The 108,396-nt window shown below is 40.4% G+C and overlaps 3 protein-coding genes across 10 annotated transcripts in view; all 3 read left to right on the top strand.

Moving 5' to 3' along the window:
- CENPE (centromere protein E) overlaps window positions 1-7,374 on the top strand; it is a 75,677-nt gene extending 68,303 nt beyond the window's left edge. For 3 of the 4 annotated variants that reach the window (XM_043438616.1, XM_043438614.1, XM_043438613.1), the window contains 3 exons: window positions 2,455-2,638; window positions 4,240-4,502; window positions 7,007-7,374. In XM_043438616.1, the coding sequence (XP_043294551.1) occupies window positions 2,455-2,638; window positions 4,240-4,502; window positions 7,007-7,101 (542 nt within the window). In that variant the 3' untranslated portion in view covers window positions 7,102-7,374. The remainder of the gene's footprint in view (window positions 1-2,454; window positions 2,639-4,239; window positions 4,503-7,006) is intronic. The other variant, XM_043438615.1, reaches the window with a different exon arrangement.
- A 5,255-nt stretch (window positions 7,375-12,629) lies between these two features.
- On the top strand, window positions 12,630-40,293 carry BDH2 (3-hydroxybutyrate dehydrogenase 2). Of its 3 annotated transcripts, XM_043438475.1 has the most exons (11): window positions 12,655-12,720; window positions 14,815-15,016; window positions 15,957-16,048; window positions 17,090-17,168; window positions 19,121-19,217; window positions 21,717-21,825; window positions 30,727-30,787; window positions 31,991-32,104; window positions 36,922-36,980; window positions 37,564-37,656; window positions 39,946-40,293. In XM_043438475.1, exons 3-11 carry the CDS (start codon window positions 15,977-15,979, stop codon window positions 39,997-39,999), a joined length of 738 nt encoding a protein of 245 aa, XP_043294410.1. In that variant the 5' UTR covers window positions 12,655-12,720; window positions 14,815-15,016; window positions 15,957-15,976; the 3' UTR covers window positions 40,000-40,293. The 3 variants fall into 3 exon arrangements, with proteins under 3 accessions (XP_043294411.1, XP_043294409.1, XP_043294410.1); XM_043438476.1 differs by lacking the exon at window positions 14,815-15,016 and having other exon boundaries at window positions 12,630-12,720; window positions 39,838-40,293; XM_043438474.1 differs by lacking the exon at window positions 14,815-15,016 and having other exon boundaries at window positions 12,632-12,720.
- Window positions 40,294-42,826: 2,533 nt separating this feature from the next.
- On the top strand, window positions 42,827-101,438 carry SLC9B2 (solute carrier family 9 member B2). Of its 3 annotated transcripts, none has more exons than XM_043438194.1 (12): window positions 42,827-42,978; window positions 57,397-57,531; window positions 58,188-58,362; window positions 64,500-64,670; window positions 71,603-71,745; window positions 72,590-72,717; window positions 74,507-74,682; window positions 78,301-78,407; window positions 80,313-80,462; window positions 89,839-89,947; window positions 93,069-93,205; window positions 95,828-101,438. In XM_043438194.1, exons 2-12 carry the CDS (start codon window positions 57,442-57,444, stop codon window positions 96,044-96,046), a joined length of 1,605 nt encoding a protein of 534 aa, XP_043294129.1. In that variant the 5' UTR covers window positions 42,827-42,978; window positions 57,397-57,441; the 3' UTR covers window positions 96,047-101,438. The 3 variants fall into 3 exon arrangements, with proteins under 3 accessions (XP_043294129.1, XP_043294128.1, XP_043294130.1); XM_043438193.1 differs by having other exon boundaries at window positions 58,185-58,362; XM_043438195.1 differs by lacking the exons at window positions 93,069-93,205; window positions 95,828-101,438 and adding an exon at window positions 92,799-93,056 and having other exon boundaries at window positions 58,185-58,362.
- The last annotated feature ends 6,958 nt before the right edge of the window (window positions 101,439-108,396 follow it).

Genomic DNA, 108,396 nt, shown 5'->3' with positions numbered 1-108,396 from the left:
TAGAGAGTCCGTGCGCCGTAACTAGAGAGTCCGTGCGCTGTAACTAGAGAGTCCGTGCCCATAACTAGAGAGTCCGTGCGCCATAACTAGAGAGTCTGCATAACTAGAGAGTCTGTGTGCATAACTAGAGAGTCCGTGCCCATAACTAGAGAGTTCGTGTGCATAACTAGAGAGTCCGTGCCCATAACTAGAGAGTCCGTGTGCATAACTAGAGAGTCCGTGCGCATAACTAGAGAGTCCGTGCACCATAACTAGAGAGTCCGTGCGCCATAACTAGAGCGTCCGTGTGCCATAACTAGAGAGTCCGTGTGCCATAACTAGAGTCCGTGCGCCATAACTAGAGAGTCCGTGCGCCATAACTAGAGAGTCTGCATAACTAGAGAGTCCGTGCCCATAACTAGAGAGTCCGTGTGCATAACTAGAGAGTCCGTGCGCATAACTAGAGAGTCCGTGCGCCATAACTAGAGAGTCCGTGCGCCATAACTAGAGAGTCCGTGCGCCATAACTAGAGAGTCTGTGCCATAACTAGAGAGTCCGTGCGCATAACTAGAGAGTCTGTGCGCCATAACTAGAGAGTCCATGTGCCATAACTAGAGAGTCCGTGCGCATAACTAGAGAGTCCGTGCGCCGTAACTAGAGAGTCCGTGCGCCGTAACTAGAGAGTCCGTGCGCCGTAACTAGAGAGTCCGTGCGCCGTAACTAGAGAGTCCGTGCGCATAACTAGAGAGTCCGTGCGCCATAACTAGAGAGTCCGTGCGCCATAACTAGAGAGTCCGTGCGCATAACTAGAGAGTCCGTGCGCCGTAACTAGAGAGTCAGTGCGCGCATACTATAGAGAGTCTGGCCATAAACTAAGATCCGTGCGCATAACTAGAGAGTCTGTGCGCCATAACTAGAGAGTCATGTCTCATAACTAGAGAGTTCCGTGCGCATAACAGAGAGTCCCTGCGCCGTAACTAGAAGATCCGTGCGCCGTAACTAGAGAGATCCGTGCGCAGCAACTAGAGAGTCCGTGCGCCGTACTAGAGAGTCCGTGCGCATAACAGAGAGTCCGTGCGCAGTAACTAGAGAAGTCGTGTGCCGTAACTAGAGAGTCCGTGCGCATAACTAGAGAGTCCATGTACCATAACTAGAGAGTCCGTGCGCCATAACTAGAGCGTCCGTGTGCATAACTAGAGAGTCCGTGCGCATAACTAGAGAGTCCGTGTGCGTAACTAGAGAGTCCGTGTGCCATAACTAGAGAGTCTGTGCCATAACTAGAGAGTCCGTGCCCATAACTAGAGAGTCCGTGCCCATAACTAGAGAGTCCGTGTGCATAACTAGAGAGTCCGTGCGCATAACTAGAGAGTCCGTGCGCCGTAACTAGAGAGTCCGTGCGCATAACTAGAGAGTCCGTGCACCATAACTAGAGAGTCCGTGTGCGTAACTAGAGAGTCCGTGCGCCGTAACTAGAGAGTCCGTGCGCATAACTAGAGCGTCCGTGTGCCATAACTAGAGAGTCCGTGTGCCATAACTAGAGCGTCCGTGCGCCGTAACTAGAGAGTCCGTGTGCGTAACTAGAGAGTCCGTGCGCCACAACAAAAGAACCCACATGCCTCAACTAAGACCTGACAGCCAAGGAAATAAATAAATGATAGTAAAAAAGAAAGAATCAGAGATAGTGTTAAGGTGATCACAGCTCCAACCTGAAAAACTTCAAGAGATAAAAATAGATCTGAGCATTCCTTGTTGTTACAGGAGGATCAGTATAAGTAGTCTTGATTTGTGACTTTCATGTCCCTGATTTCAGAATCATTCAAAAGGAAATGAACATCGAGTGTCTTACCCACACACACCTTTACCCTTCTTTAAGAAATTGCCAGTGACCCAGTGGATTAGTCTCCGTCAGAAAGCACCTCACAGCTTCATGCAGTTTTATCTAAAATGCACAAAGCAGTTCCTTACATTATTTTTGCACACGCAGTATAGAATCCTTAATAATGTGTGCTTTAATATCAACTCAGGTTTGTTTCATGAGCAAGCATATACTGAGCACTAGTACTTCACTGAATGTTGGTGGAGCCCACACACACACACTGCAGGAAGAAGTGTGCCAGGCGACTCCACTGATCATAGAAGACAGACAAGTGCGGGACAGCTCTGTCGGGAGGATCGTAACTACCGCAGCAAACAGTACTAACAGGGTTATGGTAGTGGAATCGGTAGGTAGAAAGAAGCAGGAGGGTTTAATTCAAATTTGTTTAATTTGAATTAAACAAATTCACCTATGTTTAACTAATGCCTATTTAAAGTTGATGACTAAATAGGCATGTGAGATAAGGGAGAAGGAAGTCAGGGTTGACTTCCAGATAGATGGTGGTCGAGGTATTTTTATTTTTATGACTTATTGCCCTTTGTTATTAATTTTGAGCTATTAAAATTATCACCCACCTGTCTGTGCTTTCGCATCCACAGTGGTATCAGAACATGTTGATACTCAGCCTTCAAATAAACCCTTAACCTGTGGAGGGGGCAGTGGCATTGTACAAAGCACGAAAGCGCTTATCCTGAAAAGTGAATACATGCGGCTAGAAAAGGAAGTTTCTAAGTTAAAGCAGCAGAATGAACAGCTCATGAAGCAAAAGAATGAACTGTCAAGGTAAGATCGCCTTATATGATACAGAAATTATACTTATGTCTGTTACATGTTGGGGAGAATGGTGTAAATACGTAGGTTTTGTCTTTTTAGTTTGTTTTCTTTTGAGGGGGGGGACTTTTTCCCAACTAAATATTTTTTAAAGTTCATATGTCTTTTCTAAAAGGAATAGGAATACAGTAGCACCATTCCATGTTTGCCATCTATCAACTGACCTATGTTTAACTAAGCCAAGAACCAGGAAGTAAGAAGAGATCTCTGAGGGGGCAGCTCATATACACCGCAAGTCCATGGACCCAAGTCAGTGAGCCCCTCCTCAAGGAAGGGCCCCTTAGGTCCCTTACTGTAGCTGCTTAGTTTTACCTGTAAACATTTCTAACAAATTTAATTGTTTGGCTTCTACCAAAGAATAGAATCTTGTACTAACCTCTACCAGTGATACAGTAGAGGAAAACTAGGCATTAAACTAAGTAAAGTCCACAAATAACTAATTCTTTGTAGTGAGTGCTGTCAAGCAAACAGCAACATCAAAAAGTAGGACATTATGAAAGAGTATATAACAGAGAGAGATATATAACTCTTGGTGTGGGGAGGGGTGTTGATCAAGAGATTAACCTTTAAGATTCAGTGTGAAAACTGAATAGAAGTTAGGCCAGATGGAAGGAGAGGCAGGTAAGCTCTCTAGGCGGAGGGAATGGCATGTGCACATGCTCTGAGTCAGAAAGAGTGACCTGCTGGTGGAACTGAAAGACATCCAGTGTGGCAAGGGCAGAGAGACGGAGACAGTGAGGTGCAAGTTGAAATCCCAGAGGAAACTGGCCCGGATAGCACAGGCCCCCAAAGGTCATTGGGAGGACGTTTGGAGGGGATCCTAAATGTAACGGAAGGATTGCCTCCCCTGGAGGAGACCCTGACCTTCCGAGATCAGACAGCATCTCAGTATAGGAGGCCCCAGCTTAGGAGTCTGTTTATTGTTGCCCAAGCAAAAGATAGTTTTGGCATGGACTGGAATGGTGCCAATGCAGATAAAAATAAGGAGATGAATTTGAGAAATAAGTATGAGGAAGAAGGAGCCCTAGGATTGTTGCCCAGGTTTCTCTCTGGAGGAACCAGAGCAATGCTGGTAGCATTTCCTCTATGAAGCAAGAATATAATGAATCCAGAAAAGCACCACGAATTATTTCTCTTAAAATAACAGATAGATTACAGTCATCTACCCCAGAGACTAATTTATCAAATTATGGCCACAAAATACACTAGATCATATCATCGATTCATTTAAAAATCTGATATCATTTCTTTTCAAAACCCCATGATTATGGAGATTTACTACAATTACTCAGTTTATACTGACCTCATTTCATTTTCTGAACTGTGGAAACAGTCCAAACAGGAAGCATTAGGTTGAAACTAGAATGTAAATATGATAAAATGCTAAATTTTATGTTACGTATATTTTAACACACACCACAATTTAAAAACATTTTTTTTAACTTAAGTGTGAATACATTGCAGGAATTGCAGTCTTGTGGTCTCCTTTTTTCTCCTGCTTCTCCCTCTCGCCCACCACTACCACATTTAAGCAATTATCATCATCTTTCCAGTGAGGTCAAGACATGGAAGGAGAGAACTCTTAAAAGAGAAGTTCACAAAGAAGTAACTTGTGAGAATTCTCCAAAGTCTCCTAAAGTGACTGGGACACCTAAAAAGAGACACCATATGTCTTCTCAATGCAAGGAACGGAATATCCAAGATCCTATACCAAAGGAGTCGCCGAAATCTTGGTTTTTTGATAACCGATCAAAGTCTTTGCCAGTACCTCCTCCAGTTCGCTATTTTGATAACTCAGGTTTAGGCCTTTGTCCAGGTAGGTAAATATACTGGTTACTCAGAAATGCGGGGATAACAGTTGGAACTTCTCTTTACCACGTGACCCCACAGGGCAAGTATCAACAGGAGAGGATGGAGCAGACCAAGCTCATGGGGCAGAGACTTCATTACTTTCTCGGGGGACAAAGATTCTCTGAAGTGCAGTCACTTTTTACCGAGTGAAGTCTGTGTCTTAAACTGTCATCTTTTCCCTGAAATGGACAAGCAGCACTCCCAAGGACATAAGGACACTACCCTATGCACAAAACTACTTTTACTGAAAAAGATTTTCTTATGAATTCAGTGGGCCAGTATTTCCAGTAGGATTATATTCATTTTACACAAGCCAGATCATAGACTTGTATCATTTACTTACTGATTCAGTCAACAGAATTCTTTACTGTCAACTCTGTGATTCATATTATACCCTAATGGTGAAGTAATAAGCAAAACTAGATGCAGTTCCTGTCCGCCAAGAGCTTACAGTGTAACAGATATAGACAGCAATCAGGTAGTCAAAGTGAAAATTCTAGAGTGCAGAAGGCTCTGAGGCTTACAGTAGGTTTTTGATTTAGTAATATCACGGAAGTCTTCCTTGAAAAAGAGAACAGAGCTCTAACAGGTTAACGGGAGCTAGCTGAACAGAGAGGAGGGCAGAGCATTTACAGATAGAACATTAACCGCCCCAGCCAGAGTAGGAGGGCCCGCAGTCGGGGGAAGGGCTGAAGGAGTATGACGCGGCCAGGGTGCAAGGAACACAGGCTTCTGTGGATGGAGCCAGTGAACCGGAGAAGGGAGTTAAGAGCCAGACCTGCAGGACTGTGTGGAGAGTGTGAAAGAATTTAAACTTGATCCTGAGAGCATATGGAGGAAGCCTTCAGGTTTCAGACAAGAGCAGAGGAGCGTGATGACGCATACATTGGGAACACACTGCCTCAGCTGTAAGGTAACCCACAAATCATGGGAGCAAGAGTTTGACAGGTGCCTGAGCAAGGGGGCAGCGTGAACTTGGCCAGGTACAGCAGAGTCTAGGAGATGTGACAGGTGGGAGAGATTTGGAGGCAGAATCAGCAGGCTCAGTGCCTGATTGGATGAAATGGGTGTCAGGTATCAGGCTCACCCCAGCTCTGCAGAGGCACTGTCCATAGAGATGGGGGACGTGGCGGGAGAAGCTCTGTGATATGTTGTGTCTTAGCCTTTCCCACCACATGCCCAGGAGTGACAGTGTGTCCACCTGTCAGAAATACCCTACTATGCATTTGTAGAAACATAAAAAAAACTTCTTCAAAAGAGGCGGCTGCCAGCTATTTAAAGCTCTGAGCAAAGGTTGCCAGGGTGTATGAGAGCTCTGAAAAGTGAAAGTTTTAGTCGCTCAGTGGTGTCTGACTCTTTGCGACCCCATGGACTATATCTCTCCAGGCTCCTCTGTCCATGGAATTCTCCAGGCAAGAATATGGGAACTGTGACAAAGAAGGAATCAGTTCATTCTCATCAACTGCACATCAAAATTGGATCAAGTCAGCACCTTGACAGTGCTCTTAGGGAGATAGTAAGGAACAAAGCAATTTGGAAAAAAAACTGAAACTATTCAGCTCTTTGAATAGTATTTAACAAACATTTAAGGACCTTCCACTAGTTAGCACTTTCATAGAGCTTTTGGTGTATACACACACACATACACATACCATTTTAGAAGAGTCTTTGGAAAAACTGATAAGTTTTATAATCACCTCTTGATTTTATTTGACAGTGCCAAAGGCACATGCATAATATGAACTAATCCAACTGCAAATAAAAATGCTTAAGTCTTTTTTTATCAATACGTGGATCTTTCTGGTACGATTTTTAAGTGAAATAAAAGGCTGGGGGATACATAAATCAAAAATTCACCAATTCAGAATTAAAAGACATAATCCTTGAATTAGTATTAATAAAATATCAATCCAAAAAATTGTCAGTTTTTTTAATTATAAAAGGAAATTTTCATTATCTCAAGATCAGCTATCCTAGATTTATGCATATATAATTTTAAAACAATTATTACTTATAAATAAATAGATGGAGTTAAAATGCTTTTTAAAGCTTCAAAGAAAGCTTTCCAACAATGGCTAAGTATTCTCTAAAATACATAGTATTTGTATAGCACACTAGTTTTTTCCCTAGAAATAGGACAAAGGAAAACCAAACTCAGCTTATCTGTTTGATTCACTTTGCTTCTCAGATTGATGGATTCCAACTGAAAATTTATTACTTCTAGATTTTATGTACAATATGGTTTTTCTAACCATTCATTTTATGAGAAAATGGGGAATAAACATCTTCAACTCTGATGAAGTGAAGTATACCTTTTTAACAAGGAAGTTAATGACCGTGTTGAAGGGCCATGTTTTATTCTTCATATGTCTACTGTCACATCATCCTTTCCACTTCAGTTGTATTTGGGTTTTGTCTATGTTTTCACTAAGGTTACTTTTGTTGTTGATTTTTTTTTTTCCTCCTCAGAAGAACAAACTGCTGAAGTGGAGACCGAGAATCCCCAGCCAGGTCCTTGGCAAATGTCGTCAGGAAAAGATGTGCCGGAGTGCAAGACTCAGTAGACTCCACTGTGCCGCTTTTCTGGCGGCCCCGCTTTCCATGTTTGGAAATGTCTGTTCATGTCTTTATGTGTCTGTCCCTGGCAGTCATGTCACAGTCCAACTTCAGTTCAGTTCCCACTTTGCCACTAGGATTGGAAGATGAAAGAATGGGATGCATTCCCATAATCTAGAATGCTGATAGCAATATACCTTCTTAAACGTGGTAATCCTTTAGAAGATGAAAAGTTTTATTTATTTATATGTTTTATAAAGAATAAAGTTATTGAAGGAAATTTCCAATCTTCCCATGTATACATAAAATGTATATATTTTTATTAATACGAAGTTATCCATTTATGACTTAGAGAATTCCAAAGCATAATTCATAAATTAATATAAAGTATCATTTGATTAACAAAATTACAGACTCTTTTAGTGCCTTGAACATTCAGTAAATGTTTGATTAGTTGTTCTAGATCACAGCACCGTGTAATTTAACTGATGGTTTCTTGGTGGGATACTCCGGGTATAGCTGGCCCTCCTCTCTTCTTCTATGTTGACTTTCAGAATTTTGCTGTAAAAACACACACATGCATTCCATATTTAGGCTGTTAAGGGATAGCAAGTGATCCAGCCTCGGCATTTTCTAGTTTTAATCTTCCTTTTGCTGTAACAGCTATGGAAGTTGTTTCTCACTTTCCAGTTACAACCCACCCCACTCCCTATGCAAGCACTCTAAATTGGTTTGTTATTAGACTTTGTAGTCGGTTGCACTTCATTAGCAACTGGAAAAAAACCACATCAATTTATTGTGCCCTTCAATTTTAGACACAAGGAAACGGCGCCAGAGTTTCTATCAAGGTAAAGTTTTCTAAACCTGAGGTGCCCACAGATACTCAAGGCATCTGGACTTCATGCAGCTGTAAAACCTCTGAAGTTTAATATTAACTTTTATGTTGGATCCATTTTTCTAGGATACCAAGGTCCATACGTTCTTTTGTCATATCCCCAGAGGGGTCTCTGGCCTATAAGGAACTATGGTTTTAGAAAGTATCTGATACTTTATATCATGCGATTTTGAAAAACCACACAAAACAGCAAGATGCACTTAGAACAGAGTTAGTGATTTCAAGACATTCTTGGCTCTTTGGTAAGAATATTTATTCAGAGAAAGAGATTATGAATTGCATCACAGTCATCATTCTAAAGTCTGTGGATTGGATATTTTCCCTTATCTTAACACTGCCATGGGAATTCACTAACGCTAAGGGGAAAGTGTCCCCTCCTCTAATCCTCCCACCTGGGCCTGTTTCTCCTTTCCACCGTTACCCAAACAAGACACTATAACAGCACAGCAGGCTTGATTCTTTACGATGTCTGCTTCCCCCAGATGATTGAGTAGTAGGTAAGTTCACCTGAATAAAAAACTGCTCTGTGTGCATGCTCAGTCACACAATCGTGTCCAACTCTGTGACCCCATGGACTGTAGCCCTCCAGGCTCCTCTATCCATGGGATTTCCCAGGCAAGAATACTGGAGTGAGTTGCCATTCCTTTCTCCAGGGAAACTAAAGGCCATTAAAAATAAAATTAGTCATCGGGTTTCCAGTCTAACAGAATGTTGCTTACCTCTCTGAATTTGGATGTCCGGTTCCTTCCTCAGATTTGGGAAGTTTGGGGGCCATTATTTCTTCAAATCAACTTTCTGTCCCCATCTCTTCTGGAAGTACCACCATATGTTGGTCCACTAAGTATGCCCCATAAGTACCTTAGGCTCTCTACACTTTTCTTTTTTCCTTTATGCTTTTCTGACTGGATAATTTCAAATGACCAATTTGTTGATTCTTCTGCTTGATCAAGTCAGCTGTTCAACCCCTCTAGTGAATTTTGCAATTTGATTATTCTTCAGCACCAGAATTTGTTTGGTTCTTCTTCATAGTTTCTATTTACTTGTTAATATTTTCATGCTGTTCATGCATTATTTTCCCAAATTCATTTAGTTGTCTATATTTCTTATAGATCATTGAGCTTCTGTTATTTTTAATTCTTTGATAGGTGATTCTTACATCAACTTTTTTTTTTAGTTTGTTTCTGGAGATTTATCTTGTTTCTCAATAGTCTATGTTTGTGTGCCTTCTGATGTTTTGCTGGGTTTTATGCATTTGAAAAAAAGCAGCCACCTCTTCTAGTGTCATACAGGGAAACATCTTCATCAATCAGCTCGTTTATAGATTCTGGGGGGCCTCTGAAACCTTTGAGGGGTATGCCACTTCTCTGGGCTTGTGTGTGAGATTTGCCAACTAGAGAGGGTTGCCAAATTCTTTTTCAGGAGCTCGTGATCTCCCTCTGGTGTCTGTCTGCAGTACTGCAGGCTCTTTGGTGCTGCAGCAGCAAGTCACACCACTGTCCTTTTTTCTCATTGGCCCCCAGGCGTCCAAAGTATATCAGCTTCCCCAACAGCACCCCAAGTCAGGCAAAACACAAACCAGTCTCTTGTGCAGCCATTCAGAAAGCTGGGACACCAGACACCCTATCTTCTCCTCCCTCCCAAGAATGAAGCCTCCAGGGGGCACCTGGTCCTGACTGCAGAGCCACACCAGTCTTTGCAGGCTCTCTGGTGCCAAACCATGCCGGTTCCATCCACACTCCGAGTCGGGGAGAGTGACCAGTCACTCGGACGCCCCTCAGAAAGCTGGCACTTGGGGTGAACCTTCCACTCTCCTCTTTCCCCTACTGCCCGTGATGGAGAAACTGAGCCGGGGCTAAGCTGTGCTAGCCAAGGGAGGGGTGGGTGCAGGTGAAGTGAAACAGCTCTTCTCACCTGCTTCAGTGGGGCCGTTCCCAGCTTTGCCCTGACCTGGGGTACCGCCACTAGGGAAGCCCTTCTTAACTGGCTTCTGAAGTTTTCACAAAAGTATTTTGGCCCATATATTGTTGTTAAGTCCGTGTCTGTTAGGGAAAGAGAGCTTCTGTTCCTCCATCTCTCTGACATCTCCCTTGGTATGTTGTTTACCTCTAATGATAATGAGTTTCAATATTGTGAGTGACTGCAAAGGAACGATTATGAAAATCAGCAATGGAAACTCGTGAGAATGTTAAAAAAAAAAAATACTACGGTCAGACAATACTAAAATGATCTGAAAAGCAAAATTATGACCAAAGAAGACAAAATATTCATAGGAAACATGCTCTTGAGCCTCGCAGAATTATTACCTAGACCCTACCATTCATATTCAGCAAATAAACAACCATCTACTACGTGCTCATCATCGGTCTAGGCACCCACATGTACCGCCTTTGTAGAACTTTTTGTATTTGGAAAACAAATAACATATATAGTTTTAATATAAACTGATCACAATATAAAGTGAAAAAGTTACAGTCCCTAGCTTTGGAGAAATTTAGTCCACTGAATACAAATGGTTAGGCAGATATTTGCATTACCATGTGACAGGTGGTCATAAAGTAACCACTACTGTTGAAGATCAAGGGATGAAGGAAGGCTCAAGAAAGCTGCCTCAAGAAAAAGTATCAGAATTGGCCTTGACCAGGGAACTCTCATGTTCGTAAAATGTGCATTCCAAAATCTTCAAAAGTCAAAGAAAAAGGATTGTTATTAAAGCAAGGAGCACAGCTGGATAATGGTTTCAGATCATTAGACTCAACATTATAAACTACAGTAGGGCAATGAGGTTCTGCTACCAAAAACTAGGCCAAGGTGTTTTGGGTTTTGGTGCCTTTTTTTTTTTAAGGACAATATTTGCTATCCACTATAATTGAATTGTTAATAATACTTATTAAGTACAAAAACACTTTTATTAAGTACTCCAATACTTTGGCCACCTGACGGGAAGAGCCGACTCATTGGAAAAGACCCTGATGCTGAGAAAGATTGAAGGCAGGAGGAGAAGGGGACGACAGAGGATGAGATGGTTGGACCGCATCACCAAATCAATGGACATGAGTTTGAGCAAACTCCGGGAGTTGGTGATGGACAGGGAAGCAGGGCGTCCTGCAGTCCATGGGGTCACAGAGTCGGACACGACAACCAAACAACAAAGTACAAAACTAGTATATTGTACTGAAGGTTTCACATGCCGAGTCTGTCCTCCTCATGACATCCCTGAGGTAAGTGCTATGATTGTTTTACAGATGAGAAAACTGAGATTTGTAGAGCTAAGTGACTGACAGCTAGTGAGGGAAAGATGTGGGACTTTCCTTCATCCTTCTGACTTCACAGTCTTTGTTCCAAGCCACTGTGATTACTATAAATACGCATTCACTCCGAGAGCAAAAAGCATGATCTAAAGAAGTTTATTTTCTCACAGGAGAAGTTCAGAGAGCTGATTTTCAACAGTAATGGTTACTATAGGACAGCCTGTCACATGGTAACGCTGTCAACTTGAGGCTCTCTTCAAGGAACCAAGTCCCTTCTCTCACTCACCCTGCTGTCTTTAATGTATGCTTCTGACCTCACCAAGTCACAACATGGTTGCCATGGCCCTAGGCATCACAACTGCATTCCAGGAGAAAAGAGCAAAAGTCAAAAGCCTTTCAGAGAGGCCTCAGCTTTCTATCCAAGAAGGAAAACCTCGGAGATTTCAGCTTACATTTATTTCATTGACCAGCTCGAGAAGCAAAGAAGGCTGGGAATTTGAGAGTTGTTTTCCAGCTTTTATAAAATAAAAGGCAGGCCAAAGTGAGTTACATGGGCATTGAGAGACCCCTACTTAACTAGCATATGCACAAACTAGCCTAAACAGTCTCTAGGCTCAGTTACATGCCTGTTAAGTATGAGTTAGTAAGCCTTGTAGAGAGGGCTCACATGATCTAGTACATCTTTTTCCATCTGATATTTGGTTCTCTCCAGCCAAACTTGATTTTTGGCTCTTACCCAGCATGCCCTTCGAAGTTCCCCGACTCAGTCTCCACGTACACTGGAGATGACTGCATTCTGCCACTGAGTTTGTAATGAGTGTTAGAATAGATTGCGTGTGACAAAATGACCATACCCATACCTTAAAAGCACGAGAGAACTAATTTCCCCGCCTCAAAGCAATCTAGGTCAGGGTGCAGGAAGGAAGGCTCCAGGATCTTCAATGACCTGGTTTCCTTCTATTTCGTTGCTAACTTCCACATGCAACTCCTGGCTCATTCTCTCTCGAGTGGCCCCAGAGCAGCACAGAGTAAGTGCAAATAAAAGGGCAGGACTTAGGTAAAATTGGTGAAGTGATTTCCACACTCTAAGACACCAGATGGTTGGATGGCATCACCGAATGGATGGACCTGAGTTTGAGCAAGCTCCGGGAGCTGGTAGTGGACAGGGAAGCCTGGCGCGCTGCAGTCCATGGGGTCGCAAAGAGTCGGACACCACTGAGCGACTGAACGGAAGACACCAGTAAGATGCTTTTCTACTTTTTTCCTTCTAGCAATCGGAGTTAACAGTTCTACCTAACCTCCACTAGATGGCAGCACATACACATAAAATATGTGAATGTACGCGTAATTTTCTAAAAACTGGAGGAATTAGAACTACAAATCCCAACAGGCATTACTAGGCACCTGACTTGCTTCTGCACAAAGGTCTTAAGTTTCTTGCCGGCGCAGTGATCTGGAGGACGCCATGAACTTGCAGCTGTAAAGTAAGTTTCCGAATATATTAAAAAAGAAACTTTGGCGGCGGAGGGGGGTGGGGAGGGAGTTTTAATTTTCAGACGGTACTTTGTTCTGCACATTACCTTCTTCAGGATTAATTTTGGCCGTAAATTCAGGGTAAGGAGGGATGTTTAAACAGTTTGAAACTCTGCTAAGTTTTTCAATAGCTAAAGGAGTCTATTGTAGACATCCTTTTTCCGGTTCGTCAAGAATTCCTGTAAATGCTCTGTGTCTCTGGACTCTGCACTCTTACTGCGAAGGGTGGGGGTTCAATCCCTGGTCGGGGAACTAAGATCCCATAAGCAAGGTGGGCCAAATTAAAAAGTAATAATAATAACACTTTGATTCTAATATTTGGAGTAAGCAATCCATCTTGTCAGATTTTCACGTTGAATTTATTGAAAGTTCCCGCATTTCGCCATTTCAGATTATGTTGGCACTCATTTTTCCCAATAAATGCGTTTTCCTGTAATAGTGCAGTTTATCTAGTTGTAAGGCTTTGGCTCTAAAATCTGCCCCCAGAAAGACAGGGAGGACAGCTTGGAGGAGGTCATCAGGGAGCAAAACGGCTGCCCTGCGCTTCAGCAGTTGTTTCAGTAAGCGCTTCTCTAGGTGTCAAAGCTTCCTGGCATGTGCCTTCACAGGGCCATGGGCCAGAAGTCACTGATAACAGCAGGGTAAAGTAGCAGCTTTTTAATACATCATGCTCAGGATTGGGGGCGGATAGGGATTATTGGGGTTTCTTCCTTTCTAAAATATTGAGTGTTTAACTTAACTTTTACCATGATTTAATTTAAAATGTATCACTCATGTAAGAAGGAAAAAAATAAAATTGCATCAAAGTAGGTCGGGCATTGTGAACGTCCTGCTTCTGCGTCAATCACAGAGCATCAGTGAAGTCGTAAGCTAGGCCCTGGGGGCAGTTCTTGGAGCCATGCGCTGTCTGGTCCTCCAAGAAACTTGACTCCTAGAGAAAGTTACACACGCACGAGTTTTATTAGAGGAAATGCTGGTGTGGGAGAAAAGGAGGAGGGAGCTAGGGATGGGAGAGCCGTCAGACCGCGACGAAGCCGGGGAGGGGGCGCGGAAGAGGGTCTTGGCGGGGTGGGCACATCCTGCTTCCCTTGCAGTCCTCGGGACGAGCCTCAAGGCAGGCGGGCGGGGCTCGGCGTGTCCCGAGATGGGTTCGCCTGGGCAGTCGTGCCGCACCCAGGCACCCAGGCAACGGAAATGGCCCGGGGGCGGCGGCCTCGGCACAGACTCAGAGATGGGTTTCAGACCGCAGCGCTGGCATCATGGTCAGTTACGGGTACCGATTCCGCGGAGCCGCAAGGCCCTGGCGCCGTGTGGGGACTTATAACCACGAGGTCTTCTCTCGAATCCACGATCAGGAGGCCCAGGTTTGAATTTTGAGCCGTGAAACACTGGGCGAACCACGTAATCTCTTTGAAACCAGTGCACTGGCGGCCAGGCCCTGGGTCAGCTCTTAAACACTCTCTTTCACCGCTGCCCTCCACCCCTCTCTTTGTCCCCCGCCTCTGCGTGACTGCAATTTCTTCTGAAGGAAACCGCCTGCTCAGTCCCTCCCCAGGCCTGCTCTCCAGTGAGCTTTCCAGAATGCACATCTGGTCATGTCGTGCTCTCAAATCCTCCAGCACCGATTACCCCACAGGAGTAACTAGCCCTCAGCGTGGAGAGCTGGGACAAAGGTTGGAGGCTTGAAAGTGTAGGCGAGTTACCGCAAAAAGCCAAGGTTGGCTGACGAGAACAGAGATAAGTTCCAAAAGAAATGATTGGATGCACTCTTTATCAGACAGGTAATGAGCAGACTGGGAAGATTATTTTGTGCATGTGCTATTTGTTAGCTCACTCAACACCCAACTCGCTTCCCCCGACCCCTACCCTTTTCACTTTATAAAGACTGGAAAATAAAACTCAAATTCTTAGCCCCTGCTGCTGAAGCTGGCCAACAAAACATGGGCTGGAATTTCAGAGGAGGGCTCCCTTCCAAAATAGAGAAGCAAGGTCTCTGAAAGACTTCTGGCTTGTGCTCCTTTCCTTCTTTTTTGCCTGGAATGCAGATGCGATGTCTTGGGAGAAAGCAGCCATTTTGTGCCTTGTTGTGCAGTCAGAGGCACACACTAAGAACTGCAGGGTGAGAGAGAGGACTTGGTTCCTTGCAGACAGCCTCATCTGATCATCACTTGACTCTTCACTACCTGTAACCTCGTCACTAGCCTTTCCTGTCACCCTGTGATCTCTTACAGTCCAAGAATTGACCAGGTATCTTCTGTACATCATATTTCCCCTATGTCAGACTTCCTCAGTCCTCTCTTTTAAAAATCACCGTTTGTGTCTATTGAAGTGTTACTGCTGAATGCTCAAACTTTAATCAGCAGCACTGTGGGGTAGGATGTTCACATACGGAAGAGTCAGGAGGCCTGACATTAGTCCCGGCTTTGCCGTTGACCAGCTCTGTGACCTTGAGCAGGTCAAATCAGTTCCCTCAGATGTAAAAGGGGGGTCTGGACAGGATCTGACTTTCCAACTCTTATTTTTCAATGACTCTCATAGGCCAACTGTGAAATCTTCCCAAGAGACCTGGACAGACCACAGATGATTGATAGTACAGACCCCAAGAAAAGTGTACAAGGGAGGAAGCAAGAAGCATTCCCAAGTAGGGTGGACCCACGCAGTGTTTGCAGGGAGGGGCAGAGGGGAGGACGGTGGTGGGCTGTATCAGCAGCAGAGGCTGAAACCGACCTGAGGATGGCTTGAAGTCTGATGTCTGTCTGTCATCAGCTACCGCTTCAGTGTGTGTTAGTGGCTCAGTCATGTCCGACTCTGCGACCCCATGGACTGCAGCCAGCCCTCCAGCTTCCGCTGTCCGTGGGATTTTCCAGGCAATGATACTGGAGTGGCTTGCCATTCCCTTCTCCAGGGGATCTTCCCGACCCAGGGATCAAACCTGTGTCTCCTGCACTGCACGCAGATTCTCTACTGACTGAGCTACCAGGGCTTTGCTAAATGTTTTTATATGCAAAGCTAGGTATTTAGGGTAAGCGTTCTTGGAGATCGATGGGGATATTCTCAGGTGGTGGGGATATTTGACACAGGTGTGTATCTTCAGGTTCTTAAAGGAGTCCGTTGAACCATTCCTTCTAAATGTTACTGCACGAGGCCATGGGCTACCGTGTAAGCCATTAAATACACATGTCTGTAGATTAAACCGCAGGTTCCAGGATGGGCCGACTTGATGGGAAGGTCATTGTCCTCACAGCTGCTGCTCAGGGGATCGGCCGGGCAGCCGCGTTGGTAAGTTATCATCTTCTGTTGCTTGCTTACTAACTTTTGAGGTACTGAAGTATCAGGCCAGGTACCATGGTTATTTAGTTCTGCTTTTTTTTTTTTCTTTCCTTTTGTGCTTCTGTTGTCTTAAGTTGCAAAAAGAAAAGTGGCTACTCCAACTCCAGGCAGATGAAGGAATGAATACCTCACATTTATCCTGTGACATCACTGATAACCTTACAGACAGAAACTTATCTGTCTGCCTCAGTTTCTCTGCACCATAATTAAATCACTGAAGGGGCCCTACAGAAGTGCGTTGTTTTCTGAAATTATGTCAGTTCAGAGGTAGGACTCCAGACTTACGAGAGTGTCAAGTTATCTTTGCCTTCTAATGTATATCAACCTCTCGCACACGAAACCCCCACCTAAGCTAATAATCCACTTTTATTAAGAGGAAAAGTGTTGAAATAACCCATTTTTCTCTTATTATTTGGATTTTAGTCGCTGCTCAGAAATAGAATGCAGGCTGTAAAATCAAAGAAAGGTAGTGTTTTGAGAGGTGTTCAATAACTGAATCCTAGATTTAAAAAAATACATATTTATTTGGTATTACAAAGTCGGGCTTCCCAGGTGGGACAGTGGTGAAGAATTCACCTGCCAATACAGGAGATGCAAGAGACTCGAGTTCAATTCCTGGCTCGGGAAGATCCTGTGGAGAAAGGAATGACCAGCCAGGATGCTTGCCTGGAGAATTCCATGGACAGAGGAGCCTGGTGGGCTACAGTCCACGGGACATGACTGAGCAACTGAGCCCAAACACAGACACACACACACACACAGGGACAAAGTCAACTGACAAGCAAGTGTATGTCACATTGTTCCAATTAATGATAAAATTGGTAAGCATTGTGAAGAATGAGGTGAGACTAGGTAGTGTGAAATTTCATCTATTTCATGGGGAAAACAATAGCGACAGTAAGATAAAGGGGAGAGGCTAAGTGACTCTCGGTTCACGAGAGCAGTTTAACCAGGTAAACAAAGGATTTATTTGCGCATTCTGTCTACCAGGCTTTTGCAAGAGAAGGTGCCAAAGTCATAGCCACAGATATCAATGAATCCAAACTTCAGGAACTGGAGAAGTACCCAGGTAAGCACCTCCATAGCTTGATTTTGAGATTGGAGTCTACAAGGGATTATAAAGCATTAGCACCTTACATGCTGAGAGAAAGTTCCTTAGCTGTTCAGCTCCACGGGGCTTCTTTTTAGAGCCAGATTCTCTGATATCCAGTCTGTATTCTGTGAGCCTGCAGACAGAAATCTGTACACTTGAATGTATGAACAGAGTTTTTAAGGTGCATGCTTAAAATTTTTTCTTTATCCAACATGTCAAAGGATTCAGTAGCTAATTATGAAATCAGATGTGACCATTTAACAGTCATTATGACAACTTCTTACTTCTGAGCCCCCCTCCTCTGAGGGCAGCAGTGCCCAAGAGAAACATGATGTTTTTCACAGGCATAATTTTTTCTAGTAAAATATACATTTAAGCTTTACATTTAAAATGTTAAAAGAAACAGGTGAAAAGTTTAAGAATATATTTTATTTAACTCAACATATCTAAAATACTGTAATTTTATCGTACTCATGATAAAAATTATTAATGGGATATTTTACATTTTTTTCCTAAATACTTGAAACCTGTGTGTATTTTACATTTAACAGCATGTTTCCAGCCAGACTAGCTACACTTCAAGGGCTCAGTAGCCACATGCAGCCAGTGGCTGGAAACAGCTCAGCCCTAACATTACATATCATGACCAGAGACTCTAAGAGATAATTTAGGTGTTTATTGCCCCTTATACTATGGGCTTCCCTGGTGGCTCAGACCGTAAAGAATTCGCCCACAATGCAGGAGACCCAAGTTCTACCCCTGGGTCAGGAAGATCCCCTGGAGGAGGAAATGGCAACCCACTCCAGTATTCTTGCCTGGAGAATCCCATGGACAGAGGAGCCTGGTGGACCACAGTCTACAGGGTTGCAGAGAGTCACTCAGTCGCAGAGTGCAACTAATAGTTTCTTTCTATCACTTGCTTCACCACACTGAACCTAACTCCAACTTCAGAGAGCTTCAGGTTACTCTGAAAGAAATCAGAACAGAGAACTTATTTGGAAGTTGAATAGAACAGGTTCCATGATCAACACAGATCAGTTCACTGACCTAGTTATCTGCTCTGACCTAGTTAACTGCACTAGCCTATCTTGAATTGTAATTCCAACAAATCAAGCTGTTGGAATAGAAAAGCACAATAGAAAGGAGGTCTTTCTGAACCTCGGTTTCAGTCTTCCCTTTCTGTTTACAAACTTTTCTTTCTATATCCAAAAGAGAATAATGAACCATGTATTATTTAAAAAAAAAAACATAAAAATATTGACTGCTGCTTTCATTCAAGAATGTTCAGAGGTTTTCAGTAGCTGGTGCGGTGTGTATCTCTCACACCCCCATGCCAGATCTCTTGTGGCCGGTTTTCAAGTGTTTCATCCCTTCATCTGGCCTCTCATTTCTTCTCCTTGTAATTTGGTCCAGAAATAAGTGATGATACCTTCGGCCAGCAGAGTCATTTCTGAAAAATAACAGAATTAACATAAAGGTAAAGTACACAAGTGAAAACAATATCTTATCCACCGCCCCTGCCTTTACCCTTCACACAGACAGAGTCCAGCAGGGACTTGACCTCTGGGGGAAAGAATGGGCTCAAATGAGCCGACTCACAGCGATTACTGCTGGCTTACTGAGATGCATCTGCTGTCGATCATCCCTATGTCACTGTGAAGTCTTTACTCAGAAAATACCTTTATCATTCAATTTAGAGGCTAGAGAGAAGGGGAAGAAGAAAGAGAAGTGTTATTGGGAGGTCAGATGGGGAGACTTCAAGATTTTTACTGAGAGTCAAGATTATGAAAACCCTACGAATGGGCAGCAATCCTTATGAAGCCTACCATACAGATATTACCATATTCGTACTTGGAAACAGCTGAATCTTCAAGGCTAAACATCCTTTACGCATACAGGCAAATAGTGCCCTCTGTTTTATATTTCAGGTATTCAGACTCGGGTCCTTGATGTCACAAAGAAGAAGCAAATTGACCAGTTTGCCAATGACATTGAGAGACTTGATGTTCTCTTTAATGTTGCTGGGTAATTCGCAACTTTTCACTTCCACTCTTCTTACAGAAAGCTTTCTGCAATTTTCACACAAAGAATTTTGATAAAGCAAAATTATTCATTGTGAACCATAATATATTCCTTGGGGAATATGGCTAGCCATAATATATTCCTTGGGGAATATGGCTAGCCATAATATATTCCTTGGGGAATATGGCTAAAATTTTGGACAGAATTTTTATTACAGTTAAGATCAGCAAGTAAAACAGCCATAGACATTGACATAGGCTTGGGGTCTACAGGCAGTTAGGGTCACTCAAGGCACCAGCACTAACATGAAGCTATTGCTTTTTTCAGGGCTGGTACCAGGCTCATGCCAACGGACTTGTCACTGATGCTCCACTAGGACTGATAAAATAATATGAAAAACTTTTCCAGTAGAGTGTCTTTAAAATGACCCTGTATCAGAGTATATTTACCAGAAGCCAAGTACTCAGGTTATTGAAATGTGAATGTCCCCAGTTTTTTTGCACATTCTAGCAAGTTCTTTATACTTCCCAAGCTCAGTGTTTCTTATTGGGACAGTCAGTCCCAGCAAAAGAAGGTTCATGTTGTACCTTTATACACAACACAAAGAGGATGGCTTAATTGAATGTCATGGGGTGGTGCCAAGTTTCCTGAACCATGAATGTAGAGCTCAAACTGGAGCAGCTGCATGTAGATACAGCCCCTGCTGGAACCCACTCTCCCTTCTCAGGCGTGTCAGTAGATGCAAGTGAATAGGAACTCAGTAGATACCTTCCAGATGTCCCACTTTGCTTAGATAGTGTTACATTTATGCTCCTGCCTTGGTAGAAGAATCCTGGAACATTCTGATATAGTTTTGTGGTTTTACCCAATCATGATTCAGAGTTTAAAAAAAAAAATCTCTGCATTCATAGTTTATCATATGTTATGATGTATGGAATTAAATTATAGCAACAATTGTGATGATCTGGTTTATAAATAAGCTGCTCATCCCTCATATGAGGATATACGCAGAGCCGTGGAAAGAACTAGCAAAATTAGTTTTTGAGCATCTGTTAAGTTTTCAGCAACCTAAGGGATACAGAAATAGAGCGTGTGGTTCTTGCTGTCATTCAGTTTAACTGGAAATACGGTGGTGCATAGGAATCAGAACCAACCATCTTTTATAATTAATTACATAATTTTGGTCTGGGGGACAGTGAAATCAAGTAGGACTCAAGTGTTTAGAAAGCTTCCTTGAGGAAATGTGACTTCAAAAAAAGAGTGAAGTTTATATTAAAGGTTTTTCTTTCTTCTGCAATGTTTGCTCGGTATGTTAGAACTGTACAGTAGGACTAGTACTTTGCTACCCTGAGATGTTGAGACTGGTTTTCTTGAGTTTAGACTTCTCCTTGAGAATGTTAAATTTCTGCCACCAGAGGGCGCTCTTGAAATAGTAGTTAGGCAGTCTATTCTTTTTTTTTTTTTTTTTTAATGGGTTTCCCTGATGGCTCAGATGGTAAAGAATCTGCCTGCAATGCAGGAGACCCAGGGTTTGATCCTTGGGTCGGGAAGATCCCCTGGAGAAGGTAATGGCAGCCCACTCCAGTATTCTTGCCTGGGGAATTTTCCTTGGAGTTTTGATTTCCCTTGAGAATGTTAAATTTGTGCCACCAGAGGGCATTCTTGCTCTTGAAATAATCGTTTTGCAGCTTGTTCGCATTTGTTTGGTTTGGGGTTTGGGGTTTTTTAAATATTTATTTTTGCTGCATCAGGTCTTGGTCGCAGCATGCAGGAATCTTTCATTGAGGCCCACGAGCTCTCTGCCTGAGGCAAGTGGGCTTAGTTGTCTTCAGCATGTGGGATCTTATTTCCCTGCCCAGGGATGGCACCCACGTTTCCTGCACTGGAAGCTGAATTCTTAACCACTGGACCACCAAGGAAATCCGTGTTTGTTTTTAATGACAGTGATTTTCCTGTGAATTGGTATAAAATTTCTCATGTTTATTAGTTTCCGAACTCCTGCTTTCTTTTTTTTTTTTTTTCCATTTATTTTTATTAGTTGGAGGCTAATTACTTTACATTATTGTAGTGGGTTTTGTCATACATTGACATGAATCAGCCATGGATTTACATGTATTCCCAATCCTGATCCCCCCTCCCACCTCCCTCTCCACCCGATTCCTCTGGGTCTTCCCAGTGCACCAGGCCCGAGCACTTGTCTCATGCCTCCCACCTGGACTGTGTGGGAGAAGGCGAGGGTGGGATGTTTCGAGAGAACAGCATCGAAACATGTATATAATCCTGCTTTCTTTTAAAAGATGTTTTTGGTCTTAAACTTTTTTAGTTTATGTTGTTAGAATACTTCACCTAATGTACTAAGTTATACTAGGTTTGAATTGTTAATAGTCTTGGTAATGGAAGGGACAATGGTCTGAGCCAATAAAGAACAATGAAAAGGATAAGGAGATTCACCAGAAGTTTTTTAGGATGATCATTTTCCCCATTGCCTAATCACTCTTCCAGTTTCGTCCATCACGGAACCATCCTGGACTGTGAGGAGACAGACTGGGACTTCTCAATGAACCTCAACGTCCGCAGCATGTACCTGATGATCAAGGCTTTTCTTCCTAAGGTAAGGTGACCAGCATCGCTAGCAGAAGCACCAGGGAATAAGTGGGTCTCCACATCCAGAGAGGATCCCCACTCTGAGAATATCTCACATACTAACTCACCCGTATTGAACATGTATATCAAGACATTTAATAGAAATGAACTCACCTAACTTTCCACTTCATTCACTCACGGGCTGTGTGCCAGGCTGCATTTCAGATGAAGAAGGCATCAGAGAGCTGAACAAAGTTCTTTCCACAATGAAGGTCCTGTGTTTGAGGGGAGAGATGGGACACTATGTCATCAAATAAACGTATAACATGTGGGATGGTTGTGAGTACTGTGAATTAAAAAGATGCTAGGTTATCGGAGAGGTCCAGGAGGGCCTCACTGAAAAGGCGTAATGTTCACAGAGGTCCCAGGGAAGTGAGGAAGCTGACCCTTCAGGTATCTGGACTGGGTTCCAGGGATTGGGACAGCAAGGAGGCTTGTTGGGCCAAAGCAGCCTGATGAGGTAGGGACTGCTTTATCACATCCAGTGTGCAGAGGGGTGACGCTGGGGGTTAGATTACTTGCCCGCGGTCATGTGACTAGTCAGATAACTAGCCATGTAACTAGTCAGTGGTTAGAGCCAGGATTTGAACCCTAGAAGTTGGGCCCCTTCTTTCTTTCCTTCCTTTCTTTATGGCCGGAGAGACTCTGTCGCTGTGCAGGGGCTTTCTCTAGTTGCAGCGAGCTGGGACGCCTCTCTAGTTGTGGTGTAAGGGCTTCTCATTATGGGGGCTTCTCTCATTATGGAGTACAGGTTCTAGGTGTGTGGGCTTCAGTAATTGCGGCTCGCCAGCTTAGTAGCCATGACGCAAGGGCTTAGTTGCTTTGCGGCATGTAGGATCTTCTCAGACCAGGGGTTAGTCCTTGCTTGTCCCCTGCATTGGCGGGCAGAGTCTCAACCACGGGACCCTTCTTGAACGTCAGTGTCTAGGCACACACTCTCATTGCTTTTCTGTACCCTGAGTCTTCGCCTTGCACTCCTGCTTTCAGCTGAGTGACAGAGGTACCAGCAAGGTGAGCGACTGCGTGTGCTAGAGAGAGAGTATTCCTCCTGAGTCTGCTGCCCTGGCATTCACCAGCCTTCACACAGCTCATCACTGTTTTAAATTTATTTTACAGGCAAGCATCACGTGCCTTTCAGTTGAGAGCACCACACTCGGTGCCCTGGGGGAGGGGAACATAAATATGAAAAACACTGACTTCAGATGAGCTTATGAGGCAGTAGGAGCAGACAGCACAGGCTCAGACAGTGAACGAGGTTGACTTTGTACAGAACCGGCTCAGTTCAGGGTTGTAAACTGAACCCTAGTGAAATGCAGGAGAGCTGCTCCTCTCTTCCATCCCAGCTGGGTTAGATGACTGACGCAATGAATGCCGCCCCAGCCCAGGGCGGGAGATGAGTTTTTTGATGGCAACACAGTTGCTGATACTTTGCTGTGGACATTAAGCCTAAAGTCTAGAAGGATACAGATGAAAGCTAAAAGGAAAATTGGAGAAAGTGACTTAGTAATGAAGGAACTTTTTTAATCTACTTCTTTAGCATCTAGAAAGAATCTTTGGATTGGCCCTGGTGGCTCACACGGTCAAGTATCTGCCTGCAATGAGGGAGACCTGGGTTCGATCCCTGGGCTGGGAAGATCCCCTGGAGCAGGAAATGGTAACCCACTCCAGTATTCTTGCCTGGAGAATCCCACGGACAGAGGAGCCTGGTGGGCTACAGTCCATGAGGTCGCAAACAGTCAGACACAACTGAGCAACTAACATACACATGGAATGTTGAACTAGAAAACTTTTTTAAAATATACGTTTTTAAAACTTTCTCCTTTTATTTTTTTCTTTTTGGCCACACTACACGGCATGCAGGATCATCATTCCCTTTACCAGAGATCAAACCTGCATCCCCAGCAGTGGATATGCAGTCCTAAGCGCTGAACCACCAGGGAATTCCCAGAATTGCTTTTTTTTTTTTTTTTTGCCTGTTTGGAGTTCATGAGAATCTGAACTGGAGTGTATTTCTTGAAGACTGATCCTTAGCATAGGATCAGAGGAAAAGCAGAGGCTATGGTAAAAGAGGAAGCTTAGGTCAGATGGATAAGACTGTTGCGTGTATAGGCAACACATCTGTACACCGAATGTCTGGCAGACACTGGGAAGGATGTAGGTGTGAGGTACGGTGGAGCCAAAATTTAGACTTGTTAAGTGTTAACTTTTAAAATATCAAATGCTAACTTCCAAATTAGTGAGTTTGCCTAAGAGGTAAAGCATCTTAACAATAATCCATGTGAGCCAGTGACACTCATGTGTAAAAAATCCCAAGAGATATTAATGACTGGGATGAGAAATCAGAAGGCATCACTTGTTCAAGTGACCCTAACTGACCTGACCTGGGGTCTTGGAATCAGGTGTCGGAAGACCTTAGGCAGGCCTGAGCCCTGCCCCTAAGTCACCACGGGACCTGGGAGGTGACTCTGCACTCTCTCAGCATCTGTTTCTTCTATTTAAAATGAGGGTGACAGATTCCACAATCCTTTCCAGCCGTAATTATGTTCCTTAACTATGATGCACATGTACCAGCTTAGAACTTTCCAGGGGAAGCCAGAGTTTGGAGTCTAGGCAGATTTGTAAGGTCAGGTGGTCAAAACACAGGAATAATACTAGAAATTTTTGTTCATGAATTGTTATGGTTGTTGCTCAGTCGTATCTGACTCTTTGGGACCCCGTGGACTCCAGGGTTCCTGAGTAAGCATACAGAAAACCATTCCAAGACTCAAAGAGCACTGAAAAAGCAGAGAATAAGTTTAAAATACTGTAAAAGGAGGTCAGTGCAGAATCCAAGGCCCACCAGAAGAGAAGATCCATTACAACAAGGATCCGGGAGGGTCTTAGATATCTGGGGGTCTTCCTCCTTTGCTGAATCTTAGCAGAGTCCCTCACACATTGAGGTGCTGAGCAGACATTTGCTGGATGAAGAACTGAATCTCGGTTAACCGTCAGTCCTGGTGGAAGTCAGGCATGGATTCGCTGAAGACAAGCCAAGGTCTGCCAAATTTAGGAGCTGAGCTCTGGTCAGGGAGGGCAGAAGAGCTCACAGTAAGACTAACCAGATTCAGCGAGAGGGAATTTGAGAGATCTTTGCAGCACCTGCCTGAGTCTCTGAGAAGTCAATGCTTGACAGCCCTGCCATGTCCGGGCACTTCATTTTATTGTCGCACCTGCCAGAGAGGAGCATTCAGAGCAAGACAGCAGGTGCTGAGCTAGTGGTGAGAAGGCAGCGTGGGAGGAAGGCAAGGACTGTGGGTTCTGGAATCAGCCAGCAGACCTGGGCTAAATTCGTAGTCCAAGGGTTAGAGGGCAGCATTAACATGTCCCAGGTGACTGTACTCCAAAGTTCTGCCTGAGGAATCTATTGCATTTCAGAAGATCGGAGACCGAACTTATTCAATAGTCCATCTTTATAAATTAAACTGTGTATATATGTGTATGTGTGTGTGTGTGTGTGTGCTCAACCACGTTATCATGTCTGTGTCTTTGTGACCCCATGGACTATAGCCCACCAGGCTCTTCTGTCCGTGAAATTCTCCAGGCCAGAATACTGGAGTGGGTTGCCATTCCATTTTCCAGGGGCTCTTCCCCACCCAGGGATTGAACCTATGTCTCTTGTGTCTGTCTCCTGCATTGGCAGGCGGATTCTTTACCGCTGAGCCACCCGAGGAGCCCCAGCTGGGCTACATATATTCCATGGGCTTCCCGCATGGCTCAGCGGTAAAGAATCCGCCTGTCAATGCAGGAGACGCAGGAGATGCAGGCTCGATCCCTGAGTTGGGAAGATCCCCCAGAAAAGGGACTGGCCACCCACTCGAGTATTCTTGCCTGGAGAATTCCATGGACAGAGGAGCCTGGTGGGTGACAGTCCATGGGGTCACAGAGAGTCAGACACGACTGAGTGACTGAGCACGCACAGCACATGTATCCCATGTGTATTTCAGTTACACCTCGGTGAGACTGGGGAGTTAACTAAAGTAAGTCAGTCCAGTTCAGCTCAGTTGCTCAGTCATGTCCGACTCTGAGACCCCATGAACCGCAGCACGCCAGGCCTCCCTGTCCATCACCAACTCCCAGAGTCCATCCAAATCCATGTCCGTTGAGTCGGTGATGCCATCCAACCATCTCACCCTCTATCGTCCCCTTCTCCTCCTGCCCTCAATCTTTCCCAGCATCAGGGTCTTTTCCAATGTGTCAACTCTTCGCATCAGGTGGCCAAAGTACTGGAGTTTCAGCTTTAACATCAGTCCTTCCAATGAACACCCAGGACTGATTTCCTTTAGGATGGACTTGGTTGGATCTCCTTGCAGTCCAAGGGACTCTCAAGAGTCTTCTCCAACACCACAGTTCAAAAGCATCAATTCTTCGGTGCATAGCTTTCTTTATAGTCCAACTCTCACATCCATACATGACCACTGGAAAACCATAGCCTTGACTAGACGGACCTTTGTTGGCAAAGTAATGTCTCTGCTTTTTAATATGCTGTCTAGGTTGGTCATAACTTTCCTTCCAAGGAGTAAGCGTCTTTTAATTTCATGCTGCAATCACCATCTGCAGTGATTTTGGAGCCCAGAAAAATAAAGTCAGCCACTGTTTCCCCATCTATTTGCCATGAAGTGATGGGACCAGATGCCATAATCTTAGTTTTCTGAATGTTGTGTTTTAAGCCAACTTTTTCACTCTCCTCTTTCAATTTCATCCAGAGGCTCTTTAGTTCTTCGATTTCTGCAATAAGGGTGGTGTCATCTGCATATCTGAGGTTATTGATATTTCTTCCGGCAATCTTGATTCCAGCTTGTTCTTCTTCCAGCCCAGCGTTTCTCATGATGCATATAAGTTAACTTATATGCATATAACTTACTCTGCATATAAGTTAAATAAGCAGGGTGACAATATACAGTCTTGACGTACTCCTTTTCCTATGTGGAACCAGTCTGTTGTTCCATGTCCAGTTCTAACTGTTGCTTCCTGACCTGCATACAGATTTCTCAAGAGGTTATCTTATTTGATAAAATGGATAAGAAGATAATTTTAAGGCTAAATTTTCAGCACTGTTATACTTTGCTAATTTTCCTAGTCTTTTATTATGAGGACTCCTCTTTATTATATAGACACACAAGTTGGGTTAAATATTTTCTTTTTCTGCCACCTTGACCTCAGCCTCTCCTTGCGTCCTTTTAGTCCATCCAGCATAAGACCTTACGGTTATTTTAGACTTTCTGCTCTTAAGTACAGTTAGTAGCTAAGTATCAAAACAGAAAGTAAGAATGTCAGAAGGAAACATAGAATCTTGGCCAACTCATCTCTGGGTCATTGAACCATTTGCCTTCTCCATTCCTCATCTCTTTGAAAGCTGCTGGAGAAACTTGCCCCAAAGGAAGTGATTTTTTTTCTTAGAGCCTTTACACTGCCTACGGAGACTCCTCCCTCGTAGAAACTCTTTGTGTCCTTGCCTTTCATAACAGGGCATGTCCCGGTTTTCCTTCCTGTGTTCTCCATCTCCCCCAGCACTTATTCTGACTCTTCACCATCTCCTCCTTGTTCCTTACAGTCATCCCCACGCCCTCTGATTTCAATGAGTTAGTGCCCATATTACCACCAAAATCTTGACTTTCTCTGCCTACTGATGCGGAATAAGTAAGTACAGAGACAGAACTTGGAGAAAGGAGGAAAATGGCTTTAATCCCCAGTGGGCCAAGAGGAGTGAGTACACAGCAGGCTACTACCTCAAGAACTGTGCCCCCCACATGCGGAATCTGAGGGCATCATATCGATTGGGCTCACAGTTTGGGGTATGTGATAAGGAGCGAAGTAGTGAGAGTGTTGCATGCTTCTTCTTGTTTCAAAACAGTCAGAGGTGGCATCTGCTGCTGCTAAGTCACGTCAGTCGTGTCCAACTCTGTGCGACCCCATATACGGCAGCCCACCAGGCTCCCCCGTCCCTGGGATTCTCCAGGCAAGAACACTGGAGTGGGTTGCCATTTCCTTCTCCAATACATGAAAGTGAAAAGTGAAAGTGAAGTCACTCAGTCGTGTCTGACTCCTAGCGACCCCATGCACTGTAGCCTACCAGGCTCCGCTGTCCCCAGGATTCTCCAGGCAAGAACACTGGAGTGGGTTGCCATCAGGTAGCCCATAATTGGGCCTGGCAGTCCAGTAATTAGGTCCATTTGTCTGTGGTTTATCATACTGTGGCCCTCTTTTGAAATGCAAAATGCTACAAGGGGTAGTCTGCAAAAGAAGGGGGAAGGTGAGCACCTGGTCCACAATGTAATTTACATAGAGTTAAGGGGCAGTAGGTGCAGGTTGTAATTTACATAGTGTCTGGTTAGTTTTGTGAGATACAGACTAGTAACCGTTATAGTTAAGCTGGGAGTGATTAACTCTTTCAGGCCTGTTTATATTTCTTCTCTTGTCTGGTCAGTTTCTTTTCCTTTCTTTATTCTCAGCAGAGGGAAAGCTTCATTTCTGTTTTTGCTGCAACACCCATTAGACAGGCATTCTCTCCAACTCTCGCTTCTTCCCCCTCAAACATTCATGGGTGGATACCCATGTGAATCTGCCTGCAATGCAGGAGACCTGGGTTCGATCCCTGAGTCGGGCCTGGAGAAGGAAATGGCAACCCACTCCAGTATTCTTGCCTAGAAGATCCCATGCACAGAGGAGCCTGGCGGAGTACAGTCCATGGGATTGCAAAGAGTCAGACACAACTGAGTGACTAACACTTTCACACTACCCATGCCCTTGCACAGATGTGTATCTCTTGAAAACATACATATGTCTTTTAAGTATAAGTTCCTCTGAAAACATTTTTAACTCATGGCAGCTTTTTTCACTGATGTACCCTTTTAGGTCTGGGGCAGAGCTCAGCCATCTGCACTTGAACCTAGTACCTCACAAAGTCTTGACTTACTAAGTATACTGACTGGCTGCTGGGTACCCTGTCTAGGAAGACAAAACAGCCACACACCCTCCTCTTAAGACCTTCACACTTTCCATGGGGGGTTCTGATGGAGGTATTGTTGGGTAACACTGCCTTAGATGGGGTGGGGGTACAGCCCTCACTGCAGGCAGCCAGGTCCCAAGACCTGTCCAGGTTACCTCGACTGTCTCCACCCCTATTGCCCACAGACATCTCTGGTCTCTACCCTTCAGCCGTGTCCAACTCTGCGACCCCATGGACTGCAGCCTGCCAGGCTCCTCTGTCCATGGGATTTCCCAGGCACGAATACTGGAGTGAGCTGCCATTTCTAACTCCAGGGCATCTTCCTGACCTAGGAATTGAATCTGCGTCTCTTACACTGGCAGGCAGATTCTTTATCACTGCGGCATCTCCTTTCCTAAATCCCTGCATCATCTTCCAGTGATCCCCTGTACATGAGGCCAGGGTAATTTCTGTAACCTGCAAATCTGAGCACGCCACTCCCCTCTGCATTAAACCTCTCATTGTCTCCACCGCATTGCCTTCTGGTTTAAACCCAAATTCCTAAATTTAGCCCCTTTGGCCTCTGCAGCCTCCTTCCTCCCAAATTATGTGTTCCAGCTGCACTTATCTCTTCCTCCCACTTCTGTGATAGAGTCTTTATACAGGTGGTTTACTGTCCTCAAAATACCCTTTTCTTTTCTTTTTCTAACTAATATTCTAGCTTTTGAAACATCAGCCATCCTCTGCATGCCCCTCAACCTGGGCTGATTCCTTCTCTCCACACCCCACTCCTTCTCTGTGTCAGACTCTGCAGACCTGGAGATGATGCATGATGGTACAGGTGGATTTTTGAGTTTAGAATGAAGGAGCTACTGCTGAGATGATATTCCTGCTGCACTTGGATCAGACTGGTAGTTCTACAGGCAGGCAGGGACTGAGTCGTCTGTCTTTGAATCACTGGTCGTGACTCTATACCTGACCACAGTAGGTATTGAACAAGAATGTGTTAAATGGTAAGAGTTTTCCATCAGGAACACACAGTAACATTAACATTCATCGGCCTTTCATTTAGCTCAGGGTCCCTTCTTGGTCTTGCTGATGCTCTTGTGCCCCAAGAAGGCAGTAACCCCTTGAGTAAAGTTCCTGCCAATGTGTACACAGGCCGTCAGTTCCCAGGAGTGACTGGGTGAGGCCGTTAAGGCTGCTTCACGGTGCTTAATGTTAACAGTTAATAAGGTAGTTCTGCAAACTGTAAGTAAATGTACATCTTTTAGTTGGGGCTTCCTTCGTAGCTCAGTTGGTAAAGAATCTGCCTACAGTGTGGGAGACCTGGGTTCGATCCCTGGGTGAGGAAGATCTGCTGGAGAAGGAAATGGCAACCCACTCCGGTATTCTTGCCTGGAGAATCCCATGGACAGAGGAGCCTGGAGGGCTACAGTCCACGGAGTCGCAAGAGTCGGACACAACTTAGCAACTAAACCACCACCACCACGTCTTTTAGTTTAGTTCTTATTTTTGGCTGTTCTGGCTCTTTGTTGCTGCTCTCTAATTTCTGAGAGCGGGGTCTACTCTCTAGTCACTGCACAGAGGCTTCTCACTGAAGGGGCTTCTCTTCTGCAGGACACGGGAGGCTCTAGCTCCCGTGGGTTTCGGTAGTTGCAGCTCCCGGGCTCTAGAGCACAGGCTCAGGAGTGGCTGTGCGTGGGTGTAGTTGCTCCACTGCATGTGGGATCTTCCCTGATCAGAGATCGAATCCACGCCTCTTGCATTGGCAGGGTAGACTCTTTACCACTGAGCCACCAGGAAAGCACCAAATCAAATGTACATCTTTTGAAGAGGTAGAATTTTTAACCTGCAGAATAGCATGTTTGGGGGGTTTTTTCTATCTTTGTTTTGTTTTGGCAGATGCTGGCTCAGAAATCTGGCAACATTATCAACATGTCCTCTGTGGCTTCCAGCATCAAAGGTAGGCGTGTCTTCCTCTGGGAATCATGACCCACGGACTGACACATCTTCAGGAGCTTAAGGGTTTGGGGAACAAGCATAGCAGAGATCATGTAACCCACACATGAGTTCAAAACTGCTTTTTTTAAAACTGGAATTAAGAACCAAGCCTTTTGCCTTATATGTGAACCAATCATGGAATTGAAGTTTGCTTGCTTTGCCTTCCCTTTTTTCCCCTCTAAATGGATATGGAAATGAAGATCAAAATGGGAGAAGGAAACATTTATCCATTTAATTAATCAAAAAAGATGTACTACACATCCACTATATGCCCCTGATCCCAGAGAATCCACAGCTCCAAAAGGGGAGAGAGATGGGAAAACACACGTCTTCTGCAGTGTGATAGAATTATAACAGAGCTTTGCTCAGCGTGCCGTCATGATACCAGAGACAGAACTCTGCCTGTGGATTGGGGAGAGGTGCACAAGGATGTGTGGTCCAGCCCTGAATGAGAGGTCAACCTGCAGGGCCAGACTGCGATGCAGACATGGAGATGATGCGTGATGGTACAGGTGGATTTTCGAGTTTAGAATGCAGGAGCTACTGCTGAGATAACATTCCTTCTTTCAGCAAGGATACACAGTAAGCCCTCCTGGGAGAGGCATACAAAGAAATCGCTTTGTTTGAGTTGTGTTTTGTTTCACTTTGATTTATCCTAGTTGTTTGTTTTGGGTTTTTTTTGGAATCCGCCTAAGGGTTCTACCAACTGATGACAAAAAGCTAAGGCTGCAGCTCTCACTTAAATGTAGCATCTCAACACGGAAGTCTCACCTGAATTGTGCCAACAATGATACTATTTCCCCAGATTCAGAAACTAGCCCTATTAATGGAGAAGAACTGATAGCAATTTTTAAAAGGGTGGAGTGTGAGGAAGGAGGACAGGGGTCTCCTGCTTCCTAAAGGAGACTGTGCTTTTTATTTCTTCTTCCCCTCCTTCTCAGGTATGATATGCCCTGCTGGCTCAGTGGTAAAGCGTCTGCCTGCAGTGCAGGAGACCCAGTTTCCATCCCTGGATCAGGAGGATCCCCTGGAGAAGGGCATGGCAACCCACTCCAGCATTCTTGCCTGGAGAATCCCATGGACAGAGGAGCCTGGCGGGCTGCAGTCCATGGGGTCGCAGAGAGTTGGACACAACTGAGCGACTAACCCTTTCTTTCCTTCTCAGGAGTCGTGAACAGGTGCGTGTACAGCACAACCAAGGCAGCCGTGATCGGCCTCACCAAGTCCGTGGCTGCAGACTTCATCCAGCAGGGCATCCGGTGCAACTGTGTGTGCCCAGGTGAGCTGGGCGCTGTGGGACCGGGAACCTGTCCTTTCTGACCCCCTGGCTGCCATCCTGAAAGGTGTCTGTGTCGGCTCGTTTACCAGATGCTGTGTTGTCACTGGGCAAAGCTCAAAAGAAGAGCCTGGGCTAATAGAGACACAGATGTAGGGAACACACATGGACACCACAGGGAAGAGAGCAGAATGGGCCAAATGGGGAGATTGGGATTGACGTATAAATACTACTGTGTATAACATAGCTAGCTAATGAGAACCTACCGTATAGCAAGCACAGGCAACTCAACTCATTGCTCTGTGGACACCTGACTGGGAAGGAAACCCAAACAGGAGGGGATATGTGTATACATGGAGCTGATTCACTTTGCAGTAGAGCTGAAACAGACAGCAGTGTAAAGCAACAGTACTCCAGCATAAAATCATAACATTTTTAAAAAGAGGAAGAAAAAGAGGCTAGGGTTATTAAGATAATAGCCCCACAGTAAGTTGGGAATAAGATCCTAAGTCATTAGGAACAACCTGCAGATGTATTAGAAAGCAAAATTCAACCAAGTAAAGTTGAAAATCTAATTGGCTGTATTCAGTGACTCATAAATCAGGTGGCCTCCCGTTTAGCAACTAGATGCATGCTCCAAGGAGTTCTACACAAATGGAAAGTTATTAAAGAAAGGGGGATGGGGCAAGGAAGTCATTGGCAAAAGAAAAGGATTTTCTAGGCTGTGTGTGTGTTAAGTTGTTTCAGTCGTGTCCGACTCTTTGGTACCCTAAGGACTGTAAGCCTGCCAGGCTCTTCTGCCCATGGGATTTTCCAGGCAAGAGCATTGGAGTAGGTTGCCATTTCCTCCTCCAGGGGATCTTTCCAGCCCAGGAATTGAATCCACATCTCTTACATCTCCTGCAATTGGCAGGCAGGTTCTTTACCACTACGCCACCTGGGAAGCCCTGTTCTAGTCTAGGGAGGAGAGGATGGCATGAATTTTATCTTACAGATTGCCTCTTCTTCCTCTGGGGGCATAGAGGGCCCACAAGGCCAATTACCTCACTGGGTGTGGACCAGAAAATTCCAGACTGGTTGGTTAAGATTCCATTTCTGGTAAAGACTGAAGCTGCAGTTAGGTTAAGCATTAAATACAGGTTTGGTATCATGGGCTTTAGCACAAATGATGCCATTTTAATTTAACAAATGCAAAGTATTTAAATGCTACTTGTGTGGATGGGGGCCATTCTAAACCCTGTGATATGGCCTGGGCTTGGTGTTTTGGAAGCAGGCCAGGATGATCTTGTCAGAAGAAAGGTGAAAAGTAGACTGTACTCCCAGGACAGCAGGAAGGAAAAGGAGCCTTCGGACACAGGGAGCCACTGAGTCGAGTCAGTCACCTGGGGTGGCCCATAAACGAAAAGGAGAGATTAACACCTTCCTTTATGCACAAAGAGTGGGTCAGCAAACCTCGGTCTGCAGGCCACATCTGACTCACCGCCTGTTTTGTAAACACAGTTTTATTGGAACACATCCCACCCAGTTTGCTTCTGTGCTGGTTAAGTCTGCTTTCATGCTGAAGTCAAAGTTGAGTAGTTATAACAGACCAAATGGTTCTCGAAGCTGAAAATACGTCCTGTCTCACTTTTGACTAAAAAGTATGCTGGCCCCTCAAGGAAAGGAAAGGAAAACAGGAGAAATTATTATTAGTAGAAAGTACATTTATGTTTATACCATACAGCAGTCTATTAAGCGTGCAATAGCAGTGTGCCTAAAAACACAATGTGTATATCTTAATTCAAAAACATTTTATTGCTAAAAAAATGCTAACCATCATATGAGTCTTCAGTGAGTCATTATCGTTTTGCAACAGTAACATCATAGATCACTGATCACAGATGGAGGGCGGTTCGCTCCCACAGAAGAGGGAGGCGACATATGTGTACCTATGGCTGACTCATATTGGTGTTTGGTAGAGACCAACACAATTCTGTAAAGCAGTTATCTTTCAATTAAAAATTAATTAATTAAAAAAACAAATACAGTAATAATGAAAAAGTTTCAAATATTGCAAGAATTACCAAATGTGACACAGAGACATGAAGTGAGCCAATGTTATTGGAAAAATGCTGCCAGTAGACTTGCTCAAAGAAGCATTGCAAAGACCTTCAATTTGTAAGAAATGCAGTACTTGTGAAGTGCAGTCAAGCAAAGTGCAGTAAAATGAGGTCTGCCTGTTCAGGGTGCTGAAGAGGAATTACCAACTTCCTCTCTGAAACCAAATTCAGTATTGCATGTCCAGAATCAAAGTTTCTCTTCGTAGTTCACAACTGGTGTTGAGGGGTGGGGAGGAGAAACATTTCAGAATTACCCGTGAGACCTTTCCAAAACCGAGGGGCAGGCCAGAATTCAGGGAAGGAGTCGATGGGGAACACTGTGTATGGTTTGGAAAGGGGATTCTGATGTCATCCTTCACACTCTCCCCTTGGTTGAAAACCAATGACTTATTGGATAAAAGAGGTGAAGCTACCAAGTAACCTTCAAGCTACAGAATTTCCATGATTGAAGTGTTCTGTTTAATTTTTCTTGGACTAGAAAGGTAAACTTAAGTAATACTAGCCAAGAGGAGGATCAGGACTCCCCTAGCAGTCCAGTGGCTAAAACACTGCACTCCCATTGCAGGGGGCCCAGGTTTGATCCCTGGTCAGGGAACTAGATCCCACATGTCTCAACTGAAAATGCTATATGCCACAGCTAAAACAAATAAATAAACAAATGTTGTTTTAAGAACAGAAAGAGGAGGATCTGACAGGAGAGACACAGTTTTGCTAGGTTTCAACATACACACTGGTGATATTGTTGGCTATTCTTGGTGCCATTTACCCAATGGAATAAAATGTCTAATGATTTGGAAAATGTGGTTGTTTTAAAGCTGGACTTTTTGGAAGACTGGAAAATATATCCTCACAGTCTCTGGGACAGGGAACTAGCTTTGACTCACTGAGCCAGTCACAGAAGAAAATGTGACGAAGAATGAGAGTCTAGGATGGTACTGATGGTAGAGTCACAACATTTCAGCACCAGACGGGTGCGGACGATGGCATGGTGCGTCAGTCTGCTGGGACGCGGCGGGGTCAGGTGGCTGGAATCGCGTGAGAGGACTCGGCTAGCCTCTCAGCCTTCACGTGTTAGTTGCTCAGTTGTGTCCAGTTCTTCGACCCCCTGGACTGTAGCCCACCAAGCTCCTCGGTCCATGGAATTCTCCAGGCAAGAAATACTGGAGTGGGTTGCCATTCCCTTCTCCAGGGGATCTTTCTGACCCAGGGATCGAGCCTGGGTCTCCTGCATTGCAGGCAGATTCTTTAGCGTCTGAACCACAAAGGAAACCCTTAGTCATTAATACTGGTCACATGTAAGATATGGTGTGCATCTGCCCCAGTGGGCAGCAAGAATTTTGAGGAGGTTGCCTTGAGCACACCGTTGGTAGAACTGTGGACTCTAAGAAAGCTGTTGAGGGAAGTGAGGAAAATATCATCGGAGATTGGATACAAAGAGATTTTTGCTGTGTGGTATAAGAAATTTCATCAACACTATTGCCTGCAGTAACTAAAGGGTGGAAAATGTTCCTGATGAGCCAGGCAATGTAGCCAAGGCCGCAGCCACAAAGCCTGGGGAAGGTTCTGCCTGCTCACGGTAAAATGTGAGAGCAGATAGACAAGCTAAGGGCTCTTCAACAGCAAGAAGCCAGGATTTTTAGGTTTCGAAGATTCCCAGCCTCTCCAGAGAAACGGCAAATGATAATAAAATTGAGATTCTGGTTTTGAAGGAGGGAGATGAACTGAGAGATTGGGATGGACATACACACCCTACTCTATATAATCTAGATAACCAATGAGGACCTACTGTATAGCACAGGGAACTCTACTCAACACTCTGTAGTGGCCTATAAGGGAAAAGAATCTAAAAAAGAGTGGGCATATGTACATGTACAACAGACTCACTTTGCTGTACATCTGAAACTAACACAGCATTGTAAATCAATTACACCCCCATAAAAATCTAAAAAAGAAAGAAATTGTTTCCGAGCAAACGTCAAATCCATGACACACCCAGGAGCATGGTCTAAGGATGGAGCTGGGGCTGTGACTGTGAAATCATTTTTTTATGACCTTAGAAGGATCTTGTGGTCCTTCTGGAGTACTGTTAGCAGAAGAAAGGCCCTGTAAAGAGAATTTGCAGATCACAGAAGTTAACAAAAATGCCTGGGAACTTGTTCTGTAAGGAATGTGAACTAAGTGGGATTTTTTTTTTTAATTTTTTTTTAATTCATTTATTTATGGCTGCGCTGGGTCTTCATTGCTGCTCACAGTTTAAACATTTTTAGTCATTTTTATTTTTCTTGTTTTAATTAAGATAATTTAAAGTTATATTTTTTCAATGAGAAATATGAAACAATGGTTAAAATAGGAATTTGAAACCAATGAGAATTTCAAGATAATGAGGAGAATGTAGAGCCACCTAAGTTATCCATAAAGTATCATGTGAATGTGATGAGACCAAAGGACCTCCTGGGAATGCTGGGTTCTTCACCAAGAGTCCCTGCCTAGTATGACAAAGAAGAATAGCTTGTGTTTTTGAAAATCATAGAAACGTTATTAAAGAAGTTATAAAACTGTTAAATAAAAGGGCAGGCAGGTAGAAGGGAAACTGTCACTCCCAGTCATGAAGAAAAATTTCACTGATCATTGAATGATATGGAAAGCAAGTTTAAAGTTTAATTGTCAATTTCTTTTTCAGTCTAAGTAAGTAACCAAGCTGAATTCCCTCCTTTTATTTAGGAACAGTTGATACCCCATCTCTGCAAGAAAGAATACAAGCCAGACCAAATCCTGAAGAGGTATAGCTATTGTTTTAAATGTTTAAATCATGTTGTTTAAAAAAATGGCCCTTCCTTACCTAGAGTAGACAAATCCATAGCAACAGAAAGGTTGAAGGGTGGTCGCTAGGGGGTGGGAGAAAGTGGGTCGGAAGTTGTTTAATGGGTACAGGGTTTCAGTTTTGCAAGATGAAAAGAATTCTGGAGATTTGTGCCACAATAATGTGAATGTACTTAACACTGCTGAACTGTACACTAAAATTGATTATGATGGTAAATTGTATATCATGTGCGTTTTACCACATTTTAAAAAAACATAAAAATGCCCTCTTCTTTAGTACTAACTTTCTGATCTGTCATGGTGTCTATAGGTTTTAATATAAAACAAATAGTTTGAGTAGCTTGGGAGTTACCATAGTCCTGTTTGGTCCACAGTTAATGATATTATCAATAATGATATTGTCCTGTATCCTGTATCCTGCGTACTTAATCAAGTCAGCAGTTCCTTTGTAGATTCTTCTTGCCTTTGACCTCCTAAAGGTGTTGCAGGTGCGTTCATAGTTCAGCTCACATCACTGATGTCCGATACGGTTTCTGGTTACAGGCACTAAGCGATTTCCTAAAGAGACAGAAAACAGGAAGATTTGCAACTGCAGAAGAAGTAGCCCTGCTCTGCGTGTACTTGGCCTCCGATGAAGTAAGCACTGTTCCTCCTGGGGGGTTCGTTATCCTCAATCATGTTAGGCCACAATTTGCTGATCAAAATAATGTAATTTAGGAAGTGATCACATGTAGGTGCTAAGATGTTGCATTTACAAAGTAGGGATAGGTGCTGACTTGATTTGACATTAAGGCCACTTTGACCTCAGCCACCAACTCATCCTCGTTCAGCTTTATGTCACTAAATCTGATAGCAAATGAAGCGGTGAAGGATTGAAAAAAAATTAAAATTGCTCAATTTAATTAAAATTAAATTGCTCAATTTTATCATTCTTTTCAAAAATTACCAACTTGGGAAACAAAATAATGATTAAGCAATGATTTAATGTAAATCAAACCAGTGACCCTCCAAAACTGTGACAGCTTCAGGTCAAATGGGGAAAGGGTAAATCAGATTTGTGTCCTGGAGACAAAGCATTAGCATCTGGTGCTTTCAGTTTATTAGTGATTTGTTTAGCAGAATCCCCCTACAGCCTCCTTTTCTCCCCTTTGAATTCTTTCTTCTTTATATTCGTGTATGGAAATTCATAGTTCTGTCTCTTTCCACTTTGCATGTATTTGTAACCAGTTTCTTCCTTATTGGCTGCTGTGTATTGTGTGTGTGTGTGTGTGTGTGTGTGTGTGTGTGTTACTCACTCTTTCCGACCCCATGAACTGTATCCTCTGTCCATGAGATTCTCCAGGCAAGAATACTGGAGTGGATAGCCATGCCCTTCTCCAGGGGATCTTCTAAACCCAGGGATTGAACCCGGGTCTCCCGCACTGCAGGCAGATGCTTTAGCATCTGAGCCACCAATGACATACAGTTGTGAAAACTGAAACTTTTTTGTTCGAAATATTTCTTGTAAGGTATAAAGCACAAGAACATCCCCTGTGTTTTATGCCTTTGAGTAATAACCAACCAGGAAACTAAAAGAAGAAAAGCGGGGGTAGGTGGGAGTGAGGAGATGTGTTACTGATCAGTCAGCATCTCCTGAATGAAACTTGTACACATCCGGTAGTTGATGAATGTGACAAATACAGAGGTTGAAATGTTTTAGTGACAGAGCAGTGACTACTTCTCAGAACTATTTATAGCAGTTTTTTGTAGCTGAGGAAACTGCTGGACAGATTGTGATAAAGTGAGTATATTGACTTTTTTGATTTCTCTGAATCCATATCTTCAGAAAAGCTCGTTTGATCTGGGGGTACTGCTGATAAGCTAAATTGCCCTGATTTAGCCAGAGCTTAGGTTAGCAAATATTTGGGAACACTCTGGCTTGAAATACACAACAAATGGACCTTTGTCTTTTTAAAAAGATCCTGAAGAGTCCATATGTGATCAGACAGCCTGCCTTTTAAAAAAACTTAGAGAAACCGGGGGTTGTTTCTTGGTAGAGTGACTACTAACCCACTCATTTATCTAAATTCTTTGTATGCTCATTTTCATATATTGTACTTTACAACACTCTGTACTCCTGTTATGATATTTTTTCCTTCCTACCTCTTCCATTATTTTAGGTTTCAGATGTATTTAAAACAAACAGCATAGATTTGAGTCTTGATTATCCATTAGCCAAAGGTTTAAGTTAAAATATTTCTGAATCTCTACCACAAGAATCACTTCAGCTTTAATTCTTTGGAAAAATAAGAACTCTATGGGAAAAAAAAAAAAAACAGTAATTTTTAAACTCCTTTAGTTTTGTACAGATTTAGATGTCTGAAACTAGTTTAAATTGTTTTCTTGGTTAATAGATTATAGTAGTTACTATTCATATAAATTTAGAAAATACATTTAGTGTGATTCAGTTCCTAGAATTAGCCATGTATATTGATTAACTAAATGTACATCTTTTTAACAAAGTTCTGTTTGGTGATTGACATGACCACTTAATGACTGACATACTTGATGATGTTCAAAAGTTTATTAGTGGCAGAAAACTCAGCTAGTTTAGAATACTTCCGAGTTCAAAATGAAAATGCGCTATTTTAGCCTAATTCAGGGAATGACTCTGTATCACAGAATTTTAATTTTCTGATTCTGATACCAAACACTCTTAGAATGTGACATGCACTCAGACACCAGCAAGAGTCCAGTTAGCCCCAGATCATGAGAACACTCCGCAGTTTTAAATCATCTGGGATTTAATTCAGATTTTTCTAATTTCTCTTTGTTAAGTGAGATGTCCTAGTACTGTGAGAATAAACGGTTCAGCTGTCTCAGTCAGGCAAACCGAAGAAACACAACCTGGTTAGCTGTTCTGTCTCCTTGTGTTTATCACTGCAGTCTGCCTACGTCACAGGTAATCCTGTCATCATTGATGGAGGCTGGAGTTTGTGATTTCAGTCTCCTTGCCGGGAAGGCAGGCCCTTCCTGTCCACGGTGAACCTGCTTCAGAAGAAAACTCACCCATCTTCTCTTTCCAATTAACTGCAAATTAATGAAAACGAGAGCTTTTGATGATGTCACTGTTCACAAGAATCTGAGTCTTTAAATACATTAATCTCTTTCCATTCTGTTCTGAAATCATTGTAGATTGGTGAGATAATGAACTCACTGTAAAAAAGAGTATTTTAAGAATAAGCCTCAATTTGTAAACATGTAAAAATTAAAATGTGAATATGAAGGAAAAAAGTTTGGTTTTTTTTTTTAAACGGTATTCATTTCTATTTAATTTCTATTTCCCAACATTCAGATATTTTTGTACAGTTCTGCATTGATCTATATGTGGGTACTCATTTTAAAATTTTACACCATTATAAATGAACACGAAAGGTATAAAGGAGTTTGGCCTCAGTAACCAACACTTAAAGGGTTTTAGGTTCAGGACTACATATTGTTGATCTGTTATGTAAAAGAAAAATAATCATAGATATTTATACTTAATGGTTGCCATCACTTTTCTTAGTACTTTTTTTAGTCTAACTAAAAAATCTTTATTAAAAAAAAGCAATATTTGACATGGGCATAATAAACATATAGTTAACTAATTTACAGTATTTCTAGTTTGGGGGATATTTTTTAGATTAAATATAGATTTCCTCACCAAATTCTGACATAGCAGATAAGAGAACATGAAACTTAGAAATAGTTTATGGATGAATAAATAGAAATGAATTATATAACAAGAAACAAAACTAAAGAAAATAAACATTTCAATATAAATCCATAGAAAATAATTCCATAACATACTATTAGGGAGAAGTTTTTTCTTGTTCTTTTAGTTTTAGAGTTTTATGTTTGTACTTTATTTGTTGTTAGCTCAGAAGACCAAATGATATGTATGATGCACCTACAGATCTCAGTAAATGAGCAGTGATTCTTAATCTTTTGTCTTATAACTGTAAATATTAACAAGGAAAATTTTGAAATGGACAATAACAAGTTAAATAAAGGTTAAAATTGTATATATGAAGCAGAACATGCAGTTGATGAGGGTGAGTTAAACCTGAAAGCAAAGGATATTTTGACTAGCCTGCCTGAAGAATCCACTGATTATAAGATTTGCTTTAGGGGTCTGGTCCAGGTATTCCACTACTGGAGCACATATAGCTTGGTTTTTTACCTAGACCCCAGGTCATCCAATTTATCTTCAATTTTAGTTTTCTGCTTTGTAAAATTACAGAATTGAGCCAAATGACTTGGGTTTCTTTTGATGTAATGTAATCAGAATGTTATAACTTATTATCAAGTGAAGTAATGGAACACTGAAGCTTTTAAGTATGTTATGAACTATCTACTTAATGCTCTGAGTCAGTATACATTATATGTAAGCTATGAAAACATGAATTCTAAATAAATACATGATGAATACTACAAAATGGATTCTAAATATTAACAAATGCTCCCTCAGACTTTGTTTTCCCAGAGATAACTATAAGCATGCATGCCTACTCGGTTATTAAGTCCTGTGGGATTCTTTGTGACCCCATGGACTGCAGCCTGCCAGGCTCCTCTGTTCATGGGATTTCCCGGGCAAGAACACTGGAGTGGTTGCCAGTCCCTCCTCTAGGGGATCGCCCGGACCCAGGGATCGAACCTGTGTCTCCTGCATTGCAGGCAGATTCTTTACCACTGCACCACCAGGGAAACTCACAACTGTAAACTATAGAACATTATAAACAATAGAAAAGCAAAAACTAGCCCAAAAATTCAATGTTCTCCAAAGCTGTGCTAATCAAATTGGGTGATACATCAATGATCATGCGATTGAAAGAAAAGGAAAAATATATTTCATTCCTGTGCTAAGAGGAAGCTGGGTGTCACAGGAAACTTTTGCAAGGTTTCAGAGAGTAAGAGTTCGTTTAGGAATATAGTCACTTTAGATGTTTATTAGATGGAATCTAGGTTCATCCTTCTCTCCGTTAATGAGGGCCTAAGAAAGAAGCCTGAATGGTTTCTGGCTGTTGGAGACTAAAATTGGCCGTTGCTTAAAGGAGTGAAAAACGGGTAAGACTATTTTATTTCTGAAAGAAATAAAAATTACCCTGAAAGGGGCACGGGCGCATATACACACAATTAGGTGGAAGAGAAGGGGGAGGAAAATATAGAGGAAAGGAAGACACGGAAATAGAAGGCAGAATTAAATGGATGTTGATTTGGAACGTAAAAATCTGAAACAACACAGCAAGAAGGGCAAGTGTTGAAGAAGCCATAAAAGGGAGAGGACAAGTCTATCATCCACTTAATCGGTCATCTGAACAGAGGTTCACCCGCCCCACCTGAGAAGACACTTCTAAACAACACAACTAAAAAGGTGGAGTGAAAATCCAGAATGTAGATGGGAATGCTAAGCCAGCTATCGGTTGCGCAGGCCTCACTCCCGACTCTGCGGCGGCAGCGCTGCGCGTCCTCTGCCGGGAGCTCGTCATCGCCGGGGTCGGCGCACGCTGGGCCGCCAGCCCGCGGCCTCCCAGGGAGACAGCGGCTGCCCGGTCCCCAGGGGCCAGCGAGGCCGCCACCCGCGCGGCACCGCTCCAGGGTCCCGGGGTGTGGACTTGCGATTCTCCAGGCCCAGAGCCAAGCCGTGCATCCGCGCCCTGCGGCCCCAGGCCCGCGGAGGACGCCTGGAGTGGCCGCCGTGCGGGCTCCCTGCGGGGTCCACCCAGCCGGCGCCCGGCCTCCTTCCCGGGACCGCCCTCGCCGCGGGCGGGGCGGGGTGGGGCCGCGCAGCCCCGTTATCTTAAATAACTGCAGCCTCGGCGCCGCCTGCGGCGATGCGCCAGCAGGAAACTCGCTCCACCTGGCTTCCCCGCAGACCTGCGAGCCCCTTTTCTAATCTACCGGGCTGAGCCGGGTGCCGGATCCTGAGAGCGCGAGGTGAGTACCCCCTGGAGGGCAGTGAGTGTAAATTAAAGCGGCCCCGCGGCTGCAGCTTTGTGCGGGGCCGGACGCGGAGAGCGAGCGCCCGGCACCTTCTGGTTGTACGCGGCGTGGAGGCTGGTTGGCTGGCTGGTTGTGTGTGTCTGTCTACCGTTGTTGTTACTGGAGTAAGTTTTTCTTGTTTTTGTTCTCAGATCCACCAGACGTTGTTGGGGGTGCTAACCTAGGTTAGCCAGCACCCCTGATGTGCTGAGACTAATCAGATCCTGCTGATTGGGGAATATAAATAAGCCCCTGCTCAGAACTCACGCTGAGTCGGTGGCTGTATTTTACTTATCAGGCATCAGCTTCTTATGGCATCCTTGTAATCTCACCCTGGACTCTGGTGTATTTTGTTGCCCCAAAAGACTCATAGTGGGAAGACACCACTAACTTTAGCATCCCATCGAGAAATCCAAGACACCAGTGGACAGAGACAGCAGGTACCTTGTTTAGCGAGATCTACATCTGTTTCTTCTGAAAAACGAAAACCCCCTTGCCTCTGTAGCGGGCCCGCCTCCTGATACTATTGCTGCTATCCTGTAGCTCATGAAATTCCGGTTTACTGTTTCTATTAGTGAGTCAATAGTAAAACATTTCAATTCAGCAAATGCCCGTGCATCTTCTCTGGGCCAAGCAGACCTGGGGACAGGAGATACAAATATGAATTAAATACAGTCTCTCCCATTCAGCAGCTCAAAATCCAATGGGTCAGAATATACCTAACAAGTAAATTAGGTAGTGTGATTTACCCTGTACCTAACGATGTAAATAAAATGACCCGTTCACATATTTTTTAGCGTGAGGTCTTTAGAATTACAGCCCTACTGACTAGATTTTTGCTTTTGGGGGCTTTCCATAGAAGGTATGATGGGGACAAGTCAGCGGTGGGGGCCTGATTCCTGGGGCCGACACGGAAAGCTGCTTTGCTGGGAATGGCAGTTTGGCACTCACATTCATTCCTACCTGCTGCTAGCATTCCTTCCTGAGCAGGAGAAACTGGAAAGCTGAAAACATTTCTCAGACTCCGGTCCATTTAGAGTTCTGGATGTGAATTAGACTTCTGGATGGCTTGTCTGAGATCTCAGAGGCAGAGATGAGACAGACAGTCTCCCTGATATTTTTTTGGCTCTTTTCTGTTGGCACGGAAGGTGCAGGAGATGCCAGTGTGTGTGGGGAGGGGCTCAGAGTAACCAGTCTCAGCATGCCATATTGAATCGTCAGCTTTCTGGCTATCAGGAGGCAGCGCAGGGAGGTAGAGAACAGATTCTGAGTTCCTTGCCCAGATAAGCTTCCAGATCCCAGCTTCTCAGGGTCAGAGCTGCAGTATGTTCTTGAACTCCAAGGTTTCTCCCGATTGTGCCAAAAATAGTATATTCCCCAGTGCCTCATCCACTGGTGTTCTAGAAGTTACTCCTGGAGGCCCAGCCAAGACCCTGCACTTGTAGCCCTTTCAACAATCTCCAGCCTTTCGCCAAGTCACCTAATTCTTTCTATAAAATCTCTTTTGGCTTAAAATACTTGGCATGGTTTCTGTTTTCCGCTCAACCCTGCATGTTTGCTATGTAGCCTCCAAAAGTCAGCTGAACCTAATCTCTTCAGTTTCTTTAGATGGGGAATGAAACCACGAGATGAGATCAGGGGCTGACAGTGATTTGAATGCCTTCAGTTGGATCCCGTTCTCTCTCGTTTCTACAGAACCCCACATTCGAGTTGGCCCCTGAAGGAATTTGAGTTTGTTACTCATAGAATAGACTATCTCTGAAGTCTCTTATTTGACAAGTATAAGGTAAAACATTTCTTCATTTAAAACAGTCTCAGAGTATGTTATATAACAAGAGATTGCTCACTATCTGGTTCATTAGTTCTGGTTTTTTGTTTGTTTCTTTATACGAAGATTATTTCATTTTATACTTATTTATTAGACTGTGCCAGGTCTTAGTTGAGACACGCTGGATCTTTAGTTGCAGTATGCTAACTCCTAATTGCTGCATGTGGGGTATAGTTCCCTGATCAGGTATCAAAGCTAGGCCCCTTATAGTGGGAGCTTGTGGAGTCAGCCATCCGACCACCAGGGAAGTCCCCGCTAGTCCTGTTGATAATTGGGAGACCACTGGTCCTTGCTTGGCACACAAACCCTAATGATAAAATAGATTTTTCCTCTGGGGGAAAAGAATTTACATCTCTCATCACATAAAGCGTAGGAGCATGGTGTGCAGGGAGATGGAGCTACCTGTATATGCACTTGCGTAGTGAGCCAGCATTCTTTGTAGTCATGGGTGATGAATGCTAAGGAGAGTGCAATTGTGATGAGTTCTGAAGAGGTTTTACCAGCCTTATAGAGAGCTGTTAGGGCTTCCTAGGTGGTGCTAGTGGTAAAGAACCCACCTGCCAAAGCAGGAGAGGTAAGAGACTTGGGTTCGATCCCTGGGTCTAGAAGATCCCCTGGAGGAAGGCATGACAACTCACTCCAGTATTCTTGCTTAGAAAATCCCATGGACAGAGGAGCCTGGCAGGCTACAGTCCATAGGGTCATAAAGAGTCAAACAAGACTGAAACGACTTAGCACGCATGTGTGCGTAAAGCTATTAAGTATATCTGGCCAATATAAATGAAAACTCTTTGTGGTTTTTTTCCAGTTCAGTTCAGTTCAGTTGCTCAGGTGTGTCCGACTCTTTGTGACCCCATGAATCGCAGCACGCCAGGCCTCCCTGTCCATCACCAACTCCCGGAGTTTACTCAAACTCATGCCCGTCGAGTCGGTGATGCCATCCAGCCATCTCATCCTCTGTTGTCCCCTTCTCCTCCTGCCCCCAATCCCTCCCAGCATTAGGGTCTTTTCCAATGAATCAACTCTTTGCATGAGGTGGCCAAAGTACTGGAGTTTCAGCTTCAGCATCAGTCCTTCCAATGAACACCCAGGACTGATCTCCTTTAGGATGGACTGGTTAGATCTCCTTGCTGTCCAAGGGACTCTCAAGAGTCTTCTCCAACACCACAGTTCAAAAGCATCAAATTTTCAGCGCTCAGCTTTCTTCACAGTCTAACTCTCACATCCATCCATGACCACTGGAAAAACCATAGCCTTGACCAGACGGACCTTTGTCGGCAAAGTAATGTCTCTGCTTTTTAACATGCTATCTAGGTTGGTCATAACTTTCCTTCCAAGGAGTAAGCATCTTTTAATTTCATGGCTGCAGTCACCATCTGCAGTGATTTTGGAGCCCAAAAAATAAAGTCTGACACTGTTTCCACTGTCTCCCCATCTATTTCCCATGAGGTGATGGGACCAGATGCCATGATCTTAGTTTTCTGAATGTTGAGCTTTAAGCCAACTTTTTCACTCTCCTCTTTCACTTTCATCAAGAGGCTTTTCAGTTCCTCTTCACTCTCTGCCATAAGGGTGGTGTCATCTGCATATCTGAGGTTATTGATATTTCTCCCAGCAATCTTGATTCCAGCTTGTGTTTCATCCAGCCTGGAATTTTGCATGATGTACTCTGCATATAAGTTAAATAAGCAGGGTGACAATATACAGCCTTGATGTACTCCTTTTCCTATTTGGAACCAGTCTGTTGTTCCATGTCCAGTTCTCACTGTTGCTTCCTCACCTGCATACAGGTTTCTCAAGAGGCAGGTCAGGTGGTCTGATATTCCTATCTCTTTCAGAATTTTCCACAGTTTATTGTGATCCACACAGTCGAAGGCTTTGGCATAGTCTATAAAGCAGAAATAGATGTTGCGACCGAGAGCGCCAGGCTGCGACAGCGCATAAGCGTGGTGTTTTTTAGGAATCTATTAATGTTTCTGTAGTTCACAAGGAGGAATGAAAGGTGTGAATTTACTAGTGTCTCTTATCTATGTTCTTCATCACAGCACATGTGTGCAGCTTTCTCAAGGAAAATCTTATAAAAGAAAAATAAAGTACTGGGGGAATTTGGGGGGACTCCATGATGTACTTAGTACTGGTTTAAGATTTTCTGTGACATAGGCATTGTCACCATTTTGCAAATGAAGAAAATGATCCAGATTGACTGAGTAACTTTACCTAAATAGCCCAATTAGGAGGATTCACTAATTCACACAAGGATTCACATTCAGGGTTTTCATGTCCATTTTCCTCTGACCACTCCATATTTTGCATATTATGCTCATCATGCTCTCATTGGCATTGGTATGCACAAACTTCCCTATATGTATTTTTCTTTTCACCCCTTATCCTTTAATCATGTGTTTTCTCTGCCTGTGATGGTCTTTATTTTCTTTACGAGATTAAGTCATTTTTCAAGGCTGATTCAGGTATGAGCCAAGCAAGGCAGTATCTCCTCTCCCCCGTTTAACTCTATGCCTGCACTTCTTACATTATAATTAAATGACCTTACGGTGGCACTCACTGCTATAACAGATAATCTCCAAAACCTCAGTAACTTAACACAGTAGAAACTTAATTCTTACTCATATAAAATCTAACCAGGTGTTCAGCTGGTGGCCTTCTACTCAGTGATTTCAGGAACCCTCACTCTTTTTATATTATGGCTTTGCCATCCCCTAAGGCCTTGGAGTCCTTAGTTTCTAGGAAATGAACAGGAAAAGAGAGAACACGTGGAGGATTACATGGGAAATTTCTTACAGCAATGGAAGTACAATACGTCATTGATGCCCATATCCCCCTGCCAGACTCGGGGACTTGGCAAACTGGCCTGCAAGGGAGGCTGGGAAATGCCAGCTATCTGTGTGCCCAGGCAGCAGAGGAAACAGGTCTGGTGAGCACATAGCAATCTTTGTCCCTTTCTTAAGAAGAAGAGACTACATCTAAGTCATCTTTATATCTCTGTGCGTTACACACCATAGAGACCCAGTGAAAGTCTGATGAACTTCAGTGATTGTGAAAAGATGGGGTTGCTTATCCTGTGTGCCTAAAATCAGAACTTACCACACTCCATGATGGTTGCCTAGGAAATGAACTCTCATTCTCTGACTAGGTAGCAGCCTTTAAGTATAGGAACAATTTACATTACAAATCCCCAACACAAGGGCTGGAACATAATAAGAGCTTAATACATGTGTATTGAATGTATGAATGAGTCCTCAGGGGAAAAAAGGGACAGAGTTAGTCTATATGAAGTTAGGAAATACTGATCGGGAAGGTGGCATTTGAGTTATGAGAATGACTAGTAGAATTTTACCAAGTAGAGAAAGTAAAATATGAAACCTTAGACAGCGATGGTAGTGATGTTTTTGTTGCTCTTGTTTTATTTACTTCATGAGTGGAAGTTTAGAAAACAATCAAATGTTTGTAAACCTAACTTTTTAAAATTCAGTATTCAAATATTACAACTAAACTTCAGGGGTAGGACAGAAAAAAATACATAAAATGACAAGCTGTGTAATCTCTAATGACAAAAAAAAAATGGTGCTAAAAAACTTGGCTCTGATTTTTAGCTATTGAAATGTAGTTTTCTAGATATTTGTTGAGAAATTTCAATAATACAAAGGCAGTGCTTGTCTATTCATCCTCTATGAAGATCAAGAAGGTAGGGAGACACGTATAGGCCAAAGGTTCCCCATCACTGCTCCTTTCCTGAGCTTCTCAAAGCTGGCTCTGCAACAGTCGCCTGTTGTATTGGTTAGGATGCTTTGGGCTAAGTAACAGGATATTCAGCCAAAGCTGTCTTCAAAAATACCAGCTTCTTTTCTCATATGATGAGATATATGAAGGTGAGTGGATCCAGGGTTTGTAGCACATTGATATCAGGGTCCAGGTTGCTTTCTATGAGCTCTGTCAGTTCAGTTCAGTTGCTCAGTCATGTCCAACTCTTTGCGACCCCATGGATCGCAGCACATCAGACTTCCCTGTCCATCACCAACTATCAGGGTTTGCTCAAACTCATGTCCTTCGAGTGGGTGATGCCAGCCAACCATCTCATCCTCTGTCGTCCCCTTCTCCTCCCACCTTCAATCTTTCCCAGCATTAGGGTCTTTACCAATGACTCAGTTCTTCACAGCAGGTGGCCAAAGTGTTGGAGCTTCAGCTTCAACATCAGTCCTTCCAATGAATATTCAGGAATGATTTCTTTTAGGATGGACTGGTTGGATCTCCTTTCTGTCCAAGAGACTCTCAAGAGTCTTCTCCAACACCACAGTTCAAAAGCATCAGTTCTTTGGCATTCAGCTTTCTTTATGGTCCAGCTCTCACATCTGCACATGACTACTGGAAAAACCATAGCTTTGACTAGACAGACCTTTGTTGGTAAAGTAATGTCTCTGCTTTTTAATATGCTGTCTAGGTTTGTCGTAGCTTTTCTTCCAAGGAGCAAGAGTCTATTAGTTCCATGGCTGCAGTCACCATCTGCAGTGATTTTGGAGCCCCAGAATTAAGTCTGTCACTGTTTCCACTGTTTCCCCATCTATTTGCCATGAAGTGATGGGACTGGATGCCATGATCTTAGTTTTCTGAATGTTGAGTTTTAAGTCAGCTTTTTCACTGTCCTCTTTCACTTTCATCAAGAGGCTTTTTAGTTCATCTTCACTTTCTGCCATAAGGGTGATGTCATCTGCATATCTGAGGTTATTGATATTTCTCCTGGCAGCCTTGATTCCAGCTTGTGCTTCATCCAGTCCAGCATTTCTCATGACATACTCTGCATATAAGTTAAATAAACAGGGTGACAATGTGTAGCCTTGACGTACTCCTTTTCCTATTTGGAACCAGTCTGTTGTTCCATGTCTAGTTCTAACTGTTGCTTCCTGACCTGCATACAGATTTCTCAAAAGGCAGGTAAGGTGGTCTGGTATTCCCATCTCTTTAAGAATTTTCCACAGTATGTTGTGACCTGCACAGTCAAAGGCTTTAGCAAAGTCAATAAAGCAGAAATAGATGTTTTCTGGAATCTCTTGCTTTTTCTGTGATCCAATAGATGTTGGCAATTTGATCTCTGGTTCTTCTGCCTTTTCTAAGTCCAACTTGGACATCTGGAAGTTCTTGGAGAATTTTGAGCATTACTTTGCTAGCATGTGAGATGAGTGCAATTGTGTGGTAGTTTGAACATTCTTTGGGATTGGAATGAAAACTAACCTTTTCCAGTCCTATGGCCACTGCTGAACTAATCTTGACTTTTTCTTCATGGGTAAATTATAGCTGCTAAAATTCCAAGAAACACAGTCCCCCATCCACAGCTTCATCCTCCCCCCTAACACACACACACACACAAGACAAAAGGAGAAAGGCGTTCTTCTCTGGCCTCTCTGCCTTTATATCAGGAAGGAAACTCTTATCCAATAGTCCCCAACAGCCTTGCCCACAACTTTCATTGGCAAGAAATGAATCATACTCTGTCCTAAACCAACGGCTGGCAAAGAGGCCTGATGTAACAGGCTGATTTAGACCAGTCATAATTTATTCCTAGGGGTGGGGAAGGGAGCCACAGGCATACCTGAGCAGTGGCTCTTAGGTCAGTGATAAGTCATGTTGCCACGCTTGGGGAGATTAGTGTCTGGCTATTTTTATTTTAGTAAGCCTAAAAGTAATATTTTAAACTTTTAATTAAATATATTTGCCCTTGGGTGGAAGGATTTTTTAAAAAGAGAAGCAGATATCAGATTCCTTCTTTCCCAGGGATAATTTCCCTTTATTCCTTATGAGAAGTAATATGTTACTTCATAATGTTTCAATCAAGTCACCCTATCAGTTAACCAAATAGAATAGTAGTTGTTTTCTTTTGATAAATTGGTCTCATGTGGTTGGCACACTTAATATTTTCTAATAAGGGAGTTCTCATTCAAGGAGCTATTCTCAGTCTTTTCTTAAAGAAAAGATATTCTCAGTCTTTTCAGTAATTGGCAATGACATTTCAAGCCCTTCTCTTCACTTGATCTGAGCTTCTTACTGATGAGAAATGAACATTAGATCAGAGATGGTCAGCAGAGTCCAGAAATTAGAAGTTTCGATATGTTCTACATGGAAATACTGTATGAGATAGAGACTCTATACTTTTAACACATAAATGGGTGGAACGCCAAAGGTAGATTTTTATGATAATCATTATAGAGTACTTAGTGAATAGAGATACTTTTTCAAATGCATGAATACAACATATAGAGTACTCCAGCAGTATATGTAGATTCTCAACACAATGTTGGCCTGTCCATACCGCAGACAGAAAATAACAAGAACAACCAGTCTTTATCCATGTAATGATTTTTCAGCAGTAATTCAGTTGATAGCAGTAAGTGTATTTTATTTGAGCATGAACCTATGGACATTTGCAAGTTGAAAGCTCTTTTATTTTTTCTGAAACATTATAGAAAGTACTTCTAAACATTTATATTAATACGATAACCTGAAAAAAAGACTGATTTAACAAACCTCTTTGTGTATATGGAAGTGTATTTACAGAGTGGTTTTCAAAGTGTGCTTCACTTGCCAGGGAGAACAAGGGTGAGAGGACAGAGCTCCTTCAACTCCACTTTTATCACCGCATTGGTTGGACTTCAGGATAAGGTTTCATTTGATAAAGGATCTCTGACCTCAAGAATACTTGAAAACTGCTGTAGAGGATTCTAGGCAGTTTCCTCATCTTCTTTGAAAACTGCAGAAACAAAAAAATTACCTTATACTGTGGCAGGTGGGATTCAGTTACCTAAAATCAAATTACCAGATTCTATCTATGAAACATATTATTACCAAGGGAAGTTGTACCATTTTCCTTTCTCTAAAGCTCTAAGAATTGCCCAAATTCTTTTTAAATGTGTTTTAAATTACATTTTAAAATCTTACTGTAAAAATACTAACAATAAAGAAACAGAATAAAAATAAAATCCCACCAATTCCAATTCTATTTCCTTCCCCAAAGGCAACTACTGTTAACAGACAGTACTGTTCATATTCTTGATCTACTATTCTTTCTTTTTTTTTTTTTTATTCATTTATTTGGCTGTACCAGGTCTTAGTTGCAGCATGTGGGATCTAGTTCCCTGACCAGGGATCGAACCTGGGCCCTCTGCATTGGGAGCTCAGAGTCTTAACCACTGGGCCAGCAGGGAAGTCCCTTGATCTACTATTCTTAACCTTCAGTTTCCTCTCAAGTTGGGAGGAACAACTAAAGATGTTGTTCCTTTGAAATCCGCAGTTCTGTGATTTTGGTGGTATATGTGTCTGATACTGCAAAATAAAGCTCAAAGTAAACTAACATAGTTTCTGAGTATGTGCATCAGTCCTGGAGGAAATTCTGTATACTGGGAATGCTAAAAGGGGGGCTTCCCTGATGGCTCAGACAGTAACGAATCTGCCTCCGGTGCAGGAGACCTGGGTTTGAAGTTGGGAAAATCCCCTGGAGAAGGGGATAGATGCCCCACCAGTATTCTTGCCTGTAGAATCCCATGGACCGAGGAGCCTGGTGAGCTACAGTGCATGGGATCACAAAGAACTGGACAACTAAAACTTTCACTTTCTGAAGACAGACATGAGTAGCCAATAGCCTTTGCATGTGTTTTTAGAAAATACTTGACCTGCTAACCTACAAATAAGTGGGTAGTCACAGTGCTCCTAACAGTCCTGACCTTGGGCTTAGGTCATGCCTCATTCTTCTACTGAAATCTGTATTTGAGACAGAAAAATTTGATTAACATTTTTTACTGAATTTATGAAATTTATAAAATTTTACCATTTGATGAAAAATGTGTGTTTTTCTTGTATGGTTTACAGATTGTGTATCAGTCTCAATAAAGCAAAATCCTGGTTGAGAAACGGGAGAAAAACATGTTTTTCTGTGTGTGGGACCTTTTAGTATTTATCTAAAGTGTACCTTGCCTTTGTAGTTCTCAGTGTGATTCTGTGATATACAAAAATCTCTCAAAGTATCTCATTTGAACTGGATTTTTTTAAATGGGAGTTCCTTAATCCTTAAAATCTTAAGTCATATTTAAGGGCAAGTTATCACCTGCCAGTTAACTGATCATTCAAAATATATAAACAATATTTGTCAAGAGAATAAAATAAAAGTTCTTATTTATTTTGTTACCAATGGTGTGCAATTTAAATGGATTAGTAAAAAATTTTGTTTTTAAAAAATTTGTTTGTAACATTTATAACATTGGAAAAAAGTAAAGCTGAACATAATATGATAGAACGTTTAAATATTTTTATTTGCTTGTAAAATGTGTTTTCAAACTTATAATAAACTATAGGTATGTATGAGTAAAATAATGCAGTGATTTGGTAGAAATGACATAAAGTCAGAGATACAGATTAAAGAACTATCGCATTTCACAAATTTTTATCACTTTTCTATGGAGCTTGGTAGATATTAGCTGTATTCATTAACGAAAATTATTTAGTTTCTCTAGGCTTTAACTTCCTTATTTAAATATGAAAGATATCGGACAAGGTAATTTCTAAAGGCCTTCCCAACTTTTCTTATTCCATCAAACTATGAGCGACTTTGAGTTACTTAGAACCCATCTGCATATGTGCGCACTCAGTCAGTTCAGTTGTGTCTGACTCTTTGTGACCCCAGGGACTGTAGCCTGCCAAGCTCCTCTGTCCATGGGATTTTCCAGGCAAGAATACTGGATTAAATTGTCATTTCCTCCTCCAGGGAACCTTCCCAACCCAGGGATCAAACCCATGTCTCTTGAGGCTCCTGTATTAGCAGGTGGATTCTTTACCACTGAGCCATTTGGGAAGCCTGAGAAGCCATCTAGTTTCTCCATATTTCCTCACTTTAAAATTTTTCCATTTCAGACACCCAGCATCTCAGATGAGTTCTAAATAACTCTTTTGAAACTTCACTGGACCCAAAGACTTTTAAAGACTTCCATGAATACAATTTAAAAAAAAAAACAGTTAGGGGGACTTCTCTGGTGATCCAGTGGCTAAGGCTCCGCCCTCCCAATGCAGAGGGCCTGGGTTCCATCCCTGGTCTGGGAACTAAATCCCACATGCCACAACTAAGAGTTTGCATGCCCGCAACTAAAGATCAAAATTTCCGAGTGCCATAGCTAAGACCTGGAGCAGCCAAATAAATAAATAAATATTATAAGGGAAATTAAGGTCCTTTAAATGTAGTATTTCATTTAATTAGTATCATTAAAGAAGAAAACATTTCACTTAATTTTCTGAGTAATGGATACCTATTTTATTAAATGCTAAATTTTTATTTCTTTTAACATTATCTTTAAAGAAAACCGCTAAGCTGTACTGTATATTTTAGTGCCTTTTAAAACTAAACATTTCCACATACATTATTTTCTTTTCATTTTCATGAAAATGTAAAAACATCTTTCTAAACACATGTTAGTATACAGGGGCTCCTTCAGGGCCAATTTGGGTATGAAAATTTTTACTGAGAACTTCAAGTTCTCAGTAAGGCAAGTAAGGCAAGTTTCAGAAAGCCAGCTGGTAAGAAATTTATTGGCTCACCTAACTGAAAAGCAGCTGCTCCCAGATGCATCAACCATGTAATTGTTAATTTAGAGCTTTCTCTTTTTGACTTTCCATAGTAAGACCCTGCTTGCCTTGTGGCTAGTTACTTCATACTTTCAAGGCTTTTCTTGTACCAAGGATTGTCATCAGCGAGCCTGGGCTTGGCATCCCCAACAGAAAGAAAGCTCTTTCTTAGTGGCTCCACTAAATACCCTAAATCTGACTCTCATTTGCCAGGTATGGGTCACATGTTCATGCCTGAACCTGTCAAAGTCACCAGGGAAGAGGTTCCCTCATTGGCCAAGGCTGTCCCCATTTCTGGAGCACTGGGGGAGCATGGGGATTGGGAAGGGTAGCATAACAGTCTCACATGAACCATGCAGAGAGGGAATAGCGGAGGCGTGGATTCCACAAGAGAAAATTAGTGTGCTCTTACCAAAAACAATGGAGAAACATGTGTGGCTGGCCAAAACTGTGAATATCCCCTGTGGAAAAGATATTTATCCCCACATTTTATAGCATTTATATCACTGCTCAGGAGTTGTTATGGAGTTCTACTCATGAGAAAGGTGAAGAAATAGCAGTAGTGAGTGTTACACCCCCTAACCAAGAAGTTGGCCTTGAAAGAAAGACGTTAAAAGCATGATCAAAGAAAGTCAATGGGATTATGTTGTCAGTTCTTCAAGATTGGGGAGACTTTGTTCTGCTTTAATAGAAAAAGCAAAAAGAATCTTAGAGATTTATGATAATTAGGAAGGAAGAGTATGAGTGGATAATAACCAATACTGTTGAATGCCTACCATGTGCATGGTTGGAACTACTCTTGTCTCCATTTTTTCGATAGGGAAGTCCTTACAAAGAGGCTAAGAAATTTGATATATGAGGGAGCTGGACTTCAGACCCAGGTTTGTCCAAATCCAGAGCCAGTAGACCTCATCACTTACTATATTAGGGGGTCATTCTCAACAGAAGGTGAGGCCAAGTACCCTGGTTCAGGATACAGAGTCCTAACTCTCCAACCTCATCTCCCCGTTACTCACAGCCTCCCACCACATGCTTCAAGAGTTTTCCCTTACATTCCACTGGCATTTATGCCTCTGTGCCTGTAAGACAAGGGTTCTCTGAACTCACATTTTCCTGTCAAAATGCCATTCTTTCTCATTATGAATCTAAATTTTAAAGTATTTAAATTTTAAAAACTATATATACATATATAATATATCTTTTATATATGTGTATTTATTATATAAATATAATTTATTATATATAGTTTATGTTGTTGTTTAGATGCTAAGTCATGTCCTGCCCTTTTGGAACCCCGTGGACTGTAGCCTGCCAGGCTCCTCTGTCCATGGGATTCTCCTGGCAAGAATACTGAAATGGGTTGCCATTTCCTCTTCCAGGGGATCTCCCTGACCCAGGGATTGAACCCTCGTCTCCTGTATGTGTCTCCTGCATTACAGGCAGATTCTTTACCACTGAGCAGCAGGGAAGCATTATATAATATATAATAAAAAATCAGACTGAAGCTTTTTGAGATGCCATTGTGGCCAACATTGTGTTTTGTGAGGAAGAAAAATGGTGGTGATGGTTGTGATGGTGGAAAGAATATAATTTTCTTTGAAATTTTAAATGCAAACATCTTGCATTTTGTTAAACAGAGAATGACTCCTTGAGGCAGGGGTCTTGATTAATCCTTGGTCATGAATGTCTACCACATATTAGACACTTCCGTGTATATTGACTTAGATTTTCCCTTCTCTCACATAATTTTCTCTTTGGTTCTGTCAGACTTATAGTTTGTACCTCTATTATAATACTCATCATACTTGTTGCATTAGGAATAAGTTTTGTTAATAGAAAAAAAAAATTTGACTGATAGTGATTTATACAATTACTCCAAAGCTTGGCAGTCCAAGACTGATGCAACAACTCATGATGTCATCAAGGAACCAGCTCCTCCTTACTTGTCTACTATCCTGGGTATAGGAATTTCTATTCTCATGGTTGAACGATGGCTGTTGGCCCTCCAAGTAGTATATCGACATTCTGAGAAGGAGAAAGAAATATGAGAGGGCAAAGAGTAAACAGTATCATCCTCGAAAGGCCTTTTCATTTGTTTGGGAATGAAATTCCTCCTCAGGGACACCCACTGATATCTCATTACATGGAAGTATGACACATGGGCACCTCTAGCTGCAGAAGTAGATAGGAATTGGAATATTTGGCTTTTCAGCCTATATAGCAGGGGAGGCCAAGGGAGAAGAGACTGAAGTGGGTGTTTATGAAACCAATTATATGTCTGCCCTATCAGTTTTTTTAGTTACTTCGTATAAGTGATTTTTGGGGGGGCGGGTGTATTGTAAGTCTATAGAAAACAAAGGATGTGCTTTGGTAATATTTGCATTATCCAAGTGACTATCAAGAGACTGTCCTAACACTTATTAGTGTCTAAAACATTGTGGCTGCTCCATCTTGTGTTGTATTTTTTTTTTTACTTTAATTTTGAAATAAGAACTAAGCAGGAATGAGTGACTGTAGTTTCTCTGAATATGATGGAATCCATAGATTTCTCTTTGGTGCCTCATTTCCTCATGTCAGTATTGGAAAGCTACCTGCCCCTTTTCTGCTTCAAAATGACCTATTAGAGAGGAGAATATAACAGAAATATTACTAGGATTATTTGAAGTACAGCTCAGAAAGCAGGGTGGGAAAGAAATCATATAAAAACATGATGGTGAACAAGGGCTTTTTCAAGAAAGATAAAAAGGTAAGAATTAGGAAAATATATTGTAATAAAAAAAAATTCAGTTGAAAGTTAAGAATAGTCTAACCTATTTTAGCCATTCATAAAGGGGAAAAATAAGTACTTCATTTAAATTGCTCAAATTGCTATTTAAATAATTTATTTAAATCTCACATTGCTATTCTATATCTATACTCTTTCAAAACAGATTTTCTTCCTCTTCCCTATATCATCTTATTCTTAATTATAAATCATGAGGAATCAAGATAAAAGAGCTGCACACGAAGATTCAGAACCATCCACAGAGGTGAATCACACAGCCTCCTCATATCAAGGAAGACAGGTATGATCAAATGTGAAACATCCCAACCGTTTCCTTAAGGTGGCGACTGTATATTTCCAAATCCTTGACAGAATTGTATTCTGTTCCTTCTCTGTCACTCAGTTAACAATTCTCTCCATTCTTAAATCCCCAAACTGTTGGTAGGTGTGATGACCAGTTTTCCCAGGTAGTCCGCAGCTGGCCCTACATGGAGAGCCTGTGAGATGCTTTATCTTCCCAGCCTAACCTCTAGAATGATGCTGGTTTCTTCCCCCTCTTTCTTTATTGCTTAAAATTCAAGTAAATGAATGAATATGAACTTGTTTTCACCACAGATGATTATCTCTTTCTGAATCACTCTGACATACTTAGTAGCTATTGCCTTGAGTTGTGTTTTAAATAGGCTAATTTTTAAACCCAGTATTGAAAAACATAATGAAATTTTATGTGACTCAATAATGCTGCAAATATTGACTCAGTGGTAAGTACTCCTTACATAGTTCTTGTTCCAAGCATTCACCAATTAACTAGTAATGAAGCTGTTTGTTTCTCCTATAAAGTGTTAGCCTTGATTCTAGCAATGGAAATTTGATTTGTGATGTGATGGCTCAGTAACTATAAAAAGGTACAGTAAATACATAGTTGTAAGAATTTTTTAATTGCTTTAAACTCAGCAGGAAACAGTTATGAACCTCAGAGGTATAGATGGAAATGAACCAACAGAAGGAAGCAACTTACTGAATAGCAATGAAAAAGTGCAAGAAACACCAGCTGAACCAAATCATTTGCAAAGACGAAGACAAACACATGCTTGCCCTCCACATGGTTTGCTGGCTAGAGTAATAACAAATGGTATGTACATGGTAAGGATGAATTCAGAACAACAGGGTAAAAGATAAGGTTGTTATAATGATTGATTCCAAAATAATGCGGCTTAAAGGACAAAAAGACGTTTACTTCTCTCTCACATAAAAACTACAAGGTGAACCACTTATAATTGTAGGTAACTCTGCTTCATAGCCCTTCAGGGTCCTAGGCTGACAGGCTCCGCCACCTTCAACACAGGGCTTTCAAGAGCGCCTTGTCACCACTGTTACAGCTAGTAGGAAGAGGGAGAGATCAGAGATCAAACGCATCTACCTTTTCTGTGTCTGAGGGATTTCACAGGGTTATGTAAGGCTTTCAGTGAGAAAAATGATTGAGAAACCACTTACAAACAGAAAAGCACTACGTAAATGTTAGTTATTACTGTTAAGTAATGCCAGTAATGTTTGAGCAAGCAGCTCAGTTTTTACTTCCAAATGAATTCATCATTTTTTTAAGTAAAGATCCTAGTGTCCAATTCAGCTTATTGCTGCTCCTAAAATTTGGGGGGTAGGTATTATCTCAGCACTATTTTGAATGTTGTTAGGGTTGGGATCTATTTGTCTTTTAGGAATGGATGTGGTTTTTGGAGGCAAGTCATACATTATTGTATCAGTTTGGTAAATAAATGCATGTCCAGATTCAGTAATGCTGTTTTTGTTCAAAGGGAATGTGTACATATGTATCTATATTATATGTATATTGGAGGATGTGTAATATGGTAGGAAAAAGGAGAAGGGGATTGAAATTTGTCTATAAACACAAATTTAAAGACAGGTTCAAAAACTTCCTTGAGGGATGACAGTATCATTAGAGTAAATATATGGCCTCCCCCAATAAATATGTTGATCTCAAAGTATGTTTACTGAAAAATCAGACTCACTTCTTTATAGTTATACTTCATTTATGAGGTCTGAAAAACATTTTTATCATTCTCAACTAGGATAGTGGAAGCCAAGCATAATATGTTATACGATACTTCAGGCTCCAGTATGTTTTCAATGAAATTAGGTAAGTTTTTAAACTACCTTAAGGAAAAAAATCTCAAAGTTTATCTAAAACTTATAGAGAAAACCAGGTTCCAAAATATATACTAGTTGAGAAAGCAGTAGATAATGTAATAATCTTTCTGTCCTTTTTGTTATTTTTTTTTTTAACTTTCTCTGTTCAAGTTATGGCACACTTCTAGTTAAAACATTTAAGTCTCCAGCAAGTCCCAAAGATAAACTTACAGTACAAAAAACATGGATTGCACTTCGGGCAGGGTATACATGAATGGTGTGATTTGGAGACTGATTTTGTTTTTTTAAGATGAAGGGTTTGGAGAAGATAGTTGTTGTTTGTTTTTGTGGGGTTTTTTTTTGTTTGTTTTTTCAGCTGCATGGCTTGCAGGATCTTAGTTCCCTGACCAGGGATTGAACCCGGGCCACAGCAGTGAAAGCGCCAGTCCTTACCACTGGATCTCCCAGGAATTCCCTTGGAGACTAATTGTTTAAAAGTCTGTAATCATTGTCTATAAAGCTGCCTGAGAAATGAGGATTCATCATATATAAACAGCTCTCATTCATGTTCTTGTACTACAGCTCCCAAGGCTGACAAGATTGCTTTTGTATTCAAAAGCAATCAGTACACAAAGCATTCAATACACAAAGTATTCTTCTTAAAGGAGTAAATCTTACAAAGTATTCAGTACACAAAGTATTCTTCTTAAAGGAGTAAATCTTACATGGGAAAATATTTTTCAAAAGTATAGATAGTAAATTATTAACTGAATGAAACATGATTCAGAGAAACCTTAGGAATGTACATTTACTATGTATTTAGAACTTCATTATGAATATAATGGAAAGAAAAAAGAAAGGAAAAGGAAAATTATAGGTTTTTTTTTTTAAAAAGTAGTATCAAAGTAAAAAAAACTCTTAATTCTACCTTTCAGAATTTAGTATAAAACTGGGTTTTTGCTGTGATAAAATAAAATTTAGTAGCTGGCAATTCCTACTTTCCCATTATACTTCCAAAACTGTTAGAAATTTCAGTCCCTATAACTGGTTGGGAAATTCTGAAGGCTTATTTGTTATCTTGTAATAGCATCATAAACCTAGAAAACCTGGAACAATTATGTAGGGGTTTTAAAAGGGGGACATTGGACTTGATCTCTAGCAGTGTGTAGATAAGGCTCAAGGAACGATCCTCTAATTTATACCAATGAAAACATCTAAAAACAATAAGTCTTTTTAAATATACCTTTTATCTGACAAGAAAACAGGAAGTCATCAGACCCCGAAACCGAAGTATAATTAGGAGAGATGAACACTTAGCTGGCCTTCACTCCAGAGGCTTTTGGAAAACACCAGTGAACTTGAGATTCATTTTGAGAACTGTGAGGATACAGGAGGCTTTGCTAGAGCCTGCCCAGGTTGGGAAGAGTATCATAGGAGAAGTCATTTTCCCTCACCCAAAACTGGAACCAGTGTGATGGTGTATATGAGGTAAACCTGCCCTGCATAGGGGCCCAGTCACTAAACCTGTCTGTCTAAACTGTAGTGCTGGCTGGGGGAGGGGAGAGTCTCCCCTAAAAATGGGTAACTTCATTCTGATTTGTGCTCCAAATTCACCGACAAGAACCTCAAGCTGAAAATATATGTAAAAGTGGTCCCAGATTGTAGTGTCTAATGGTTGAAGCAAATACAGATCCTATCTGGGAAAACTCATTTAACCTAAGGCTCCAACAATTCCCAAAGATAAAGTTCCAAGGATGAGTTCATTGTTGCAAGAAAACAAACAAACAACAACAACAAAATCACAAACAAATGCACAAGGAAACATTTCAAACTTTTTCATTATCAGAAAATAGAATATAAAATATTTCTGATATCTACAAAGGAGTTAAAGAAGAAATAGCAAATATGAGTATAAAACATATAACTCTGTAAAAATGAACAGATTTTACTAAGAACCAAATTAAAATTCTAGAAATGAAAAATAATTAAAAGTTAAAACAGTAAATGGATTAGACAGCAGAGTAAGTGAAAAGCAAATTGGTTAACTAGCAAATAGATCTCTACAGTGCAAAACACAAAGATGGGAAATGTGAAACTAGGGTTAGTAATGTGAAGCGGGTATAAACATTTAGTCATAGTTCCAGAAACAGAGACTAGGAGGAATGAGAGAGATAAAATATTTGAAATACAGAATTTTCCAGAACTGATAAAAAGGATAAATCCTAAGCAAACCAAAAGGAAGCCATTCCTTAATGTATACTGAAATTGCAGAAAATCAAAGGAAAAGAAAGATCTTAAAAACAACCAAAGAAAAAGAATTCCCTAAAAGAGATAAAATTAGGCTTAAAAAAAATAATGAAAGACAGAAAACCAAAGAGTAATATTTTCAAGGGACTGAAAGTGACTCTCGACTTAGAATCGTATACCTGGAAAAGCTATCTCCTAAGAATGAGAATAAAGATAATTCCAGATAAATAAAACTAAAAATTTGCTATCAACACATCTTCATAAGAAATAGAGCATGCTCTGCTACATGAATTAGTTTATTAGTTCAGTCAGTTAAGTTGCTCAGTTGTGTCTGACTCTTTGTGACCCCATGGACTGCAGCACGCCAGGCTTCCCTCTCCATCACCAACTCCGGGAGCTTACTCAAACTCATGTCCACAGAGTCAATGATGCCTTCCAACCATCTCATTCTCTGCCGTCCCCTTCTCCTGCCTTCAATCTTTCCCAGCATCAGGCTCTTTTCCAGTGAGTCGGTTCTTCGCATCAGGTGGCCAAAGTATTAGAGTTTCAGCTTCAGCATCAGTCCTTCCAATGAATATTCAGGACCAACTTCCTTTAGGATGGACTGGTTGGATCTCCTTGCAGTCCAAGGGACTCTCAAGAGCCTTCTCCAACACCACAGTTCAAAAGCATCAATTCTTCGGCACTTGGCTTTCTTTACAGTCCAACTCTTACATGACTACTGGAAAAACCATAGCTTTGACTAGTCAGACCTTTGTTGGTAATGTCTCTGCTTTTTAATATGCTGTCTAGATTGGTCGTAAGTTTTCTCCCAAGGAGCAAGCATCTTAATTTCATGACTGCAGTCGCCATCTGCAGTGATTTTGGAGCCCAAAAAAGTAAGTCTGTCACTGTTCCCATTGTTTCCTCCTCTGTTTGCCAGAAGTGATGGGACCAGATGCCATGGTCTTAGTTTTCTGAATATTGAGTTTTAACCTAACTTTTTCACTCTCCTCTTTCACTTTCACTTTCATCAAGAGGCTCTTTAGTTCTTCACTTTCTGACATAAGGATGGTATCATCTGCATATCTGAGGTTATTGATATTTCTCCTGGCAATCTTGATTCCAGCTTATGCTTCATCCATTCCAGCATTTCTCATGATGTACTCTGCATATAAGTTAAATAAGCAGGGTGGCAATATATAGCCTTGACATACTCCTTTCCCGATTTGAAACCAGTCTCCTGTTCCATGTCCAGTTCTAACTGTTGCTTCTTGACCTGCATATACATTTCTCAGGAGGCAGATAAGTTGGTCTGGTATTCCCATCTCTTTAAGAATTTTCCAGAGTTTGTTGTGATCCACACAGTTAAAGGCTTTGGCATAGTCAATAAAGCAGTAGATGTTTTTCTGGAACTCTCTTGCTTTCTCAGTGACCCAATGGATGTTGGCAATTTGATCTCTGAATTAGTTTATATACAATGGCAAATAGGTAATTGTGTTGCTGTAATATGGAGTTTGCATTCTTGTATATAATTTTTCCTGGCATATTAGTATTTAACATGATCGAGCAATGGCAGATTAAGTATGAAGTGAAAGATCAGGTATTACAATTATAAAGCTTTACTAACTTTAAAGATAAAACATTTTAAAAAGCTGAACATCCTGTGTAAGTTCCTTCTTTTCAGGCAGTTGGCTGTCCTCTTAGGGACTCAAACACTTAAACTTGCCACGATGTTAAGGTATCTAATGAGACCACACGTCGATGAAGAATTTGCCAACACTTACCCCAGTTAAAAAAATTAACAACAAACCATTTGATTAATGGAAAAGACTACAGTCTGGGTCAGATTTTGGTGGAACTGCTCTCTATCTAGAGCAAATGCTTTCAAGATTCTACATCTTGAAATACTGTGATTCCAGGGTTTCAGTTGTCGGGTTTTGGGGGTTTTTTTTTTTGCTTTGGCCAAGCCACACAGCTTGTGGAATTTTAGTTCACCAACTAGGGATCAAACCCGGGACACTGCAGTGGAAGTGCCAAGGCCTAACCTCTGAACAGCCCAGAAATTCCCTGGTTCCAGGGTCTAAGTCTGCAACGAAGAGGTTGACTACGGGGGATACAAATATTAGTGGAGATATAACTGTGCTGGCACTTTTATTAGGATTGTTGTTTTTGTTAGTGCTTTGGTCACAAGCTTTGAGTTGTGAATGGTCTGCCCTACTCTTTTTCCTGTGAGCCTTTCTGTTTTCAAAGTTCAATTTTGTAGAACACAGTGTTTTCAAACAGGGAAACATATCTCACTTTCTAATAGACATGCCTCTCCAAAAGGAAATACTTCAGGCAGCAAAGTAATTGTCCAGATGAAAGGTTTGAGATGCCATAATGAATGATGATCAAAAAAAGGTAAGCATGTGGGTAATTCTAAACAGACATTGACTATAGAAAAGAAGCAATAATTAAACAATAAAGTTTAATTCAAAGCAGAACTAGAATACTAAAATACTGGAGTATGATTGTTCGGGTGTTCTCATGTTCCGTGAAGAGGATCAAGATAGCAACTGTTTCTCTTTTTTTATTACTAGTGAATATTGATGGTAAAATTACAAGAAAAAATAAGGGAACTGTAAAAAATCCAAAATAGTAGTTTCTTCTTACAGTGTGAAAGGAAGTGGGCGATAGGATTAAGAAGGGTGCATAGGTAGATTCAGAGTCACTGGTAATATCCTGCTTTTTAAGACAGTTGATAATTGCCCCGTTGTTTATTTTACTGATGTTCTTTAAAACTTACATGTGGTTATAAACATTTGTATTATGTATTCATTTTCTTATGATTGGATTATATTAAAACCTGGAGATGACAACTCATTGGTAGAAACTAGTTTTCCTGGTTTATTTCAGTTACCATGGTGGTTCTTCTATGGGCGGTGGTTTGGTCAATTACCGGCACTGAATGTCTTCCTGGAGGAAACTTGTTTGGAATTATAATGCTGTTCTATTGTGCCATCATTGGAGGTAAACTTTTCCGACTCATTAAGTTACCTACGTTACCTCCACTGCCTCCTCTTCTGGGTAAGTGCTAAACACGTCCTGTTTTCTTCAGAGTAAATCATATTTTAAAAACAGTAGCTTGGAAAGCTCTGGGAGATAGATATAAAATATTTTTGTATTTGCTGTACTAGAACCAAAACAAAAGCCAGTTGTTAAATTTTAAGATCAGTGAGCAGGTTGTTAAGTAGATTTTAAAATAGATTTTTATTGATTTATTTGTTTATTTTTTGGCCATGCCATTTGTGGAATCTTAATTTTCCAACCAGAGATTGAACCAGACCCCAGAAGTGAAAACGCTGAGTCCTTAACCACTGGATTGCCAGGGAATTCCCTAAACAGCAATTTTAAAAAATTAAGTTATATGTAATATATAAAATATATTAAATATATAAAATATATATATAAATATATAAAATATATATAAAAATGAAATAACTTACAATAAAAACAAGAGCAATAAATACTCAAAACAGATCATTTCCTAATTATTTTACTAAATATTCCTCTTATCTATGCTCTTGAGATTATGGAAATAATATATAATGGTGTGCCTGTCACTGTCTTCCTAAATCCACATTCTTTGACACTCTGTTGGTAGCTTAACATCAGCCATGGTGGAAGTATCTGTACAACAGAAATCAGCAAGTGCTAGAAATTAGGACTTAATATATTATTAATCATTCACATCATTGATAAATGAGTGATGTTCCAACATGCATTTTCATTGTTTCATTTTCATCTTATTCATTAACATAAACAAAACTATCAACCAATATTCCTGATGACACTATACTCACTCATAAGTGATATAAGTGACTTCTTTGCCAAATCAGCATTTATTTGTAATGTGATTTTTGTCAATTCATGGTTGAACTGCAACCATAGTTGGTTATGAATATGGAGTTCAATAATGAAAAATAATTAGAGCATTCTGTGAAAATCAATTGGCTACATAGAATTTGGGGTTTCCCGGGTAGCTCAATTGGTAAAGAATCTGCCTGAAGTGCAAGAGACCTGGGTTCAATCCCTGGGTTGGGAAGATCCCTTGGAGAAGGGCAGAGCAACCCACTCCAGTATTCTTGCCTGGAGAATTCCGTGGACAGAGGAGCCTGGTGGGCCACAGTCCATGGGGTCACAAAGAGTCAGACACAGTGATGATTGCTGTATATTTATAAACTATATTCTACACATCCTGTATATCAGTAAAATTTATAACAAATATGTAAATATATACATATAAATATACACATGTCTTTGGAGACCTATTTATTAAGCATTTACCAGCATATTATTGGGTGTCCCAACTTTCCAAACATGATACACATGAAAATTAGTCTTAACACTGGACATTGTGTCTTTAATGTTTCTTCTAAAAATTCTATGTTATAAAATTTTAGTTTACTACTTTCATTCTACCACAAAAGAGATTTTGTGTCCTTTTCTAACATACATAAATCACTTTTATTTTAAAATTGCATACCTTTTACACATACAGATGTATTTGCACACATTTCCTGAGTTAAATTGTTTTCTGTTATCTTATGTTAGCGAGGACAATGAATATATTTGCTTTTGAATTTGTGGTCAGCGGCAGCACTTTAGTCATGTCTGACAGTTTGTGACCCCATGGACTGTAGCCCACCAGGCTCCTTTGTCCATGGGATTTCCCAGGCAAGAATACTGGAGCAGGTTACCATTTCCTCCTCCAGGGGATCTTCCTGACCCAGGGATCAAACCCATATCTCTTGCATCTCCTACATTACAGGTAGATTCTTTACCACTAGTGCCACCTGGGAAGCCCCTCTGTGGTCAGCAGTTGAAGCTAAATATAAAAAGAACTAGAGTTATTTACATCTTTTAAAATTTTTATTTATTCTTTATTTTATTTTTGGCTGTGCTGGGCCTTCGTCGCTGCTCAGGCTTTTCTCTAGTTGCAACAAGCAGGGTTGTGGTGCCTGGGCTTGTCGTTGTGGTGGCATCTTATGTTGCGAAGCATGGGCTCTAGGGCACCCAGACATCAGTAGTTGAGTTGCGGGTCCTGGGCTCTAGAACACAGGCTCAGTAATTGTGGCACCCAGGCTTAGCTGCTCTGAGGCAGGTGGGATCTTCCCAGCATGTCTCCTTCACCAGCAGGCAGATTCTTTACCACTGAGCCACCAGGGAAGCTGGAGTTATCATGCACTATTTCTTAATATATTTTTCAATTTTAAGTAAAACTACAGAGTTTTTGCTTTTGTTTTTTTGCTTAATTAATATTATTTATCATGAGTGCTTTTTGTTCTCTGAAGTTTATTAATGGCATTGTTGTTAAAATGAGCTGTTTCTAGATATGCCTGTGAAGTGAAAGTGAAAGTCGCTCAGTCATGCCCGACTCTTTGCAACCCCATGGACTATATAGTCCATGAATTCTCCAGGCCAGAATACTGGATGGAGTAGGTAGCCTTTTCCTTCTCCAGGGGATCTTCCCAACCCAGGGATCAAACCCAGATCTCCCACATTGCCGGTGGATTCTTTGCCAGCTGAGCCACAAGGGAAGTCCAGGAAAACTAGAGTGGGTAGCCTATCCCTTCTCCAGGGGATCTTCCCGGCCCAGGAATCAAACTGGGGTCTCCTGCATTGCAGGCGGATTCTTTACCAACCGAGCTATGAGAGAAGCCCTGGATATGCCTGTATGCTATGATAAAAGGTTGGCAATCCATCTCTTTTGTAAATAAGATATTATTGGAATGCACCCATGCTCATTCCTCTGCATATGTCTGTGGCTGTTTTCACATCACAGTGCAAAGTTGTGAAGTTGTGAAAGAGACCCTGTGGCCCACAAAATCTAAGATGTTTCTTATCTGATCTGCCCCTTAGCAGAAAGTGTTTGCTGACTCATATATCTAAATCAATGTTTTTCAAACTTTATCACAGAGAAATGACCTTGGGACTTTGTTACAATGCAGCTTCTAATTAAGTAGATCTGAGGATGGAACCTGAGATTTTGCATTTCTAATAAGTTGTTTTAGAGAGAGAGAGTTAGTTGCTTCAGTTGTGTCCGACTCTTTTGTGACCCCGTGGACTGTAGCCAGCCAGGATCCTCTGTCCATGGAATTCTCCAGGCAAGAATTTTGGAGTGGGTTGCCATTTCCTCCTCCAGGGGATCTTGCTGACCCAGGGATCAAACCTAGGTCTCCTGCCTTGCAAGCGGATTCTTTACCATCTGAGCCACCAGGGAAGCCCAATAAATTATCTTAAGTTTTCAAATAGTCTAATAATCATAAGTTTTTAAACCTGGTTGCACATAGGAATCATTTCAGGAAGTTTTTTTAAAAGCTGGTGCCCAGAGATTCTGAATTAGTTGATGTGCTATATGCCCTGGGCATCAGAATTTTTAAAAGCTCCCCAAGTGATTCTAATATGCAACCTAAGTTGAGACTGCTGTTCCAGAATCCATGAAAAAGTGCTTTACTTCATCTTTTTTCCCCATTCTATGCCTGTTGTTACAACAGAATATACCAGGTACCCAAGTGGTACATCCTTGGGCCTTGAGATCACATGAAATCTCCGGGGGTAACTGAAAGTATTCTCGAAGGTCACATATCTGATGTATCTTACCATCCCTTTTTGCAGTGTTAATACTTGTGACAGAAGAAAGTTTACCAGTTCTTATTGTAGTAGTGTTTGCTCAGTCAATTCAGTCATGTCCAACCCTGCAATTCTATAAACTGTTACCCGCAAAGGCTCCTCTGTCCATGGGATTCTCCAGGCAAGAATACTGGAATGGCTTGCCATTTCCTCCTCCAGGGGATCTTCCCGGCCCAGGGATCTAACCAACATCTCCTGCGTATTCTGCCTCCCAGGTGGATTCTTTACCACTAAGTGCCACTCAAATCACTATTGTAATAGGGCCGGGATCTGAAACTGGAACATTATCTGAATTCATAAAGGCTTGTTACGACAGAATGTGTGTGATAATTGCCTGTTCTATATTTTCAAAAACTCATTGAAATAATTGCTAGAGGGACTTCCCCTGGTGGTCCAGTGTCTAAGACTCCACGTTCCCAATTCAGGGGCTCAGGTTCAATCCCTAGTCAGGGAACTAGATCCAACACACTGCAACTAAAGATCCTGTGTGCTGCAACTCATACCTAGCATGACCAAAATAAATACATAAATAAATATTTTTTTAAAGACTTAAAGAAGAAGAAATAATGGCTGGCAATGGAGGATGAAGGTGCATTTTTTGTTTCCAAAATGAACGTGAAGGCAGTTTCATGGACCACTTTCCTTTGCCAGTGGTCTGAACTGGTGATTTTTATTTGAATGTTCTTCTTCTTGCCTGTAAGCCCACTTGGGCCTCTCCATTGGTTGTGGAGGAAAGAACACCTTTCTTAATAGAGGAGTATTATTCTTTTTTATTCTTAAATGGAAATATTTTTAAATATGCAAGAGTTATCAATTCATGGCCAATCTTATTTCATCTACCTCCAAGCTTTTTGGAAGCAAATTATTATTGAAAAAAAAATTTCCATAATGCAAATTAAGAAAAAAAGAATAACAGTCCTCCATCAAAGAAGGTGTTCTTTCTTCCCCAACCAAGGGAGTGGCCCACGTGGGCTTAAAGGCAAGAAGAAGACACCAGCCAAGTCCCTGTCAGGTGGCCCCAGCAACCCGGCCACTGGCAAAGGAAACTGAGTCCCAGGGAAATTGTCACTTTGATTCGGGGAACAAAAAATGCTCCCTTCTACCTTAAAACTCCAAGAAATGGGGAATACATGTAAATCTATGGCTGATTCATATCAATGTATGACAAAACCCACTGAAAAAATAAATAAATAAAGGGAAAAAAATTAAAATAAAATAAAATAAAATAAAAAAACTCCAAGAAAGCCTCATAACATATTAGATTATTGTTCTTTTTGATTTCAGGTAGCTACACGCTATAATAATTTATGGCTGATTTAGAGCCACATTTTAAGTTTCAGTGAGGAACGACTGGCATACTAATAACATCTATGGTTAGTGCAATATTTTGGACTTGATAATTCATCAGCATCCATAAATATGAAATATGCCTGTACCCTAGGGCTTAATATTTCCACTGCTAGAAATTATCCTGTGGATATACTTATACAAGCCTACAAATATGTAAGCTCCATGTGGACAAGGACCATGTTGGTCTAGCTCATATCTGTATTATCAGGGTATCATAAAGGTTTGGCCCTTAATAAACACTTGATGTCTGAACTGTGCTCATTTCGGCAATGTTTGTAATGAAAAATCTTTTAAGTTCATTAATTGGTCCCAAAATTATGGTACTTCCAATGGGATTCTTTTGCAACTATTAAAAAATAAGGCAAACACACACACCTCAGTGGAAATATGTCCAGGATATATTGTTAAATGAGGAAGAAATTATACAGTGGTATATAAATGTGCTTTTATTTGTGTCCAGTGCATGCACACACACACACACATACACACACACACAGGCATGCTTAAATAGGTATTGAAACTTTCTGAAAGTGGACAGAAAATCCTTAACTGTGGAAACAAACCTTTGAGGAATGAAGATCAAAAGTTGCAATTGAGGTGGGGCATATACTTGTCACTTTATCCTTGTCAGTAATTTTAAATTTTACCATAGGCATGTATTATTCTTATAATTATTCTTTTAAAAGTAGTTACTGTGGGCCAGTTATTACTTTCACAAATTCTAGAAAGACCGTGACTGCAGAATTCAGAACTTAGAGACCTTCTTCCAGATGAAATGTCAGTAATGAAATATGCCTGGGAGGGGTACTTCTTTACCTGTCTGCCTCTGGAGCAAGTCACAAAAAAGTCCACTGGTGATTCTTTTCTGTTCTCATAGCTTATATTCAAAACATCCCAACACCCGTAAATGTGTCCAGTCATTTAACAGGTGGTGCTTATAAGGGCATGCTGAGATGAGGGCAGTGCTGGAGAACAGAGGCTAGAAGCCTCACAGGATCTGCTGGAGAAGTGTTTCCCTTTGTATGACATGTGGTGTTATCACTGAGGGCAGGATTCCCTCACACACTACTCAGTCACACTCAGCTGCCTGCCCTTCCCCAAATGTCACACTTCTTTTTCATACCTGGGAAGAAACTGCTTTCTCTTTCAGAGACTTTTCAACTCCTCAGTCTCTTCACCCCTCTTCATCTTTCTGGGACCCTTCTGACTCACCCCTTCCATCTCAGCTCATACAGTGCCTCCTCATGCTTCTGTAAAATTCAGTTGTCACTTTGTCTCGCTCCCCTAGAGGCTGAAAGCTTGTTGAGGTGTAGTACCCAGTTTTTGTTCATTATTATATCTCTAATGCCTATTATAGTATCTGAAACACTGAAGGCATTTGGTGAATGTTGAATGGCTAAGTGAAAAAAGAGTTATCACCTGACATGACAGAGCATGTCATATTTCTTCAAAACTCACTCTAAGCCTTTGCAGAGCAGATTGTGTGTTTTTAATTGAATTATCTTATGTGAAGGTAAAATAGAATCCATATAGGTATTTATTGATATTTCTGGTAATCTGACATAGCCAATAATTTCAGAAGCTATTTGCTCTTTACACACAAAGATGACTAAACTGGACATTGTATTAAAATTTTTTACATTTAAAATTTTTTTTTTTTTTTTTACATTTAAAATTTGATCACATTTTCTATCCAAATATTGCATCCTGTTTCTCCCTTTCAGGTTCGGTTTAGGAATTATTAATTATTCTAATTAGTTGTTTTTATCTGCATATTAAAACCTTACATTAGCTCCTCTAATTGATTATATTAACTTTTTAAATTAAAAGTTTAACCTAATTTCACCTAACGAATAAGCAAAAAAGAAAGTCTTGACATTACCTACCTAGGATTATAGGGTTGTCTCTTTAATAGCTAAAATGCCAAAACTTACTGCCTTTGTTTGAAAACTAAATTGTTGACTTCTCCATTATAGGCATGCTGCTTGCTGGCTTCCTCATCAGAAACATCCCTGTCATCAGTGATAACGTACAGATCAAGCACAAGTGGTCCTCTGCTTTGAGAAGCATAGCCCTGTCTGTCATATTGGTCCGCGCTGGTCTTGGGCTTGATTCAAATGTATGAAGTACAGATTTCTAATTATTGACTAGAATTTTGTTCCTTCACTTCTGCCAGTATTTAGAATCACTGAGCTTTGGGAATAGGGGTGGATGCTGCGTGACATTCTCAGGACGAGAAGAGAATCCATGCAGAACGGCCCCAGAAGATGTTGCCTATTCTTTCTTGGAGAAAAGTGGAGTTACTGTGTGGCAACAACACCAAGAATAATGATCCTCCATTTCTCTGACAGAGATATTGGCTGTAGTTATAAATGGTGCTTGTGAGAGAGGAGATGTCATTTTTGGTGGGCAAAGCCCCATACAAGTTTTTAGGGCTGAGTACTGGCTCAGGAAATTGCCTTGTATATAGAATGAGTCTCAAATATGGGTTTTATTAATGCTTTTTACATGTATGTTTTGACTGTGGGAATGAATATTTTGGGGGATAAAGGTTTTCATCCAAGCCTCATTTGGGGACCACAGATTATAAATAAAGCTAAACCCGAGAAGATCAAATCAGCTACTGTGTGGATTATGAACACAGACACTGGAAGTGGCCTGCTTGGGTGCAAACCTAGATGCACAACTCACTGATGTTGTGATCTGAGGCAAAGCACTTTAACGTGTGCCTTTTTACATGAGGACATCTACAAAATGGGCATAATGATATTACCTGTATCATAGGGCTGCTATGAGGAATAGATAAGCTTTCTCTAAACACTTAGAACACAGGATGTTCTAAGTGGGACATTCCCAGAAAATGTGTGATGATCTGAGTACACATTAATTGCAAAAGCAATTAAGGTCATAATCTCTGCGGGTCTTTAGAGAATTGTTTTAGTATGTCTGTGTTTATATTTCAGGCCCTGAAGAAGTTGAAGGGTGTTTGTGTAAGGTTATCCTTGGGTCCTTGTCTCGTGGAGGCGTGTGCATCTGCTGTCCTGGCCTACTTCCTCATGGGTTTACCATGGCAATGGGGATTCATGCTGGGGTAATTCATGATTTTTCTTTGTTGTATGAAAAATATGCACAGACATTTTAGTGCTTTCACTGATTCCTTACAGGAGAATACATAGTAGCATTTTCTTGAGGACATCAGAAAATACATCACTGATGTTCTTCAGTTCAATTCAGTTCAGTCACTCAGTTGTGTCCGACTCTTTGTGACCCCATGGACTGCAGCTCACCAGGCCTCCCTGTCCATTGCCAGCTCCCAGAGTTTACTCAGACTTAAGTCCATTGAGTCAGTGATGCCAGTCAACCATCTCATCCTCTGTCATCCCCTTCTCCTCCTGCCTTCAATCTTTCCCAGCATCAGGGTCTTTTCAAATGAGTCAGCTCTTCGCATCAGGTGGCCAAAGTATTAGAGTTTCAGCTTCAGCATCGGTCCTTCCAATGAACACCCAGGACTGATCTCCTTTAGGATGGACTGGTTGGATCTCCTTGCAGTCCAAGGGACTCTCAAGAGTCTCCTCCGACAGCACAGTTCAAAAGCATCAATTCTTCAGCTGATGTTCTAGCATAATCTAAATATTAGCTCCAAAGTATAGTATATGTAATAATAGTGTGTGTCTAACTTTATGGGCTTCCCAAGTGGTGCAAGTGGTGAAGAATCCACCTGTCGATGCAGAAGATGTGGGTTTGATCCCTGGATTGGGAAGATTCCCTGGAGAAGGACATTCAGCAACCCACTCCAGTATTCTTGCCTGGAAAATTCTCTGGACAGAGGAGCCTAGCAGTACAGTCCTTGGAGTCTCAAAGAGTCAGACACAACTGAGCACACATGCAGAGAGCAAAGATGTCTAACTTTTGCAGTGATTATAATAAACTACTGAAGAAATCATGATCTTTTACCTCTGTGTGATTCCTTGTTAGTGAGAGACGTGCCAGGTCTCATCTGAGAGTCTGTACAAAGAATAAAAGATACGGTAACAGTGATCAACACTCAGCACTGTTTTCCTCCTTCTTCCGTCACCAGACTGTTTTGATTATGTGGTTAAGAGCCATGAGAAGTAAATAAATATGCAAGTACTTAGTAATGTAGTGTTAGTGAGTAGACAAGAAGTAAATTCTTACTTCTAAGGGTTACGACCCTGGAGCTACATGGCTTGGATTCAAATCCCAGCCCTGTGACTTTGCATTACGCAAATAACTTCTTTGGCAAGTTATTTAATCTCTTTGTGCCTCAATTTACCCATTTGCAAAAATGAAGATAATTATTGTAAGTATTTCATGGAGTTATTGTGAGAATTAATTTGGTTAATATATATAAAATGCTTAAAATAGAGTTTGGCATGCAGTACGCTCTCTAAAATGCTTTTCTACTGTTTCTACTGCTCCCATGATGAGTATCCCTTCTCCTTCTAATCTATTGTTTTATTTTACATACAAAGTCCTAGTAGAATGCCTAATTTTAGTGAGTTCCAATTCAAAAAGTCTGTGTTTTTCAGACCTCATACCATGAATGATTTTTTGTTTTTCTTTTTTAAAAAAAGATTCCTGGGGCATAACTCCAATAGGTCTTTTATAACACTCATAAATATATATTTTTAGGCAACCTAAGTAATTCTAATATAGATCACCCATAGCCACACTTTGACAAAGTATTCTGTGGAACTTGTATGTGTGCGTATATTTCTGGTTTGGTTCTTTGCTGCCATCTGAAAGGCTATAGTTTTCTAAAGTATAATCTCTAAAAGAGTAGTGGTCACTATAATTTTAATAACAGCAGCAGTAGTAGTAAGATACTGTCATAAATGCCTAAAGCACTGCCTGCTTAGTTTTGTTTTAGGTGCTGTGTCTCCAGCTGTCGTGGTGCCTTCAATGCTCCTTTTGCAGGAAGGAGGCTATGGTGTCGAGAAAGGCATCCCCACCTTACTCATGGCTGCTGGCAGCTTCGATGACATTCTGGCCATCACTGGCTTCAACACCTGCCTGGGCATGGCCTTCTCCACAGGTACACCAATCCATTCACAACGTGCTTTTCTCTCGTACTCTAAAGACATAGGTTATGATGTTATAAGCATGGCATAGTTGCTTGATAGAGGCAACTTAAAATAGAAAAAGTCACCTCCCGAGAGTTAGTTCCATACCTAAGACAGGACCAGTAGCTTCCTGTCTTTACTCTCTTCACCATCTAGACAGAAACTGCTCAAGCAATCTGGTAAGTTCAGTAAGGGGAGATTCAAATTTTCAGAGTTTAAAAGAGGATTAGAACAGCTTTTGCATGGAGTCTCTGGGAAAGTTGGGTCTTGGAGACCTCACACAAGGGATGAGGAGATTTTCAATGACAGAGAGCAGGCCAAGTGGGAGAAACAGCACTCTTCTAAAATAGGAAGAGTTTTCACATTTTATGGGTAATAGCAGCAAATGATTTTAATGGGTATCTTTTTAATACTTACTCAGTGTTTGATATTGATATGGACACATTATATTTTAAGTAGTAATAAAAAAAAGAAGGCATTTTTTTTCTCCCCCAGTATTATTTAACACTTTCACTCTCCTTTGGTGCAGCATAAATTTAAGTTCATTTTTTAATCCATGTCCAAGTTTGGGAGATAAGATAAGATTTGTGGTTTCATACTATCGGCAATATGTAGTTGTAGCTTAGTTGTAATTATCTTCAGATTATCTCACAGGAACATACCTTCTTAGAAGGTCATGGATTTTCAGGCTCTCCACCCTGCTGTAGTTTTTTTTTGGTTTGGTTACATATGATTTTTGCCGATTAACTAGAACTTCATCTCTTCCTGTTGCCCCAAAGTTGTCAAATATATACACTCCCTGCCGTATGTCATGGGAAAATTGATCTTGTCAAAACATGGCTTTCATAAGGTTACCTTCCCGGGCAAGAATCAATGAGGGGGACTTCCCTGGTGATCCAGTGGTTAAGACTTCACCCTTCCAATGCAGGAGGTATGGGTTCAATCTCTAGTTGGGGAACTAAAATCCCACATGCTGTGTGGTGCAGCCAAAAAAAAATATATATATATATATACACAAGGATTCCCCCTTACCTATTAAGTCAGATCTACACTTTGTCTCTTTTAATTCTGCTGTACCTATCCAGACGTATGTTCTCACTGTTTTCCTGATATATACACCTTTAAGATAATGGTTGTCAGCCTCAGCTGCACACTAGTATTACCTGGGGAGTTTTTTAAGATACTCATGTTAGGTACCACCTTTAGGCCAATTAAATCAGAACCTCTGGGAATGGAAACCATGGCTTTAGAGTTTGCATTAGAATCACAGGGGATGGGAAGGAGCAGGCAGGGAGAGCAATGAGGAGGGTCTGCAGGGCTGGTGGCTGTGGATAGCCTGAAGAACAGTCAGCAATGCTGTGTTCCCTCTGCCCCGCCGCACTAAATGTGGTCCTTAGGCCTTTTGAATGGAAACTGCCTGCAGTCTCTTTACAACGTGGATCCTAAGCCTTGTGAGATCTACTAAGTCAGAATTACTAGAGGCAGGACATAAGAAGTCTTTTTTTAAACAACCTTACTTTATCAGAGCCTGGAGGAGGGCATGGCAACCCATTCCAGTACTCTTGCTTAAAGAATCCCGTGGACAGAGGAGCCTGGCAGGCTCCAGTCCATAGCATCACAAAGAGTCAGACATGACTGAAGTGACTTAGCATGCATGCACACACTATATCAGAGACTGAAACTAATTGGCTCCTTGCTACACATTTATAGGAAATTGAAAATACATAGTAAATTATTTATCATATTAGCTCAAGACTTGGGCTACTATCCCAGCTAGATGCTTTGACAGTCACACCATTACCTAACAGAGAGCTGTCCTAGCTAAATAAAAATCAATACAGAGGTTAAGTTTTTTTGTTTTGTTTTGTTTTGTTGTTTTGGCTATACCATGTGACTTATGGAATCTTAGTTCTTGGACCAGGTATTGAACCCAGGCCCTTAGCAAAGAAAGTGCAGAGTTTTAACCACTGTACCACCAAGGAATTCTCTCTCTCTTTTTTATAAGAGATGATTGAAACTGTAGAGGAGGAAAAGATGTTTCTCCTCTACTGATCTTGGGTTCATTGACTGGGACCAAGTAAATCAGACTGACCAAAGACAGATTAACAAGAGAAACGCAGTTTATTAGCCTGTGCATCATGCTTACACACAGGAGTAGACGGTGCTGAGTAGCTTGGGATGGTTACAATTGGGGTTTCTATAGCGTCTTAGCAAACAACAATAATTTTGTAGAGAAATGCAAGATAAAGGAAAAGGACTTTGAGCTTTTAGAGGCAACAAATTGTGAAAAGGCAAATACATGAGCAAACTATGGTTAGATAAGGGCTGATTTAGCAGTTTGTTATGCAGATTCCTCTGGTGCTGTCCCTGGGCTGATTAGGGTTCCCAGTTGCCTTGGTGGTTAACTTCTGTCCTTCCTGATAGAGAGGCGAGAGGCCCAGCTTTACACATTCATGTCCTGCTTTTAAAAGCTAATAGAGAGAAGGCAGAGAACTTATCTTGTAACTGTTTATTCCCAGTTGCCTTCAGCTCAAAATAATCCTTATGCCAAAGTTGCATACTTTGCGGTGGCATATTCTGTACCTGAAACTACAATAACAAGAAACCACATAACTAGTTGGTACACATTTCCTTAGGACAGTATGTTAGAAGGGCTTTATATGTTGAGCAGTTTTAGTATGATTTTCTGCACAATGTGCTAGCAAAGATTTTTTTAAAGTTTCCTAAACCCTGTTTGCTATGGGGGAAAATATAGTTTACTTACCTCTATATTATGTTATTTCAAAGAGCCTAAGCAACAAAGGCTCTTCCAAAAGCAATTTCAAAAATAATTTATTTTCAGATTTACTCTTAGAAATAATATTTGAGAAGGGGTAAGTCCCCTCCACTCATTGTAGTAAGAAAAGATGTTTTGCTTTAATTGCCAGATTTTTACGTTACCGTGGGGCCTTCCCTGGTGGCTCAGATGGTCTGCCTGCAATGTAGGAAACCCCAGTTAGATCACTAGGCCAGGGAAGATCCCCTGGAGAAGGAAATGGCAACCCACTTTAGCATTTTTGCCTGGAAAATCCCACAGATAGAGGAGCCTGGCAGCCTATAATCCATGGGGTCGCAAAGAGTCAGACATGACTAACTAATAATTTTTATAAGTTACTATATTCTATACATATTAGAGCTACTTAAATCAATGTGTTTATTATTAAAATATCAAGCTCTTAAATGGAAGTTTAAATACTAGATCTGTCTACTCACAGCCTATGTATATAATACAATAGAACAAATTAGCCCTGATTCATGAATTTTATCTTTCACATTTTCTTAGTAAATAATAAATTAAATTTATACTGAAGTAAGCATAGACAAAGGTGCACAACTCATAGCTTATGCCTGTTTTAAAATTTATCTCCAGTAATATGCATACTTTTCTTAGTATAGGCCCATTTAATTAGACACTTGAAGAATGTGGAGAGCAGGAAATATCTGTAAATTTTTCCTTGTATGTAATTATATGCTTTATGTTAATGATTAAACCCTGTGTGTTTATTGATTTAGAATTCTGGGTGAAGTTTTTCTTTTTATGTGTTTTTAAGGCTCCACAGTTTTTAATGTTCTCAAAGGCGTTTTGGAGGTGATCATTGGTGTGGTGACTGGGGTGGTTCTTGGATTTTTTATTCAGTATTTTCCAAGCAGCGACCAGGTAAGAAATAATCTGTGAGCACATTGTGCTGTAAAATGTCATTAGAGAAGCATTCTAGAACACTCTGCTGAAAGATGATGTCAAGTATGTGATTTAGAAAATGGTTCACTATTTTAACTCTGCTCATTGTGGTATCATTGTGGTATCATTGAGGCTTAGATGTGTAAGGTTTGTAAGATAGTCCTGGAATTTTTTTCTCCAACTTACATTCTGTATGCTTCAAATTCTACTGCAAAACAAAGAACATCAGTTCTAAAATACTATGATACATATCTTTGTATTTTAATTTTATTTTTGAATCTTAATTTTATTATTATTCATGATACTTAGCTAAACTAAGATATGAAATGGCTTTGGGGGCCTCTTTTTTAATATCAAAATACCTTAGATTCTAATACTATCAAATAAACCTCTCATCGTAATATAGTCCAATATTTCTCACCAAAGATATCAGAGTTCCTTACTATACACCATGATTTCTTATTAGTAGCAAAGATTTTGTTTCCTTTACTCTCCTAAGTCTCTTGGAACAGATAAAGATTAAAAGTCTTTTTTCCCGACAAGAACTGGCATTATTTTGAGATTTCAGAGCATTTTGAATAGAATTAGAAACTTCCCTAAACTAGAACTTTAAGTAAGAACATTAAAACTATCATTACTAGAATGTATGTTGGTTTGAATTTTTAACTGTGCTCCAAAATACTCCATTTGAAACTGTCTATAAAAGATTTTATGAATGAATAAAGGAAAATTGTAGGATTTTCTAATTAAATAATAAAATAAAGTGAAAATAACAGCTTACTTACTGTGTATAAAGTGATGTGGTATGTATAATAAAGTGCCACTTATTCAATAGAGCAGCCACTAGCTACACATGCCCACCACAGATATAGAACAGGCTGGGGAGATATGTATACACACAGCTGATTCACTTTCTTGTACAGCAGAAGCTAACCCAACATAGTAAAGCAATTATACTCCAGTAATATAGTTTAAAAAAAAAAGAATACTACTGCAGACAATGCAGATACAGAAATTTCCATCATCACTGAATGTTCTGTTGTGAAGGCTGATCTAGGGCACTCCATACAGTAACTCATGAAACGAGTACTATTAATATGCCCATTTTACTGATGAGGAAATTGAGGCTTCAAGATGAGGGACTTAAGCAAGGTCACACAGCTAGAAAGCAATGGAGCTGGGAAAGAACCAGGTGACCTACCGCCAAAGCCTGCATGCCTCCAAGTCAAGCACTTCTAGAAGCCTGCCTGCCTTCTAAAGTGATCAAGAAGCTTAAAAGGCCGAACAGGGAAAAGTGAAAGGGAAGGGGTCCACATTTCTAAGACTTTTAAAAATCAACAACAAAAAAACTACTGTCACTTTACAGTCTCTTAAGTTCCTTGGTATTCAAAGATTTAGAAATAAAAACCAAGAGAGCATCAAATTAAAGAGTGAACGGCGAGCCTAAAAATCAAAGATGGCATATCTTTAGCCTTCACAGAATCCCTGTGATTTGGGATTTGATTTGGGAAAGAGGAAGAAAATCTTGGAGAGTTTAAGTAATGTGGCCAGTCACACACACCAGTGGTGCCAAAGCTAAAATTTTAACCCCGGACTCTCTGTCCCCAAAGCCCATGTGCTTTTTTCTGCTGTTGCATTTAGCCCTGAGAAGTTCTGCTTTGATAACTACAGAGAAGGATAGCTGGTATTCCTGGGAGAGGAACCTACATTTATACATGTGCTAACTCTACTTTTACTAAGGAAAAGGAAGTAAATATTATGTCACACACTTAGGTGCTTAGACACAGACATATATATTTTCTACTGTCTTGAATATGGAAAAATCAAGAATTAGAAATCAGTTGCATGAAATAACAGAGCTAACCGCCCTTTTTCCTCCTCTAGGACAAACTTGTGTGGAAGAGAGCATTCCTGGTCTTGGGGCTGTCTGTGCTGGCTGTGTTCAGCAGCACATATTTTGGTTTCCCTGGATCAGGAGGACTGTGCACGCTGGTCACAGCTTTCCTTGCGGGAAGAAGATGGGCCAGCACAAAGGTGAATTCATCTTTAAGTTCTTCTACTTGCCGGGACCAGCCGGCAAAGAGAACAAGTCCCGACCGCAACCACATGGAAGCCTGAGAAAAAAAAAGCTGAAAGTAAAGGATGGGGTCGAGAGGGCTGAATGCTCTTTAGGCAAGTCAGCGAGTTTATTGAGTAAAGCAGAAAACATCATTCATAAAAAATGCCATCTGGTGTTTGCCACATCAATACAATTCTTGGTTTCAAGTGATTGCAGAAGCTTACATCTTGTTTTTGGCATTCCCAAAATAAGCTACTAAGTGAAGGTCACTACTACGTTTTTCTCAAGGAAGAACAAAGGAGACCCGGCAAATGTTTTACTACTTTATCATGGGGTGGTGGGACAGGGAATGGCCTCTTTCAAGGCCTTTCCCGGGGCCTTTTTGGGCCTTGAGCAGGCCGGCTCCCCGCATCCACTCACAATTACTTTCTGATCAAATTAATTTTTTCTTTCCAGATATGTTCTTACCGTCAAATTAATGAAATTGCTTAGTCATAAAAGCTAGTTTCTGTGCATTTGTAAACGTGTACCTAAGTTCACACATGCACGTACTTTTCCCTTTACATACAGAACTGTAACTTAATGTCTTTACTTAAAACACGTACACTTACTTAAAACATATCTTGGTCCTATTTCCATGCTGCCTTCCTTATCCTATGTAAGTGCTGCGGAGTATTACATTATATAGTTGTGCTATAGCAGTAGTATTAGTTGCTAAGTCGTGTGCAACTCATTGCAACCTCATGGACTCTAGCCCTCCAGGCTCCTCTGTCCTGGGATTTCCCAGGCAAGAATACTGGAGTGAGTTGCCATTTCCTTCTCTAAGGGATCGTTGTGCTAAACTCTATTTATTTGCTCTCCCTCTAAGAGACATTAGATCATTTCTCATTTTCTAAGGCAAAAAAAATTGCTTCAATAAAATGCCCTTCCATATACTATATTTCATAAATGCTGGGACACTATCCAGTCTTATTGTTTCTATCAAGAAAGAAAAAGAATGCTTCCAATTAAACTATGATGTAACATCCTAATGTCTTAAATATTCATTGAGAAGAAATTTAACAAATTATAGCATATTATTGAGTTTATAGGATAGGTTTCTAGAAATAGGATTGCCCTTTGAAAGACTGCACATTGATACTTTGATAATATCAATTTGCCCCTTTAAAAGACTGTACCAAAAATTAAAAATAGAAAAAAATAAAAGACTGTACCAATGTACATTCTCACCAATAGCACATGAGGGAATCTGCTTCTCTGATCTGTTTTCAGTCATCAGATACTGTGCTAATATAATGGGTGAGAAATGTACCTCATTGCTGATCCAATTGTATTTCTTTATGAATGAAACTAATCATCTTTTCATATATTCACTAGCCAGTGTATTCAAAAGCTTATGCCTGTTTTTTGTAACATGGTTTTGGGGGTCATATATATTCACTAGCCAGTGTATTCAAAAGTTTATGCCTGTTTTTTGTAACATGGTTTTGGGAACTTCCCTCGTGGTCCAGTGGTTAAGACTCCACACTGCCAATGTAGGGGGTGATGGTTCTATCCCCGGTCAGGACACTAGATCCCACATACTGTGCAGCACAAGCAAAAGGTTAAAAAAAAAGATTACTTTGGTTTTTTTCCCCATTTTCAAGATCATTATTTGTTTTCTTTTTTTAGTCCTTTGGTAGAACTTTTTTTACAAATTGGAGGATAATTGCTTTACAGTGGTTTATTAGTTTCTGCTGCACAACAAGGTGAATCAGTGATGAGTATGAAAGTGAAAGTGTCAGTCACTCGGTCATGTCTGACTCTCTGCCGCCCCATGGATTGTAGCCCACCAGGTTCCTCTGTCCATGGGATTCTCCAGGCAAGAATACTTGAGTGCCATCCCCTTCTCCAGGGGATCTTCCCGACCCAGGGATCTAACCCAGGTCTCCTGCATTGCAGGCAGATGCTTTTCCATCTGAGCCACCATAAACTCCAGCCAGAAGTATACAGTTATTCATTTTATTAATATGTATTATGGAAATTAGATGATGGCCATTTATTTATTTTAAGATACATTTTTGTAGATTTAACCTTGACAGGATCATATGCTATTCAGTTTAATGAAGAAATTAGATATATGTCAGTTCAGTTCGGTCGCTCAGTCATATCTGACTCTTGGCGACCCCATGGACTGCAGTACTCCAGGCTTCCCTGTCCATCACCAACTCTCGGAGCTTGCTCAAACTCATGTCCAAGTCGGTGATGCCATCCAACCATCTCATCCTCTGTCGTCCCCTTCTCCTCCCGCTTTCAATTTTTCCCAGCATCAGGGTCTTTTCCAATGAGTCAGTTCTTCACATCAGATGGCCAAGTAATGGAGTTTCAGCTTCAGCATCAGTCCTTCCAATGAATCTTCAGGACCAATTTCCTTTAGAATGGACTGGTTGGATCGCCTCGCAGTCCAAGGGACTTTCAAGAGTCTTCTCCAACACCACAGGTTCAGCTGGGTCATTCTTATTGGAGTTGCTTGTGAGTTGCAGCCAAATAGTGACAGACTGGACTCTGTCCCTTAACTTCTTTTTTAATTTATTTATTTTTTAATTGAAGTATAATTGCTTTACAGAATTTTGTTGTTTTCTGTCAAACATCACCTTAACTTCTTAATGGTAACCTTTACTCAGCATTAAAAAAGAAATTAGTAAAGAGAATAATTTTATTTCTGAGTATGAAACTACTATTTCATACTAAATTACAAAACTTTTTTATATTAAAATTTAATATTTTAAATATATAATTTAATTTTACTATAATGTTTATATATAAAATAATATTTCTGAGTGTGAAAGTGTTCATTTTGGGAAATAACACATTAAAGTCAGAAAGCAAAGGAAAAAAAAAATCATTTACAATTTCTCTACCTAAAGCCAAGAGTGCTATAAACTACTGAAATATTTTAGTTTATTTCCTTACCTTTATTCAATAGGAAGATTTTCAAATATGCTTATGGTAAGTTTCTTCACATTGAATTTTACAGGAAAATGCTTTCTATTGTCACCTCTTCAAAATTTTTCAAACCAACTCATTATATTAAACCGTCATTGGTAAAAAGAGGGAAAGGAACTAATGACTATTATTGTCACTTATTTTCACAAAAGAAACTGAAAAAGTATTACCATTTCAATTTTATAGATATTGTAAATCAGAAGAACTTAAAAAAAAATGTCAAGGTCACAAAATTTAAAAGTGGCATCGGTATTTAAGCTCAGGTTTGACTCCAGAACACTTGTACTACCCTGATCATACAACTACAGCATCATTGTACAGGGCACATTTTTATATTTTGACACCTATTTGAGTCAAATTGAGACACATATCAAATATATTAAAAGCATACTTCTAAACTTTGTAATTTAAAATTAAATCTCTCACTTCATAAGTAATAGGATTTTGAAAAACAAAGAGCCACATCATTTGGAATAGAGCAATAGTTTTAGCAGCAGGGACATCAAGGGGAACACCAATCCCTACTCTAAGGGACCACTAGCTATGGGCACAGAAGACCAAGAGGGAAAGGCAGATTTTGCTGAGTGTCAGTTACACTATTTTCCAAAATATAATGTGGGTTATATAGAAAAGATTGTTATAAACCAAAACGGCGCATCTGTTTGAGTGCATGTGTCATAGCATTGCCTGAATTGCCTGCAGCCTGGTGCAATCACCAGGCTTACAGAAAGTCAATGTTAATCCACAACCCAGCAAAAGAACTAGGTACCTTGTTTTTCATATATACCTCTGTTTACTCTCCTATGTATATCCATCCCTTTATACACACACACACACACACACACACAACCACAATGCACATACTCACTCATACACACACACGTAGAGATGCCCCATAATTTTTCTGAAACCATTTCCTTACAGTTAAATATTTAGGTTATTTCCCATCTCTGCTATTTTTAATTATGCTAGAATTCTGTTTCTGATCATTTCCTTAGGGCAGATTCCTAACAGTGAAATTTGGAGGTCAAATAATATGAACGTGTTGAGGATTTTTGACACACATTACCAAAAAGCTTTCCAGAGTATGGTAAAAAGAGTATGCTTACTCTTCCACTGCTAATATATGAGGCCCGTTTATCATTATACCCTCATCAGCTTATAATAGTTTCACAGATTTAAGCATGCATCAGAATCACCTGGAAGTCTTCCTGGGTTAGATTTCTGGGCCCACCCCCCAAATCTCTGACTTAGTTACAGTGAGGCTTTAGAATTTGACTTCTAATAAGTCTCCAGGTGATACTGCTGGTGCTAATCTGGGACCACATTTTGTGAATGTGACCACAAATAGGACCACATTTCACTCAGTCGTGGCCAACTCTTTGTAACCCCATGGACTGAATAGTCCATGGAATTCTCCAGGCCAGAATACTGGAGTGGGAGGCCTTTCCCTTCTCCAGGGGATCTTCCCAACCCAGGGATCAAACCCAGGTCTCCCGCATTGCAGGTGGATTCTTTACCAGTTGAGCCACAAGGGAAGCCGCAAGAATGCTGGAGTGGGTAGCCTATCCCTTCTCCATCAGATCTTCCCAACCCAGGAATCGAACAGAGGTCTCCTGTATTGCAGGCAGATTCTTTGCCAACTGAGTTACTAAGGAAGCCCCACAGTTTATGAGCCACTGGCTTAGAAGATTATTGTTTTTAACCTTTAGCCATGCTGAGGGGTAAAAAGTGGTATCTTGTTTTATTTTATGTTTCTTTGATTAACTGTTATTGTTCAGTCACTCAGTCATGTCCAACTCTTTGCAACCACGTGGACTGCAGCATGCCAGGCTTCCCTGTCCTTCACCAACTCCTGGAGCTTGCTTAAATTCATGTCCATTGAATCAGTTATACTATCCAACCATCTCGTCTTCTGTCATCCCCTTCTCCTGCCTTCAATCTTTCCCAGCGTCATGGTCTTTTCTAATAAGTCGGCTCTTTGCATCAGGTGCCAAAGTATTGGAGCTTCAGCATCAGTCTTTCCAATTAATATTCAGGATTGATTTCCTTTTTAGGATTGACTGATTTGATCTCCTTGTGGTCCAAGGGACTCTCAAGAGTCTTCTCCAACATCACAGTTCAAAAGCATATTTTTTCATATACTTTTCCCTTTGTATTTTTTATTTTTCTTTGCTAGGTCTTTTATGCATTATCTTCTAAAGTTTAATGCATTGATTATTGACCTATAAGATATATATATACACATATACACATATTTATATATATGAAGTTAGCTTTTTGTGCCTTTTTATATTGTTCATTTTTTAACACAAAGATATACTTTCATGTGATCAGATCTATGAATCTCTTACTAGGACCTTTCCTCCAAAGTTTTTTTTTTTTCCCTTAAAGATTTCTTTCCAAGTGAAGTTTTACATACATTTATTCTCTACTATAACCTTGAAAAGTAGATATCAGACCATTTTACAAATGAGGACACCAAGGCTTAGAAATATTGGATACAGTGCCTAACGTCACAAAGCCAGTAAGTGGCAGTGCGAGGATGAGAACACACCATTTGAATACGCCAAACTATTTCCCTAAAGAAAGGAAAACGAATCTTCACTGAATCAGTTATGTGGCAGGCACTCTCCAGAGCAACACAGCATTATAAAAGGAACACAAAATGTAGTTTGCAGAGACCTGGATTCCAATCCTGGTTCTATGACTCTTGAGCTGTATAATCCCCCGAGGTCACCTATATTCTCTAATACTCGATTTTCCCAACTATAATATGAAGAAACTAATAACAACATCTAAAGAACTGTGGCTATTTTATGGGGAAATGGAAATGAAGCATTTGTAAACTCAATAGCACTATAGCAATAATGTAGTTGAGTTAAACTTCGAAAATCTAAAGCATTTATAAAATTCATTTGTGCCTATAATTTCTGATGTTATTTCTTACTTTCCTCTTGGTTTTCCATTTAATCAGTCATCTTGCCATCTGTTGTATTTTATTCAAGTGTACTCACCTTTTTTAAGCCTCTGTCATCTATTTTTTTCATTTATTTTCAAATTCAGTGCTTCTAGATGACCTTTATAGTTATGGGGGGTTGTTTTCTGTTTTATTTTGGGTGTTCTGAATATTGAATTGTTCTTCTAAGAGAAGTATCCGCTTAAATAGACATTTAACCCATGATGAAACTTTCATTTCTCTTAACTTTCTCCTTTTTGTCCATCCTTGAAAGTGATTTATATTTTTGAAGATTCTTACCATTGGTACATAGAGATGTATAAAGTGGCCTTAACTTTTAATGGACAACACAATCTTCTTTCCTTTTGGCTCATCTTTTTTTTTTTTTTTTTTTGACTGCACTATGCAGCTTGTGGGATCTTAGTTCCCCAACCAGGGATTGAACCAGTGCTCTTGGCAAGGAAAGTTCAGAGTCTCAGTCACTGAACCGCCAGGGAATTCCCTAGCTCATCTTCTTCTATAGGTATCTTATTTCTGTGGCTTGATTCTCTTTTATAAATAACTTTATTTTGGTTTTGAAATTATGAAAAAGCCACCCAAAAAGCTATATTGTGACTCTTCTCCCTTTTTAAAGTTTCATAATATATAAGCCCATATCTGATGAAGCCCATATCCAATTAGTTCTAAAGTGTTACTATCAAAAAGCAAAGCATGGCCTTTGCCTACAGTTTAGAAATAAAAGTAATTTGATAGGGAAAACTCTTTAGGACTTCTGCTCTCATTGGAGTTCTGTATATATAAAATGTTGAAATATTTTTGAGAACTTTCCATAAGCAATTTAGTCCTGTCAACAAAAGCCTAAGTAAGACTAAGATTAATAGAGTTAAATTTTGTTCTTTACAACTAAGTATCAACTAAAGTCTGAGCTTTAGCTATGATATACTCTAAGAATTAAATTCAATAAATTGAAAAAAAAGAATTAAACTCAAAAGTAAAATTTAAAGATATGTGGCATGTTGGCAACTGGACAGTTTTTGGCAGAACTAGAAATTGTCATTAAATGATAAAGGATCTTGGATGTCTTTTATTTTATTTTATTGGATGTCTTTTAATATAAACCTCTACTTGACAGATGAGAAAAATGAGGTGCTAAGGGCAAGTGACTTGCAGTTAATGGGTGACAGAATTTGAACCTAAATCATCATCTGATTCCTTATGATATCAAAGCATAACTTTTTTTTTTCATGATATAGGAATAGAACTGTATACATAAATCAACTGACCCCCTCACATATGCTGTCTTTCGACATTGATAAGTTAAGAAAAAATAGAATCTTCACCCTAATAAACATATCAGAAATAATAATGAAGAAAATAGAGAAGCAATGTAATCCTCTGTCAGAGTTCCATACAGATGTGGAAGGGCAAATCCTTAAAAACATGTAATTTTAAGGGTAAAACTGTGGACCAAAAATATAGATTCGTAATGTTGATTGAAAAAAGTCTGTTAGACATAAATTCTTAGGTACTGTAATGGGCACTGCTAGATTGCCTTCCATAAAAAACCATTGTCAGTTTCCTCTCCTACCAATTAGTCCGAGTGTGCTTACAATCTTACAAATATTTTACATTGTAGTTTTTTTGCAATGTGGTTATGCTTTCCCCAAAAATATGGTATATTGTTTCAACTTGTGTTTCTCTGATTACTGAGTTTCAGTGTCATGCTTTGAGGCCATTTGTGTTTCTTGTATGACTACTTGTGTATTTGTGTTGCCCATTTTTCTACTAGGGTCTCTATCTTTTTCTTAGTGATTGGGTATTTTTCCTTATCTATTCCACATAGTACAGTTATTTTCTCTTGGTTTGTCACTATCTTTTTTATGGTTTACTTTGCCACAGACACTTTAGTTTTACATGGTCAATTGTGTGAGTCTTTCCCTAGGATGTTTGAATTAAGTTTTAAAAAACATATCAACCAGGATCTTGTAAGGAGAAAGAAATCATATAGTAACTGGAATAGGGAAGTTTATTATTAACCATCCCAGGGATCAGTTAACAAGGGGTTGGCTTGTAAGATGTGAAGAGACCCCTAAAAAATATAGGAATGTGTGCTGTTCTTAAATACTCAGTTGTATATGACTCTTTGCAACCCCCATGCACTGTAGCCCACCAGGCTCCTCTGTCCATGGGATTTCCCAGGCAAGAATACTGGAGTGGGTTGCCTTTTCCTTCTCCAAGGGATCTTCCCAACCCAGGGATTGAACCCACGTCCCTGTGTCTCCTGCATTGAAGGGGAACTCTTTACCTGGTGAGCCATCGGGGAATAGCAGCTATAAACTTCTAGGGTGGAAATAAAACATACGCTTCTGCCTCCCTCTCTCACCTCACTACTCCCAGCCTCAGTGCTGAGAATCCAGATCTTGTCAGAGCCTTGGTCACTGGGTGACAGAGAAATCACCATGGCACCCTGCCTACAAAATTTACTAGAAATCTACTCTCCGAACTCAAAAGGAAATCCACCTGTCAGGGTACATGGAAAGGTATATTGCCCATGGGAGGTGGCGATGAAACCACCCTAGAAGTAGCCTGGGGGAAGCTGCCAGCCCCATGCACTTCAGGAGCCTTGTACTGGAAGATCTTGCCAGGAGGAGCCACAGAAACCAGGAAGGGCACCTTCTCTTTTAATAGCTTTCAGCATCTCTACTGACCATATTTAATATGGTACCAGATGGCAAAGGAGGAGTATTTAAAGGGCCAGCTCCATTTTCTGCAGAGAAGCAGGGAAAGGCAGATTAGGAGCCAAATAGCAATAAATTAATAACTGGCACAGCGCTTTGTTATACCTGGATTGTGCTTTTGTGCATAATTTGAGATAACCATAAACAACATTTTTTTATAAAGGTAAAATTGGAAACAAAGACCTATAAATAAAGAAATTATTGAATAAACTATGGTACTTCCATACCACAGATTACTATTCAGCAATTATGAGGTGAGTATCTAGATGTATGCACTAATATTAGGCCTTTAAATCATATTGTTAAATGAAAATTAACAAAACTTTAAACTATTAAATGAAATAAGAATATAATTAATATAATACTCATTATAATATATGCACATACACAGATTGTGTATTCAGAAGCAGAAGTCCTAAGATTACTTTGTAAGATTCTCTAATTAGCTCTTATGTATAAACCAACACTAAAGCATCTCACATAATATCTTAATTGTGTTAGAACCATCTTTGTGCAATTTTTTGTTACCTTTGAACTAACTCATTTATAGATAATACAGAGGTAAAGGCTGTTGCAGGTCAAATTGAGTCAAATTTCAAATTAGCAAAGTTCTTAGAACTTCTGAATTCATATAATGAAAATCCGTGTGTGTGTGTGTGTTTCTTTTAGACAGATGTTGAAAAAGTTATAGCAGTTGCCTGGGACATCTTTCAGCCCCTTCTCTTTGGACTGATTGGAGCAGAGGTATCAATTACAGCTCTCAGACCAGAAACTGTAGGTAAGAATTTCAAAGTACTACTTTTGCTAAAAATCAACTCTTTCTATGTGTATTTAGTTGAAATATCTTTAGTAGGTATGTGTTCACTGATTCCTATTATTGGAGTAGTTGGTTAGAAAATAATGTTTGTCAATCTAAGACAGTAAATTTTACAGCTTTAATATTGTTCCTTATAAAGAAAAATGACACCGCTGACTACCATCAATAAAATGCAGGTCTGTTTTCCCAAGGGTAAAAATGGTCATGTAGCCTTGCGCTGATCGAGAGCCAGAATCTTAAAGATAACTAGCGAGTCCTATAATATGTAATAACATGTACCCATAGAATAGAAATGTTTGTTCATTCATTCTTTTATTCATTCACACATTTGCTGTGGTGGTTTAGTCGCTCAGTCGTGTCCAACTCTTGTGACCCCATGGACTATAGCCTGCCAGGATCCTCTGTCCGTGGTGTTCTGCATGCAAGAATACTAGAGTGGGTTGCCATTTCCTTCTCCAGGGTATCTTCCCTACCCAGGAATCAAAGCTGAGTCTCCTGCATTGCAGACAGATTCTTTACCAACTGAGCTACGAGAGAAGCCCACACATTTGCTAGCCATCATGTTAAAACTGTCTTAATTCATAGCACTTCATTTAAAAATTAATTTACACACATATACTCATTATTTCCTCCTTTCTTTGCATCCCATTGTTTTTCCATCCATACAGGGGCTCCTGTCCCCTGCCACCTCTTTCTGAATCTCATGCATAGATTCTTCACTTTTTTTTTTCATATGTCTTCAAGTAGCCTTGTCATAGTTTCCTCTTCTTCAGAAGTTAAATGGACTTTAATCTCTCTTATCTTGAAATAACATCATCCCGTTCTGATTCATGCTATAGCATGGATGAACCTAGAGGACATTACACTAAATAAAATAAGCCAATCATAAAAAGACAAATACTGTATGATTTTACTTATATGAGTCAAATTCATAGAAATGTAGAATAGAATGATGCCAGGGATCTTGGAAATGGGGAGATGGGAATTTGTTGTCTAATGGGTACAGAGTTTCAGTTTTACAAGATGAAAACATTCCGGATATTTGTTGCACAAAAACATGAATGTTTAACCTGATGCTTACTGAACTGTAAGTTTTTAAATGATTAAGATAGTGACTTTTGTTAAGTGTATTTTATCACAATCAAAATTTAAATAAGTACACACACATATATTTGTAAAGGATATGTGTACATATATATATATATATATATGTATATACATCCTTTCTCCCTTCATTGCTCTCCTCACCTACCATTCTCTCTCTCTCTTCCTCTTTTCAGACTTTTCCAAAAGGGTATCTATATTCCACTTTTCCATTTCAGTTCTCTTTCTCTTCCTCAGTGCATTTAAGTTTAGCTTCTGCCCTAACACACAGCCAACACTGCTCTTACCAAGGTTATGTTATTAAATCCACTGAATATTTATGAATCTTTATTTTTACTTGATCTCATATCAGCATTTGATGCTATTAACCTCTTTAAAACACTTTCACGTCGAAGTTTCAAACTTTGTATTTTCTAGTGCCCTTTGAGTCTTTATAGTATATATGGCTTAAATGCTGCTCCTACGTGTCTCACTCTTTATCACTTTCCCAAGCTCATCTGCACTCAGTGACTTTGATTATGAACTATGTAATTCCAAAATCTTTATCTCTAAATTTGTATATCCAGTGGTTGATTAGACATCACTACTTGTAAGCCCCACAAAACTTTAAACTCCATATGTCTCAATCTTCCTCATCATCTTCTCCCCAAACCTTCAATGTTCCCTCCTGGGAATGGTATTATTGCTTTTGTACCTTGTACTTCAGCAACAAATACCTTTGAAAATATACAAACCTGAGAGAATATCCTCCAACAAAAAGCTACAAAACTTTTGTTTAAAAAAAAAAAAACAACTTTATTGCAGATTTACATTAGCACTTCCTGCAATGTCTTTCCCTTTTACAAGCCTTTTCAACTTGAAAAAATTGTTCTCAATTTTCTGTTCCTTTTTGAACCTCATTGTTTTCAACTGTAAAATGAGACTAATTACCCCACAGGTTGAAAGGATTTAGTAAAGTAGTGCACTTAAAGCTGACTGTGGAGCCTGGCACAGAGTAAATACTCAACCAATGTTACTTTTTAAAATATTAAAAAATAAATAAATAAATAAAATAAAATATTACCCTGTTAGTTAGCAGTCACTTTAGCTGTGGCTTTCTCAGGTCCAGTAGCCTGCAGTGGCCAAGTCACAATCCCTTATTTTGCACATCAGGATGAACTTAACCTTACCAGCAAAGAATTCTAAATGCTGATTGAATGAAGTAGCTGTATATGACAACCAGGGCTAGTGGGCAGTCAGTATACACACCGGTATGATGAAACAGATGTAGACTGCTGATGTCTGTTCTGATTGGTCAGTGCCCAGCCAGCTCTGTTCTGATTGGCTCATTGTATCCATAATGGCTCATAAATATTTTGAATATCACCTCTTCATACTCTGTAAAGAATTCTCAACCACTTTGTTAAAAAATATTAATGTTTTCTTCTCCTGTGCCCTCTTACCAGTATGTTTAAACTGTATTTGCCTTATAGTATATTAATTAGTTGTTTATGTTTCTGTCTTTGATGTTCATAGAAGCAGAGTCTGTGTATTTACATTTCTGTGTACTAGTACCTAGTCCAAATCCTGCCATGCATAGTTAGTATTGTATAAATTCTTTTTAAATAAACACATGAAAGAAAGTGTTGTTCTTGCTATAAAGCATAAAATAACCTTCAAATCTCCTTTGTAAAAATTTAAATATGTTTAATTTCTGTTTTTATTTTAGGGGGATACTCTGGTTTCTCTTCAGGTCAAATAAATCTTTCACATTTTACTAGAAAATCAAGGGGAAATACCTTCTTTTAAACAAGCGGTCTGATTGATCCTTAATGTTGATGTTTTAATAAATTATGTCTCGCCATTTTGTCTTTTTAATTTTTTGAATGTTTTTAGGCTTCTGTTGAAAGAATTTTGAATCAGTAACCATGCGATTCAGGTGTTGTTTTTTTTTTCCCTCAGTATTTCATTATGTCTGAAAACTGAGTATTTCTTACAGGTCTTTGTGTTGCCACCCTGGGCATTGCAGTATTAATACGAATTTCAGTCACATATCTGATGGTGTGTTTTGCTGGTTTTAATATTAAGGAAAAGCTATTTATTTCTTTTGCATGGCTTCCAAAGGCCACAGTCCAGGTAATGATGGATTTTAATTTCTATTTCTATATAATATCTTGAAATTTTTAATAAAAGCTTGTTCAAATTTGGTGAAAATAAGTATATGAAGTTTGATTTATGATAAGACTTTATACTAATTTACTCTTTAAAAGTTTTATTCTTGGTATATTGATTCATTAAGTATGACAGCTCATTTAAATTTCTTTAGATCACCAGAGTGCAACTAAAAATCCAATAAATCCCTATACTACTAGAAAGGAGTAGTACATAGCAGGAAGGAAGAGTTTGAAATTTTATCAGTCAGAGCTCTCTAAATAACCCAGAGATAGTTATTAACTCTCTTCATTTCAATGAATAGCATTGCCCATCTTAGTATTGAAATGTATGTGACTATATGATTGGTAATCAGTTATGTTTGACTACAGTCTTTATATATAATGGGGAAAGATTTATTGAGAAATAACTCAGAAAATGCTTCATTTCCTTGATTATTAGTTGATATTTAAAATTTTCAAACCAGCTGAACCTCCTGACAAGCAATCATATGACCCAAAATTTGTGCACTCCAATGAACAAGGCACTAACCAATAGGTGCTTAAAAGGATTCACCAGGTATTTAGTAGCATACCTGTAATTGCTAATTAGAACTGTACAGATCATCATTTGTTGCAAATGTAACATATCCTTGATGGTATTGTATATTCTCCAACTAATTACAAGAAATGAGACTTACCTGTTTTATTCTTGATTATTTTGTGATTATTTAAGTGTATAAATTTCTTGTTTCATGAAACAAAAATCAGATGTTAATTTAGGAAGCCTTGAGAGATGTGTATGCTGCTCTGGAACAATATGCCAGATTTTGTGTGGCTGCGGGGTTAGGGCATTATTCCAGAGAAGTTTTTCTTTCCATCATACATTCATAGTAGTCTGAGACATAAACTTAGTGGCTAAGGATGCTCTGAGGTTAATACAGTACAATACGTAGAGTAGTTTCTCCCTCATAGCGTCTCCCGCCTCCACACTGCCTCTGGTAACTTTAGCAGGTAAAATATCAAAAATAACCACTCTAGTTGCTTTGGTAGGAAAGATTTGTTTCTAAAGTTAAATTTTGAAGGATGGCACTTTCCCACTCTGAAAACAAGTTTTAAAATAAGGAGAAATTATCTAGGATGTCTTGAATAATGCATGTTCTCAAAGCAATTATCGTATAGAATTTCGCTTTTTCTTCTTTTGCCACTGCACAAGAAACAAGACTTTCTTATATATTTTTTCCATACTAGTGTTCTTTAAACTATTTTTGTCCATGACCCATAAGTATATTTTAAATGACATCTTAGTATACATACAACCCCCCTAAACATACACACACGTACACATTTACACATATAACAGAGAACTGAAAGGGAAGTGTATATTATAATGTGTGCAGTTCTTGCTGAGCATTCATGAAATGTTGAATTAGTTCTGGTACAAGGGGATACACCATAGCAAAGAGCCCTCAAACTCAGGGACTAAATGAGATATACTTTTTATTTTTTTCTAACCAGTGGTCAAGGATGACCATTCCAGAGCTGGCAAGGTAACCGCTGTTCTTGGCATGTGCCTTTCATCCACGAGTCCAGCTTTCACCATTTCCAACCAATGGCAAGGGGGAAATAATAAGGCCCATTTCTTTTCAGGGAACAATTAAAAGAAGCATTTATCACTTTCTCTCACCTCTCAGTGGCCAAAACTTAGATATATAGCTACAACTATTTGCAAAGAAGACTGAAGAAAACAAAGTCTCTATTTGAACAGCAATGTGACCAACTAAAACTCAGCCACTTCTATTATAGAAGAGTAAAGGGGCATTCAGATATTGTCGGCAATTAGTAGTCTCTGCCACTGTGTCTCCACACTGATATTTTCTCTTCTGTTGCGTTGTCCTGGAGATCAACATTGTTGTGTCCTGTGAAATAAGGGGATAACTGGGTTGATTAATAGATTTTTCCCTTGTGCACTGATAATATTGCATTTTGTCTCTAAAAGATTATTCATAATACCTTCCAGTAGGTAAATTTTAAATAAAACATTTCACCAACTCTTAAGGCAAAAAATTCATCAAATTCCTAATAAGATTAACTTCAAGTTTCAAAGGTGCCTACCACTTTCAAGTTTCTTGATATTTAACAATTAGTTTAGGCTCTGAAGCAGTATTCTTATGTTTTTTCATTTAAAACTTCCAATAAATATCACTATCCTTTTTTCATCTTATCCTTTCTTAATTCCAAATTCCTAAAGATGAAAGAATGAGATGACCAGTAACTTTCATCTTTATTCAGGAGGAATTTAGTGTAATCTTGTTATGGTTAATTAATATCCTAAGTCTGTATTTGCCTGGTGTTTTGAAATATATCTGCCTGATATTTTTGTAAGTTTGCGTTATGCAAATAGGTACAGATGAATCATCCTTTCCCTTGGCAAGGGCAGAGAGAGCTTTCAGATCATTAAAATCAACTGCAGTACATTTTGAAAGAGGACTAAGAGAACTTTCATAGTTGAGCAAAAGAATAAGAGATTGCAAATGATAACATAATTCACCTTTTTTGTATGCGCTTGTCTTATAATGCTTCCAACTTTACCTTTAAACTTTCATAGGCTGCAATAGGATCTGTGGCTTTGGACACAGCAAGATCACATGGAGAGAAACAGTTAGAAGGATATGGCATGGATGTGTTGACAGTGGCATTTTTGTCCATCCTCATCACAGCCCCAGTTGGAAGCCTACTTATTGGGTTGCTCGGCCCCAGACTTCTCCAGAAAGCCGAACAAAATAAAGATGAAGAAGATCAAGGAGAGACGTCTATACAAGTTTAGAGGTGAAAAGAGAGAATGCTGAATACAGCCCTCAGAAGGCTGCTGTCGGGGTCTGCTTTTGTCAACTAGCAGAGACTAGTTTTATCCGGATGGATATTGACATATTTAGTGTTTAAGTGTAAATTAGTAGAACCAGAGTGTGGCTATTTTTTTTTTAACAGCATTTTTGGCTATTACAGGGACGGTGGTAATGTTCTACATCTCCAACCTGCTCCCTTCCTTAATTTTTTTCTTCAAATACCTATTCATCATTATCTCTTAGTTTGTATAGGGACATGTATACTTTGGGCTTCCCTAGTGGCTCAGCGGTAAAGAATCTGCCTGCAATACAGAAAATGTAGGAATCACAAATTCAATCCCTGGGTCGGGAAGATCCCCTGGAGGAGGACATGGCAACCTAATCCAGTATTCTTCCCTGGGAAATCCCATGGACAGAGGATCCTGGAAAATTATGGTCCAGGGGTCGCATGGACCGAAGTGATTGAGCACACATAGATACTTTAGTGTACTACCACAATTTAATTTCAGTGTCCTGTTCTGCTAGCCAACAGCTTGCTCTAACTTAGTGTTACCATCACAATTTCATAATTCATGGTCACCTAACCTCTCATGCCTTGAATTGTTTTGGGCCCTTTTTTCTTTTTGTTTTTAAATACCATGACATAATCCCTCATCCATTTCTACCTTCCCTCTTAATCTGCCTCTTCTCCATTTCTACCTCTCTTACCTGTCTTTCTTTGAAGTAGTATAACTGATTGTTCCCACCAAAATTTTATAAAGTACACAAAATATTTTAATTGGTTTTTCTCTGGCACCTGTCCAGGTGTCAAAGACTAAATCCTATCCCCCTAGTTAGCTTCACAGAGCCCCCCATTTCAGTGGCTCATCTGTTTCCTTCTACCTAAGCAGTGCCCTGACCCAGTCCTTTGTTTTTTGTGGCCCACATTTTCAGGCTTTTCCTGTTCTCTAGGTAAGAGATAGCTAATTTTTAAATCTATGTCAGCCTCATGAATGCCATATTAATCAGGGTAAGGTAAGCTGCTATAATGAAGAAATGAAATATTAAATACTTAAATAGAGAAATGCATTTTCCTCTTACAAAACCAGTTGACAGGGTTCCTCTGCTCATGAGGTTTATTCAGCGACCCAGGTCCTTCCATCCTGAGACTCTGCTGTGCCCTAGCTTAGGACAAAAGTCCCCTTTCTAGTCTTCAGGAAGAAAAAAAAAAAAGGAAGCCCAAGACAAGCAATTTATTTTTAGGGAAGTGATGTGGCAGCAGACACATCTCTCCTCTTACACTCTGTTGGTGATAATCACACCCACCCAGCTGAAAAGTATTATCTCTCACTAAGCATTCACATTCCCGGGAGATGGAAAGACCAGATTTGAGAGCCAGAAGTACTATCATCTTGGGTGTTACCATCACCTAGTAGCATATTCTTGCAGGTTAACAAGGACTATCTAAAGATGTAACTTTAACCAAAAGAACGACTTGCGTGGCAGGAATTTCAGGAATTGTGACATGCCAGTAGAGAAGATAAGAAAGTCTTATCTGCAAAAGTTTCATTTTATCCCACTTAATCAACTGACCATTTCTGCTTTTGTGTGTCACTTGTTAAGTTCCTCTACTCTAGATCAGCTCCTGCCTAGTTGTTATAATAATGTTTAGATAATGTCATTAGATTACCTAAGATTCTGATTTAATAGAGACAAACATATGAACAATCTGTAAAACGGGCTATAAGTGCTCTGACAGAAGTGAGTATAGGGTACATTTACCCTTCATTTAGTTATTAGACTAACAGGTCATGAAATAACCTTATCATCAGACTACTCTTCCAGCCCTTTCCACCATGACTTTCAAGCTGTTCAAAACCAGCTTAATTTTTATTAATCTAACATAATAGGAAGCCAGAGAGTTTTCATTTTTACGTCAGCCTGACTCTGGTTCCTCTATGGGATTGTATTCCCTTAGTGTTTATGTTCTCAACAGGGACCAGACTAGTTTATACCAAAGTTCAGAGAGGTGAACTTCCTTGGCCAGGTGCGCCTTGGTTGTAGCACCATAAACTTAATGCTTATCTGGTCCTCTACTTTCACAGGCTCTGAAACTAGAGTCACCCAACAAATACTTACTAAAGCCTTTGGTGACCCAGGCACATCATAAAAACTAATGTTGTTACCTACCATCTTTAAAGATCTGACAGTCTGATTGAGGATAGAAACCATTAAACAAGAGATTGCAAAACAGTGTGATAAGTGCCATGATGCAGAAAGTACAGGGGTGCCAGGGAGCTCACAGCAGGAGTAACCCATAAATCAGGGGGGAGGTGCACTTTAGGCACAGCCTCCAGAGAAAGGACCTCAGCTAGGATGTGGGGATGATTAGGACTTAGCAGGAGGCATGGGAGACCCAAGGGTGCTGCAGTGAGTGCAGGTTCCCATGTTCACCAGTAACTCTTCTCCATGTAACATAACAGGCTTTGAATACTTACTAATACAAAATACAGTTAGTATAAGTAAATAAGAATGTTATCGTAAATATTCAAGGCCCCAAGAAAGAATTAGAAATGGAAATTCAGAGTGTAGAGATAATTGAGAATCCCCAAAAGCGACTGCCAATAGCCTATGCCATTTTCAGAGCATGTGGTGACTTTTTGCCTACCTGTCCTCGGTGAGCAGCTACCAAGCAAATCTCTGTGGCTCTCTGTCCAGTGGGCGTCCATGGTGGCTCAGTGAATAATCTGCCTGCAGTGCAGGAGACCCAGGTTCCATCCCTGGGTCAGGAACATTCCCTGGAATAGGAAATGGCAACCCACTCCAGTACTCTTGCCTGGAGAATCCCATTGGATAGAGGGGCCTGGCAGGCTGCAGTCCATGCAGTCACAAAGAGCTGGACAGGACTGAATGGCTAAACTTTCACGTTCTCTGTCCGGTGTTGGTCTCTGCAGGACTCACTGTGAAGTCTCGGGTTTGTTTTGTCACCACAAAGTAAGCCACAGCTCTTTTCTTGGTTGGTAAACTCGGAGTAACTTGATACACAATGTTGACTCAAGCCAATCAAACTTACCCCACCCCACCACAGATAGAAACCATTGCTCTAACCTCTGGGTGAGTGAAAGGTGTATCATATACATATTCCTATCAGAGTACTTGTAGTCCTTTTTTCAGTTTGTTTATGGGTTTGTTGCCTATTAAATTAACCCCTGAGGGGTGGGAGCCTTATCTTGGTCATCTGTGAATCCTCAGCAATTTTTACAGGGCATGGAGCAGGGTGGGCATTTAGTAAATCGTTATGAACTGAATCAGTGAGGAGATTCTCTTTCAGTATCAGAAAACTACCTGCCACATAACAGTTTAGATTTTAGTCCACTTAGCGCATCTGAGCTGCTCAGGCTACTACAACAAAATACCATAGACTGAGTGGTTTAAACAACCAATATTTATCTTCTCACAGTTCTGAGGCTGGAGTCAAAGCTGAGAGTTGCCAGCAGTGATCAGGCTCTGATGAGAGCTCTCTTCCTGGCCCTGGCGGGCTAATAGCCTCCTCCTCGTCGGATTCTCACCGGGTGCTGGGAGGAGGGGGGTCATGAGGGGATGGGAATGGAGGAGAATATGCAAGCCCCCTGTTGTCTCCTCTAGTAAGTCACTAATCCCACCATGAAGGCACTAGCCTCATGACCTCATCTAGTATAATTACCTCTCAGATTCCCCATGTCCAAACACCATCACACTGAGGGGGTTATGGCTTCAGCTTATGAACTTAGTTGGGGGACAGAATTCAGTACACATCAAGGGCTTCATACTTCCAAGGACAGTGCCAAGCAAACGCTGTAAACTCGTGCCCTTCAACACCCTTTTTTTGCCTAAGGTGGGTGCCATCAGTCTCTCCTCTGAGAGGTGCTTGTTACTCTTTAGGCAGACTGATTAGGTTTCTGCTTTTTAAGTTATTTTCACCTTTCCTTGTTTTCCTTTCTGGTACTAACTCCATGTAACATGGACTGGACTTGAGTGTTCTCAAAATGTCCTCAATCATATGTTTGCAAATGATCTCGCCCATTACATTCTTTAAAAATAGTATTGATTACTTTTGTCTAATTAAAAAATAATACATTTTCATTGCAGAAAATCTAGAACCCAGAAAAGCACAAGAAAGAAAAATGAAACTACTGTTAATGCTAACACCCATTTTATTTTGATTCTTTTAAATTTTACTTTTGCAGTCTGCGGGATGTCTTATTTTCAGAATGATACCTCATCCACTGAATTAGTTGGGTGAAAGGCAATATAAATATATTTGACTTCTGTGAAGATAAATAAATTGAAAATTTTTTGTTATATATAATGAATGCTAAGCCTTCCAAAAATTACTTATTCACCCTGTAATATTCAAATATTAATTTTTCAATGAATAAAACAGACAAATCCCTGCCTTTAGGGAGTTTATGTTATAAAATCCATTCATTCATTCACTCAAAATATACTTGTAACTTGCCTACTGTGTGCCAGTTTTGCTAGGTCCTGGGGAATACAGTGATGAAGAATATATTCAAGATGGAACTTGAATTCTAGTGGGAGACTGACTCTAATACTTGCCTTCAGAAAGCTTTCAAGCTTTCAAGGAAGCAAGATGTGTACAAATAGCTGTAATCCAAATGAATGATTCAAAACTGTTCTCAGTGAGGAAAACTTCGTAAAGGTGATACGTGAACTGGATCTAGAAGAGTGGACATGATTTGGATTGATGAGTTGATATTAGGGACTAAGGCAAAGAAAGGAACAGCTAGGTAGAGGGCTGATATATTATCGAAGTGCAAAAACAGTAAAGCCCGGGGTTCAGTAAATGACTGACACTTAAGGTTGATAAAGAGAAGTAGTGAGAAGAAGACTGGAAAAGAAAGTTGGCACTTAAATCATACCAAATTGGTCATTGGCCAAATTTCTATTTTTATTGAAGTGCTTTCAGAAGTACAGAGCTATTTATATAGACGATATGTTTGAAAGTACTTTCACATCAAACTTAGGGAATACTGCTATCATGATTAAGGTTCTCTTTGTTCCTCAAAAGTTATTTTTTGTTTTGCTTTTAATGGCATTGTTGTAAATATTACCAATTCAATTATTTTTAACTTATCCTTGATTTTTTTTCTTACCAAAAAGGCTTCAGATGTTTCTTTAGGTGTTTTTAAGTGATTATTATTAAATTTTTATTATATTGTCTTTAAGTAAATGAAGGACATTATTTTTGAAACCTGTCAGAACATTGTATTTCTATATGAATAATTTATGTAGTTTTGTGTAACAGATGGGAACTGCTTCCTGCCGTTTTGGGAGCAAGTGATATCACATGTTTTGGTTGACTAAAATTAAATACGGCCTGAATCCTCTGAACCTGGTGAGAATTCCAAAACTGTTTGTTGATATGCCTCCCATTTTCCTTCAGTAAACCCTAAAGCACTTGAACTCCAGCAGTCCATGGCATCTGAGGCTTAGCACAGTGTCTCGGAGGCAAGCAGGCTCCTCTCAAAGGTCCTTCTTCCCAGCTTTACGGTTTGTTCTTCATCCCAGTAACCTTGGGAATCTTCTTGCTTTTTCTTTCTTACCATGAGAACAAAGCATTTCCTTAACCCTATAATCACAGAAGACCTTGTCGACTCTTATAAAACAAGGAAGAAAATGACTTTCAGTCCGATTTTCTGACTTTCAGAAAACAGAAAATGAGCTACCTATACCATGCTGAAGATAGGAAGGAGTTACAATAAAAGAATTTCTTAGTCATCCAAAAAAGAGTTGTGATTTGAATAAAATCTTAAATGATAAATAAGGGGTAAAGGAACACTCCCCATAGACTGAATGACTTAAAAACATGGAGGCAAAAAGGAATTTGTGTGTGTGTGTGTGTGCGCGCGCGCAGGAGAAAAAGTCGTTTGGAGTATCAAGGAGGGGAAAAAATAGGAAAGGTGAGTTTGTCTTTCTAAGAAGTTTGGACTTTCTGTAATTTGCCTTTGTCTATGTTGTAGGAAGCTTGGGGACTCCAGAGAGGGAACTTTAAGACCACCTTTGGCACTGAGGACCCAAACTTTCTGGGCCCATCTTCAAGAGCAGTTCTGCTTCTATTTGTTTCATATGAAGGTTTCCACATAAGGTTTCATGGGGGGGCGGGGTGCCGGGGCGGGGAGACAAGTAAAGGTTTTACACTGATAATAGGATATTGAATGTTTACTTTGTATTAAGCTCTGTTCCAGACACTTGCCACGCATCAATTTATTCTCACACCACCACCACATCCTTTACAGAGAAGAAAAACCCAAAGCTCAGAGAGAGTATATATTTCCCTGTGGTCCCAAAGCTACAGAGTGGCAGTGCTGAGCTTTGAGCGCAGTCCTAACCCCAGAAACGGCTCCTTTTCAGGCTGTACTAAAATTGACGTAAAGGGAAACACCGTCTAAAGTTTTGACAAGTTACTTCCGGCACATGCATCCCCTGGCGGTCCTTTTCGGCTAAGCGGCCCTCTGAGGTCAACTGCATCTCCGGACTTGTACAACACAATAAGTCAATACTCTGAAGAGACGTGGAACGGGCAGAATAAACTGAAAACACCCCAGGCGGTTCCAGAGGGAAACCTCCGGCTGCGAAGGATGGGGCGACCATGACGCCAATTAAACGCGTCAGCTCGGCGCGCAGTCGGCAGCCCCGCCCCCTCGCCATTAGCCCCGCCCACACGCGTCCCGCAGCGTTTGCCTCAGGGCTGCGCGTGGGCCCGGCGGCGGTTGCTGTGCTCCCGGCGTAGCTCCCTGGGCAGCGGGAGCTGCTGTAGCGATTGTAGGTACGGTCCATTTGTCTTTACTCTCCCTTTCGGCACTAGTCCTTCGTTTCTCGCGGTCTTTCCCCTCCCGTGGCGCCCAGGAACGCCTTCCCGTCCCCTTCGCTCTAAGGAGCTCCTTTGCCGGGCTCTGGGGAAACAGCCACAGATGTTTATTTCTTCTCTCGTCTCTCTGACTCGTTTCTTTGCTCCCTCACCCCACGTGTCTCTTCTTTATTCTCTCCGTTCCCTCTTCCATTTCTTTCTCTCATTTTACAGAGTACTCGCAAATAAGAAAGAAGAGGTTTGTCAGTCAAGAGTGACAGAAAAAATCATTTTATTAAGCGCAGATTCTCGTACAGGTGGTGAATATCTGCAAAGGAACGTTCGCAAGCTCCTGTGACTGGAGGTGTGCTCCAGGATTGGTTGCTGATACTGGAAAGCTCACCTCCCTCCTCCCGCGCCCCTCACCCCCGCCTGTTTCTGTCGGCTTTGATCGCCGTGGACAAGCCCTTCAGATCAGTGCTTCTGAAGGATTGAGGGCTGTTGTTGCACAGGTACCATGTGTCAGGCGTATCGTGTAGGAGTCCTTGTGAGAGGCCTGCGCCTGGTCCCCGACGCCTCTCTCTGTGTGTCCTGTAGTCTATAAAAGATCAGATGGGATGATGGAGAGGAAAGATTGGCTTGGGTCGCACCGAGAGAGGTCAGACCCCACTAAATAATTTTCCATAAGAATAAATAGTATTGTTATTTGTGCAACAGAAGTGTGGGAAATTAACACGTTACTCTCACACGTAAAGAATTCAAGCCCCAGACGTTTTGGTCACTGTGCCTCTGAAATGGATATTCATATTTACTACCTTCTGTGAGTACTAGAATTTATACCGCTGGTTTTGTCAGTTGACTCTCTAGTTTTAACTCCTGCCCAATACCAGAGAAAAGGACAGAGGCAGGTGCAGTAATAGCAATATATAAAGTAACATTTTTATTGCACATCCCATTTTGTACATTATTTTCATACTCATCCAGTTTATACAACCTGTGAGATAAAGTTGGTTAACAAAGCTCCATTTTACTGAAGAGGGAACTAAACACTGAGATTAGGCAGTCCCTGGAACATAGTACTTCCCTGTCCCTGGAACATAGGCTTCGCTGGAGGCTCAGATGGTAAAGAATCTTCGTACAAAATGGGAGACTGGGGTTCCATCCCTGGATTGGGAAGATCACCTGGAGTAGAGCACCGCAACCCACTTCAGTATTCTTTCTTGGAAAATCCCATGAACAGAGGAGCCTGGCGGGCTACAGTCCATGGGGTCACAAAGAGTCGGATACCATTGAGCAACTAAGCACAGCATACTGGAACATAGTACGATATACAGTAAATACATTCGGTAGATACTTTAAAAGGGATCAATGGGTGAGATTTTCAAGGAGCCATGCCGTATTTACTTTTGTATTCTCTAGACCCAGAGGTAAGTCTAGTAATAGTAAGCCCACAAATATAAGTTAGGTCGAGTGACTTGCTCAGGTCATTTGCTCAAGTCGAGTGACTTGCTGAGATATTTTTAGGGGACTTGCCAGGCATCGTGAATATCATGGTTAAAAAAGACTGGCAAGATTCCTGACTCATGGAACTTACATTTTAATGAAGGTAGAAAATAAACAGGTAAACAATATCTGTATAAGGAAACTTGGATAATGGCGAATGCAGTGAAGAAGTAAAACAGTGTGAAGTGAGAGGATCTAAGGGAGCAGTTACTTTAGATTGATTGGTTAGGGAAGGCCTCTCTGAAGAGTTGACGTTTGTGCTGAGACCTCAGTGACATAAAAAAGCCAGCCATGGAAATACTGGGGATCAGAATATTGCAGGTAAAAGAAACTACAATTGGAAAAACCCAAGGTAGGAAAGAACTTGACTCTTTCAAAGAGCATCATTAAGAATGCTGTAGCTGGAAGGTAGGAAAAATGGAACAAGATGAGCTTGGAGGTGAACAAGGAGAGATAGGTAGGGGCCCAAGCATATAAGGCTTTGAGTCGGTCATGGGGATCTACCCATAGAATAAGCCAAGAGTTTATTTATTAAAAGTGATGAGAAACCAATAGGGAGTTTTTTTGGTAGGGAGTAATATAATCTGATTTATTGTATAAAGGTATGTTCCACCTGTTATGTGGTGAATGGGCCACAGGGGATGGGCAGCAAGAGTAGGAGCACAGTGTGGCAATCCAGGAAGGAATGACCATAGTTTTGGCTAATGTGGTATAAACATGTTTGGGTGTGAGATATATATGGTGGCAGAACCTACAGACTTGATGATGTTTTAAATATAGAAATGAGAGAAAGAAGCTTCTGGGTTTTTGTCTTGAGCTTTAGTGGATGGTTTTGCCATTTACCAAAGAATCTGCCTATAATGCAGGAGACCTGGGTTCAATCCCTGAGTCAGGAAGATCCCTTCCCTGGAGAAGGGAATGCCACTCCTGTATTCTTGCCTAGAAAATGCCATGGAGAGAATAACCTGGTGGGCTACAGTCCATGGGGTTGCAAATAATCAGACATGACTGAGCAACTAACACTTTTCAGTTTACCAAATAGTAAAGACTTGGGAAGAAATTGTGTAGGGGGGAGTATTTTTATTTTGCTCACCTTACATTTGATCTGCTTATTAAAAATATAAAATAAGTTCTGAGTTTTGAGTTCTGTATATGGGACCAAAGATAGAAAGTTGAGAGACATCAGCATGTATCAATAGATAAAACTGCCTAGGGAAAGTGTGTTCATAGAGAGCATTCAGAAGAAGCAAGCAAAGGAGATGAAGAAGGAGTAGGCAGTGAGATAGGAAGAAAACCCGAAGCATGTGGTGACTTGAAAAGCCAAGATGACAAAGCATGGCTAATGGTGCTGACACATGCTGAGAGGTAATGTAAAATAAATGACTGCTGAGTTTTAATAAGCACAATAAAGAGTATGTGTGATGTGAAGAAATGGACGTGGATATCTCAAGATATGTCACTATGAAGAAGAACTGAGAAATGGAATATGTGGGGTCGAAGCAGAATTCTTAAACATGGGGATACTTAAGTATGTTTTTAAGCTAATGGGAGTGATCCAGTGTAGAGGGAGAAAATACTGTACAAGAGAGAAAATGTATATCTTAAAAGTGGAGTCTCTGAGAAAGTGAGAGGGAATTGAATCCAGGGAATGTGTAGAAATGTTGACCTAGGAACATGAACATAAAACATAATGGAAGAAAGGCAGCGAGTATAGATAGAGATGCAGATACATGGGTGGATTCAATGATCAGAAGATGAGTTTCTGCTTGAAGTTAATCAGTAGGAGAAGGAACATTTGGATGAAAGTTTTTAAGAGGTGAAGAGAAGATATAAAAATAGTCATTTTGAACACAGAAGGCAGTCATACTTGTCTTAGTTCGTTCAGGCTGCTATAACAACAACAAAAAATACAGTCTGGTTGTCTTACAAACAGATTTTTTTTCTCATGGTTCTAGATGCTGAGAGGTCCAAGATCAAGGTGCCAGCAGATTTAGTGTCTGGTGAGGGCTCGATTCTTGGTTCATATGTGTCTGAAAAAGGCAAGGGAGTTCTCTGGGTCTCTTTTATAGATTGCATTCTCTGGGTCTCTTTTTATGATTGCATTCATGTGTGCTCTGCCCTCATGAACTAGTCACCTCCCAAAGGCCCACCTCTTAATACCACCATCACATTGGGGGTTAAGATTTCTACATATGGATTTTGAGGAGATACAAATATTCAGTCTGTAGCAATACTAGAGAAGCATAGTAGCATAGCTGGGCAGAATTGAGTGGCCATTTGATGTTTGTGGCCTTGTGAGTTTGTTGCTGAGATAGGGTGGAAAAAGGATCATAGGAGTCAAGGAGATCAAGAAACTGAAAGATGAGAGTGGTGGGTGGGCAGACTGCCTGGGTGTCAGTAGATAGGCTAGTAGCTGACCTAGTCCTTGAACCCAGATATCCTGCCTTAGCATAATGTGGTACCATTTTACTGAGAAATGATTCAAATTGTTACTGTTTTGTGCCACCTACACTTCCAATTAACAGTTTCTCAAAAATTGTGGCCTGGTATTTTTTTGTTCCATATGTCTAAATTCTAGACTTTCAATGACTGATATTTCTAACTCTTGTCCCTTTAATATTTACTTGTTAAATTTTTTGGCTTGTTTATCTGTGTGTATTTTGTTTTTGTTTTAAATCAGATTTATTATCATTTATATATCATACTATTCATAACCTATTTGTTTATTTAAAATATACGTTTCAGTGCTTTTGGTGTATTCACAGATATGAATAACTATCGCTGTGGTTTTGGAACATTTTCATCACCTTAAAAAGAAAATGCCATGACTTGTTGCTAAAATCTTTGTGTCCTCCCCATTCCTAACCCTACGCAACTACTAATCTACTTTCTGTCTCTGTAGATTTCCCTGTTATATACTTTCACATAAATGGATAATATGTAATCTTTTGTGATTGGCTTTTTTCATTTAGTATTATGTTTTCAAGGTTTATCATAGCATGTATTTTTAATGGCTGGATAATATTCCATTGTGTAGGTGTACCATATTTAGCTTATCCATTCATCTGCTGATGAATATTTGGGTTGATCTGCCTTTTAGCTGTTATTAGTAATGCTGCTATAAATATTTGTTTATAGATTTCTGTGTGGACATATGTAATTCTTGAGAATATACCTAAGAGTAAAATTGCTAGGTCATCTGGTAACTATGTTAAATCATTTCAGGAACTGCCAGATTGTTTTCCAAAGTGGCTGTATCATTTAACATTATCACCAGCAGTAGAGGAGGATCCTATTTCTCCAAGTCATTGTCAATACTTGTTATCTGACTTTTATTTTAGAGAGGTATAGCTGATATACGATATTATATAAGCTTCAGGTGTACAACATAGGATTCACAATTTTTAAAAGTTATACTCCATTTATAACTATTATAATATATTGGCTATATTCCCTGTGCTGTACAATATATCATTGTAGCTCATTTGTTTTATACATAGTAGTTTGTACCTCTTAATCTCCTACCCCAATATTGCCCCTCCCTCTTCCCTCTCACCATTGGTAAACACTGGTCTGTTCTCTATGTCTGTTTCTTTTTTGTTATATTCATTAGTTTGTTTTAGAGTCCACTTATAAGTGAAATCATACAATATTTATCTTTGTTTTTTAAAACATTCCCATGCATATGTGTTTATTAAAGTACAAAAGCCAACATTTTAGATGCTAAAGGGAAGATGAAGGAGGAGATTTAGAACTCCTGTTTATAGAGGTGAGATGGCCAGTAACAGGAAGACCTGATCCGTAGTCCTTCTAATAACAATAATAATAATAATATCATCTGGATACTTCTTTACATTTTGTGTTATACTTTCATTTTCTCTTATCTCATTTGAATTTATAACTACCTTTTTCAGATAAGAAAACAGGCTTAGAGAGATTAAGGATCTTGACAAAGGACACATGCTCAGAATGTAGCGGAATTATTAACCATGGTGTTCT

Source organism: Cervus canadensis, chromosome 19, assembly GCF_019320065.1.
Source record: "Cervus canadensis isolate Bull #8, Minnesota chromosome 19, ASM1932006v1, whole genome shotgun sequence".
Taxonomy (NCBI): domain Eukaryota; kingdom Metazoa; phylum Chordata; class Mammalia; order Artiodactyla; family Cervidae; genus Cervus; species Cervus canadensis.
The sequence above is the reverse complement of the archived record's forward strand: the minus strand, read 5'-3'. Positions and strand labels throughout refer to the sequence as shown.

What these genes read in the sequence shown, in the direction of transcription:
- SLC9B2 (XM_043438193.1), top strand. Translation starts at nt 57,442, where the DNA reads ATGAGGAATCAAGATAAAAGAGCTGCACACGAAGATTCAGAACCATCC. An exon ending in GAAGATGGGCCAGCACAAAG is followed by an intron (nt 80,463 to 89,838) that starts GTGAATTCATCT and finishes TGTTTCTTTTAG; the next exon opens with ACAGATGTTGAAAAAGTTAT. An exon ending in TTCCAAAGGCCACAGTCCAG is followed by an intron (nt 93,206 to 95,827) that starts GTAATGATGGAT and finishes AAACTTTCATAG; the next exon opens with GCTGCAATAGGATCTGTGGC.
- BDH2 (XM_043438474.1), top strand. Translation starts at nt 15,977, where the DNA reads ATGGGCCGACTTGATGGGAAGGTCATTGTCCTCACAGCTGCTGCTCAG. An exon ending in TCAAGGCTTTTCTTCCTAAG is followed by an intron (nt 21,826 to 30,726) that starts GTAAGGTGACCA and finishes TTGTTTTGGCAG; the next exon opens with ATGCTGGCTCAGAAATCTGG. An exon ending in CCAGACCAAATCCTGAAGAG is followed by an intron (nt 36,981 to 37,563) that starts GTATAGCTATTG and finishes TTCTGGTTACAG; the next exon opens with GCACTAAGCGATTTCCTAAA.